Below are 121,896 nucleotides of genomic sequence, written 5' to 3'. Positions count from 1 at the left end.
AGAAGATATGCAAATACCCATGGAATTTGCATATCCTCTTTCGACACTCTACCGTAATCTACATGAGCCGAAGGGAGGATTCAATTTGCAACTGAGGAAAGCAAGAGACAGAGATTTAGGGCTCATGTAGACTATGCTAGAGTGTCGAAAGAGGATATGCAAATTCTCCTGGGATTTGCATATCTTCTGATCTCACTTTCAAAAGTGAGATTGGAAGAAGATATGCAAATACCCATGGAATTTGCATATCCTCTTTCGACACTCTAGCGTAATCTACATGAGCCCTAAATCTCTGTCTCTTGCTTTCCTCAGTTGCAAATTGAATCCTCCCTTCGTTCAGGCTGTAAACTCTTCACTGCAGGCACAGTGTTATGGTACCCAGCATAACTGGGGTGGGCCCCAGTACCAGAGGAGGTCTGTACACTGGTTGGTATGATAGGAGCACTGCTCTAGCAGGATGGAGACTTGATTTTTAGTCTGGGCCTCTTGCAGTGGCAACCATATCTTGAAGCAAAACCCACTCTTGTAAAACAAGTTTGTTTTCCTTTTTATTTTGTTCAACCAAATAAATACAAAGAACAGTGACAAACTCCAGGCCAATGGGCCCCTGCATGAGGAAATGTCAGTATGTACAGTCCTGTGTGATCAGGGTTTTGCAGCTTTGCTCATTTTGACGCTAACTGGAGTTTTCCTTCCTCACAGCCTCTGAAGTCATGATTACGTGAGGCTTGGCTTACGTATATTTAAAAAAGGTTTGTGGTGAAAAGCTTGAAAACGTGACCTCTAGCGGCTCAAATCAGAAGGAGAATATGAATCCTTCCTTCAGTCCCTCCTGCCCAGTTTAATATTAATCTTAAAATCACGAATTTTTTTAATCTTGTGATTTTTAGAGCCTGGGTTGTGGTTTTGGCATGCTTGGGGTTTGCAATGCTGGGTTTGTAACTCATAGACATGTTTGAGTCAATGGTTTATTCATAATTAAGCTTTCTGGATTCACCTAAAGGAGGGTTGGAATCATGGTTCAGAGGGAATGATTTGGAGGACTGCCCCCGGACTTCCTTCTGGGACAGCTTCAGGAAATTGCACTTAGACCATTTCTCAGTTGCCTGCATGCACTTAGCTCCCAGGTGCATTGGTGGGAGTTAAAAGGTGGAGAACGCTTATTTTCTTGCAGCATAATTCACTCTTCCTTTCCCCATCTCTCCTTGCTTGTCACTCCCAGGGGGGAGAATGGATCAAAAGATCTCTGAGGGAGGGACCAGCCTGGATAGCTCAAATATATCCATCCACATCAGGCATAAAAGTGTTGGAGCTACACTGCTGCTTGAAGGCTTCGTGGCAAAAGATGTGTGTGGATGGGGCAAGGAGGCGCCACAGGTGGCTGGTGTAGGAGTTTGCATGGCAGCCTGAGCCCTGGGGGACCTACATTCAATCCTCCACTTTGTTGTGTGACTGGGAGTAAGTCGCTGAGGGCCGAGGTCCTCAAAGCTTTTTACGTGCCTAATGCATCTATTTCAGTGCCTAGATATCTTTGAGTCGTTCACTGCCTCAGTTACTCCTTTGTAAAATGGAATAATGCTTCCCTCTCGCACAGGAGTGGGGTGAAGAGAAATATATTAAAATATTGTAAGGTGCCCAGATACTATGGTAATGGGGCTAACATAACTACCTCAGCTGCTCGTCCATGCCCCTGTATACTGCTCCAGCAGAGACCGGGGAAGAATTTCTCTACACCAATCCTCTTGAGTTGGAGACAGGCAGCGTGGGTTAGTGGTAGTATCCTGTGTCCGTGTGGTTGAATGGAACATTCTAGAACCCTTGGAAGGAGAGAGGTGCAGTTGTGCTTCTCGTCTTTCCCCCTCCAGAGGTCATCTTTCCCCACGTTACCTCCGCTTTTCACCTCTCTCAGTCCAGTGTTATCTGTGCCTCGCTAGCCCCAGATTACAAAGTGTTTCCCAAAACTCAACCAATGAAGCTTCACCTCCCATGCTTGCCCAAGGTGACAAGCTCTGAGAATGGAACTCCAGAGACCTGATGCCCCTGCTTTTATACTTGACACCACTCCCACCCCAGAATTGCAAACAGAATCCAGGAGTCCTGGCTCCCAGTGCCCCCCTACTCCAACCCATTATGCCTCTGGTACTTAGTTTCGGACTCTGCGCTGGGAAACAGAAGGATTTGGTTGTCCTGTCTACCATTCTCTGCTCTAATCACCAGACACCACTGTGCTCCCAGAATTGGGGCTCCAATGCAGGAGTCCTCCCAGTCCTTTCTTTAATCACTTGACACCCTCTCTCCTCCCAGCTGTGTCTGCTCTAACCACTGGATTCACTCCTTGTGAAGAGCCAAATACTGAAGTCCGGGACTCCTGACTCCCATTTTCCTGGCCTAAGTGGTAGGGTGCCTAGACCACACTTGTCTATGTGACTGAATGGCTGAAAGGTCCAATGTCCTTTTAGTCAAAGCAGCAATACTGGAAAGTGTTGAAAATCCCAAGAGGTCCTGTCACAACCTTGAATGGCTGGTTTCTATGGCCCCTTTGGCTTAGATTTTAAACCATTTTTTTTTCAATCCATTTCTCTCAAGCCCACAGCGCTAAATGTGCCAGCTTCATCTATTTGTTTTCCTGTTGATACGTCCACATTCATCGGTGTTTTAAGGAAGGTCGCTATCTGACAATGAGTTCAAGATTACAATGATAAATGGCGGCACGGTGTTCCGGAACCTGCCAGCTGTATCCTCACCCAGATCCCAAAGGCTGGGTTCATGGCCGTCTCGGAGGGATTCCCCTTCTGGCATCACAGCCAGGGCCCGTTCTGCTGCTGCAGTGCAGTTTGCCGGACATTCTTCATCCCAGCCCAGGGATTTCATCTAGGGGAAAAAGGCAAGGAACAGCAAATTGAGACAGCTGCTTGTTATATCTTGGTAAGAGCTGCTGGCACCTTGGCCATCAGCAGCAACACAGGCCCCCTGAGCTGGGAATAAAAATCAAGAGTCCCAACCCCCTATACCCACTGTTGTAACCACTAAGCCCTGTGGTCTCCTCAGAGCTGGCACTAGAACCCACAGACCTTTGACTCCCAATTTCTTCCTGCTCTAACCCTCCAGCTCCCCTTTCTGGAGCTGGCATAGAGCCCTTTGAGACAGGATTAGCGCTGGTGTATTAATTGTTTTCACATGTGTTCCCAGGGTCAAAATCCACTCAGTGGCGCCAAAGGAGGTTGACAATTGCTGGGCCCTTAGGCATGGTGGGAGGAGGCTGACTCCACGTTCCTGGAAGGGGAAGGGCCTTGGGCACCAGGGGGAGCAGGACTAGGAGCAGCTATTCCTCAGAGCTGCCTGGAGCGCACCATGTAGAGCTCCAATGGTGATTTAAGGGAACCTTGGCTCCTTTTGAATTGCCAGGCCCCAGGGCCAACTGCCCCTTTTCCCCCTCCCCCAACGGTGGCCCTGGCAGTGCCCAGGATCTCTTTTGTTCCACCCACCATCTATGCTTCCTCCACCAAGCCAATTTATTCTTCACCAGGGGGCTGCAGCGTCCCCACTCTTACAGATTATGAGGCTGGAGGGGACAACTGTGATCATCTTATTTGACCATCTGTCAAACACAGGCTATAGGGCTTCCCGGAATAATAATTCCCATTGGAACTAAAATGTTTTTTTTAAAGAAAAACAACCAATCTGGATTTAAAAATTGCTAATAAAGGAAAATCCACCACAGCCTTTGGTAAATTGTTCCAGTGGTCCGTTCCCCTCACAGTTAAGAAAAGGCACCTTATTTTTGGTCTGAATTGTACAGATTTGGCTGCTAGTCATTAGTTCTTGTTAGATTTTTGGCTAGTTTAATGAGCACTCCATTATTAAATTTCTTTTCCCCATGTACAGCGATAAGAGTGTTGAGTTAATAGCTTTTATTGACCCAGCGTCTGCTGGGGAGAGAGAGAGACGCTTTCAGGCTTACACAGAGCTGCTCTTCTCTTTATAAATACTTACAGAGCCCTCACCCTTCTCTTGGATAAACTAAATAGCCCAAGCTCCCTGAATCTTCCACTATATGGCAAATTTTTTAGTAAAGAGCCTAATTACTTGTAGCTGTTAGACTAAAGAGCCTCTATTATCAAATTACTGTTCCCCATGTAGGCAGTTACAGGTGGATCAAGTCTCCAGCAAGGTGCATGCATGTCTGCTGCAGCAAAATTGCCCCCTCCGTGCTCTTTACCAGTTCAGCACAACTGATGACATGGGGGATACTCTACTGCAGGGATCTCCAAACTTTTCAAGGTTATATCGTCCCTTACTCCTGTTCAGCCCCCTCCCTCTTCCTGGGGCCAGGAGCCGGGCTTCAGGAGGGTGTGGACAGGGTTGAGAACAGAGGGTGGGTCCTCAGCTGGGTGCAGGACTGGGAGTGGGACTAGAGCCACAGCCAGTCTGTGGTCAGGGCCTGTGACTGTGGGTGGCTTGGGGCTCAAGAGCCAGGGTTGCAGCTAGGGGCTGGGCCAGAGCAGAGCTGGGAATGGAGCAGGGCTGGGTGGTGCTTCCTCCCCATCTCCTGTAGGAGCTGTCCCCTTCAATCATCCCTCTAGGGGGGCATGCCCTACAATGTGGGGACCTCTGCCACACACACCCAACACTTCCTGGTATGATTCACCCTCCACTGCCCACCTGAGAAGCTAATCCCCTCCCCCCCCCCCCCCGCAATGGGCTCCCACGACCAGCTGTGTCTGGCTCACCATTCTGGGATTTGCCCCACATCTGCTCACTGGGCTGGAGCCCTATGGAAGGCCACCACTTGCTTGGGCATCTTCCTCCACCTCCTCTTGTCCCAGCGGCACAGCAGCAGCATCTTAAAGGTATCGCGAAAAGACTTACTGCACAGGGCATAGCACATGGGGTTGACTGTGCTGTTGACGTAGCAAAGCCAGTAGCCCAGCTCCCAGAGGCTCTTGGGAATGCAGTCCTGGCAGAAGGTGGACACCAGCACCATGATGTTGTAAGGTGTCCAGGTGAGAATGAAAGCCAGCAGGATAGCACTCAGTGTCCGGGCTGCTTTCTTCTCCTTGATCAGGGAGAGGGTCTTCCGTTCGGAGAGCTGTTTGCTCCTCTTCAGCAAATGGCTTTTGGCAGTCAGCACCCTCTTCTCTTTCGTTGGCTTCTTTGATGGTTTCTTGGTAGTGTTGGGGGATTCGGTGGCAGTACGAGGCTGAGCTAGGATCTTGCACAAGCCATTCCCTCCTACCCACGGTCCTCCAGCCAGCTTCCCCTGGTCCCGGGTGGGTTTGATGGTCGGCAGTGGGGACTGCGCTACACTGCCAATCATAGGCAGTTGGATCACCACTGAGCAGACACTCTGAACCTCAAAGGGCTGCTCCTCACCTTCTGACGATGTCAAGGAATCAGGAGAGCCGTCCTCCTCTTCCTCCTCCTCTGTATTGTTCCAGCTTCCATTGCTGTTCTGCTCCATATATAGCTTGACCTTCCTCCAACTGGGGAAGCAGCAGGCCTGTGTGGGGGCTGTTGTCACAGCAGAAGAAACCTTGATGGGTTGCAACCTCTCGGAGCTGCTGATGCTGCATCCGCCACCTCCTTTGGGCCTGTTGATGGTGGTCGGCCTGGCAATACTCTTGCTCTCTGAGCCCTGTAGGCAAGCTAGTTCCTTGGTCCTGTTTTCAGTCTCCCGGTAGATCCTCCAGTAGAGAATGATCATGATGGTGACCGGCAGGTAGAAAGCTGCAATGGCCGTGCCAGAAGTAATGATGGGCTGAGAGAGGAACTGAAGATAACAGGCTCCTGAGGGCACTGTCCTCTCCCCAACAAAGTACTGCCAGAACAAGATGGCAGGTGCCCAAAGGATGAAGGAAATAGCCCAAGCTAGGCCAATCATAATGGCTGCCCTCTTTGGTGTCCTCTTAGCCCGGTAAGTCAAGGGCCGTGTGACAGAGAAATAGCGGTCAAAGCTGATGATCAGGAGGTTCATGACTGAAGCATTGCTAGCTACATAGTCAAGGGCCAGCCAGAGGTCACAGGCTACGTTGCCAAGGGCCCAGTGGCCCATGATGATGTAGGTGGTGTAGAGGTTCATGGACACTGCTCCAATGATGAGGTCAGCACAGGCAAGGCTGAGTAGGAAGTAGTTGTTGACGGTCTTTAATTCACTGTTGACTTTGAAGGAGACCATCACAAGCAGGTTGCCCACCAGTGTGACCAGTGATAGGATCCCAGTCATCAGCACAATCAACACCACCTGCCACAAAGAATAGCCTCCATGCAGGGCATGCCCGGGGCTTCCCTGGGAGCCATTGAGGGCTGGTGGGACACCAGAAAGGTTCATGGTGCTGGGGTGGGGTCTCACCTCTCCCAGAATAGCATACTGAAATGACAACCACATTTGGTTCCCGCCGCTCCAATTCAAAACCTCTTTGGCTGAGAGAGGAAAGGTGAGCTGGGGTCTTCAGTCTGAGAACACCGCCTGGAATGAGGAAAGAGACTTAGCTGAGCTGGGAGAGAGGTTGGATTTAGAGCAGAGTGACATTTTTTGGACAAAATGTTTTTTCCTTGAAAAATGCAGATTCAGCTATGCTGAGATGTTTTGTGAATTCACGTTGGTTTTGCTGAATTGTCCATTTAATAAAATCCTCAGCATCTCCTCCCCAGTCAGAATGTTTCCTTCTGACATTTTCTAAATGAAATGTTTCGGTTTTTTGGTTTGAAACAATGTTTATGTAGAAATTTCATTCAATTATTTAAAAACATTCAAAAATGTTATAAAAGATCCAAATTGAAACAGAATATTGTTGTACCCAAAGGTTTTTTTAAGTGTCAGATGGGTAACCGAGTTAGTCTGTTTTAGCAAAAACAACGAGAAGTCCTATGACATCTTAAAGAGTAGCGTTTTTACTAGAGAATAAGCTTTTCTGGGCTATAGCTCTGACGAAGGGGGTTGCAGCCCAGAAAAGCTTATGCCCTAATAAATTTGCTCATCTTTAAGGTGTCACATTTAAAAAAAAAAGTTTGATCTGCAAAAAATGTTGAAAGCTTTCAATTTTGGTTCAACTTGCAATGAAAATGTCCCTCAAGTGCTGGGTAGCAAGGGTACTGGGGTAGGAGAACTGGATTCATTCCTGGCTTGATTTCTCTGTGACCTCAAGTAAGTCACATCCTGTGCAGAAGAGCAGTTTTGTTTAATAGTTAGGGCACTGGGCAGGGGCTCTGGACACCTGGGCTCAATTCCTGACTCTGCCACTAATCTTGGTCTAGCCATTTCCCCTTCCTGTGCCTGGTTCATGTCTCGCCATTGTCTATTTAAATAATGAGCTCTTTGGAGCAGAGACCCTCTCTTTGTGTCTGTGCAGCATGATAGGGGGCCTGATCTCAGTCAGGGTCTAGGCAGTGCTCTGCACACTGCCACCATACCAATGATCAGAAGAGGGAGCCAATGGAAAGACAGCGTCTTCAGGACCCTGAAGCCCATTGCTTGGAGTGGCTAAGGAGATCACAGGAGGCTACTCACCTTGTTATTGAGATTGTTTCTTTGAAACTTCCTGTCCATTCTCCAGTCCCATGATGTTGCCATGGCAGGGGGGCACTGACACATCTAAGATGTCACATCTAAGAAGGCCATCTGTGTCAATGAAAAGTAGTTACTCTCCTAGTTACTGCTAGGCAACTCTCAAATAGTCACATTTAGATTACTTGTTTTCACTCAAGATAACATCACAACCCCTATTTAGTTCAGTGATGCAGAGTTGGGTCCTTAGCCCTACAGGGCCCCTCGTGTATAGCTGTTTTATCTCTGATTAAAGGGACAGATTCAATTTTTACTTCAAACAAACTTTTACAAGGGCTTAATGTAGTGGAGCTCCACAGAGAACAGAATCTACCCTAACCTATCAGTGCTGCCATCTCATGCAACAACCTCTGTCCTTGTGCCAGCAGCTTCACATCCCATGAGCTAGAGCAGAGGTTCCCAACCTTTTCCAGATGGGGACCCATTCTGACAATTCAGGAAGACTTGGTGACCCAAGGCAATTCAAAAATGGGGAGAGGCGGGAGGGAAGAGCCACCCGGGGAGACACTTGGTGACCCTTTTGAAATGTAATGGTGACCCATATTTGGGTCCCGACCCATAGATTGGGAAACCCTAAGCTAGATGATCTGTTGGCTTATTACAAACAGAAGGAGCCCCCAGAACGCTGGGCAGTAGTAGAATTTGTACCATAGCAAATCAAGCTCTCCTGCTACACTGATAGGAGAAGATGCCTGTTTCCCTGATCACTAGTATCTAGAACTATCACAATGTCAGGACACAGTCCAAAAGTTTTCAAAGTGACTAATGATTTTGAATGCATTGATTTATTTTTTCAATGTGTGTGACAGAGAGGTCTGTCTCCTTATAGGCCTGGGGAGTTGGGATCATCCACCTGTGTTCTAAGGCAGTGTCTTTAAGAACAAGTAGTCCTGTGACACCTTAGAGCAGGGCTACTCAACATGCAGCCCGCAACCCGTTCGTTTGCAACCCACAGTGTGGTTCAGGTTTACGTGGGGCTCAACACATGGCTTGCAGGTGGGATCCTTTGAACATGGCCTCCACTGGGAACACGCTCCACAACAGAGAGGCCTCTCCCAGGCAGGGTGAGCACTGAAAGACACAAGCGGAGGGGCTGGCAGGAACAGACGGGTACAGGGTGTCAGCATTTGTAGTGCACCAGGGCTGACTGAAAAATACTAATTTTTCACCAGAAATTAAAAAAAAATCCCTTTCCCCCTGCAAAAGTTTGAGGAAAGTTAGGTTTTATTTCCACAATTAAAATATTAGACTGTGTGTTTTGGGTCTTCCTTACAAAATTTTCATTTGTAGAAAACTAATATTTTAATGAAAACTAGTCTATTCTCATTTTGTTTTGTTGTTATAGGTTGGGAGACAGGACAATTTTGATTAAATCAGAAATGAGAAAATCTGTCTTTTGTCCAAAAAGCAATTTTTGGTTGGGAGCAGTGTTCCCTCTATTTTTTCCAACCCATGTGTAGAATACATTTTGTTATGCGTACCAAAGCATGTTCAAGATGTGCACCACCAGTAGACATGCATGTTGCTGACTGTGAGCACTCTGCTAAACAGCTAGGTGGCATTTGAATCTCTCCTGGTTGGCTGCCCAAGTGGTCAGCTTACAGGGAACACTAGTTGGGAAGAAGAAAAGTTGTTGACTCTTTCTATTTCACACACTTCCAGGAATAGAATTACAGAGAAACAGACCTCCAATATAAAAAATGACCTAAATATTTTTCTGTTTTGCTTGCAGTGTTGTAGCCATAAGCCATGTTGGTCTCAGGACATGAATGACAAGGTAGGTGATGAGTGACATGTTGGTTCAATTTTTTATTGAACCACCAGCTGCTTGTGAAAGAGACAAGCTTCCAGTCTTTCAGGTGAAAAAGAGCTCTGTGAAGCTTGAAAGTTTGTCTCTTTCACTTGGTCCAATAATAGATATTACCTCACCCGCCTTGTCTCTCCATCATTTTTCTAGTCTGATTTAGTGTATCTAAGTTAAATAATAATGACTCTAGCTAAACTCTCATTGTTATCTAATCTAGTTTTATTTTATCTAATTCTATAATCTTCAATGTAAAAAAAAACCCTAATTTTATTTTAACTTAATCTTATTTTTGAAAATTGGACGGCATCCCTCTCCACGTAATATTTCTTGTATCACAGCAACTTCTATGAGCCCCAACTGAGATCAGAACCCTGTTGTGCTAGTTGCACAGACACATCCTAAAGCAGTGGTCCCCAACGCAGTGCCCGTGGGCACCATGGCACCCGCTGGGGCATTTATGTGCGCCCGCCGAGTGACCAGGGCCGGCCCAAGCCATTCTGCGCCCCGGGCAGCGGGCGTGTGACGCATGCACGACTCCGCCCCTGGGTGCATGGCACATGCGTGGCCCTGCCCCCTGGTGCGCTGCACACCTTACAGCTGCAATCGGGTGTGCGGCGCTCAATGGCAGCTCTAAGGGGCGCTGTGCGGCCCCTGGCCCCAGGCGCCACCCATAGGTTGGCGCCCCAGGCAGCTGCCTGGCTAGCCCCCCCGCTTAATCCGGTTCTGTGCGCGGTGCATGCGCAGCCTCACCCCCAGTGCGTGGTGCATGCGCAGCCCCTCCCCCCCCCCACGGCACATGAGCAGCCCTGCCCCATGGCACCCGGCAGCCCCAAAAGGTTGGGGACCACTGCCCTAAAGAGACAGCACCTACCCACAGGGCTTATAATTAAACAGATACAGGTTGAGAGGGAAAACAAGAAGCACAGGGAGGGAAAGGGACTTGTTCAGACTCACACAGCTGGTCAGTGAAAAAGCCAGGCATAGAAGCCAGGTCTACTGAAACCTAGCCCAGGCTACCTCTAGCTCTGTGGTAGGCAACCTGCAGCCCATCAGAGTTCTGTGTGTGGCCCATGAAACATTTGGTTCACCGTTGCCCATGCGCAAAGCTGCCAGATTCCGCTGGTTTCTGTCCACATAGGGTTTTTTTCCCTACAGGTATTACTAGTGTGACACACACACGAAAAGCACAAAGGGCATGTGAAGTGAGGTGCATGCTGACTGCACATTGTGAGAGCCCCATGCTCCCTCTGCAGCCTATCCAAGCGCTGCTACGGTTCAGTTGGCAAACCCTGCAAATTCTAGGTACGTACGTGTAATCCACATACCTAGGTTCCGTGTACATGGCATCATTTTTGCGGAAGAGGAAATGCAAATGAAGCGCTCATTAGCATTTCTTTCTCACTCTCATGTGCATATTCTCTCCTGATCCTTTTTGCGGAAGAAGTTTTTGCAGGAAAAAACCAGAGTGTAGCTGGGGCCATTTTGCACAAAAAAACCCTTTTGTGCAAGAACCCTTATTCCTCAAAAAATGAGGAAGAGGGCTCTTATGCAAAAGGGGGTTTTTGCACAAAAAGGCACCGTCTACACTGCACTTTTTTGAGCAAAAACCTCTTTCGCAAAAAGGATCAGAAGAGAAAATGCAAATGAGAGCGTGACGTATGCAAACGAGCGCTCCATTTGCATGTCCTCTTCCGGAAAAAGCTTGTAGTGTAGCTGTAGCGCATTTGTGTGGGTTACACAAGCACAGTTAGCAAGACTACCCTGTCCCGGGACACTGTCTTGGTGACAACAATCTTGTGGCCACTGAGATGAGGGAGGTCCACTCATGTGGCCCACTCACTGGCTTAGGCTGCTCTAGCTGCTAAGTCAGGCTGCCTCTCACTCCTGGGCTATTGCTAAGTATTCCAGTGAACAGTCACATGCGGGCAGCATGAATGGTTGAGATCAGTGTAACTGGGCATGTGTGTGAATGTATTTGTGCTGTGATAGTGCCCAGGGAGCCCCAGTCACAGACCAGGGCCCCATTGTGTTAGGTGCTACACAAATGTAGACCAAAGAGATGGAAATCTCCGCTGGTGACTAGCATTGTCTGAAGCCCGGCTCTGCTGCATCTGAGCTCCAGGGCTCTAGCTGTGGAGAAGGCTCAGGCGGCCATTCTGCTTTTCAAACCAAGCTCAAACTAGCACCTGCTCACTCCGGCTGTTTCTGGGATCTCTGCGGCTGCTCTGTGGAGGATTTTCAGCATCTCCAGCTCCCCTGGAGGCAGCTGGCAGTGTCCCACCTTGCAGCAGGGCCGCAACGTGACTCAAATTACTTGAGTGCTGCCCACTTCTGAGATTTCTTTAGCAAGGCTGAGACGTGGCTGGGGCCAGTCGTGCCATGACGTGAGACATGCCAGTTGTCTTCTGAATTAGAGTCCTCTGATTAGCCACCTGCCCCCCTTGTCTGCCTGACTAACCAAATAGGGCTGCAGCAGGCAGAAATGACCCCCCCCCCGCCTCCTGCTCCCTGTAGCACCCCAAAGCCAAACCCACAGGAGCGCAGGAGGGAGCTGAAGAACCCAGCAACCCAGGCCAGCTCTGCCTGTCCCCTCCTCTCCTCTGCTCCTGTGAGCAAGGTGATTCTGCTCCTTACCCCTCCCCTTTCAGCCTGCAGCACCCAGCCTGGGAAGGGGTGTGTGTGAGGAGCCCTTGGCACTGCCCCCAGCCGGGAAGCAGTAGAGGGACCCTGCTCAGCCCCCAGGCCTTGGAGAGGGTGGAGAGCCTCAGGAGGAACGGGTTAGGCAGGGGGTTGGGGGGCTGAACTAAGCAGGGCTGATCTAAGGGAGGATGTGGGGAGCTCAACTGATGGGCTGGGCAGAATTAATTGCTGGGCGGGAGAGGAGGAGGAGGGGGGTGAGAGCTCCTGCAGCATGGGCCAAAATGACTTATCCACTGCATTTTGGGGAGAGGAAACAGTAACTGTAACCCCCTCCCCCAGGCAGAGGCAGGGGAGTTCAGACATCAAAAGCCAGGCCAAGACATGCAATAGAGCCTTTAAAACTTCTCGTGTCGAGGCTGATGTGAATCATTACGTCTGATCTCCTGCGGCTGGCGGTACTGCTAGTGGCAAGGCTGTTGGTGTAGCTGAGGACCAGCCTGCCCTGGGTGATAGTCCCTCCTGCGTAGAGGGGCCAGCACAAAACCTTTGCACCATTGCAGGTCAGAGAGTCATTGGTGGGTGAGTTTCACACATTAATACACTACATCCACTGTGCACCAAGTGGGGATCAAACAGCTTTTTAGGATCAGACCCTTAGCTGTTTCAGTCAGCATCACACTATGGAAACCAGAGTAGTGATTTGCACCAGCTGAGGATTTACACGGATTTACACTACTTGGAGATCTGGCCCACTTTGTACATCAGTGGGTAAAAGTTAAAGTGTCAGTTTTCCCCTGTAGAGTGGACAGCTGTCTAGTGCTCTGTCTATCAGCTCCTCTGATCAGTCCTACCGATCTTGCAGTATCAAGACACTAGGGGAAAAAAAGACAACCCCCCCAGATGGCAGATCAATCATTCATTTTTCCTAACCTTGTAGGAGGTTTTTGTATTATTAGATGAGGTTTTAGCTAAATGAAATCTGGACTGGTGACTGGGAATCCATAGCTGTCTCATGCTATTTCAGTCTCTGCTTCATGCACAGCCTGGCTCCATGAGAGGAAGGCGGTAGCAATAACACAGTAATCAGAGTGTTTGTCTGGGCCAGGCCTCTGGATGGAGTTCTCAGGGCAAGGTTATACAGGTCAGACTAGATGATTACGCTAGTCCCTTCTGACCGCAGCTCATTTGTCATCCTCATCTCAGAAATGATCCAGCAGACATTGTCCCCTCTGGCCATAAGATCTACTTCTCTCTGGCCACCCAAATACAGAGCGGAAGTAGTGGGAGGGCTTCAGGGATGAGTAATCTGAATGTTGGAGACTTAGAGAAATTGGTCTCCATGTGGGAGGGGAGAAACCTATTTTCTCACACTGTTCCCCTCCTCTTCTTTTTCCAGGGGCAAATTATTTTTAAAGTGAGTGGTTTGCCCCCCTGTTCCCTAGCAAGCTAAAATGAGAACTGCCTGCTTTTTGCAATGTTTTCATTTTAAATAAAAAGAAAAAATTCCACCACCACGAACATTCGTATTTTGTTTAAAAAGCCATTTTTGTCCAAACAAACATCTTGACGACAATGTTTTTGGCCAGCCCATTAGTTACTGCTGTTAATTTTTATTATTTGTATTAGGAACATAGGGCTGTAGGACACCTCATGGATCACTGAGTCCAGTCCCTGCTAGTGTTGGGAACCCTGTCATAGAATCCCAGCAACAAGGTTATTTTGCTTCCTTTTTCTCTTACAGAGTGGCCGTTCCAAATGCTCATCACATCTGTGGAATTGTAATAATGCTTAGGAGCTCCAGTCATGGGCCAGGAGTCAGATTGCATTGGGCCAGGCACTGTACAAAGATAGAACAAAAACATGGTTCCGCCCCCAGAGTTACAAGCAAGTGCATCTTGGCTTAGCATGAACTGCGCACTAATTAATATTCCACAGATTCTAGCCTGTCCCCCTGCCCTGCCTAAGACTTCCTATTTCTGGTGGGTTTGAAAGGGAAGAATATAATGGGGGAGGTTTTTTACCTATTATGGCAGAAAAATGACTGTTGGGTAACCCAAGCAGCAGTGATGGGAAGTGAACGGCACATGAATAATTGAAGGGGGATGGCATGGTGCTGTGGAAGCAAAAAGCAAGATGCAGAGCCCCAGAGACCTCTCCTTTCCCAAATCGCCTTGCCCTTCCTTGGCATCCTTTAAAGGGCTCAGAATGCTTTGTCTACACACTCAGGCATGTGCCTTTAATTATACCAGGTTTTTATAAATGGCCCAACACCCCCCTCTGCAGTTCGAGTGCTAAAAATGGGAGTGAGATTTGGGCTAATCATGCTGAAATACCTGCCTTGAGATCTGCAGATTAGGGGAGGACAGATCGTTAGCTGGCTGCCTGGGGAATCTAGGGAGAACTTGGGCAAGTCGTTTAGCTGCTGTGTGCCTCAATTTTCCCTTTTGCAAATTAGGGGTAATATCACTGCCCTATCTCTGAGGGGGTTTGTCACATTAAAAATAGTGAGGGGTTCAGATACTATTGTGGTGGGAGCCAGGTAAGCACTTCCGATCCAGTTGCTGTGTGCTTTTATGAGAGCAATGTAATGCTTTGTGAGTGAAAATCCCAATTCCTCCCTTGCACAGGTCCCTGTTAGTGCCAGTTCACTGACATCTGATTTTCCTTGTGAACCTCATCCTCAGCCCTTTGTTTCCCTGCCCCGTTACTGCCCTGAAATTCAAGGAATGCGACTGATCAGGAGTGCTGTTCACAGCTCAGGACAGCTGCTGATGGGAAGGGAGTAGGGGAGACTGTTGGAGAAGTGTCAGAACCTTTCTCCTTTCTTCCTGGATAATGCCCTGCAAGTCAGGTCCATTTAAAGGGGGATTACATGGTGGCACGGCCAGAAAATTGAATGTAGGCACCACGTGGGCTCCACTTATTAAATATGCCTTTGTTTAGAGGCACTTTGCTTTTAAGCCTCCCAGTAAAAATCCTCCACCCTGTTGTTATTGCTGCCCATAGGTTGAAATTGGGTGTGATTCTGTTTGGAAGAAAAGGAGCCCTGAGTGCAATTTATAGAAAAAGGCAAAAAAGTCCATTTCCTTGGCAGCATGTGAAACACACACCTCACATGCAATTTCCTTCCAAAGAATCCCTGCCCTACATTCCTCATGCCAGCACTAAGCCTCAAAAGAGGTGACCTCTGCCCCCTGGCTTTCTTTAGGGCCCAGAGTGCATTGTAAACTAGAGTTGTGATTTCCTCTGCTCGTGTACATGTACTTGTGCTTGTTCTCATCAAGGAAGCAGGAGTATAAATAGCAGTGTAGCCGCAGTAGAGGGATGACTTAGCTGTGCCGAGTACAAAACCCTCCTGGAACTGCGGGGTTTGTACTTGGCGCAGCTAAGCCATGCTTCCGCTACCCATCTGCTCTGGCCACATGCATGGGTGGTGGGTGAACGTTGGGCTGGGGACTTGCCTCCCCCAGCCCTGCCCCTTCTGTCCAAGAGCCTGCCCCCCACAGAAGCTAAGCCCTTGCCATTGCAGGGGCAAGCCTCCCTGGTCCTGGAGAACCAGGTGGGAGGGGAGGGCAGGCAGCAAGTGGCCCCAGCGTAGCCTACCCAGCCTGGAGCATGAAGAAGGCGGGTGAAGTGCGGCCCAAAGTTCCCTGACCCCAGAGCATGGGGAGGGCGGGTGGCCCTAGCCTTCCCCTGCCTCTTATATGTGCTGCCCATGGCCACGTGGCTGTTTACATTTGCACTAGTGCAAGTCTGTTTTCATGAGAAGAGGAGTCACTCCCTTAACTTCCAGCTTCAGTGTCATTGTGTCCTGGGCTTAGTTACCTAGAACTCATAAACTGGAAGCGTTTATCTGGAAGTTTATCTGTGGCTCCGCAGAGTCATGAGACTTCCTTGTCAACCTCCTTCAGCTGGCCACCCAGCAAACCAGAGGAGGAAGCTCAGTAAGAGAGAGGGAGGGAGAGAGAGTGTGTGTGTGTGGCGGGGGGAGTGCGCCCTGGGTCTGTGTCCTGTCTCTCCTCTACTTATGCTCTGGGAAGAATACTTATCAGGATGGGTAGGAATGGTGTCCCAAGCCTCTGTTGGTCAGAAACTGGGAATGGGTGACAGGACAGGGATCACTTGATCATTACTTGTTCTGTTCACTCCCTCTGGGGCACCTGGTACTCAGAGGCGGCCTGTCCATATAGGCGAACTGGGCGGTCGCCTAGGGCGCCAAGTTAAATGGGGTGCCAAATGGTGGCGCAATATCAGTAAGGGGTTTAGAGGTGGGGGCGCCGATTGCATGGTTCGCCTAGGGTGCCAGTTGCTGGCAGCTAGTCTAGGGCCACCCCTGTTGGCGCTGGCCGCTGTTGGCAGACAGGATACTGGGCTAGATGGACCTTTGGTCTGACCCAGTATGGCCATTATTATGTTCTTTGGGGGGGGGGGCAGAGGAGGTGCCCATTAACTCTTTAGAAACCTTTGAGACTTGATGGGTGCTGCTAGGGAATCCCTTGGGGATCCCTGATTTTCAACCTTTGACCTTCACTCCCACCCTATCTTTTCATTTGTTGTCCCTCATATTTGCTTGCCAGCTGGAATCAGTGGCTTCTCCCCCTTCTTTGAGTGGTCAGGCCTTAGATTTGGATGGGCCTGGACCTGCTCATCCCATTACCTATTATAGGTACAGGCCTTTCCTCTCCCAGAAGTAGGGGTAGAACCCAGCAGTCCCAACTCTCAGCCCAACCTGGGCTTGGCTTCAAACTGGTTTCTGTCCTGTTTGTCATGTTGTTTGACTCCCCTATGCTCGGAAAGCAGAAGCCCCGCCCTTTGTGGCCAGGCCAAGCTATGGCAGGGAGCAGACTGCTCCCAGCATTACCTCAAGTCCAGCAAGCGTCATTCTAATTACTGACTGGCCGGCCAGTCCACTGGGAGGCAGGAATATAAGGATCATGTGAAAAAGGATGACCCACAATCAGGCCTCGGAGCCCTGTCATCTGGAGAGCATCAGCCATATGGACAAACTCCATTGCTATCACAGCACACGGCCCCACTGCTTCTAATTGGCTCAAATATGCCTTTAATTGGCAATGATTATTTACTTAGCTGTGCAGTTCGGCTTTGGTTTTAATGCTGCATTTGCTGGTGGCCTGGGCTGTAGCCTGAAATTTTAGCTGCTGTAAATCAGCGACGTGCTACCAAAGTTACATTTATGACATTAACGCAGTCTGAGGCCATGGCAAGCTGGAAATACCACAGATAGGGTATGTCTACACTACCCCCCTAGTTCGAACTAGGAGGGTAATGTAGGCATACCGAACTTGCTAATGAAGCCCGGGATTTGAATTTCCCAGGCTTCATTAGCATAAAGCCGGCTCCACCATTTTTAAAAGCCGGCTTGTTCGAACCCCGTGCCGCGCGGCTACACGCGGCACAGGCTAGATAGTTCGAACTATGTAGCCATTCTGATCTATCTGTACACTTCGTTCCACGAGGCGTACAGATAGTTCGGAATAACTACATAGTTCGAACTATCTAGCCTGTGCCGCGTGTAGCCGCGCGGCACGGGGTTCGAACAAGCCGGCTTTTAAAAATGGCGGAGCCGGCTTTATGCTAATGAAGCCCGGGAAATTCAAATCCCGGGCTTCATTAGCAAGTTCGGTATGCATACATTACCCCCCTAGTTCGAACTAGGGGGGTAGTGTAGACATACCCATACTGAGCGTGGTTGAGGCCCACACTGCTTCACAGACCCTGACGCAGAATGGGGCGCTGCCAGGCTGGTGCTCCACAGACCCTATCTTGCCACAAGTTTCTCAGACCCTGACTGCAATTGATGGCCTTTGTGTGAGCATGGCACAGACCCCATTGCATCAGCACCCTGTTGTGCTGGGTGCTACACAAATTCATAAGGGCAGACAGTCTGCCCCAAAGAGCTCACAATTGAAGTAGATGAAGGGTGAAGTAGAAAGAGGCACAGAGCCCTTTTGTGCTCCATCCCAGGCGGGTTTGCTTCTCTCTTGCTTCTAATCCTATATTTGCCCACGAAGGAGGCAAGCAGGTAAAAATGCAAAAGAAGTTTTCCGGCAGCTTATGTTATTGTCCCCGCACGTCTCGTCTTTCTGTTGAACCTTGTGTAAATATCACGTCACATGTCAAACAAACCCTCCCACTAACTTGATGGCATGTGAGCCCTTATTTAAAAAAGGGGCGGCAGGAGCTGCTCCTAGAGCGGCAGCTTGCAGCAGTGATGATGTGGGGTTTGGGGCTGTTGCTCTAGAGGCATCAGAATTGCCAAACAAGGTCAGACCTGCATGCCCGTCTGGCCTCCGACATTGGCCGGTCCCCCAGCGAGTTTCCTTTCGAACTCCCATTGCGTTATGGCCAGAAGCAGGAAGATTTACAGCCTTACTTATCTCTACGCCTGTAACTCAAATGACAACACTTTGCACTGGCCGTCTTGAGAGTCTAGGATTCAGTTGTAGCTGCTGCTGTATGGAGCCTTACTGAGGCATGTGAGGAGTTGTGATGGAGGGACCGATGCTTAGGTTGCTTGCTTAGGACTTTGGACACCAAGCTTTAATTCTGTTATCTGATATAGGCAGCTTGGGCAAGTTGCTGTTTGAAATCTATGGGACCTAGGTGCCTAAAAACCTTTGAGGAGCTGGGCCTGTGCGTTAGCTTCCTCCTTGATAAGCTGAGGGGTGCGTATGAAGCTGATGTTTTCCAGATTGTGAGGTGCTAGGGTATTATTGTAATGGGGCTGTGTAGGGATGCACAATGGAATTTGCTCCTTTCTTTCTGCGCTCACAGACTGAAGATTAATACAGGGCTTGACTGTGGAAACTCAGATTTCAGGCTGTTTTCAGACCTGCTTTTCCAAATTCATAGATTGTAAGGCAAGCCTACTGAGGGGGGTTGAAGGTGGTAAAGGGAGCAACTGATCCTGGGCTCAGTGATACAAAAGGGTCAAGAGCCCCCCCACTGCAGCTTTAATCCCTTTAATCACACCATAATCTAAAATTCAGCAGCTCACTGTCCCTTTATTTCCTTCAATGGGAGGAATTTTTCTCTGTTATAGGGGCTGTGTCTAGACTGCATGCTTCTTTCGGAAGATGCTTTTCTGGAAGAGATCTTCTGGAAAAACTTCTTCCGAAGGAGAGCGTCCACACTGCAAAAGCGCATTGAAAAAGTGATCTGCTTTTTTCAAAGATAGCGTCCACACTGAATGGATGCTATCTTGCATTTCTACTGTGATTACTATGGACAGAGTGGCCACCAGGTCACCTGTGCTTTTTCCTCTTTCCTCTTCTTCTAAAAGAACTCTCTCTTCCCCGTCCACACACGCCTTTTTCCTAAAGAGCTCTTTCAGAAAAAGGCCTCTTCCTCGTAAAATGAGGATTACCAATGTCGGAAAAACCTCTCTGTTCTTTCAATTTTCTTTTGGAAGAACCTGATTGCAGTGTGGACATAACTGAAGTTTTTTCAGAAAATGGCCGTTTTTCAAAAAAAAATCTGTAGTGTAGACATACCCGGAATCTACCCCCAACTTCATGTCTAATAACCATCATGTTATCTGCACTCCTTGAAAAAGATCATTTAAGGAAGAATCTCTCTGGGAATTTAAGGGAGTGAGTGTGAATGAGCGTAAGAGATGCTGGACAGAAGCTGTTTGCAATTGGCTGCCTGGTTTGCTTTGAATAGATTAGAAAAGCATGAAACTGTCTTGTTTGGACCCTCTCAGGAGTGCTGTCTGAGTGTTTTTGGTCATAGATGCCTGCAGTGGGTACTGTATGACAGTACTATAGTTATAACAGAAGGGGGCTGGAAGCTGGGAAACCTCGGTTCTGTCACCTCTCTAGGAGTTAGGTTGTTTAGTAAATTAGAGCAGAGGTACGTAAAATCCAGCTTCTTGGCCACAGCCTGCCTTTGGCACCCCAGCCTCTCCCTCTGCCTTATGCACCCCTGTCCCTCGTAACCCAAACCTCTGCACCCCAGTCCTCTGCCCCAGGTCACAACTGCCTCCTCTCCTAGGTCACAACCCAAACCCCTGTCCTGGGTCACAAGCACTTCCTTCACCCAAACTCCCTCCCAGATCCCCTCCTGTACTCCAATTCCTTACAAGAAGCTCCCTTCTGCACCTAACCTCCATCCCAGACCCTCCACCTCTGCCATTTACAAAGTGCAGCCTTTGACCACTTACCAAATTCTTGGAGTGGTCCCAAAAATTATTGCTCATCCCTGGGGTATAACCAGGGGACTGGGAGATAAAAATTCCTGGGTTGCTCTGCCACTTACTTGATGTGTTGCCTTGGACAAGTCACTTTGCCTCTGTCGCCTTAGCAGCCTTTGAGTGTCCTGTCTATTTAGATGTCAAGTGCTTATGGGACAGAGACTGTGTTTTAAATGCGTCTGTGCAGCTCCCAGCATAATGGGGTCGGGGTGCAGTCAGGGTCTGTGTCGCTCCCAATACAGTAAGGTTCTAATCATGGTCAGGGTAGTGCCCAATGGGATGGGAAGGCTCCAGCTGGGGGTTGGTGAAGTGCCCAGCAGGATGCGGGGGAGGGGAGGGGGGTTCCAACTGGAATTGGTGCAATGGGATAGGAAGCCCTCAAACTTAGTAAGGCCTTTTAGATGCTATCAGATAAAAACCTGCTAGAGGAAATTCAAAGGAAAGATTAAAATCGTATTCTCTCTTCTCCGCAAAGTCCATCTTTTTGAACAGTAGAGAGACGCGGGGGCTAATGCAAGGTTCTGTTTGATGAGTGCATGTTTAATGGTGACCCTGGGTGATGTGAAATCAGGTGACTTGAGATGACTCCATGAATTTACATTGTCTCCGTCTGTGGCTTGTTTTTTAGAACAGCTTCCCCGCCACTTTTACACATCCTGTGCTGCTAGAGAGTGCTCAACACAAGCGCTGACAAACTCCAGGCAAAATGGCCCTTTTCAGGGATGATTAAGGGAGGAGAAAATGCCTTTTGCTCCCAGCAGGAAATGGAAGTGTCGTGTTTACCATGGACACAGTTAAAATAAATATCTAGTGCAGGATTTTCCTTATCATTGTGGATTAGTGGAGAGTCACTGGATTGTGAATGAGCATTCCTGGGTTTTGTTCCAACTGAGTGGAGAATGGGGACTAGTAGTTTGAGGATGTGGGGGAGTCCTGAATCAGGAATTACTGGATTAATGCTTAAAAGTTTTAGTCAAACATAAGTACAGGGATAACTGGGTGAAATTCTCTGGCCTGACCTATGTAGGCAGCCAGATTAAATGATCTGATGGTTCCTTCTGGTCTGAAAATCTACCAATTGTTGATTCCTGGGTTCTATTGCCAACCCTGGGAGGGGAGTCTAGTGGTTATATCACAAGGGCACTGGCAGTCAGGACTCCTACTTGAATTGCCAGCTGTGGAAGGGCAGTGAGTTTGATCAGCTAGACCAGAATTTCCCAAAGTGTGGTCTGCGGCCCAGTACCGGTCCTTAGAAAAAAAAAAGTGGTCCTTAGAAAAATTATCCCGCACAATCCTATTAATTTGTGTGACGGGGTAGCAGCACCCCGAACTGCTGAGTGCAGTGGCGTAGCCCTCTTGGGAGAGAGCCCGCCACCGTGGTGTCTCTGCCAGACATGCTCCCGGGTGGTGGGGCTAGTTCTGGCAGGCGCTAGAACCCAGGGAGAAGGCCGTGCGCACTGATGCAGAACGCCCAGTGCCGGATGCAGCCAGGGGAGCTAGCACCGGCGGGTAAAGCGGCCGGGATTGGGGCCAAGAAAGGGGGCGGAACAACCCTCCAGACAGGTAGAGCCAGTGACACAATTTATTTGCATATTCATCATTTGCTTAATGAATATGCAAATAAATGTTACCAGTCCTCCAAAAGCTTGTGGATGGGTTTACTGGTCCCCAGTATCAAAAAGATTGGGAACCACTGAACTAGACATTAGGAATAAGGACTCCTGAGTTCTCAGCTCCTGGCTTTCTCACCAGTGTGTGATCTAAAACAAGGTATGTCACCAAGCTGTGCCTCAGTTTCCCTTATCTTTCAAATTCATCCCTTGTCTAATTAGAAGCTGTTTGGGGGTAGGGAACTGTCTTTTATTGCAGCATAGTGGAATCCTAGCCTACAGAGGAAAAAGGGAGTGTGAACTCCCTTTCTCACAAGGCAATGTGGTGGCACTATTTTGTGTTTTGATTTTTCTCTAAAAAAATTGAAATAAAAAACAAATTCCAGATGGCTGTAATCAGACTGGAGAATCACACTCCACATGCCCAGACCCAAAGTATGTGATTTAAGTAGATTGTGTCTTTTAGAAAGACATCTGTTGATTTAAAGCTTTCCAGTGATGGAGAATTTGTCTCATCCTCCAAGAATCTGCTTCCATTGTTAATCACTTTCCTTGTTTAAAGTGTGCCTCTTATTGACAGTTGGAATGCTGCTGACTTCAGCTTCTAGCTGTTGGGTCTTGCAACACCTCAGTTTAAAATTCACAAGCATTATTTTTCTTGCCATCCCATATCTGGAGTCACCTAAGTGGTCAGACCCCGGAGCTGTCAATAGGGCGATCAATGCTTGCGGTAGCTGGATAGCATACAGCACTGGCTCATGCTATGGTGGGTTCAAGCCCCTTTGTGTCTTGCTTTGAAAACAAGGATAATATCCTGTTGAAATGTAAAGTTAATGGGCTAAGGCTTCACTTCCTCCACTGGTAGGTTTGTCTATTGGAGCAACCGTTTTCAGAAGAGGCCATTTCTTTCCAGGTAGAAGGACTATTTAGTGGTTAAATCATTGGATCAACATGAAGTGGTTCCATTTTACAGCCACACACTCCCACTTTGACTTGGAGAAGTCACCTCATTGCTCCGTGCCTCAGTTTCCCAATCCTAAAATGGGGATAATAACCTGTCCTTTGTATAAATATGTGACTGAGACCCTTTGGGGACATGGACTGTTTCTTACTATGTATCTTTGTAGGGCCCGAGGCTTCAATCTCGGTTGGGGACTGTGCAGCACACTGAAGTCTTAATCTCGGTTGGGATCTCTATGCTAATATTGCAATTAAAATGAGCACTAGGGCATGGGACTTTCAGAAGGGACCATGCATTGTGGCTACATCTACACTGGCAGCTTCTTGCGCAAGAACTGTTTTGCGGAAGAGTTCTTGCGCAAAAAGTCTTCCACAAGAGCGTGTCTACACTGGCATGGGCTTTTGCACAAGAGCATCTATGGCAGTCCGCACGCTCTCTTGTGCAAGAAAGCTCTGATGGCCATTTTAGCCACAGGGGCTTCTTGCGCAAAAAATTCATGTTGCCTGTTTACACTGGCCTCTTGTGCAAGAGTTCTTGCACAAGAGAGCTTATTCCTCGTGGGGAGAGGAATAACTCTTCCGGAAGAAGCCCTGTTTTCCGATGCTGTACTGTAAATTTACTTGTGCAAGAACATGCGTGCAGTGTAGACACCCTGCAAGTTTTTGCGCAAGAACAGCTGTTCTTGCACAAGAAGCCGCCAGTGTAGACATAGCCTATGGCTGTGTCTACATTGGCATGATCTTGCGCCAAAGCGACCACTTTTGCGCAAAAATATGCTGCCTGTCTACACTGGTGGGGAGTTCTTGCGCAAGAACACTGACGTTCTAATGTGTGAAATCAGTGCTTCTTGCGCAAGAACTATGATGCTCGCACTCAGGAATAAGCCCTCTTGCGTAACTGTTCTTGCACAAGAGGCCAGTGTAGACAGGCAACATGAATTTCTTGCGCAAGAAAGCCTGATGGCTAAAATGGCCATCGGAGCTTTCTTGTGCAAGAGAGTGTCTACACTGGCACAGATGCTCTTGCGCAAAGGCACATGCCAGTGTAGATGCTCTCTTGTGCAAATACTTTAACACAAGAACTCTTGCGTTAAAGAGTATTTGCGTTGTGCCAATGTAGACACAGCCACTATGTATGCCTAGTGACCAGAAGTCCTGGCCTATTGAGCAGGGTGCTCACTATTGACACCTGTTGACAAACAAGAAGAGCATCCCAGAGCTGCTTGAGAATGCCAGAAGGCCAGGGATTCCAAAGTGGAGGGAGCTCTCTGCTGACATCTGTGGGAGAGGAAGGGAAAACTATTGAATGGGCAAATCCTCATTTGCATTTCAGTTCTGTGATAGTTTAGAACATTTTGATATGAATCTGGTTAAGTTTTGAGTTTGAGAGTGATGACATTTCCATATCCCTTTTGGGAAATGAAAAGGGAAAAGCACTGCACCAACTCTGCCTAGGAGGAGGGGTCACCCTGACCATCACCACAGTCTAGGACAGTTGGATGAGAGACTGTGGTTGATGCTTAGAAAATGAATATAGGTTTCTGTTTATTTTCCAAGTTCTTTTTTAGCAGGAAGAATTTTGTGTGATTACAGATTACTCAGTAAGGAACCGAGGTTGAGAAGCTGTTCTAGTAGCTTAGACAGAAGTTATAGAGAATAGCAGGCATTTGAGGATCTCTGGCATGGATTTCCCTACCTGGTACTAAAGCTGTAATCAACTCAACTCAACTCAGCTGGGCTGGTTGGTAGAGCATGCTAAGCTCTTTGGTGCTGTCCTTCCCTATCTGGCTGGAAATGAACCTGTCTGAAATTGGTCTCCACAAACTCTGGACCACATGCTGTCAGTGGTGAGGAGAGAAGTGGTTAATGCTGAAAGATTTTTTGTGTGTCTTATTTGCCATGATATCTGTGAGAAGGGGATGGAGGTTCAGACTACTGCTAAAATAGCTGGGGTTGGTGGAGTGGTATTAGATATGTGATAGATATAGTTGCTTTATTGCTGGCTTTCTTATGTTTATTCTTTGTCGCCTATTACAGTTCTTTTTGTTTTAAATCCCCACACTCCATGCTTGCTTGCAGGAAATGTCTGTCAAAGGCTCTCAGAGGAATAGCTTTCCCTGAGACAGTGCTCTTGAAGTTTTGAGAGGAAACCCTTACAAATAGAACTAGGACATTTTTGCTGCCAAGAACACCTGGCAGAAGGCATTTAAGTGACTTAAATATCTGCCTGTGTAACATCTCCACGGTCTTACTTTTCACAGATGTCCATGTAACCTACTGGTCAGAGTGTGTTATGTGCCCATCCCACTCTCCCCTGGCTACCCACCGTTCCCACTGACGTGCACAATGAATTGTAGCTGCATAGCACCTCTGTGAATCAGGCAAAAGAAGTTTCATGTTGGCCACCTAGAAACCCAGTCACCCTTCAATGTGGGGGGTGCTGGATGGTCCCTGACTGAGATTGGGGCCCTGCCAGGTTGGGTGCTTCATTGACCCCCATCAAGGTGTAGACCAGAGGTGGGGAACCCAAAGCCCAGGAACCAGATGCGGCCCCCAGCTTCCTTCATTGCTCCCTTCCAGCATTGGGGAGCCCACACTGGCACTCCCAGCCACGCGGTGTGAAGGCCTGAGCACACAATTTCTACTAGCCTGGCCCCCCCAGGTGTGTGAGGGGAATGTGGGGAGTTTCTTTCTCCTTCTCAGTCAGGGGCCACATCAGTGAGGGTTTGTTTGGTTATTTTTTGCTTCACACTTTTGTGTGGCCTCTGACTGATTTTTTTGTAGGTCAGCGGCCCCTGACCCAAAAAAGGTTCCCCACCCTTGGTGTAGACCATGTTCTGCCACGTGTTGCACAGACCCCAACAACAATTGGGCCTGTTCTGCCAGGCATGACATAAACCCCAACCGACATCAGCACCCTATTGTGCCAGGTGCTGCACAAATACATAGGCTGTGTCTACACTGGCGCCATCTTGTGCAAAAGCGGCCGCTATTGCACAAAAACTTGCTGCCTGTCTACACTGGCCACGTGTTCTTGCGCAAGTAAACTGACGTTCTAATGTATAAAATCAGGGCTTCTTGTGAGAGACCTCTGACGCTCCCGCTCAGGAATAAGCCCTCTTGCGCAAGAGCTCTTCCAGAAGAGGCCAGTGTAGACAGGCAACATGAATTTCTGGTGCAAGAAAGCCTGATGGTTAAAATGGCCATCAGAGCTTTCTTGCGCGAGAGAGCATCTACACTGGCATGGATGCTCTTGCACAAAAGCACATGCCAGTGTACGTGCTCTTGTCTGGAAGAGTTTTTGCAGAACTCTTCCGCAAAATAATTTTTGCATGAGCACTCGCCAGTGTAGAAGTAGCCATGTCTGACAGTCTGCCCCAAAGAGCCCACAACTGAAATAGCCAAAGGGTGGGTGTGGAAAGAGGCACTGTGCAGGGACTTGCCCACGGTTACACAGCAAGTCAGTGGCAAAGCTGGAAATTGAACCCAGGTGTCCTGTGTTGCACATTAGTGCCTGAGCACTTTGTCAATGCAACTTATTTATTTAGAAAAGACAAAGTCACTTACAAATTCTGCAGGGCACGTGCTATGTCTGTTAGTATTGAAAAGATCTGGAGAGCAAAATGACTCATTCTTTTGCAAATCACACCATGTTTTAAATTCTGCTAGCAGCATCTGATAATGCTTAGCACAGGGAGGATGTCTGGAGAGCAAAGCAACCCAGCACAGCTATGTTTTCTTCCTAGTACAAATACCGCCACCCCCTACTTCATGCACATAGTTTCAGAGAGAGCCTCTGTTCTGAAGAGATTACTAGCTACATGCTCAATGCAGGACTGTACATGTGGGGAAACTGAGATAATATGTAGCTTTTGTACTCTGCTTTTCATGCACACATCGCGAAGCCCTTCACAATTTTACATTTTACAGACAGGGAAACTGAGGCAGTGGGTGGTGATGTGGTTTCCCCAGCAGGTCAGTGGCTGAGCTGGGAATAGAATGCCCGCTTCCTTCAGAAGGTACGGAACTATACAATGAGAGCATCCAGATGAACATAGGTTACAAGGTAACATGGAGAAGGCCCACTTCTCTATCCACTAGGGCATACTGTCTCCAAGGTCACAGAGGGAGTCTGTGACAGAGCTGGGAAATAAATAGAGCTCTCCAATGATCCAGTTGGGCTTATGGATAAGGTGCTAGGCTAATCCTTTTTTACACTAATAAAACCCCACTAGTACCTAATATATGCCAAGAAAGAGGGTAACAGCTACTGTACCTGAGTGAGTTCCATATGGAGAATAATTTGCATTGTCCTTCTCCAAAGACTAGCATAAGTTTACAGCCCTTCTGCGCTCCATCCCAGGTGGGTTTGCTTCTCTCTTGCTTCTAATCCAATATTTGCCCACGAAGGAGGCAAGCAGGTAAAAATGCAAAAGAAGTTTTCCGGCAGCTTATGTTATTGTCCCCGCACGTCTCGTCTTTCTGTTGAACCTTGTGTAAATATCACGTCACATGTCAAACAAACCCTCCCACTAACTTGATAGCATGTGAGCCCTTATTTAAAAAAGGGGCGGCAGGAGCTGCTCCTAGAGCGGCAGCTTGCAGCAGTGATGATGTGGGGTTTGGGGCTGTTGCTCTAGAGGCATCAGAATTGCCAAACTAGGTCAGACCTGCATGCCCGTCTGGCCTCCGACATTGGCCGGTCCCCCAGCGAGTTTCCTTCCAAACTCCCATTGCGTTATGGCCAGAAGCAGGAAGATTTACAGCCTTACTTATCTCTACGCCTGTAACTCAAATGACAACACTTTGCACTGGCCTTCTTGAGAGTCTAGGGTTCAATTGCAGCTGCTCACGTATGGAGCCTTATTGCGGCATGTGAGCAATAACAATAACAATAGTTAGGGTGCTCGCTTAGGACTTTGGAGACCAGGATTCAATTCCCTTCTCGGACCTTGGTATCTTGGGCAAGTTGTTGTTTGAAGTCAATGGGAACTATCTGCCTAAATAGCTGGATCTTAGACTTCCCATGCCTCAGTTTCCCCACTGGTAAAAAAGAGAAGTGCTATGTTGTAAAGTGTGCGCAGATTGCAAAGTGCTTGAATGTTGTTATAATGGATGACATGTAGGTATTTCACAGAGATAAGGCCCCCAGTGGAATTTGACTCCCTTTGTTCTGTGCCCATGGTCTGGCTCTGCTACCACATTTGAACCGGAAATCCAAACCTCAGGCTGTTTTAAGACCTGCTCATAGATTGGAATGGACCATTCTCACCATCCTGGTGTCTGATTCGGTGTGTAACCTAAGCCAGCAGTGTTTGGTGCCCAAGGGGAGGGGGAAGCCTGGGGAGAGCATATGCAGAGGGCCCTACAGTCTGAGCTGCAAAAGCTTCACTATACCCTACATTTCTCGCTCTATTACTCTCCCCTGCTTGTGCTCCCTATAACCTATGTTCTGCCGGACCAGAACTCCCCTCGTGCCAGCCAGGTGTACTACAGCTCCCTCAGTGGGAACAGATGGTACTGCATCGTGCTGTCCAGTGCTCACGTGACATTAAAGCTGATTGGACCTTTTTGCTTCCAGAAACCAGAAGGGCTACATTTAAATGCCTACGATATCTGTATATTGACATATTGCTGAGGGTCCTTAGTTTTCCCAGGTGCTGATGTAACCCACAGGTCAGCAGCGTGTGGTATGTGCCTCCCCTTCCCGCCAGCTTGGGCAGTGAATTGTAACTGCCCAGCGCCTCTGCTGATCACACAAAAGGCATCTCATGTCGGGCACCCAGAAACCTAATCCTCATTAGAGGACTCAGTTGTGTGGATGCTGCACAGATCCAGGCTGAGACTGGGGTTCTTGTGGTTGCTGCGCAAACACACAGCACCCAGCAGCTCCTGCAGTGACACTTCCAGTGCCCTGGGTTTCCAAACAGCTCAGAGCTCCCACTGACTCAGGTGCACAGATGGGAGTGAAGCTCCTGGGAAAACCTGTTGCTGATTGTGGGTGTGGTGCCCTTGAGAAAATGCCAGCCAGCGTCTCCGGCAGTACAGACCTGGGGGAGCAGAGAACAGTCAGAGTGTGGGGGTTGCTGGCCATGCCCCTGCTCTGTCCCCCTATGCAGTGGGCTGTGAGTCCCAGAATCCTAACCCCAAGGAGGATTTGAAGCTACCAGGGTGCCATAAAGGGGCCATGGTGCAATTGGGGATTGCGGCCACAGATCCATGGCAGAGCTTTGGGATTTTGAGTTTCTCTGCGCCTAATGCCAACCTCTCCGTCTTTGCGCTGGTCAGGAGAGTTCACTTATTAGGGTTCTGTTCTTTGGCAGGAAATATTTATATTAGCTTTGATAAATGGAAGTGCTGGAGTCTGGTTGTCATCAGTGAGGCTGATTGGGGCTGAAATGGGCTCTGTGCAGCACACACACAATTAAAGGCATCACCAGCTAAAAGGGTCAGGAGAAGGTTGCATGCATTTGTCTTAGCAGCTGGCATAGGCAAAGCCAAGTGAGAATGGGCCCCATCCTGCCCCCAAGGTTTAGCCTAGGACTCGATCCGGCAGACATCTGTCGTAGGTACCCTATCGTTTCAGCAACTGAGCTGTTCACAATGTATTGTGTACACTGGTCAGGCCCTCCTAGTACTAGGTGCTGGACAGACACAAAGCTACCTTTAACATACTCGTGCTCACAACAGCCGCTTGAGGCAGAGCAGTGCTGCTAGTCCTATGACACGTGGGGAAACAGAGGCACAGAGCAAGTGATACTCAAAGGCCTTTGGACCCCGTTGATTTCAATCCCGTTCATTACACGAGCTGCCCAAGATCGCACATGGAATCTGTGGCAGCTCAGGTAATTGAACCTGGCCTTCCAAGTGGCTTGTGACTTAGCCTCTGCACCATCCTTCATCACTTGCATGTGAATCCAGGCTACATCTAGACTGCAAGCCTCTTTGGAAAGAGGCTTTTTCGAAAAAGAGCGTCTAGACTGCAACCAATACTTTTGAAAAAGCAAGCCACTTTTTTGAAAGAGCGCGCCCAGAGTCTGGATGCTCTCTTTCGAAAAAGCACAGTTTGCATTACATAGCGCCTTTTTTCAAAAGAGCACGTCCAAAAAAAGGCATTCTTCCTCATAAAACGAGGTTTTCCGTGGTTGAAAAAACTGCTGCATTCTTTCAATTTATTTTCTAAAGAACGCAACAGCATTCTAGATGCAGGGGAAGTGTTTTCGAAAAAGGACACTTTTTTGAGAAACCCTATAGTCTAGACACACTTCTGTGCTGAAAACGAAGCTTATCTGGGGCCATGGATTTTGCCTGCAACCTCTGCGTCTTACTCTCTGGGATAAATCTTTATGTCTTACTCCAGGTACAGGGCGGAGTAGGCTGAATGATAATACTTTGCACCCAGAATTTGCATGGGTGAGAAAGGAAGGAGAAAGCCATAATCTCCAGCCCTTTGTTTGTAGCTCTCAAAGCACATCATGAAATAGAGACACAAAGAGAGGGTAGGAATATCCCTGACCCCACAAATTGACACAGCCAGTCAATGAAAGAAGTGGGAAGAGCTCTCCGGACTCCCACTTTTGTGCTCAAAGGGTCAGACTGCATTCCCCTGCAAGAGCTGGGGATAGAACCAAGAAGTTTTGACTCCCACACCTCTTCCAGCCATCCTGACTTTTAGTTTGCTGCTCTGGTTACTGAACTATTCTCTCTCCTCCCAGAGGTGATGATGATAGAACCCCTGGGGGTGCCAGCTCCCACCTGCTCAAACCACTAGACCCTACTCCCTTAGTCTTGCTTTACAGTTTTTTCCCATTGTACTAACCACTACTTCTGTGCGTCCAGAACAGAACCCTGGAGTTGTGACCCCCCATCCTGGTGAGGCAAGCTACTAGATTCAGCTTCCCCAGACAGACATGCGCTGGGGACAGTATACTCAGTCACCCCTCAGTCTGTCCCTAGTCCTCTGCAGAATGAGGTTGGGGGGTGACTGGTGCAACCCAGGAGTGGGCCAGTCCAACAACCCACCACCCAGAGTTGCTGGCATTGCTAGTCTGAAGTCTGTGTGCAGCATGGAGTGGAGCTGCGCTGTCGCATGGCATGACCACGCTGCTGGAGAGTAGTGACTGATTGGGAATGACCATAAACTAACACATCTGAAAGCCCTAAGTCCTCAGGTTGGCGTGGGCTGCCCCTGCACAGCTAGAAGTCCTACAGCTTTCCCTGTGTAGGGGACTTTGTTTAACCCTGTTGCAAACCACAGGCCACTCAGGAAATCTTCTCTCTGCTGCAAGTTGTTATGAGTGCTCTGTCACTGAGCGCCTGAGGCGCCTGTTATGTATGTAAACTAAATATGCAGCTTAGTTCCTGGAATCAGTACAGCTCGGTTGTTGTACGCTACAAAAGGCTCCTTTGGTGCTGCTCTTCAAATGAAGCTATTAATATAGATCAATAAATGCCAGAGTGGACTAGGCGGGGTGAGATTTCTTCACCTAAACTTTTAGGGTAAAAAAAATGCAGATTCAGTGACACGGTTACATTGTGTGAAATTTGGGTCAATTTCACTGAATTGTGCTGGTAAACAAACAAAACAAACCCCAGAAAAACTGAACGGAATTGTTTTGTTGTTTTTGAACTAAAACACTTATTTCATTTGACCTGAAACTTATTTTTTTCTTTTAGATTTGCCCAACTTAAAAAAAAAATATCTTGGTTCAACCAAAATAATTCTTTTCTGTTTTTGTTTTAATTTTTTTGAATGGCTAGTAAATAAAAAAATCCATTATTTGCCCAGCTCCTGTCTACACTAAAATTAGCTCTTCCAGCTCTATGATTCTATGATCAGACGTGTTGAAGACATGCTCTCTATTTGCCTCCTTCTGCAGTGTTGCCCCTGCAAAAGTTCCATTGTGGGATCAATCAGAAACAGGACCACACTTTTGCAAATCAGTCCCCACCAGCTGCCTGCCCCAAGGGCTCTTGGAACTTCTGAGATGTTAGAAAGTCCTTTCCTTTCTTGAGACACAGACTGTTTCATTTCCTGAGACTCCAGAAGCCTCTGATGTGGCTTTGAGGACCAGGCCCGCCTCCTTTTTGTAGCTGTGTTGATATAACATCAGGGTTCTATTTAACTTTTGTGTGGTCGCTCTGTGCGCATGCTTTAGTCCTTGGGCAAAGAATTTAATGGATGAGCCAGAGGGGGTGGTTATTGTTGGGGAGGAATGGAAAGAGCTTGCATCACTGATGAAGGACTCTGAAATGAAATCTGGACATATTTTGAGGCAGAGATCAAAGTAAGGTGGTATCAGCTAGAGTGGGATATGGAATAACCTTCTGCAGAGCTAGTTTTGCCTAAGGAAGGCCAGGAGGTCTAATGGCAAAAACACTGCATTGTAGCTAGAGGACTTGGGTTGTATTCCTCCATCAGTCTGTCAAATTACAATGCCATGTTCTTCTCTTGCCTGAAATCTGTCTCACCTCTCCCCATGGGGCATACTGCAGCAAAGAGAAGATCTTTCTATTTTGAGGTTTCTTGCTTGGGAGGACTGTGTCCTCTTTGTGATTATTTCCATTTTGCATGATGAAGCAGTCCCCACCCCAATTGCCTATCATACAAGTGGTGGAGGGGAAACAGAGTCACAGATAAATGACTTGCATGACTTCACAGACCGAATTGAGGCAGAGAGAAATTAAGAGACTTATTCAAGGTTTATGCTGATCTCTTGATTTCCCTATCCAATGTGTTTGCCACAAGACACTCATTTTACTGTTATGTGGCATTTTGACTGCTCATTCGCACCAATGGACACAGCAGGTTGCACTTTGCACTAGTGCAACTGACTACACAAAGAGGGCACTATGATGGTGAAAATTCCAAAATATATCAAAGATGGGATGAATATAGTTGCTAGTGGTGGAAGGAATAAGCCAGTAGGAGCAACAGACCTCTTCACAGGCTGCATGCAGAGGTAGGTGACGTCCAGTTAGGAAAAAAGTTAATAACAAGGATAGGCCATGTGGTGGGTCATGTTAGGGGAAGGCATTGGAGGTCCAGACACCTTGTATAGTTGTACAGCAGCGCTGGTCTGCATCCACAGAACAGATATACTTGAATCTGTGCTTCACTTCCAGCTGTCCCATGTTACCCCAGCCATGTGTGGGGATGGAGTTTGGTTTGTGGATGGTGCAGGTGTTAATGGGGACCCTGGGGTCCCTCAAGCTGTAGCTTGTGTGGCAGACAATCCCTGAGTCTGCAGGCCCTTTGTGAAATCTGTGCTCTGGCACCTTGGGATGTCTGTCTGATTCTCCAAGCTCTGCTTTGATTTGGGTTTGCAGTGTGGCACTGAAGGTAATTTGCAGCCTGTTTTTGGAAGCTCACCTCGCTCCCAGGAATCCATCAGTGCATGTTCTTTATCAAGGCGTGTTTATGGAATAAAATCTCCCAGTGACATGTTCTTCTCCTGCCCGTACTCTGCCTTGCCTCTCCCCGTGGCGCATTCTGCAGCAAGGAGAAGATCTTTCTATTTTTGTGTTTCTTGCCTGGGAGGACTAATGTGTCTGCAAGAATCAGAGTAGCTCATAGAGTTCTAGATTTTAGGGCTAGAAGGGACCATGTTAAGAGGCTGGAGAGCCATAGTTACAGATGAATAAAAATAGAACCTATTTCTGGGCCTATTGGCAGTGGAGCAATGTGGCTTAGTAGTTCAGGATTCTGGACTCGGGGGTGTTGGTTCACCTGGGTTCTAGTCTTTTTAATGAGCTGCTGTGTGACATAGAGACATAGGTCTGGAAGGGATGCTGAATTCAGTCCCCTGCTGTCCTTGGCCAAGTCATGTATTCTCTCTGTGTTCCAGCTTTCCCGTCTGTACAATGGGCATAATAGCACTGCTCTGCATCATGGGAGCACTGGGAGGATATATGCATTAAAAATGTTGAGGTGCCAGAAGCTCCGACAGGAGTGGGGAACCTTTTTTGGGTTGAAGGTCCAGACCCTCAAAAAAAAATCAGTCACAACCCTCAACTGAGAAGGAGAAAAACACTCTCCATGTTCCCCTTGCACACCAGAGCGCAGGCTTCCCAATCCTGGGAAGAAGCCTTGGGGGTTGGATTGAGGCAAACCAAGGAATGCATCAGGCCCCCAGGCCATAGATTCCCCATCTCTGGGCTACGGTGACAGAGTCCATACAACTATCTTAGGTAGACAGTGTGGGTGACTCTTATGATATTTGGTGTTTTTATTAAATCCTCTGCACCTGGACTCACATGATTACATGAGACTCTCAGCTTTCTTTTAAAAGGAAATTAGTCTCTAGCCTTGGTTATGGTGGAAAAAGGAGTCAATTGAAGTCAATAGTATCCCTGGGATCTGAGCTACATGGTGTGAACTCCTTTACATGCACACAGTGAGATGCAGTCCCTGCCCCAACCAGCTTCCATAGACCGACAAAGCCAGGATTGTCACCCCCAAATTACACAGAAAACAGAGTCTTACAGTGACTTGCTCAAGGTCATGCAAGGAGTCAGTGGTAGAGGTGGGATTTGAATCTAGCTCTCCAGAGTCTCAATCTGATGCGGTATCTACCACATTATCCTTCCTCTGTGGTAGCCTCACCTTATAGCTGGTGAAAATGGCTCCAGAAATAAAGCTGGGCAACATTTTTCATCCAAAACGTTTTCAATGTAAAAATGCAGATTCAGCAACAATTAAACATTCCACATGTTTGTGTCAGTTTTGCCAAATTGTTTCTCAGAAATCTCCGCTCCCTCCCCTAAAAAATTCTGAGAGAGTTGATTTTTCAATTCCAAATATGTTTTTTTAAATGTCCTTCCATTTTATTTTTTTAAAAGTTAAAAATGCTTGGAAAACCAAAATGTTTCTTTTGAGCTGAAACTGTTTTTAAAACTTGATTCTCCAGATCTTTAAAAATATTTTTCATGTTGTCTCAATGTATTTTTTTTCAATCTTCTTTTTCAGAATTTTCAGTGCATCAAAAAAATCCATTATTTGCCCACCTGTATTTAGAGTGGCTCTTATTAATTAGAGGTTCTGGAAGCAGTCATTGGATTAGAGGCCTTGGAAACACTTAAACCCACAGTAGATTTGGACATTCAGTTCCCATTAATGACTCTGCATATCTCACCCATGTTCTTTTAATGTCACTTGTTTGGCACAACGCATGCTTAGGGCAAGTCTGCATTATAGTGCTACACTGGCGCAGCTACAGCCTGTCTGGTGAAGACGTGCTATGCCGACAGAGCGCTCTCTTGTCAGCATAATTACTTCACCTTGGTGAGAAGCATAAGCTCTGTTGGTGAGAGAGCATCTCCTGCTAACATAGGGCTGGTACGAGCAGTGAGAAACTTGAATGGCTTGGGGACGTGGAGGGTGCTTTTTCACACTCCTGAGTGACATAAGTGAGATTGACCTGTAGCATAGACCTGCCCTTAAACAGTGGAACTCAGTGTCTCAAGAAGCTGTTTAAGCCAAGAGTCAAATAAAAGAAGGGAGATTTAAATGCATAATAAAAATATTCAGAGCCTCCTCCGTGCTAGAAGGATTAGACTCCAGAAGAAAAACATGCTGCTTTTCTACAGAGCTGATCCACCAGCAAATGATTCATGACCGGAATGTGTTGCTCACTGGAGTGTGTGTGATTTTTATCAGCCTTCCAAATTGCAACTTAATCTCAAAAAGATTTGCTTCCAGACAGCATTATAATAATCCAAGCACATGTTCTCTTTGGGCGGCACTATCCAGCTGTTCTCTGGAAACTCTTTAGACCCGATCCACTGAAATCAGTGGAGTTACTCTGACTAACACCATGTAAGGCAGGGCTACTTAACACACGGCCTGTGGGCCACATGTGGCCCGTGGCCCATCTGTTTGTGGCCCGCGGTGCGGTTTGGGTTTACGTGGGGCTCAACACGCGACCTGTGGGTGGGGTCCTTTGAACATGGCCATGGGAACATGCTCCACAACGGCGAGTCAGTATAATGGTCTTCTGTTGGTATGAGTTTTAGTAGTTAAATTCCTGGACTGTCATTGCTTATTAAGGGTACGTCCACACTACAACACTATTTGGAAATAACTAGCGCTATTCCGAAATAACTTAGCCTGTGTCTGCACAGCAGGCAGTTATTTCAAAATAGTCTAAAAATACTGTCAAGCTGGAGGACGTCTTACTCCGACTAAAGATGTTAAGGACTAGTCAACTATTCGATAAGCAAATGTTTATCAGATAGTCAGTTGACTAGTCAATTCCCCCCTCCCCTGCTGCCTCTATCAGATGGAGATAGCAAAGCGAGGGGGGAAGGGGTACTTGAAAGCAGCAGTGCTGCACAGCTGAGCCAAGGTGGTGTTTCAAAGGGGCAGCTGCCGCATAGCTGATCAGTGGCTCAGCTGTGGGGGGGGCTGCCCCTTTAAAGCACCATGGAGCCAGTCTTCTCATCAGTGCCTGCCTGCCCTGGAGCCAGCTGCACAAACTGAATGCTAGGGAAGGCTATAATATATAAACAGAGGGTTCTGAAGTAGGGATAGGGGAGCCTCTGGATAGCTAGGGTTGCCAGATGGTTTCAACAAAAATACCAGACACGCTTGACATTACATCACAATCTACATTACATCTGATTTAGAAAATACCGGACATTTCTATTTTCTCAATTTGTTTCCCGAACAGAAAGCTCAAATACTGGACTCTCCGGTTCAAAACTGGACACCTGGCAACCCTAGGGTAGACAGTTGGTAAGCACATTACTAGTTCTAATTCACCATTTAACGTGAGCTTTCCCAGCAGTACAAAGTAGGCTGCTATACTTCTGATCTTTCCTAATGATCATATGTTTTCTCTCCCTCCACCATCCCCACTTTTATTGTAACACAAGCTTCATATCTGAGGACGGATGGTGGTACAATGGTTAACACTCAGCCGGAGGCCCCAGAGTGCGCTCTGTTCAATTCCTGCCTGTTCCCTATGCTGGCTGTGTGACTACGGGTAATTCACTTAATCTCTCTAGGGAACGGGGCCTGTTATAATGTAATCCAGGGTAATGCTTTTGCGATCTGATTGCAGTTTTTACAAGTACCTCACTAAATATGATTGCCCTTGCTAGTGCTTCCAAGTCAAGGGATGACTTGTTTGCCCATGAACAGATTTCGTTCTTACAGTGGTGTAAATCTGGAGCGAGTTAAAGCAAGATTCTAGTCTCATATTTGTATAAATCCAGAATTATTGTAGTGAATTCAGTGGAGTTGTGGACAAATTCTGATCTAATATTGGTGTAAATGTGGACTGGTTGCACTGAATTCCATGGGGTTGCTCCAGATGTAGCCTGGAGAAACTCAGATCTGAATCTGGCCCTATGCTGGAATTTTCACCTACGTGCTGACATCATCAGGATTTAAGTGCCCGGTAGTTTGCATTGGCTCCGATCCTGCAAGGTGCCTGCTGCCCTTAGCCCCTTATTCCGCTGATCTCAGCAATGTGATTGCAACATGGGCAAAAAATTGCAGCCAGGAGGTCCAAATTTAGCAACCTCCCAGTGTGCTAAATTTGAGCTCTCGCTCACTTGGCTACTCTGGGCTGTTAGTTATTAAGCATCCCAGCTTTGGAGTATTCAAGCCCCCATGAGAGGCCATTATGGGTGTATTTTTAGGTCAAGATTTAAGGTGGTTGTTCCTTTTGAAAAACATGACTTGGCAATGTTTTTATTTTTAACTCCTTAGTATCCAGGAGCCAGAAAGCCAAGAATTCCTTTAGGCTCGGTCAACACAAAAACCTTGTGCTGATATAACTAAATCTGGTAGGCGTGTGAGTTCTTATCTATATAATAATTGTACCTGTAATACTGGGTGGGTCACCATTAGAACGAATCAAACCTACACTCTCCAGCTCTTAAAGCATGAGTAGTCGCTGACAGATCGAGGTCTGTTAGCTGTGGCTGCAGCATTATCATGGACTGCTATCTGTGGTGTCCCATGGAGCAGTTATGACCTCTGATCTGGACGCAATGACACGGATACTAAGGTACCTACTTCTCAAAGCAGATCAGCATCATTCTCTCCTTTTTACAATTGGGGAAACTGAGGCACATAGAGCGAAACATGATTTGCCTAAGTTCACCGAGCAAGGCAGTGGTGAATGCAAGAAATGAACACAGGTCTTTTGAGTGCGCATCTAAGGCCCTATTCCCTAGGCAACACTCTATCTTACTGAAGGTATATATTTGTTGTGCTACAACTGTGTCCTGTGTGTGTGTGTGTGTGTGTGTGTGTGTGTGTGTGTGTGTGTGTGTGTGTGTAAGTTGTTATGATGCAGATTTAGCTATATGGGTATAGTGAAAATGATACAGCTTTTATGTGCAGACAAAACACTAGGCTGTTACCAAAAGTGACACTCACTGGAAATTCACAGCTGCTGTAATGCAGCGTAGCTCTCCTGGCTTCAACAGTGCTGACTTATAACAGCTGAGTATCTGGCCCCCTTGCTCTCAGGATAGGTGGGTCAGCATCACTGGCCCAAATTTTGCAGGGAGGTAAACTGAGGCACAGCAAGACTGAGGCCAGAATTGGATTCCTTTAGGGACCAGAGTTGTGTCTTAGTTCTTGGGAGAACTTAGCTGGAAGTCACACAATAGAAGCTGAAAATCTGAGCCTTTGGTTTGGAAAACTTACACCAGGATAATTTGCCCAAGGTCAGTAGCAGAGGCAGGTTTCTGACTGCCTGGCTAGAGCCTGAGCCTCACTGCCTCCCAGAGGAAAAGGAACCTCTTTGCATCCCCAGAGCGCTGCTCAGGTCTTACTTGCAGCTGGTGCATGCACTGGGCTTCATGTCCCCGTTAGTCATAGCAAGTTTGGCTGGACATCACAGCCAGCTTTAAGAGGGGTTTAAATGTCAGAAAGGGGACAGGGCCTCCTGTTCATGACATGTTTGCATTGCACAAAGGAGTCCTGACAGTTCTACGTCTGAGGCATCATCTGACTGGCTGGCCAAGTCTTTACTTGCTGGAAGGTCAAAACTTTTCCACGGGATTTGCCATGGTTCTTTAAAATCAACCCGTTTAGCATCTCCTACTGCTAATAGCCAGGGATTGCTGAAGGCAGTGATTTCTGCCCTCCTTGTGCAATGAGGTGCCAAAGTTCAGATGCTCAAAGGTATTTAGGTGCCTAGCTCATTGATCTCAATGAGAGGCAGCAAAATCGCTTTGAGGATTGTGGTCACATATGCCACACTCATGGATGTTGCTAATAGCATGACAGGAGCACTTAAGGGCACTGCCATCATAGCCCTCTGGGCCATTGTGCTGGGCATTGCACAGACACGGTCCCTGGGTGTCTCACTGCAAAAGGCTGAGACTCTCAGGAGGACTTTCATTACTAATAATACCCCTTTCTTCCCATCATGAGGGGATCTCAAAGCACTTTATGAAGAAGGAAACAATTGTCATCATCCCATCTTCCAGATGGGGAAAACTGAGGCACAGAGAGGCAGATGGCAAAACCAGGACTAGAACCTAGGTTTTCTCAGTCCAACTCCAGTGCTCTATCTGCTAGACCGCAATGCCCCACTCCAGTTGCTACCACCTTACAAATGGGGAAACTGAGGCACAGAGTGATCAAATGACTTGTCTTGTGTCACACATGGAGTCTCTGGAAGAACCAGGAACTGAATTTGTCCCATGAGACTGAATCTAGTGCCCTAGTCACAAGACCATTCCCCCTCCATGGGGAAATGAGCTGCTTTTTAAAAAAATTACACCCCCCCTCACACCAATGTTATACACAACTGGCTGGAGTCTTTTGATCAGATTCTGATCTTACTTACACTTGTGCAAATCTAGAGAGAGGTTCAATTCAAGTCAATTATGTTATTCCAGTAAGTGATGTTGGCCACTTGCCGCTTACATTCAAACTGAATTCCAGTCATCTCAATAGCAGACAGACGTGCACTAGAGGGAAACTGAGAAAAAAACTGAATGGACCATGTTGAAATTGTGCATTTATCTCTATCGTAGGTCTCAGGGGACTGAGATTCAGTTCCTGGGTCTATTGCTGGTCTGATTTTGGGCAAGTCTCTCCTCCCCCAGTGCCCCAATTTCCCCATCTGTAAAATGGGAGAAATGCTAGCGCCCTCCCTTGCAAAGTGTTTTAAGGTCTGAAGATGAAAAGAGTTAGGTGTTGCTGGTAAATTGCTGGAGGGACTGACTTTAAATGTTCAGAAAATGGAACATGTGCAGCTGGGTTGAGAGCTTACTAATGGGGCAAAGGGACAGGAGGAAAGATAGCCCGGTGGATAGGTGGCTAATGCTGGCTGTCAAAGAGATGGGGTGTGATTCCTTACTCTGGTAGCAGTGATTCTGCTCATGTTAAATAGTGGAAGAAAGTAGTCACAACCATATATACCAAAGGATACAATTAAAAAAATGAACAAATCTGAAAAGGACAAATCAGAAAAGGACAAATCATATTCATATTTGTTCATTTTTTTAATTGTATCCTTTGGTATATATGGCTGTGACTACTTTCTTCCACTATTTGATCTGAGGAAGTGGGTCTGGCCCACGAAAGCTCATCATCTAATAAACCATCTTGTTAGTCTTTAAAGTGCTACATTGTCCTGCATTTTGCTTCAGCTACCCCAGACTAACACGGCTACATTTCTATCACTGCTCATGTTACTATACCTAGAACACCAGAGGTGACTCATTTAAATTGGTGAGTTAGGTACTTTTGAACATCTGAGCCTAAGCCTTTCTGTGCCTCAGTTTTCCCATCTAGCATATGGGGCTGAAAGCACTTCACAGAGGTGTTGTGGGCCTAAATACATTGGAGATTATAAGGCACTTGGGTATTATGCAGCTGCGCATTGCATAGGAAGCTACAATCGATATCTGAACTAAGAGAGGGTAGACATGTGGGCGAGCTAGGTGCTAATCCTGCATCTGCCATTGATGTATTGGATTAATCACTTCCCCTCTGACTGAATGCTTGCTTGGAACGGGGGTTTCCTACAGTTTTTTGTACAGTGGAGACTGGGGTAATGAGAGGGGTTTGGAGGGTGATAAAATGAAGATGAGAGCTGCTTAGACTGGCCGTTGTGGTGTGAAACCCTCAGACATTTAGCACTTGCCTTTAACACCCGCACCTCAGTGCAGAAAATTGTGCGTCAACTGCTTAACCCCCAAACACAGGAGAAAGCCCAGCCCTGCTCAGCAAAGAACTCTCTGGGACTCCAGGGCTTTGCTCGATAGAGAGAGGGTTAATCAAGTGTTGTGCCTCGTTGGGACCCAGGTTAAACTTTGCTGGTGTCCCACTCTCAATAAACCTAGCCTGGCGATCACTGTGCACGAGGCCCTTGGCTACTCGGGGCATCCAGTTTTACAAAGTGGGGTGGGAACCCCATTCTATCCCCTCTGCCTAGTGGCCAGTTGTCTGGGATGCCTGCAAATTGTCCTAGCCTCTGAAGAGGGGATGATTTAGCCCTGCGTTAGTGCGTGCCGGGGACAACAAAAGCCAATGGAAATGAATGGAAGATTCTGGGGTCTGTAATAGGAAAGAGCCTCACCACTACATCTGTCTGTCTGTCCATCCCAGTACATTCCCCTCTATCTGTTTCTCTGTTCCTCAAGCTCCTTCGTCTGTCTATCCCTCCCTCTATCTGTTCTGCTCTTAGATAGGTGCCCTCAAACCCTAAATCCTCCCTTTGTTTGTTTCTTTTCCCACCTCCCAGCACTGCAAGTTTGATCCTTTCATAAACTGTTATGAAAAGTGGCAGCTTTCTCTCCTATTCCTCCCTGCCAGCAGTCGGAGCCTGCTATTTCACAGCAGTGGATTCTAAACAGCTGTTTTGAGACCGATTTCTATTAGTAAAATTTGTAACACTGGATTTATTTGGCTAAGTGCCTTAAAAGATTATTCAGCAAGAGCTCACAGTATTCGGGTTTCCAAAGCACACATCTCCCTAAGTGAAAAAGATTTTCAAGTAACATGTTAATACATCAAACGGGACGATTTTATAGCATCTTAATATATCCAAGTGTCTTGGGACTTAACTGCTTTTTCTTTGCAGGCAAATTATTTTCTATATTCCTTCTTGACATGGAGGTTTAGGAGTAGTTTTTGAGCAGACAGTATTGTTTTTAAGCAGAATGTATTACTATTTATACTAAAGACTCACCCCGCCCAACTGAGAGCAGGGGCCCCATTGTACTGAGCACAGCACAAGCACAATAAAAGATGGTGGTGTACTTGAAGAGAATTCTGAAGAGACTGTTCAGACAAAGGAAGGATACTGTCAATAAGAACAGGCATTCACCATAAGAACATCATAGATTTCACTCAACTGAACTTTAGAATAAAGCCTTTATGCATTAATTAGCTTCATTTTCCCCTGCTGGGTCTTATTGTCTTAATTTATTAGCTCTTCAAAAACCTATTAGAATAATCTTCCGTTTGTTCTTCCATGTGATTGAGGTTCATTATAGGCTACAATTATTTTACTTTTCTCTGCCTTTGTGGCTGGTACTTGCGATTGCTTTTTCTTAGGCTAAGTTACTAGGTGTTGGCTCTATTTTTCGAAAGTTTTTTCTGATAGAATGTCAAAGATCCATATCCAAATTGTGCTCTTCCTTCCCCCGACTCACTCCCAGGGCTTCTGTAATGCTATTCTAGGTACAGAGCAACATTTTTCCAGGCCTGTCAAGAAATGGAGCCACTAGTCTACTGGACAGGGCATTGGTCTGGCCATCAGAGGGGCTGGGGTTTAATCCTATCTCTGTTGTTGAGCCGCTGCATGATTCTGGGCAAACCAGTTCCACTCGCCCTGCCTCGGTTTCCCCTTATATCCTTTGTCTGTCTTTAATAGATAAGATCTATTAGGGCAGAGGTGGGTTCTTACCATATGTATCTCCTGTGTCTGGCACAGTGGGTTTGGTGGGGGTCTCTGCAGTGCCTCATATAATAGGGACCCTGATCCCAGACAATGCTTCTGCAGTGCCTAGCACAATGAGGCCCTGGTTTCTGTTTGGGTTTGTGCAGCACCTGGCCCAATTTGGGTGCTGATTTTGGTTGGGGTCCATGCAGGATTTGGCACAATGGGGAATCTCATATGAGGGCTCTATAAATTACAGTTGTTATAAATAATAACATTTGGTGAAACACAAGCTACACTCACTCATATATTTAAAAAACAGCAGAAGGAAAGAGAATAATGAGTGTGGGTGTATCTGATGACAGGTGGTTAATGTTACTGCCTGAGAGAAATGAGGAAAACAGACTCTTGCAATTAGCTGTAAAGTTTGCTCTTTAAAGTCTGTTCTGGCACTGGGTTCTATTATATTTGTCATCTGCAAACACTGGAAGGAAAATGTAAATCATGTGCAATGAATTCTTCTAGATCTACTCCTAGGCAAAGAGCTATAAAATAGACTAAAGACTGTGGTTTATTTCTTCAACTGTAAAGCTTTTAACAGGCTTTATATTGTCTTTAATCTAATGCGTATGCCACTGGGAGGAGAAATCAGGTTCTCGGCTCCTGCCATAATCCATTGGACTCCCCTCACTTTCCAGAACTGGGAAAAGATCCCAGAAGGTCTGACTCCTAGTCTGTTGCTGTGACCACTAGAACAGTGTTTCTTAAACTATGTTCTGCAGAACACTGGTGTTCCGTGAATAACTCGCAGGTGTGCCGCAACCTTGTCTTTGTTTTTGTTACTTCTTTGTTTTTGTCTTTTTTTGTCTGACAATTTTTTTTGAAGAAAATTTGCATAGGTGTTCCGCATAAAAAAAAAAAGATTGTTTAGTGTTCCGTGGTCTCAAGAAGTTTAAGAAACACTGCACTAGAACATATTCCCTCATGCCAGCCAGAGTCAAAACCAGACGTCCTGGTCCCTCACTCTGATCACCTGCCTTCCCACAGCTAGGGTAGAACTAAGGAGTCCTGCCTGCATTGCGCTGCTCTGACCACTACCCATTCTGAGCTGGGAACTGAATCCAGGACTCCAGACTCCCGTCCCTCTCCTCTAATCACTAGATCTGACTCAACTCCCAGGGGCGGGAACAGATGACCAGGATTCAGATGACACGTCTCTTGCAGCAATAAAATTAATGATGTTATTTACAGAGCCAGGTGCTAGAAACAAGCATTTTTTGTCTCACATGCCATCCCTTACTTGTATATGGCTGTGTGATAGAAAGAGGCTTAGATTTTAAATGTGAGACGTCGCATCAATTCCTTGTCCAGTCTTGAAAAGCACATTTTTGCCTTTTGATCAAACTGCTGCCTTATAGAGCACACTCCTACCCCCCCACGTCTTTCACCAAAGAAATCAAGGGCTAGCTCATCAGCTCTGGCACGAATCAGCTGAACTCCATCCAAATTCACGGAGTGATGCTGATTTCCACCAGCACAGGATCTGACCCTGAATTCAGAATGAAACCATCACACGGACAGTGCGAGAATCATCTGCTGACCCATCCCACGACAGGCTGCTTTTCTCTAGCTATTGCTTGCCCTGGAAAGTTACCCACAAAAATAAAATTGCCCCATCTTTTCTGCCTCCGCCACATCCACGTGTGCTCAGTTTTTCCCTGCACACAAGCATCAGCACTCCCTGGTTCCCCACCTCCTTGCAATGGCTTCAACTCACTTGCAAGACTGCCTTTTACAGCCCTTTCCAGCCTGCATTCAGTAGGTCAACAGAGGCATGAAAATGTAGCATCCTCCCAACGATTTAAATGCAATAGAGGCTCACTTACGTGGGTTGTGTCCTATCGCAATTCAGCCCCTCTGAGCGGCACCGGAAATGGGAGTTTGGATCTATCTCTGTGTCTCTGAGCTCCTGTCCTGAGCACTTGCTTTGAACTGGCAAATCTCTCCCAGTGCTTGGCGATTATGGCGTAGTTTGCGAGGGTTAAATTCACAAACTCTTAATAAAGGCATCTCTACCACTCCCTCTGCTGGATATGAGACTCAGAGCTGCTGACTGTCTTAGAATGTGCCTGGCTGTTTCGAGTTGGCAGTTGGTTTCTGGATGTAGTTGCCAACATGAGAGTTATCTGGGTTGCATAGACTGCATTAGCCTCGCTCGGGTCTATGCAAGTGATTGGGATCTAAGGGGTCACGGGATGAGCGCATATTTATTCATTCCGCAGTGTGGCCTCAAGGGTAGCACACAAGTCAGGCAGGCCTTGGTTCTGTTCCTGTACCTGTTGATTGACAGTGATCTGCTGTGTGGGCTTTGGTGAGTCTGACTCTCGTTCACCTTTTGGCTTCTCTATTCAGACAGCAAGACTGTTGGGCGGTGAGTGGCTGTGCAGCACCTAGGATAATGGCCTAGTGTCGGGCCTCTGGGTACTGCTGTAGTACTGCTACTAATACACACACCGTAATGGGGCCTTGGTCTAGTGTAGAGCATTGTAGGTACTGCTGTAGTCCTGTTAATAATGCACATATCACAATGGGTCATGATCATAGTGAGGACTTTTGGATATTACCATAATGCTAATGATAACAAACACACCATAATGAGGGCCTCATCTGGACTCGGCTCTCTAGGCACTACAGTAATGCTGCTAATAATGCACACCATAATGAGACCCCTGGCTTCACTGAGGTTTTCAGGTGCTACCGTAATGCTGCTAATAATGCACACTCACCATAACAGCCCCCTGATCTCCGTTAGGACTTCTGGGCACTACTGTTGCATTATTAATAATGCACACACTATGAGGCTCTGATCTAGGCACTATTGTGACACAAATATTCTGTGAACTAGAACTCACAGCATTTTAGTTTGGCCTATGTAAATTATGTGTTTATGTTTTCAGTACCTGGTGCAGCTGCATACAAGGGATCTGTTCTAGAGATGAAAAGTAGCATTAGTGTAATAATTTGCAGCACTTTTATAATAATCCATTTTATATAAGAATTTAAGAACTCCATCTTATAGGGGGAGAATTTTAGGCCCAGAGAAGGCAAGTGAAATGATGAATCACTAAGAAAACTGGGAACAGAACCCAAGTTTCAGTTCCCAGTTTAAATACCACTAGACCACACTTGCCTCTGGTAGTAGAACCTGGGAGTCTGATTCCTAGGAGAAGTTTCCTGCTCTGTTCATTAGATCACATTTCCCCCCAGAGCTGGGAACAGAATCCAGGCATCTTAGTTCCCATTACTAGGCTTTCCTGCCAAGAAACACTCTCCCTCCGTCAGCCGGGAGCAGAACCCCAAAATCTGGACTTTCAGCCCCCCTTCCAACTGCTAGATCCTATCCCCTTTCCAGAGTTGGAAATAGACACCAGAAGTCCTGACTTCCAGCGCCATCTACTCTAATCATTAGGCAACACTCCCTCCCTGAATACCTCTGCAATTCAAACGGAAAGTTCTGTGGGATGTAGCACTGAAATTTGAAGCACTATTCCAATGAAAAGGCTTCATGACATCATAGGGTAGAGTGGAGTTTGGCCAGGTTAAGAATCCGCCTTTCTTTCAGTGTTGTTTTAATATGGAACTGCCTGGTGCTTAGAGTGGGATGATGTCAGCTCATTTTATTCCTCAGACAGGACACCTTCTATATATGGCATGATATAGGATAAGACATGTTCATCCAGCCCAGAGAGCAGAGTGGATAAACCGTCCCCTGAGTGCTTTATAATTTATTGAATTTAAGCCCCAAATGCATTTTCTCCCTTTATTCCTATTAAACCAGGAGCCATGGATCCAGGTTGGTACAATACAGAACACCAGAGTTATTGTGCCAGGCCTGGCTCAGTATCATACCCTGATACTGTCCCAAGCAGTGGAGCAAATGCCCTTTGTTCTACCCACCTAGACTACAGAGAGGCCAGAGCTAAAGTCAGGAATATAGAACCAGGAGTCCTGACTCCTAGCCCCATCTGCTCTAATCACTAGACCCCTGTGTCCTCAGAACTGGCAATGGATTCCTAGCACTTCCATGTCTAATCCACTCGATCTCGCTCCCTTCTCATCACTAGAAATCTTCACTGTGCTTTAACCTGTTTGCTTCTGAGAGCTGGGACAATGTCCCAGGAGTCCTGACATCCAGTCCCCCACTGCGCTAATCATTCAACCTCACTGAGTCAGGACTAGGCCTATAGCTTCATTGGAGTCAATGAGGCCAGATCCCAAGATGATGTAAATCAGCCATAGCACCATTGGAATACATAGAGCAGATCCCCAGATGGTGTAAAATGACATCAGTATGGGTAACAATAGGGCTAGATCCCAGCTGCTATAAACTGGGCATAGCTTCTTGGACACCAGAAAGGGGCCAGATCCACAGCAGGGCTACGTCTACACTGGCATGATTTTCCGGAAATGCTTTTAATGGAAAAGCACTTTTTGCGGAAAAGCGTCCGTGGCCAATCTAGACGCGCTTTTCCACAAAAAAGCCCCGATGGCCATTTTCGTGATCGGGGCTTTTTTGCGGAAAATAAATCTCTGCTGTCTACACTGGCCCTCTTGCGCAAAAGTTTTTCGGAAAAAGAGTTTTGCCCGAATGGGAGCAGCATAGTATTTCCGCAAAAGCACTGACAATCTTACATGAGATCGTCAGTGCTTTTGCAGAAATTCAAGCGGCCAGTGTAGACAGCTGGCAAGTTTTTCCGCAAAAGCAGATGATTTTGCGGAAAAACTTGCCAGTCTAGACACAGCCCAGCTGTAAAGGGGCATCACTCCACTGAAGTCAATGAAGCTATGCCCATTTACACCAGCCTAGGATATGGTCCAAACTTTGTCCCATTCAGGATGTTGCAGATCATGTCAGGGCTAAAAGGATGAACCTTTCGGCAGATACAGAGCCATACTGGGACTCATCCATTGGAGAGGTGATGATACCGTGGTCAGGAGATGAATGAGTCATCCCAGACTACCTCCTTAACAGGAGTCGGCATTTATGAAGCAGCACGAGTGTTCTGTTTGTGCCCCATGGAAACAGCCGTGATGGTAATTGAAGTTGTTTAAACATTTCCTCTGACCCAAGGGCTCCGGTATTCAGGTATGTGAAAAATGGCCAGGGGCCTCTCTGCAGTGGGAACTGAATGAAACACATTCCATCCACAGCCATTAGATTTATAGGGTGAGTGTTCCATAAGACGCAACTGTTTATGAGATCTGGTTAGGGAATTGACTTATTGTCCTATGGCAGGAGGTCTAGTGTTAATCAGCTGTGGTAGAAAGGGAGGGAGCCTAACAAGGCTGCCCTGTGTGTGTGTTGTGTGTGTGTTTGAACATGAGGATGTGAGTGGGTGTGTGTGAGAACATGTGCAAGACAGTGTGAAAGAGAGTGTTTTTGTGTGCATGTCTGAATGGGGGTGGGTGTATCCACGAGTGCAAGTGTGAACATGAACGTGAGTGCTTGTGCATGTATGTAACAGTGCGAATATCCAAGTGTGTGTGCGAGAGATTGCCAAGACTGAGGAATCTGCCATTTATTTGTTATAACTCCCATGTGACACCTCTCTGCTCTGCAGCAGGGGACAGACCTACCCCCTGAAGATGTACTGCTGTGTACAGAAACATGGGTGACACTTTGAACCTAACCCAAGGGCCCCCCTCTCTCATCGCACCATCAGACTTCTTGCAGCATTACTGGCCCCACCGTCTGCAGAAGAATCTTCTCCTTTTGATCTTCATTCTTTAGGTTTCTGGCCTTTTTCCTTTAAAAAAAAAAAAGGAGAGAGATACACTCAAAAATAAATACTGAGCCAGATCCCCAGCTGGTGTGAATTGGCCTGGGGCCATTGACTTCAAGGGAGCTCTGTCTGATTTTCACCAGCTGGGAGTCTGGCCCCATTCACTTCAGTGTCACTACAACCAATGAAACAAAAAACAGGACTATGTAGCACTTTAAAGACTAACAAGATAGTTTAATAGGGAAGGGGGGGAGGTAAATGTCTGTGAGCTAATGCTTCCCCAATTATCACCTCTAATATCATTAGCTCACAGACATTTACCTCCCTTCCATCCCCCTTCTGTTCTGAAATGTGATTTGTCCTTTTCATATGTGTTCATTTTTTAAATTGTATCCTTTGGTATATATGGTTGAGACTATTTTCTTCCACTATTTGATCTGAGGAAGTGGGTCTGGCCCACGAAAGCTCATCACCTATTAAACCATCTTGTTAGTCTTTAAAGTGCTACATAGTCCTGTCTTTTGTTTTAGCTACACCAGACTAACACGGCTACATTTCTATCACGATACTACAACCAATGTACAGGGGCTGGGAATACGGGCGTGTTGACTCCAGGGGAGCTCTGGTTTATGTACACACCCTAACTGAGACCAGAACTCCAATGGGCCAGGTGCTTCGCAGACATGTAGTAGGAGACAGTCTTTGCCTTAACGTTCTTATGGTCTAAAAAGGAAGACTGAGAAAAGAGTGGGAAGGGAAACAGAAGCACAGAGTGACAGGAGTGAAACCCTGTCCCCTGACTTCTACTCCTGCACACTGTCCACTAGCCCACGCTGCCATTAAGATGGGATGTGTCAGTTCCTCTCTCACTACAGTGTCGTTACATTGACTCCAATACAGTTTCTTCCCATTTATAAGAGAGAGACGGCTCAGACTAGCTCCTGCAGGAGAGGACACAATGAAAATGAAGTGAAAGCCAACTAACCCTCTCTCCACTTCTTCTATGGTGTCAGGCAATGGCACGTTGAGGGTCTCTGGCAGGAATATAGCAGCAATGCCTGAAATTATAGGAGCTGTCCCGTATATGATTGGTGGAAGGTATGGGAAATATTCCCCTGTCACCCTTACCACTGGAGCTACTATGCCACCAACGCGAGCCATGGTGCTTCCAAGCCCCATGCCAGTCTGTCTGCAAGTGTAGAAAACAACGTTTAAGAGAGAAATCATAAAATCATGATAATATTGGACTGATTCTGGAAAGACCAGCTTCAATCCACCCATGCATTTTTTTCTCCCCTTGGCCTGCCCTTAAATGGTCTTTGATCAGAACTGGCTTTCCTTATTTCTAGAGCCAGTTAGGAACTTCCTTCAACAGGAAGTGTAGTTTTGGCAAAAGCAAATTTTCTTCTGTGGCAAAAAGGTCAAATTGTTGACAATTTTTTTTTTAAATTTTCTCTTGGGGGCAGGTAGGGATCAAAACTAAATATTTTGGATTGACCGTAATCTTTGAGCTTCAGGGAGTAGCCAAGTTAGTCTGTACAGGATAAACTTAAAAAAACAACAAATAGTCTGGTAGCACTTTAAAGACTAACAAAACATGTAGATGGGATCATGAGCTTTCGTGGGCACAGCCCACTTCTAAGGGCTATGCCCAGGAAAGCTCATGATACCATCTACATGTTTTGTTAGTCTTTAAAGTGCTACCAGACTATATGTTATTTTTTTTAAGTTTATGCTTAATCTTTGAGACTGTCCTCAAACTGTGGTTGGGGTTCCCTGTGAGAGGAAGGCTGATGCTATACAACAGGATTATCGCCTGTAAATACCTACCTGGGGACAAGTTATTTTCTAGCTGAGATGCACCATTTGATGCCTCAGAGACAATGTGAGTGAGAGATCCAAGGGCTGAAAATTGGAGCTAGACCAATTCAAACTGTAAATAAGGGGCACATTTTGAAAGGGGGAAAGTTTTGAAAATGGGACTTAGGTAATTCAGAAAATGTTACCTTAGACTTAAGAATAGAACTGAGGGAAGATTTTCCAATGGAACAGTTTTCCATTGGAAAATGCTGATTCAATTATATCAAAATAGTTTGTTGAAATCATAATGTTCCTGTAATGTTTTCAATGAGAAATGATTGAAACATTTTATTTCAGTGAGGTCAAAGGGCTTCATTGTTTTTCTTTTTGCCCTGGTGAGGCTGTGGCAGCCCAAAGAGGGGAACAGGAGAAGCCTTAAATTGGGAGTAGGGGAGGGTGACAGTCGATTGGTTCACCTATTTCCCTCCCCCAGCTATCGAAAGGAAAAAAAGTCATCCTTCTGAGGTGTATTCTTTACCTAATCAGATATACAGAAAGTGCAGGGCTTGGAACTACTGAATGGACATTAGCAAAATAGAAAAACTTGAAAAACAATGACTAGTCTAGCAGCACCTTAAAGACTAACAGAACATATAAATGGTATCAGGAGCTTTCGTGGCTACAACCCACTTCTTCAGATGAATGTAGATACAATCTACATATTTTGTTTGTCTTTAAGGTGCTGCAAGACTATGGTTGTTTTTCAAGATTTTCCAGTTACAGACTAACTTGGCCACCCCCTGAAGCTTATTAGCAAAATGGTTCAACAGGGACTTACTGAAATAACTGATTTATCATTTTGGCTATGATGTTAATCAACCAGATGTAATTCAACAAAGACAAGTACAAAGTACTAGGCTGTGTCTAGACTGGCAAGTTTTTCCGCAAAATCATCTGCTTTTGCGGAAAAACTTGCCAGCTGTCTACACTGGCCGTTTGAATTTCCGCAAGAACACTGACGATCTCATGTAAGATCGTCAGTGTTCTTGCGGAAATACTGTGCTGCTCCCGTTCGGGCAAAAGCTCTCTTGCACAAATCATTTGCGCAAGAGGGCCAGTGTAAACAGCACAGTACTGTTTTCCGCAAAAAAGCCCCGATCGCGAAAATAGCGCGTCTAGATTGGCACGGACGCTTGTCCGCAAAAAGTGCTTTTGCGGAAAAGCATCCTGCCAATCTAGATGCGCTTTTCTGAAAATGCTTTTAATGGAAAACTTTTCCGTTAACAGCATTTTTGGAAAATCATGCCAGTGTAGACGTAGCCCCAGTGTCATGGGACATGCCTGCCCTGAAGCACACCCTGCTATTTGAGAGTGCTGCAAGCACTCCTTGCCTCAGCTTCCTCCTCCTCTGGCTTTCTTATCTCTCCTGAGGGTTCACGTGGCCCACCCCTCAGACTAGCTCACTCAGAGGTCAATTGTCCCTTGGGCTAACAAAAGCCCCCACACAATCAAAAGATCTTTGTCCTCACTTGGACTCCCTTTCAGCACACCCGTCTGGCTCAGTTCCCAGTCCTTTCTGGGTTATCCTTCAGTCTCTGTCTTTGGGACACAGCCCTCACTCCTTCCCAGGAACCCTTTGCAAACTCCTTCAGACCCTTTCTCAGGGTTCCCACAGAGACCTTCCAAAGTTAAGGCAGGGGGCTAGCTAATCTGGCGCAAGTGTGCCTGCGCTCAATTGCCCTTAAAGTGCCAGTGATTTCTGACAGCTGCATGTAAGAAGGAAAATTAAAGCACACACATAAAACGGTGACTAAGTGGCTCGGTGGCCATACTGCTGGAGAGCACCCGAAGGTTATAGTGGATCACATATTGAATGTGGGGAAAAAGGCAAATGTGATCCTGAGATGTATTAACAGGACTGTTGTATGTGAGACACAGGGGGCAATTATTCCACTGCACTGGGCACTGGTGAGTCTCAGCTGAAATACTGTGTCGTGCAGAGAGTCCAGAGAAGAGCTACAAAAATGATCAGAAAAGACGACGAGGCAGGGGAGTGTGGAAAACACGCAAGTCTTCAAATATGTAAATAGTTGTTATAAAAAGGATGCTCAATTGTTCTACAGGTTCCCCAAGGTTAAGACAAGAAGGAATCAGCTTAGTTTGCAGCATAGAAAATTCATCTTGGGTATTAGGAAAAAAACTTTCAAACTCAGTCTAAGGATAGGAACAGGTTACCAAAAGAGATTGTGGGAGTCCTGTTCTTCATGTTTTTTAAAGACCAGTTAGACAAATACTTGTTAGGGATGATCTAGAGATGCTTAATCCTGCTTCACATAGGGAGGGGTGGGGGTGGACTAGATGACCTCTTGAGGTCCTTACCAACCCTAGATTTCTATGATTTGATGGTTTACATAATATAATAGTTGCAATGATAAATCAGTTATTGTTTTGATAAGTCTTTGTTGACATATTTCATAGAGTTTAAGGCCTGAAGAGACCAGTAGATCTTCTAGTCTGACCACCGAGATAACATGAGCTGTTAAATTTCACCCTGTTACCCCTGTGTTAACCCCAATAACCATGGTTTCAATAAGGTCATTCAGATATTTCTGAAATGATATTTTTTTGGAATTTTCGACTTGCAAGAAATTTTGAAATGCTGGAACTTCCTTGGGAATGGAAATTGAGATCTCTGCTTCCAGCTTTGTCCGGGGAGTCCTGTTGTTCCAAGCTCTGGCCCCCTGAATCGAGTACAGCATTGGGTGGATTTTCCTCTAGCACAGAAATAGATGAGTTACTGCTGTAGGTACCTGATGACTGTGGGGTACAGCTCGCCGGTGTAGAGATACAAACAGTTAAAGGAAGAGGCTAAGCATCCTTTCCCAAGCACAGCCAGGGATGTACGTAAAGCCTTCAGCTCTTGTGGGGAGACACAAAAGGATAAGAGCTAATGGTCAGTGCTGGTAACAGTCATGAATAGGAATCAGTTGCTGAAACAGCCCTGGCTAAGGCTGATCGCTCAGGGCCTACATTACAATATGTATTCGAGGTAAACAAGATACATATGCAAATGTTTGAATTATGGATGGTAAGAAATTTTCCATGAAAACTATTTTTTCCATGGAAAATTGGGGTTGTCAACTAAACAAAGTTTTCCCAGAGTGTGTTTGCCTCCCATGGACAATATCAATTTTTTTTTTGGTCAAACAATGAACACCTGAAAGTTGAAATATGTTGATGCTATTTTAGTGCCATATGGGGGTTTTAGTTCAGTTGCCTCTCGTTCCCATTCTCCTCTGAGAGCCCAGCACAATGACTGGACAACATCTCTCATGAGACTCCTGTTCTGCTCCTGAGGGGAACCTTCCCTCTGCCACTTCAAGTGGACGTGGGGGCCATATTGAGGCTGGGCTCGGGAGGTAGAGGTAGGGACACGAAGGGTGGTTTTCAGGGTGGGTGGCTGGCTTGTGGAGGGGCAACACAGTTGTGGGCAGATAGGGCAATGAGGTCAGTTGTGGGGAGATAGGCTGCCTGGGTGACGCGTGGCAGATGAAGCTCATCCTGATGGCAGCAGCCGGCTTGTCTGGGATGGCGATGGAGCTAAAAGCCATCTTGGCTCTGAGGGCAAGGCCATGGAGAGGGCTTTGTATTGGTGGGGGAGGTTCAGCCAAGGAAGCAGAGCTGAGGGATGTGGTTGTATTGTGGGAGTGGAGCAAGGAGTCAGGGGAAGCCCCGGGGCAGGGCATTGGGGCAGGGGAGGCTTCTGAGGGAATGGCAATCAGGATGGGTTTGGGCTATGAGGGCTGTGGCCAGGGGGAGAGCCTCTTGGGAATCAGGTATCCATCACTTGGCATGCCGAGGGACCCAGATAAGCTTAATTCAGCCCGTCCTTCCCCTGCCAGCTGCACCCTGAATGCTCACCTCGTGGCACAAATATGTTGGCCAGGATCGCCAGCCCTGCCAGGATAACGGAAGCTGCCTGGGTGACACGCCGGCCGATGAAGCTCATCCCGATGGCAGCAGCCAGCTTGGCCGGGATGTCGATGGAGCCAAAAGCCACCTGGATGAGATAAATGTTGAAGCCGAAATGCTGCAGGTCCATGGCCAAGCCATAGAAGGCAAAGCTGGTGGCAAACCTGTGAAGGGTCATCGAAGGGGGTGGGGTGTAAATGGAGAGCAGGGCCAGATTTATCCCTGATGTAACTGACTCCCCTGGGGGAAAGGAGAGAGGGGATCTTGACTGGCTGACTGGCAACATATTTTTATCCCCAGTGTACTATGGGGAGGCATTGGAATCTTCCCTGACTCTGAGGGTGCCTGCTACTGATCCCCACTCCTCTCTCCCTGCAGCACAGCGCCCCCTAGTGCTGCCTCAGGGTTAGAAAGAAAGAACAGAGCACACCTACCAGACACTGGCGATGCAGCAGGATATCCTGCGTACATTGGGTGTACGGACCAAACTGTAGAACGTGTGGGATGATTGTGCCAAGGCCATTTCCTTCTGCATGTTGGATTTCAAGACCTAGCAAGGAGAGACAGCAGGAAAAATAATTCTGGTGTAATATCCTGCTGCACCCTCCTTACTGTGCCTTGCACATTTGATATGCCCCATTGGAGAACATGGGCCAGATCTCCAGCTGATGGAACAGCTGTTGCAGTCACCTGGCAATGAAGCTGAGGATCTGGCCCATAGGGTGTGCAGGGAGGGGAGGCAAAGATGCACGGTGCGAATGATTAGCGCTCTGGAGAGACACCTGGGAGACTGAGAGGATTGGGAATGCTTACCACAACAAGGAGACGCATAAGAGGGGATCTGATAAAGGGTGTCAAAGTAATGGGCAGGATAAAGAATAGCTTGCCAGCGCTTGAGAGAGGATGAGAACCCTGAAGTCCTGACCCAGTTCCTAGCTCTAACCAATAGGCTTTGCCCCTCTCTCAAAATTGGGAATGGAACCAGGAATCCTGATTCCCAGCCTCCTCCAGCTCTAGCCACTAGACTCTTCTCCCAGAGCCTGGAATGAGTCTCCGTGCTAGGTGCTGTCAGAAACAGGATACTGGGTTACATAGATCACTGGGCTAATCCAGTCAGGCAATTCCTGTGAAGATCACTCCCTGCGGCCGAGGAGCTGTTGTAAAATGTTTGCACCATTCCATTTAGAGGAAACAAAAGCAGTGTAGGAATGTGGAGGAGCTCAACACAGGCAACATACAACCAATCCTGCATCCCCCTCTAGTGACCAGCCGAGAGCTATCGCCTGGCTCCTGGAGCTGGCACAATGCTGAGGGACCCTAACATGGTCGGAAGAGAAAAGCAGAACACAGAGACTTTCCTGACTTGTTAAAATTATTTTCCTCCAGTTGCATATGGACATAGAGACAGAGAGAGGGGTGCGTATGAAGGTGGATAGAATCACTTTATCCTCCACTGAAACGCTCTGCATTGGAAAGCTGAAGCTGTTTAACAACCTATAATAAGACTACTCAACATTAAGACACATAATTTGACTTGGGCGGGTTTTCCTGGGGCATCAGTCCTGGGATAATTTGGTCCAAAGTATTGAAAGTGAAATTATTCCTTGTGCACTAGCCTAGGCACCACCAAAGTCCCTCTTTTTACCCTTACTGACTAGTGAGGGTAGGTTTATCCCTGGCGTAATTCACTCCATTGGGAAAAGGGCCCTAGAACTCTAATGGGCCACACATTTCTATCTCCAGTAAATCACGGTGGGTCATTGGCGTCAGCACTGACTGTGAGGAGACAGCACCTCCTGCTGGGACCCCCATCCCACTCCTGCAACACCCTGTTCTGTAGCACCAGACTGGGGCATCTCGCATGGATTCGAAGGAGAGCGTCCCCCCCTACCCAGTCTCCCATCTCATAAGTCATTGTCCAAACATAGTAGAAGCATTAGCACCAAAACACTCTGCAATCTATTGTGAAATACAGCAGGACAGTTTGTACCCACTTGCACTTGTGTCCCTGAGTTAACCATTGTCATAGAATCCTAGGACTGGGAAGAGGTTATCAGGTTCAGTCCCTGATACTCATGGGAGCACCAAACACCATCTAGACTTGGGGTGGGCAATAATTTTTGATTGGGGGGGGCCACTCCAAGATTTTGGTCAGTGGTCACTTTTCTATGGAGGGGGTGCAGACACTGGGATGGCGATTGATTTGCAAAAAGAAGCTTGGGGTAGAGGACTGGGGTGCAGGAGGGGATGTGGGGTCTGGGAGAGAATTTTAGTGGAGGGAGGAGGTTGTGACCTGGGGCAAGGGACGGGTGCAGGAAGGGGGGGGGTTGGGTACAGGAGTGGATTCTGACCTGGGGGAAGGGTGTAAACAGGGGTGCAGTGTCTGGGAGGGAATTGTGACCAGGAGTGGAGGTGCAGAGGTTTGGGTTATGACCAATGTTCCCCGTAAAGATAGTTCTCTCTTAGGTGCACATCTGTGCAGGCTTGCTCCAAGAATTTGAGTCCTGCCCACCTCTTCAGGGCGGCTGACCTGACCCAGGAGCAGCTGGGCAGCCACCACACAGCCCTGGCCCTAGCTTCAGCCCTTCCCCAGGGCTGGAGCTGCTGCCAGGGTGGGCTGCTTGGTGGGTGGTGGCGGCAGCAGCTCTGGCAGCCAGGGCCCGGGCCTGAGCCACTGCACGGCGGGAGGCAGTGGCAGCTCTGGCCACTGGGGCTGGGGCCTGAGCCTGAGCTGCTGTGTGTGGGGTGGCTGGGACCACATGGTGGTCAGCTGTCTTGTCGCAGGACCAGCTTTGGGGCTGGGCAAACTGGGCCCATGCCCAGGGTGCCATAGCCAGAGGATGAAGGGCAACTGGGCACTGGTGTTGCCAGGCAACGGGGGTGGAGGGTACTGGGCAGGGGGACGCATGGCAGGACATGCTGGAAGCACAGGATGGGAGTTGGGGGCACAGCTGGGAGTAAAGTAGGAGTTGGGATGAAGGGGGCACTGTGTAGAAGTGAGGGGCAAAGGGGGCACAATGCAGGGTTAGTGGTAAAGGCTGCACAGGATGAGGTGTGGGGTTGGGGAGCCCATGGATGCAGAAACAGTGGGAGTAAGGCTGGGGGGGAGTGAGTCTGAAAGTCAAGCTAGGTGGTTTTCAGGGTGGGTGGGTGCAGGGTTATGCACCTTGTTAATTATCCCTTGTGTTTGTATTTTTTCTGACATAACAATTTAAATGTTGTCAGTAACTGGTGGATGCCACAGTAGCACACATCCAAACAAGCAGCTGGAGAAAGGTAGCTGCTGACAGAAGGTGTCAGTTTCTGCAGGTAGCAGCACAGAAGCATACCATGCTATTCTTACTTCTGTGCTGCTGCTGGCGCTGAATGCCTTCAGAGCTGGGATCCTGGCCAGCAGCCGCTGCTCTCTAGGGCTATGTCTAGACTGCAGGCTTCTTTCGAAAGAGGCTCTTTTGAAAGCATCTTTCGAAAGAGCCTCTTTCAAAAGATCGCGTCTAGACTGCAGGCGGATCTTTCGAAAGAGAAATCCGCTTTTTCGAAAGAGAGCACCCAGCGAGTCTGGATGCTCTCTTTCGAAGACGGCCTCTTTACATTGAAGAACGCCTTCCTTCGAAAGAAGAACTTTCGAAGGAAGGCGTTCTTCCCGTGAAACGAGGTTTACCGCCATCGAAAGAAAAGCCGCATTCTTTCGAAATAATTTCGAAAGAACGCGGCTTGAGTCTGGACGCAGGGGAAGTTTTTTCGGGAAAAGGCTACTTTTCCCGAAAAAACCCCTGAGTCTGGACACGGCCTAGCTGCCTAGCTCTGAAGGCAGAGAAATAAATGTAGCAATATTACTACTCCCCCATAATAACCTTGCAATCCTCCACAACTTCTTTTGGGGTTAGAACCTCTACACTTACAACACTGTGAAATTTCAGGTTTAAATAGCTGAAACCACAACATTTATTATTTTTAAAATCCTATGATCACGAAATTGACCAAATGGACAGTGAATTTGGTAGGGTCCTAAGGCCAGGCCTACGGTATGGGAGAGAGTCAACCTAAGATACACAACTTCAACTACAAGAATAGCATAGCTGGAATCAACATATCTTAATTTGAATTTCTACTGAGTCCTCACTGTGGGAAGCTGACAGAAGAAACTCTCCCGTTGACTTTCCTTATTCCTTGCGACCCCATGGAGTACCAGGGCTGACAATGGGTGACATCAGCAGTCAATTTAGCAGGTCCTTGCTAGACTTGCTAAATTGAACCCCGGAAGATCAATCTCCAGAGCATTGATCTCCAGGTAAGTATAGACCTGGCCTAAGCATAAGATGTGATTATCTGTGGTTTCCTTTGATGGCACAGCAATTCCATTCATTTTTTTACCTCAGTATCGAGCTTGTCTCCTTCTTCTTTTTTTCTGTTTATCTGAGCAACTTTCTTAAGCACCTGCACTGCTCGGTCCGGTTTTCCTGATAGTACCAGCCAGCGAGCGGACTCGGCAAACCACCTGCAAATGGAGCAGCAATGCCAAAAACCAATGGAGTGCTTCCTTCTTTCCCAGCTGGGTTCTCGTGGTAGGCATTTGCGGCTCATGGGAATTAGGGGCACTCAGCCCTGGGTAGAGCTATGACCTCGTGAGGCAGATTCTGAGGGGAAGTTGCATTGTTGGCAAACACAGAGGAACAACATCAAGTTGTTTCAACTTCTGTATCAGAGGGCCTACTGCTCCCAGCCCCTAGAGTACCAGCCCCTCTGCATTTTCTGCACTGATCCAGACAGCCACAGACCTTGGTAAAGCCACTGGGTGTGCCAAGCACATCCTTTCAGGACCAGTCTAGCTCTTTTATGTAGTCAAGACAGCTGCAAACAATAGGGGCACTAGGCTGTGGTGGATCACAGCTAAATCAGATAGGAATACAGAGTGAAGTGGGGCTTATTTCAGCTCATCCCAATGAGTATTGGACTGTCAGTGTATTGTCCCTGCAGCTCCCACTCCTGAGCCCTGTGTTTGAGTGAGATCAGAATCCTGCTCACCTACCAACGCGCAGCGATGCACTTACCAGGAGTAGAGAAAGAAGACAAAGAAGGGCATTGATGCAGTGAATTGTAGCCAGCGCCAGTCCGGGAGGGCATATGCCAAGCCTGCAAGAACAATCTGTCCAATGGTAGCGCAGTATCCCACCACCGTGCCAGCGATGGTCCGTACTTTGGTTGGCACCCACTCAACGACTGGAAAGGAAGGCCCCCACCACAGAGGGATTAATACTATAGCTGGTTGAAATGTTTTGGATGCAGAGTTTATTTGTTGAAAAATGCAGGTTAAGATTGACCAAAGCTATTTGCAAATTAGGTTTGAGTTCCCAAACAGCTTTGGCCTCCCAGCCCCCAAATATTTTTTTTCTGACACAGTCAAAATATTTTGTTTCAACTCTTTGTTTTGAAACAATGTTTTGTTTAGAGAAGTACAGGCAGTCCCCGGGTTGCGTACAAGATAGGGACTGTAGGTTTGTTCTTAAGTTGAATCTGTATGTAAGTCGGAACTGGCGTCCAGATTCAGCCGCTGCTGAAACTGACCGCCAGTTCTGACTTACATACAGATTCAGCTTAAGAACCCCAAGCGTCCGCAAGTCAGCTGCTGCTGAAACTGATCAGCGGCTGATTCCAGGAAGCCTGGGGCAGAGCAACTCTGCCTCGGGCTTCCTGTAGTCAGCGCTGGTCAGTTTCAGCAGCGGCTGACTTGGGGACGCCTGGGGCAGAGTAGCTGGGGTGCGGCTGGGTTGCTCCAGTAGCACCGCTCCTCGCTCCTTGGCGCTACTGGACCAACCCAGCAGCACCCCAGCTGCTCTGCCCCAGGCGTCCTAATTCAGCCACTGCTGAAACTGACCAGCAGCGGCTGAATCAGGACCTGGGGCAGAGCAGCTGGGGTGCTGCCGGGTTGGTCCAGTAGTGCCCAGAGCGGCGCTGCAGGACCAATCGGCAGCGCCCCAGCTGCTCTGCCCCAGGGTCCACAACAAAAGCCTGGTCTGCTGGGGGGGGGGCACACTAGCTGCGCCCCCCCCCCCCAGCAGACCAGGGACACGGGGAGCAGAGCCGCAGCGGCAGCTTCAGTCCCAGTGCCCCTGGTCTGCTGGAGACAGTCCCCAGCAGACCACAGGCACCGGGAACGAAGCCGCAGCAGCGGCGGGTTCCCGCGCTTCTGAGGCTTTGCTCTGGCAAAGCCTCAGAAGCGCAGGAACCCGCCGCTGCTGCGGCTTCAGTCCCGGTGCCCCTGGTCTGCTGGAGACGGTCTCCAGCAGACCAGGGGCACCGCGGTGGAGCAGCTTACGAACGGGGCTTTCTCGCCCCGGAGCTCGCAGGCAGCAATCCGCCACCTCGACCTCCGGGGCGAGAAAGCCCCGTTTGTAAGTGCGGATCCAACATAAGTCGGATCCGCGTAAGTCGGGGACTGCCTGTAGTGGGATTTATTTTTAAAAAGCTCCAAAATGTGTCATAGAAATGCATATAATGAAAAAACAAAACCCCTCCACTTCTCCCTCCAAATTTCGGTTGAACAGAGCATGTAATTTGATCCAAAATTAAGTTTTGTTTTCATTTTGGTGAGGAAAAACAAAACAAAAAATTCTTTTGGGGGGTCAACCTGAAATAATGTGTTTTTTTTGTTCAGCCACTGAGCCAAACAATCCCATAGCTCTAGTTAATATGCTACACAAGTGATCAGGTTTTGGAGGCAGGTGGGGATGTTTTCATGGGCATGGATTCAGTGCTCAAATGTGCCAGTCTGTGAGGGGCTTTGCTGTCCTTCAGAGTTAAAAATGAAACTGAGCTATCAATGAGAGGCAGTATGGGCTAGCTGTTAAGGTACCAGATGGGTATTCAAGGCACTGGTGTTGCATTCCTGGATCTGCCATGGAATTTCTCCATGAACTTTGGGCCAAGGTACTTTGTTTTCTCTATCCCTTATTTGTATTTTAGTAGCCCCAATTGTGCTAGGCACTGTACAGATACAGAACAAAGATGAATTTCAAATATAAGACAAGAGACAACAGTTAGCTGCAGAAATACAGCTGGGGGAACACCAAGGCTACGTCTACACTGCAGGCTTCTTGTGCAAGGGTTCTTGCGCAAAAGATCTTGTGCAAGAGCGCATCCACACTGCCACGTACTTTTGCGCAAGAGTGTCCATGGCAGTGTGGACACTCACTTGTGCAAGAAAGCTCTGATGGCCATTTTAGCCAGGGGGTTTCTTGCGCAAGAAACCCCTGTTGCCCGACCACACTGCCTTCTTGCACAAGAGCTCTTGCGCAAAATGGCTTATTCCTCGTGGGGAGAGGAATAACTCTTGTGCAAGAAGCCCTCTGTTCTGACACCTTACTGTAAATTTACTTGTGGAAGAATGTGCGTGCAGTGTAGACGCTCCACACATTTTTGCGCAAGAACAACTGTTCTTGCGCAAAAAGCCTGCAGTGTAGACGTAGCCCAAGAAATAATGAAGCAGAGCTGGTCAGCACTGTAGGCAGTGGTCTCAGTACATTATCCTTTGGCTCCTGCTTCACTCTCCCACCCTTTTAAGCCACAACCTCTTTAAGACGGGAGCCGTTGCTCACTGTGTGAATGCACTATGCCCAGCTCAATGGGTACCCAGATCTGAGTCGAAGTCTATGCAGCATCTGGCACAATGAGGGCCCTGATCTTGGGGTCTGTTTAGTGCCTGGCACAATGAGAGCATCAGTTTCAGTCAGAACCTTGAGGTGCTACCCTAAGAATTACTGTTCTAGCACTGTTCATATCATTAGAAAAGACTGACTCAAACCCTCGCCCACAATTTGAAATCAAACAGTTTATTGTAATGTGTCCTTCATTGCAAAGTATTATTATTGTAATCCAGTGCTGCTACAATGCTGGGCTCCCTCTGAGACACCCTCCTGGCTTGGGCTGAATACAAGCAGAAGAGATGCATGCAAATGCAGAGATAAATATTTGTATGCTGGGGCCAGCTCAAAACCAACAAGAGCAGGAAAATAGCATTCAAAAATGAAAACCAGGCATTTAAGGGAAGGGGGTGGCTGAAATCCAGTGCTAGGAGTCCTGTATGATGCCCCATTAGCCTGTGTTGCTCACTGTCATAAGACTACCTTGAGGCTGAGAACTGAGCAGCAGTCAAAAGAGGAATCAAACATTTATCTGGAAAATGAGAACACAGCCTCCCAAAAGAAAAGAAGTAAGGGTATGTCTACACTACCACCCTAGGGTGGTAATATAGGCAACCGGAGTTGCAAATGAAGCCCGGGATTTGAATTTCCCGGGCTTCATTTGCATCTCGCCGGGCGCCACCATTTTAAATGTCCGCTAGTGCGGACTCCGTGCCGCGTGGCTACATGCGGCATGGACTAGGTAATTCAGACTAGGCTTCCTATTCCGAACTACCGTTACTCCTCCTAGTCCAAACTACCTAGTCCATGCCGCGTGTAGCCGCGCGGTACGGAGCCCGCACTAGCAGACATTTAAAAATGGCGGCGCCCTGCGAGATGCAAATGAAGTCCGGGAAATTCAAATCCCAGGCTTCATTTGCAACTCCGGTTGCCTACATTACCACCCTATTCGAACTAGGGTGGTAGTGTAGACATACCCTAGGTTACTTAGGAACCATCTTTTTGTTCTGTGTTTGTGCTGCACCTAGCACCAGGGGGGTGTTGGTCCAAAAGTGGGGCTCCTCGATGCTACTTCAATATGAATAATAATAACAAGGGTCTTAGGATACAGAAGTATAATGTGATCTGTTCTAAGCTACATTGCCATTTAGGCAGCACCCCAGCGATCAAAGAACAGTGAGGGACTGTTAGATCATTCACACTGCATACCAGGGCCATGCAGCTTGCCTTCTGGCTGGGTCATGAAAAGTGGGACAGCAGCTCACAGCTTTCTAGCTAATGAAGGCTGCTGGGGTAGGTTGGTCTCATGGTTGCAGCTGTAGATGTGGACTCAGGTGACTGGATTCAGTTTCTGGATCTGGCACAGGATCCCTAAGGAATGGTGAGCAGGGCCCTGGGGCTGGAGTGTCCTTGGTTCTGCTGATGCAAAGGGAGATGTAATTGTCCAGTGCTTTGCAAAATGGCGACCAGATCTCCCTTAGGGCTGCTAGATGCTACGTTCTGGTATTACTGCACACTCTGCAATGGGTCAATGAGTTTATTTACTCCCTCTAGGTGCTACTGTGACGCTACTAATAACCTGACCATTGTAATGGGGCCCTGAGCTTCATAAGGGCCTGTGGGTGCTACTGTAATATTACTAATATTCATAGTGTATTGGATCATCAGGGTGCTACTGCAATATTATAAGTTATGCACACACCAGAAGGGGGCTTCTTGGTGCTACGGTAATACCAGAAATAATGTACACACTAGCTGCGTCTAGACTGGCAAGTTTTTCCAAAAACTTGCCAGCTGTCTACACTGGCCGCTTGAATTTGCGTAAGAACGCTGACAATCTAATGTAAGATTGTCAGTGTTCTTCCGCAAATACTATGCTGCTCCCATTCGGGAAAAAGCCCTCTTGCGCAAATGTATTTGCGCAAGAGGGCCAGTGTCGATAGGTAAAAAAAAGCCCCAATGGCGAAAATGCGCAAAAGCGTCCGTGCCAATCTAGATGCTCTTTTCCGCAAATGCTTTTAACAGAAAAACTTTTCCGTTAAAAGCATTTGTGGAAAATCATGCCAGTCTAGCCATAGCCACTGTGTTTAGGTCTCTTCAGAGCTACCGTAATGCAGATAGTAACAGCAAGGGCTAATTTTCCCAGGTTAAACACAAGGAGTAGAGGAAGAAGGTCCCTTACCCAGTGACATGCAGTTGAGGACCACCCCAGAAAGGGCCATCCCGACCAGGAAGCGGAAGATGCAGTATGCGGTGAAATTGGGTGAGAAGGCCGTGCAGGTGCCCGCGACAGCCATCTGCAGGTAAGACCAGCTCAGGAGAGCCTTCCGCCCGAACCTGTGGCACAGGAAGGCATGTTAATAGCTGTGCTGGGGTGTCAAGGGATCTAGTGACTGATAGATCCCTGTATGTGCAGAGTCACAGAGCCCTGTGGATAGGTAGGGACAGGGCGGATGTGATTACACCTCGCACTCTGCATTCAGTCCATGGCATGAGGGTACCGATTGTCTGTTTATCTAACCACTGTTAGTCTGTGTGCTCTGCAAGCCTGCTGATGGAGGGGGGCACACAACGGGGCAGCTGCCTCAGGGCCCAGTGATTCAAAAGGGACCAGAGCTCCCAGCCTCTGCTACTGTGGTAGCAGCAGTGGCTGGAGTCCTGGGTCCTTTAAATTGCCACCAGAGTGCCATGCTCTGGGCAGCTGGCTGTGGGGGGCGGCGCACGGTCTGGGTGGGGCTGAGGGCTGGTTGCCCAGCTCCACCCCTTCTGCCCGAGAACCTGTCCTTTTCAGGACTGCAGAACCAGCACCTGCCTCCCCACTCACCTTGTCCAGGGGTCTGGCAAGGCTGTTGGCCCCCCTCCTGCTCTGACATGGCCTGTAAGGTGCTCAGGGGAGAGCAAGCACAAATGACCAGGCACTGGGGGACTGGCCCACAAGACAAGCTATCAGAGGTGTTAAAACTGTGGCCTAGCAATGACTTCAAGGGATCAGCATCTCAAGCGTAGCAGAAGGGTAACCTCCAGACCTGACGGGCGTTGCCGACTTAGGGCTACTGCAGCATTGAAATCAGTGGGAGTTATGCCTTTGACTTCACACAACCAGGCAGGGGGAGGAAACGGACTAGAAAGAAGAGGATGAACATAAGCAAAGTAAAACGTAGCAACTAACAGGCCATGGGCCAGGTCCTCAGCTAATGCTCATTGAATGCCACAGAAAAATGCTTATGGGCCCCAGTGCGTGGGGTTGGCGATTATGCCAGTTAGCGTGTTAGCCCCAGTGGCTGCTGGGGTGTGATGCTGATTTACACCAGCTGTGCATCTGAACACACCAGTCTATTAGATCCTGGGATTATTCTACCCGAGCCCACATCCCTACATATAAACCTCATCTCTGAAGTGAACATTTAACTATCCTGTTCACTGCCTGTGCTTTTGCCCCTAGTCCAGCAGGTACCAGTCACCTCACAGCTGCTGCTTTCTCTGTCCCTGCAGCCTGTCTCAGCAGGGGGAGAAGGAAGAGCCTGGCAAAAACCTACCTGTCCGCTAAGCTTCCAAACACGAGCGCTCCCACCAACACCCCAGCCATGTAGATCGACTGAGCCATCTGTCCGAGCGTGCGCAGGTTACACACCAAGTCCCACTGCCAGGATGGGGGAAGCAAAAGTAGGGGGGGGGGGTCAGACATTGTCATAACAAGCTGCTCATACCCACACAAGAAGAAAACAGCCAGTGCTATGGAGGTAAGAGAGCAGACGAAGGTCTAATGGAGAGCTAGGATGGCTGGTCACTAGGGACTATGGGGATTTATCCTCAGCAGTTGTGTCATGACTGTGTTAGTGGTTGGTGGCCTCCAGGGTGCACTATCGCCTGCTGGCAGTGGGAGGTGGAATGTCTCAGGCTGCAGTTCCCCCTGCCTGCTGCTGGAGGGCTGCAGGTGGTGAAGGAAGGAGGCATAAAAAGGGGCTGGGAGGGCTGCTGCTGCCTCTGCTCCTGCAGCCTCCCCAGTTTGGAGCACCTGAAGCCTTTGAAGAGGAGGCAAGGTGGCCTACTGATAATGCACTGGCCTGGGACTCAGGTGAGGGGGGTTCTGGTCTATGCTCTACTGCTGACCTGCTGCATCATCTTGAGCAAGTTGTTTCCACTCCCACCCATTGTCTGTTTAGATTATTGGCTCGTCAGGGCAGGGACTGTGTCTGTGCAGCACCTGGCACAATGGGGGCTCCATCTCAGTCATGGTCTCTTCAGTGCCTGACATGAGGGGACCCTGCACTTGTGGCTTGTGAAATGCCTGGCACAACGGGGGCCCTGATTTCAGTTGGGGTCTTTTGGCACTACAGATATTTTAGTAACAATAATGATTTTATTGGCACCAGGATTTGACCGTTTGTATTTGGCAAATAAGGTTGTATTTAAAATGAAATTAATCCCTGCCTCATATTTATGCTTTTTTAAAAAAGCGCAAGCGCATATTTAAATAACCAACAAGCTGGGAATTGTCAAGGGGAAAGGACTTTCTCTGTGTGCAGTCCTGCAGCCCAGCATTGGTTAAGCAAGCAAACAGCACTTTGCTGTGTCAGTGGATTTGTTAACAGGGTGGTTGACACATGAGCATGAGCTAACTACTGGTGGATATTTAAATGTGAGCATAGCAGTATTGCATATTCACTATTGTGTAGCTGCATGGTGTGGCCTAGTGGTTAGAGCAGAGTACCAGCGGTCAATACTCCTACGTTCTACTCCAGACTCTGGAATTACATGTATTGGGTAAAACTAGGATGGGGCATAAGAACTTTTGGGTCTAGTCCCAGCTCTTGTGGGTAAGTTGGGTCAAGTAGTTTGGGGGGGGGTAGGGGACCTGGGAGACAAGAATGCTGGGTTCTGCCCACAGATGTGGAAGGAGAGTGGAGTCTAGGCAGTGTTCCCTGTAAGCTGAGTGTTTGGGCAGCCACCCAGGAGAGATTCAAATGCTGCCCAGCTGATTAGCAGAGCACCCACAGCTGGCAGCATGTGTTTCTACTAGTGGTGCACAGCTACACATGCCTCTGTGCACATAAGAAAATTTATTCTGCACCTGGATGGAAAAATATAGATGGAACACTGGCTCTAGGAATTAAAATGTGGGCATCAGGTCTCCTGGGTGGTGTTCCTGGCACATGGAAGGAGACTGTTCTGCTGCTTGGAGCGGTATGACTGGGATTCCTGGGTTCTCTGACAGCATCTATAGTTCTAGGGGTTACAGGACCAGGATTGAAAGCCTAGGACTCCTGGATTCTGGAGCCAGCTCTATGGCTGGCACAACTGTGGCCTTGAGCAAGTCACGTCACCTCCCTATGCTTCAGTTTCCCCATCTGTAAAATGGAGCTAATGGTTCTACACACTTAACTCATAACTGTGCATGGGAGTTTGTAAAGCTCTTTGAATCATGGGAAGGGCTGAGTTGTATTATATCCAGCGACAGCCACCTCTTGCCATCTGGGAAACAGTTACATCCCCTTTGACAATCTCAATGTTCTTTCCCAGAACAAATTGTCAGTAAATAGCAGAAGCAGGAGGCCTGGAGACCTACAGTGCGTCATCATACAAGACATTATTTTCTGTTTTAGCAGCAGTTAGAAGCACCAACAATATGTGAGCACAGTAAAAGATGCTCTCTGCCATTAAGGGTTTACCTTTCATATAGACACAGGTGGGAGAAAGGAAGAATTATCCATCTTTTACAGATGTGAAGGACAGAGAGGTGTCTTTGCCCACAAAAGCTTATGTTCCAATAAATCTGTTAGTCTATATAGTGCTCTAGGGCTTCTCGTTGTTTATGCAGATTCAGACTAACATGGCTACCCCTCTGATATTTGTTACCTTGCAAAGGAGATGAATTAGATGGGATGGAATATCTACATATATATTTTAGAGTGCATCTCTCTGTCTGTGAGTCTGTCTGTTTGCCTGCAAGCCCATTTGTGCAAGAACTCCTCCTAAAAATAGCTAAGGCCACGAAATTTGGTAGGCAGCGTCCTCGTCTCCTAACTTAAAGTAAGGTCAGGGTTTGATTGTGCCAGGAAAAGAAGTCCCTGGAATGGGACTGTTTTCCATAACATGGAAAGTGAGGGGGCAGAGAGGAGAGACACGATACTCACAGTGGCCTCAGGGGCAGTGAACACAGGGGAGAGTTCTACTGCAGAGTAACACTGGAGGCAGACGTACCACCAAGGAAGTGCCCTGTTGAGGCTGAGGCTCATCATCTTGCCTGCCACCTGACTGTGCAAGTGGCTTGCCCTGCCCCAAACCCTTCCCCCTGGTCCTTGGCTGCAGCACCTGGGGTGGGGGGCAAGAAATCCCTGCCAGATGGGGAGAAAAGGTTCCTTCTGGCCAAAGGGCCTGGGGAGAGAGAAAAGGCCCCTGTCAGCTGGGAGGGCTCGGGGGGTGGAGAAGGAGAGAAGGTGCTGCTGGCTGGGGAAAGAGAAAGCCCCAGCAGATAGGACCCCCCCACCCTGAGCCCCTCCTCAGCCTACAGCCCTCACTCTCACATCCCCAGCTCCCTGCCCTGAAGGACCTGGGCAATGCAGGGTAAGCATTTTAGTCTCTCTATTTTAGAGATTTGTGCTTTTGTCTGTCTGTCTGTCTGCAAGTCCATTTGTTCAAGAACTCCTAAACGGTAAGAGCTAGGACCACCACATTTGGAATGTAGCTTCCTCTTCTTCTAACTTAAAGCAAGGTCAGGGGTTGGCTTAGCCAGGAAAACAGGATGTGCCTGGAATTCTATTGTTTTCTATAAGATGGAAAGGGAGGGGGCTGAGCGGAGGGACATTATTCTCACAGTCACCACTGAGGGCAGCGAACACAGTTTACTGTAGAGCAGGGGCGGGCAATAAAAAACTGGTAACCTGTGGAGTTAGTCCCTGGCGGGCCACCACCGCTATGTTTGTGCCTCTACAGGCATCGGAGGATCGCAGCTCTGGTTGGCCACGGCCAATGCAAGCAGTGGGAAGTATTGTGGACCAGGATTCCACTTTCTGCCTCTCAAATTGGCCACGAATAGTGATTCGCAGCCAATAAGAGCTATGATCCTCTGATACCTGTGGAGGTGCAGGTAAGCATGGTGGTGGGGGCCCACCAGGGACTAAGCCTGTGGACCAGATCTGGCCCGCAAGCCAGAATTTGCCCACCTCTGCTGTAGAGTGACCACTGGGGGCAGCTGCACCACCAAGGGAATGGCCAGCTGAGGATGGGACTCGCTGTCTTGCCTGCCACTGGCCCGGTTAAGTGGCCCCCTGGTTTCAAACCCCACCTCCCATCCCTCAGCAACTCCACTGGCTTGGGAGGAGAAAGCCAGGACAGCCCCACCATCATGGCCCCCCTGAGAGTACTGCTGGCCCCACCACCCTGGTTCCTGCCACAGGAGCCACATCCCTCCCCCCAGCACTGCTGGGCCACCGAGCATGGCCGGCCAGCCTGTGTGGAGCCCAGGGAACATTGTTGGGAAGCCTGCAAGTCCCCCATGTCCCTAGGCTGGGCCCAGGGAGTGCCAGTGTGAGGCCTGCACAGCCCCCGCCTCTCCCCACCCCCAGCCAGGAGGCCTACGCAGCTACCCCCGCCCCTTGGCCAGACCCAGGTAATGCTGGGTAAGTCTTCTGGTAAATACAAAACAGGGATTGGGAAAGAGGAGCCATATCAGAAACATTTGTTCCTCCTGTCTCATAACATGAGATCAAGGGGCCGGTCAATGAAATTAAAAGATGGGAGTTCAAAACTGATGGGAAGAAATAAGCTTTTTCATATGATGTGGGATTAGCCTGTGGAACTCACTGTCACATGAAGTCATCGAGGGGAAGAAGTTAACAAGATTGAAAGCAGGAGTTGGCATTTTATATGGATATCAAAAGCATCCAGAGTAATCGTAACAACAAGGCTTCTGGGAGGCATATTAAACCTGATACTTCAGGGCTTGTGTCCATCTCCAACTACTAAAGATCAGGATGAGACCTGTGTATGGGACAAATTATCCCACGTGGGGCTACCAGGGGGTTCTTACATCTGCTTCTGAAGCATCCAGTGTGCTGGCCATTGTCCCAGACAGGCTACTGAGCTGGATGGACCGTGGGGCTGATTCAATTATCAATAAATCCGATAATGTGCCTAAGGACACGGAGTAGGAATGGTTCAGAGACAGTGAATGAACACAAGTCAGAGTTAACAGCCTGGACCAGATGTAAATATTGATCAGTAACACACAAGCTGCACAGGGTTTCCCTAAACAATTGTGAGTGCTTTATGCCTTTCCTTACCTCCATAATGATGGTGTTGGTGAAGATGCTCTTATCATAGGTCCACCCATCCGTGCATGGCTCTGTTTCCATCTCGGTCCCATTTGAGACTGTTGCATTGGAATTTAGGAGCTGCCACTGTGCGGTGATGAACCGGCGACACTTCTCTGGCTCCCAGTCCCCATCCATGGGGATGGAGACCCTCAAGAGATCTTTGGCGCTCAGCCTGTGACTCGCATTTGCACCACGCGTGTTGTTGGCAGCTGCACGGATCTGGCAGTGGTGTCCTGGGACAGCAGCGGAAAAATTCTGCAGGAGATTGTGAGAGGCTGTCATTAAAACTGGGATAACAAGCAAAGTGACGTGGATGATTTGAAAGCGGCCCATGCCGCCAACGCTGTCGAGGAGTTCGGCAAAAGTCATGACGAACAGATCCCCTGTCAACTCACTGCCTGATGACTTAAACGAGTTTCACAGACAGAGCTGCATTTGGAAAGGGTGCCTCCTACAATACGTTCCAGCTCTCTTCAAGATCTGTCAAAGCATGATCAGCTACAGCCATCAGCTTCCCCCAGGAGAAGCGCACAGCTTGGGCTGCTGCATAGGAAAGTTTAATCTCATTGTCTCGGAAAAAGTTCCCTTTATCAAGACCCCACTAAACTCTTGCCTGCAACACTGAAGCCGCAATCGGTCTGGCATCCATCCAAAGCTCTGGGGTCTCAGCTGGGATCCCAGTCTGTTGGAAGAAGATCTGAGCAACCTGTGATGTGACCTTGGATCACCTCGTTTGGATGCTTTTGTTTTGGGATGCTGGAAGCTCCGTGTGTGTGTGGTGGTGGGGATTGGGAGTGTGGGGTAATACATATATTTATTATTTTAGCCTTAGGAAACTGATTGGGTTAAATGGGTGCTTGTGTGGGTTATGTAAGCCATAATCATCTTACTTGAGTTAAAGTTCTACCCTGAGTTTGAAGGATTAGCGTGAAGGGAAAGGGAGAGAAAATCTACTGTGTAAATGTGGAACAAAGGGCACTGTTAGGAAGGCATTAGGCCTCCAGTCCATGAGCGCACCACGCTTGCTTTGCATTGGTCAGTTATTACTGGCCTTACAGAGGCACCAACTCAGACTATTGTTCCACTGTGCCAGGCACTGCAGACCCCAACTGAGACCAGGGCCCCATTCTGCCAGGCACTGCACAGACCCTAACTGAGATCCAGGCCCCATCGTGCTGGGTATTGTATAGATGCCGATCTAGATCAGGGCCCCATTATGCTAGATGCTGTGCAGATCCCCAGTAAGAACAGGGCCCCCTTGTGCTGGGTTCAGAAAAAATGACTAATGGGACCATATCCTGAGCTGGAGTAAGTCAGCATGGTCCCATGGACATTATGTCACTTTACATCAGCTGAGTATCTAACTCCATATACGCTTCATCAAAGCTGATGATAGAGGAGAGCTGGTGTCCACGGGGGGGATGGCAAATTTCTGGATACCGACAGTGTGGCAGGGCGGAGTGGCCCTGCATGCCACCGGGCCAAGTTAGCAGCAGCCTGGCAGACGCTGCCGGGCACAATGCTGCAGACGCGCAAAGTGCCACAGGGCTGGCGCCGGCTGATGACATCACCTCGGCATCGGCCGGCATGGCTACATTGGCGCTGGCCAATGATGCCACCCACTGGGCCGGCGGGGCATTCAAAAGCGGCCCGGAGGCTACTGACAAGGGGGTGAACCTCAGGCTGGCCAGGGGGAAGGCAGGTGAGGCCAGCAAGGAGGGGGAGGACGGAAGGATCTGGGAACTGACCGGGGTGAGCAGCAACCCCACATCGGCCCTGGGGAGGGAACTCCAGGTGGGGTAGGAAGTGGCCCAGGGCTGGGCCGAGGACCCCGAGTGCAGGTGAGTTTAGGGGTTTACACCCCATCCACAGGCAGGTGGGAGGTTCTTTCCCCCTGCCTTAGGGCCCTGGGCTGGGGCTCGGGAGAGTGGGTGGGCCCGAGCCCCCCTATCCCACTGCTGTACAGCGAGGTTCTTGCGCTGTATGGTAGAGCTTATGTAATAAAAACCGACCACCTACCACGACTTTGGGGTGGTCTTTGTACACATGGTGGAGAAGGCAGGCACGGTCCCTGGCCCTGCAGCAGGGCTAGAGGAGTGGGAGAAAAGGGAGTAAGAGACTTGAGTGTGATTTTGTTTTGCAAGGAGACGCCAAAATGCAGGTTAACAAACTGCTAGAATGGCTGATGGACAGCCAGAGACATCAACAGCAGCAGCAAACTCAACTGCTACAACAATTAGCGGCACAGTTTCAGGAACAGCAGAGGCAGCTGGTCCAGGAGATGCGTGAGACCACCCCAGGGCTGGGGGGCCCACGCAGTGAAGAAGGGCCATTCGCCAGTGAAGAGGGTCTGCCTGTGGGGACTCAGCTCCCAATACGGCTATCTAAGCTGGGCCCTGAGGATGACCCCAAAGCCTTCCTAGTAATTTTCGAGAGGGTGGCGATGGCGGCCCAATGGCCGCAGGAGCACTGGGCTACCCTGCTGGCCCCACGCAGGTGGCTTGCCGGGGAATGACGGCAAAGGAGGCCCTATGCTATTTTAAGGTCAAGGAGGCGATACTGGACCAGCTGGGCATTACCCCGGAGGCCTACTGGTAGTGCTTCCGAGAGTCCCGGTATAAACCCGGGTGAAACTCCACGTGCTGTCGCTCACCGGGTTAAAGAAGCCGGAAGGAGATGGCTGGAGCTGGACAGTAAGATGGGAGGGCAAGTCAACAAAGTGATTCTGGAGCAGTATGTACAGATTCTCCCCCCCAAGGGCCAACAATGGGTCCGGTGGCACCTGCCCAACACCCTGGAAGAGGCAGTGACCCTTATGGAGAGGTTCCCCTGCACGGCAGGCAGGCAAGGGAAAGACACCCAGTCCCGTTGGGGATCTAAAACACCCGCTGCCCCCAACGAGCAAGGGGAGGGTGGACTCCAACCCTGAGGTTGGGGATGAAGAGGAAGTTGGCGCCGGTGTGGCAGAACCCCGACCTGGCGGCCGGCGGCGTAAAGCTGGCCAGAGAGGAACCGGGATCCCACCCAAAGGGAGCCCCACCAGTCCGGGGGGCCTGTTACCAGTGCAGAAAAGAGGGGCATTTCCACCAGGATTGCCCCCTCATGGACTGCACCTATGGACAGCCGACCCAGGTGGGTGTTCTGCGTGCTAGAGCAGCCCAACGGCCAGTCCCCCGATGGGTGACAATAAATGGGAAATCGGTCAAGGCAATAATGGATTTGGGGTGTGGACAAACGATGGTGCAGATGGTCGTGGTGGGGGCACCCCCACCGACAGGGTGGAGGATCTGGATATGTTGGGTGCATGGGGACGTACGCTTCTACCTCACGGTCCAAGTACGAATTAATGATGGGTGGGAAGAGGCAGTTTGCAGGGTGGCAGTGGCCCCCCGACTTACCCACCCCACTTTGCTGGGAAGAGATTGGCCTGGGTTCAAGCGCTTGGTACAACTGTGGGGCTGGGCCAGACAGGAAGGGGATCAGGGAGGCAAAGGCGGCGTCGCATCAGTGGCAAAGGGGATGAGGCCCACCGCACGACGCTTGAAGTGAGAGCCGCACCCGCCGAACACGATACCCAGAGGCCGTCCCTCTGCGGAAGACCACTGCCCCGGTGATAGCCGAGGAACTAGTGAAGATATTTTTGAGGGTGGGTCTTCCAAAGGAGCAGCAACAGCCCTCACTGGGCCTGGGCACCGCTTAGTATGTACTCAAACTAAGGCAATGGTTGCGTCGCCTGGGGGACTGGGCCCGGGAGAATTTACGGAAGGCCCAGGAGACCCAAGCCCCGCAGTATAATCGAGGTGCTAGACTGAGGGAATTCAAGCTGGGGGAGCAAGTCCTGGTGTTGCTCCCGACGGAAGGGTCTAAGTTGTTAGCTTGGTGGCGGGGGCCGTACAGGGTGCTAAGGAGAATCGGTAAAGTGGATTATGAAGTACAAGTAGGGGGAAAGTGGAATGCGACTCAGCTATACCACATGAACTTGTTAAAGAAATGTAAATCCCCAGAGATGCTCCTCGGCGAACCCCAACTTGAGGACTTTGAACTCGGCCCCTGGGGCGAGAAAGAAGTAACAGTTGAGGAGGTCTGAATGGGCGAAGAGCTGAGTACCAAACAATGTTGAGAACTTCGTAGCCTCCTCGCCACATTCCAAATGAGACTGATGAGCCGACCGGGGCAAACCAACCTGGTGAGTCATGATATAATAACCGACCCAGGCCAGAAGGTACGGGAAGCTCTCTGTCCCCTTCCTCGAAAATTGTGTGGGATGGTCCACCGGGAGTTACAATCAATGCTGAAGCGGGGAGTGGTAGAGGAATCCCGGAGTGAGGGGAGAAGCCCCTTGTATTAGTGCCTAAGGCTGATGGGTCCACCAGATTTTGCATTGACTTCCAGAAGGTCAACGCAGTGTCTCGCTTCGACGCGTACCCCATGCTGCGCATTGATGAGTTACTGGAATGGCTGGGACGGGCCAGATATCTGTCCACCATTGACCTCACAAAGGGGTACTGGCAAATAGTGCTGACCCTGGACGCTAAGGAGAAGACAGCCTTTGCCATGCCCTTTGGCCTATACCAGTTCCAGAAAATGCCGTTTGGGTTGCATGGAGCCACGGCGACCTTTCAATGATTAACGGATGGGATATTAGGGGACCACCACTCGTACATAGATGATGTCATAATATTTAGCGATACCTGGGAACAACACCTTCGGCATATTGCTGCCGTCTTGGGGGGCCTAACCCGGGCCGGCTTAACCGCCAGCCCGAAGAAGTGTTGCTACGGCCAGCGAGAGGTATCGTATTTGGGGTATATGGTGGGATGGGGCCAGGTAAAGCCCCTGTTAGATAAAGTGCGGGCAGTCAGGGAGTACCCCCTCCTGATAACAAAGAGACAGTTCCTTGGTCTGGTGGGCTACTATCGCCGGTTTGTAGCTGACTTTGCGGCCCTAGCTGCCCCCCTGACTGACCTGACAAAGAGCAGGAAGCCTCAGCGGGTGAGGTAGTCTGAGCCGGCCACTCGAGCTTTTAGGACCCTTAAAGAGTGTTTAACTAAGGCTCCGGTGCTACACCAGCCTGACTTTACCAAACCCTTTTTGCTCCAGACTGATGTCTCGGAGGTGGGACTAGGGGCTGTTCTAGTCCAGGAGGAGGGGGGTGTCGAGCACCCAGTGGCTTACTTAAACCAGAAACTATTTCCGAGGAAAAAGAACTACGCTACGGTAGAAAAAGAGGCATTAGCCATCAAGTAGGCTATTGAGGCCTGCCATTACTTTCTTTTAGGGGACTGCTTCACGCTGGTGACTGACCGTGCCCCATTGAAATGGCTCAACACCATGAAAGACACCAACCCGAGGATTATGCAGTGGTACCTGAGCCTGCAACTCTACCACATTGAAGTCGTGCACCGTGCAGGGGCGAAGCACCAGAACGCAGACTCTCTCATATACCAGGACACGAGGGTGATGGGGAAGAGGAAGAGAGTGAAAGGGGGACTTTAAGGGGGGAGGGGTACAGTGGGGTGGAGTGGCCCCGCACGCTGCCGGGCCAAGTTAGAGGTGGCCTGGCAGATGCTGCTGGGCACAATGCCACAGGCGCGCAACATGCCGGAGGGCTGGCTCTGGCTGATGACATCACCTCGGTGTCAGCTGGCATGGCTATGGCAGGTGCTGGCTGATGACATGACCCGCCGGGCCGGCGGGGCATTCAAAAGCAGCCCGGAGGCCGCTAACAAGGGGGTGAGCCTTCGGCCAGCCCAGGGGAAGGCAGGTGAGGCCAGCGAGGAGTGGGAGGACAGAAGAGTCTGGGAACCAACCGGGGTGAGCAACATCCCCACGTCGGCCTCGGGGAGGGAACTCCAGGTGGGGTAGGAAGTGGCCCGGGGCTGGGCCGAGGACCCCGAGTGCAGGTGAGTTTAGGGGTTTACACCCCATCCACAGGCAGGTGGGAGGTTCTTCCCCCTGCCTTAGGGCCCTGGGCTGGGGCTCGGGAGAGTGGGCGGGCCCAAGCTCTCCTACCCTACTGCTGTACGGCGGGGTTCGTGCGCTGTATGGTAGAGCTTATGTAATAAAAACTGACCACCTACCACGACTTCGGGGTGGTCTTTGTACAGACAGGGTAAAAAGAGCGCACAAATCCATGGGAGAGAGGGGAGCACAAAGAGAATGGGTGGGTGGGGGGAGGTTAAGGAAGTGCCTGGAGTGCTGGCTTAGGGAAGCAGTCCTGGCTTCTGTCTCTGGTTCTGCAGCTGGGCAATTCGCTCCTTTTCTCTGTCTGTTTATTAAACTGGAATTGCGCTGCCTCATTGTCTGCTCTTAGACTGGAAGCCCTTTGGGGACGGAACCATCTCTTTGTTCCGTGTTTGCCTAATGCAGAACATAACGGTGCTCCTTGACCCTACCACAACACAAATAAATGCAAATAATGTTGCAATCCTGAACTTGGTTGTGTCTTCTCGATACCACCATAATGCAGACAATACTTGAGAGTGAGAGTAAGAGTCATGGGTAACAGCATTGGGTGCATGTAAAAGCCAGTCCAATGAGTAGATATCCTTTGATGTAGTCAGTTATCCACAGGCGATGTTGGCATTTGGGCATATTCACCTGGAGCAATTGCTGGGGAACTGGTGTGCTGTGACTGCAGTGTTTTTCCTACACGTGATTGTCTCACTTGCCCCTTCTCCTTGTGTAAATATGAAGTATAGCACAGCGGTGCCTAAAGACCCCATTGTGTCAGGCACTGCACAGACCCTGTGCAAGAGTGGGGCCCTCGCAGGTGCTGGGCACCGCACAGAACTGACAGATGCCGGGGTCCACTGTGCTAGCCTCTGACCAAGGTCAGGGCCTTGTGATGTCAGATGCTGCACGGACCCCAGCTGGTACCACTTGAGATGCAGGCCCTGTCATGCTGGGTGCTGCAGAGACACTGACTGAGATCAGAGTCCCATTGTGCCAAGAACATACAGTACGTGACAGCCCTTGGTCTCAGGAGCTTGCAGTGTAAATAGACATGGGAAGGTTTATTAGTGCTCTTTTACAGATGGAGAATCTGGGGTACTGAGCACAGAGTTTTAAAGGTATCTTAGAGTTGCTCCACTCAGTGTTTCAAGTGACTTAATTCACTTTTGAAAGTGGGACTAAATAATTTAGGCACTCAAGAGCTCAAGTCTCACTGAAGGTCAAGGAGACTCAGGCTCCTAAGTGCATGAATCACTTCTGAAAACAGGAATTAGCTTCCTATGCAACATAGGAGGTTTTGTTCCTCTCTCTGCCTTGCCCAATGTCACACTCGGTGCCTTTGGCAGAGGAGGGAATTAACTCCCCAGACGTCACAATCCAGAGCTGTAACTGAAACACCCACCATTTTTCCTGCCTGGTTGCATGTTCTTTGGTGAGCCAATTGTTTCTGGTCCTCCGCTGAGACTATAAGGAATGTCTTCATTTATTTCACACTTCTGTAGTGCTGTGAGGCCCTGATCTCTGAGCGGGGCCTCATGTTGTTATGATACTAATAGTGCAGTGGGACAATAATTTGGTATGCAGGAGACGTGCAAATAGAGTAGTCGGGGTGTTCTTCTGGTTAGGCCATAAGCCATGGATTTGGGAGTTGTGGGTGTAGTAAGATGAAGGCCTAAAACAAAAGCCCATGTAGCACAGGCCCGGTTAGAGGCCTGAGGCCTAGCTAACAATGAACAAAACATATCTAATATGAAGCAAAGCTAAGCTGTGAGCAAGAGGCAGGCCCCTGCTAACAGAACTTGGAATGACCAGGGCTGAGAGAGCAAAATACTAATTGGTAATAGACCTAGGAATAGAGCAGTAATTGGTACTGGTCATAAGTTGAAAGCACATGGTACCAGCAGCTCATTAAAAAAAAAAAAAACCTTGGTACACACTCCCCACAGATACAGATACAGATTCGGGAAAGGGTCTAAAATGACAGAATGATGGATAGGGATGATCTAATCAAACCACAAGGTGGTATCTAAGTAGTGTCAGAGAGTGGTAACCTGACAATGTCAGCAGTGATGTGTAACTTGTTTGCATCTGTATACAAAGTGGTGTCTTGAGGGGACAGTGGGAGTTTCCCACTGGTTGTGTTGCGGGCATTGTTGTAAGTACAAGTGTGTAGTGATTTGGTAGAGTCTACTGACAACTATTACTGTACTTCGCTTAACAATAAACCTGGCCGGGCACCTTTGATCCTTGCCTGATTTTGGAGGCCCTCTTGGGGTCACATCATTGAGCGTACATACAAGCAGCCTTCTGGTTATCATCATCGAGAGAGCCAGAGACCTGTCCGGAGACCATGGCAGTAAATCCTCCTGACTCAGTGGGTTCAATTTCCTTCTTTTCCCTCAAAATTTTCCCCTGGAAACACCCCATTTCTGACCCACTCTAGCAATACCAGCACAGGTACTTTTTAAAGGGAATTTTTTAGTAGAAACATGGCCTAGTGAATGGGGCACTCATCTGGGTTCTAGTCCCAGCTCTGCCATGGTCTGGTGTGTAACCTTGAACGAGTCACTTCCTCTTTCTGTCCCTTTGTTTCCCCTCCCACCATTTGGGTGTTGGGACTGAGAGCTCTTTGGGGAAAAGGCAGGCCCTAGCTATGTGTATGTGCATTGCCTCGCCAATGAGACTCTTCTGTGACATGAATAACTTTGACTCATGTATGGCCCTGAAAGAACATCGCTATACAAAAGCCGGGGTTGGTGGCACTGAAAACATGGTCACCTCGTGTGACGTTATTGGATTGTAATATGAACATACAATCACTGTTGCCAAGGAGGATGTCTATGAAAAGCATATGCTTCACTGATTCTGTTTATGCTGTTCATATGCATGTATTATTTTTGTGTTTGAAGATATGTGTATTGGCTATGTACTTGCATTTCAAATGTTAGCTTCTGGGAGATATTAACAGAAGGCCTGGCTAAACTACAATGAGAAAACTATTAGTCAAGTGAATAGCAATACTTGACTAACAATGTACCTTAAGTGGTGACAATCCACATCTGATGAGCTTTTCTGTATATGTTCAGACCAGCATGAGAGCAATCGCCACTGCCTAAAAAGGACCAAATCATGCATGGACATATAACTCTCTCATGTGACAAACTCCATCTTGGGACACATTATTATACAGTGAGAACAATGGGAATCCCTCCATGTGGCCAAGGTTATAAAAAGAGACCTGGGGGTTCCTCCATTCATCTTTAAGCTGGCTCATCACATTTGAAGGGTCTGTGATACGCCCTGAAGCCTGAAGACTGATGATTTATCCTAACTGAGGCTGTATTCCAGAGACTTGTTTTAAGACAGCAGATTATTCCACCTCTGCTACATGCCTGCACCAAGAACTTTGCAATTGGTATGTATTTGATTCCTTTAACAACTTGTCCTCTGCTGAGATGTCTGTCTTCCTTTCTTTCTTTTCTTTAAAAAAACAAAAAAACAAAAACAAAAAAAAACAAAAAAAAAAACCCTGGCTAACATCATGCTTTTATGAGTAAGATCTGAGTTATAAATTGACCTGGGAATATGGCTGATCCTTTTGGATCAGAAGGATCTGTTTTAATTTGGTGGGATTGGTTTTCATAATCTCTTATCTGTATAAGGAGAACTGGAGTGTCTGAAAGGAATTGCTTGTACAACTTCTTGCTTGCCAGTGTGGCAAACAGAAGTGCTCTTTCTGACTGGTTTGGTGCCTCATTGTGGAGGGCCCTAGTCTTGGGCTGTAGGTAGCTCTGTCTTTAAGCAATTCACCTATAATTAACCCTCTCGGCAGTGTCCCCAGAAACATCCTGTATTTCACTTTGACTTTGAGTGACATATGTTTCTGATGAGAATGGAGTTTATTTATGTGTGTGGCTTGTTTGGTGGCCAGGCTGAACACACCCTCTTTGGACTTGCCTTTATTCTTCCCCTGCCTTCCCCTATGGGTCTGATGCAAATTGCCAGTCTGGGAAACTAGAGTCTGCGATACACATGAACTACTGTGTGATAAGCACTCTCATTGTATGACAGCACAGCCCTGGTCTGTGATGGTATTTACTCAGTACCCAGAGCTACATTGTTCAGAGCCTCCTTTAAACTGGTATGTTTTTACAGTAGCAATAAGAAGTCATGATCCCGCTGTGTTGGGCGCTGTCCCTGCCTTGAAAAGCTTGTAATCTAAATAGACAGAGTGGGGAGGGAAACTGGGGCAGAGTGGGGAAGTGACTTGCAGAGTGTAGTATACAGAATCAGAGCAGTGTCCCTTTAACTAATCAGTGATCCCTCGAAAGGTTCTCACCGTGTTCTGTGTTTTCAAAGCCACTCAGAGCAATGGTGTCTTTGTAGTGAGGCTTTGAATGGTAGTATGTACTAAACAGAAGAGCAGGGTGAGAATTTTCTGTGGGGAAATTGCCAATGTGTCAAAACTAAAATTTTTCACAGAAATGTATGGGTTTCGACCAATACTTTGTGGGGAGGATTTCTCAGGTCCAGAATGGAATACCACTGAACAAAATGAGAGAGAGAGCAAGACCCACCCCAGAAAAGCCTGTAGGTCAGACTGCTTACCTGTGTTGAGGAGCCAGGTTCAAGTCCTGACATAGAGTGAGAAGCACTAACTTGCTAGCATGGTTGTTAGGGTACTTGGGAGGGGTATAGAGATACAAAGTTTAGGTTGCTGCTTTGCCTGAGCTGTTGGTTCTTTTGGGATGGAGCTCTCTGTTTTCATGAGGCATTTTGAAAGCATCTTGGCTTTGTTCTGATGTGGAACAAAAATTATTAAATTATTGTGCTATTCAGAATTCCTGTTTTCTGGCTAGCCCTGTGAAATAGACATAGTTATTTGGGACCCAACTGGACTGGTGTAGTTTGTTCACACCCCTTTTGCGGAGGGAAAAGCATGAGACACAAGTCTGATGCCAGGGGCTGAGCTGAGATCCGAATCCAAGATGACTCCCAGCCCAGTGCTGTGTTCCGTATCACGCTGCCGCCCCATGTTAGCAGTAACTGTAGAGGCACTGTAGACTTTATTAGCCTCTCTGAAAATGGATACAAAAGCTGGTATAATGTCCCATGAATACCCTTTCCACAGAAGCTTTCTCTGACCCTGAGTTGGTAAAACACAAGGGCATGTTTGATTTTAATCACACTAATTGGTATCAGGACCTAGGGTCTCTTTAGTTTCACTTCTTACATAATTTCCTTGAGTGGTTCCAATCTGCAGGCTCTCAGCGGAAGTTTGTCTTTCCGTCCTACATCTCTAATCACTTTGGGTCTTCTCCTAGAAAGGAATAAGAAGAGACCACAGGATTATATAACACTGAATTTCTGTAGCTCTTTTCATCACAGCAAACCATGATACTGTATAAATAGGGATTAGCCAAGCCTCCCAACTGCTCTGTGAATTACACTCCCCCTTTTTATCCCCTCCCATAATGCAGCATCCATGGTCTTGGTTCATGATGGAGCTGGGGGAGGAGGAATGATTGTCACGTCCTATGAATATTTTTGAGATTTTGAAAAATGTCCCTGTCCCAGATTAGGATGAAAAGTCAAATTCATTTTGAATCAATGAAAATGTGTTCTGTCAGTAATTTAGAAACATTTTTTATTTTGATTTTGACCAAATTACATATTTGTTTTCTTTCAGTTAGCTTAAATTTATTAGCAGAAAGTCATTTTGAACCAGAAAATCACTTTTTTTGGTTCTGAAAATGTGTTGTATGAAAAATTCACCCAGACACTTTTCAATACACAGTTTCAGTTTTGACAAAGTGGCAAAAAAAGGTTTCTCTGGAAAATTCCCAACCAGCTTCAGTGCGAAGCAGTTGCATGATCCTGACATATGCAATATTGAGAAGTGCTGATAACAGGTCTAAAGGCAGGATGCAGCTCTGCAGCCTCTCCCCAAAAATAGTTCCAGTGCCACTGCCAGGTGGTGCACCGACCCAGCTGGGATCAGAGCTTGGTGCACAAGCTAATAACCAGTGGGCTATTACCTAAGGCTGTAAAGCAGGGTCATTATTTTCTTTATAAGTGGTCTCAGTGCCAGTAGCTGGGACAATGCACTACACGTATAAGGTGTGTGTGTGTGACACCAGTAACTGCACAGACTCTGACTGAGGTCAGGACCCATTGTGCCAGGTGATGCACAGACCTTGACAATTCATAGAATCCTAGAACTAGAAGGGACCTCCAGAGGTCATCAAGTCCAGTCCCCTGCCCTGAGGCAGGCCACCCTAATTCTGCCCCTTCCGCCAGAGGCCCTGCCCCTTCTGGAAGTGCAGAGCTGCCCCCCGTCCTTGGTCAGGGGCCCAGCGGCTCCCCTGAGGGAACTCATGGGAAAGGCAGAGGCATAGTGAAGGTAGGGTGGGGGGAGGCAATTACCCAGGGGGGCGCCAGGCCAGGATTAGAACAAGCGCTCACTGCGCAGGCTCACCTGACACTCATGGGCGGCAAGTTATATGGGCTCGTGGTGCCCGTGCTCCAGCAATATTTGGAGCTGGGTCTCTCCCCCGGCCCTGCCTGGAGCGCGCCCAGGCCCCCACCTGCCATTCCTCCCCCTCTCCCACCGTGTATCCCTCCCAGCCCTGGACCGTCCCTTCATGTGCAGTGTTCAGTTGGCTCCCCCTTGCCAGCGGGCGCTGCTGGCTGCTGCTACCGCCATGTGTGGCATTTCCAGGTGATCGGGGAGACGCCCGGGCGTGACATGACGTCATGGCCCGGGACTTTAAAACTGCTCCGTGCCGCATTGCGCCGCAAGGCCTAGCTCCGGGTTCAGAGTCCAGGGACTTCTGGGGCCCGAGCACAGACTCCAGCCCCGCAAAGTGGAAGGCAGAAGGTACGGCAGGGCAGGGAAGGGTGAAAACTATGGGGAAGGGGTGGGAGAGGAAGGGGCTTGTGCGGAGGGGGAGGGGAAGAGGTGGGAGAAGAAGGGGCTTGTGTGGAGGGGGAGGGGGTGGGAGAGAAAGGCACCAAGGGACAGCCTGGAGGAGAGACAAATGCCAGGGGGCCAAGTGGAGACAATGAGGGAAAGGGCAGGAGGGGAGGTGTCAGTGGGAGGGGGGACAGGGTGATGCTGGGAGAGGAGAGGGTAAGAGCATTGGGGGCTAGAAGGGAGAGAGGGAGATGCTGGGAGAAGGCTTGAAAGAAGGGGTGGTGTGACGGGGTGCCGAGACCCCGCACCCGACATCCGGGACTCTGCACCCTTGCAGAGGGGCAGCAGAGTGGATACCGGCGGTGCACCGGTTGTTCCCGCGCCGCGGCTAGACGGAGCGGCCTCGCGGCTCAGCTGATTAGCGCCGCGGCTCAGCTGGAGGAAGGCAAGGTGCAGCTGAGTCCGCCCCAGCCGGAGGAAGGCAAGGTGCAGCTGAGTCCGCCCCAGCCCCGCCGGTCAGAGAAGGCACAAGGACGCGCCACGGCAGACGTCGGGGGGCGGGGCGCATAAACCCCTCCCGGATCGGCGGGGACTTTAAAAGCCCACCAGCCACCGGAGAAGGGGAAGGGGGGACACAGAGAGGACCAGGCTTCCCAGAGGAGAGGAGAGACCTGGACGCACTCGGGACAATCTCCCGGGGAGGGGGAGCCGACCCTGTGAGTAAAGGGCATCCCGAGGACAAAGTGGGGGAGAAAGGAAGCAGCCCAGGGCAGGGCGGTGAAGTAGCCCGTGGGCTGGTGCGTTTAGGGGCACGACCCCGCCAGCTGGACCGAGACTGGAGCGGGCCCCCCTTCCTTCCCCCAACCAAGAAAAAGAGAAACGTGGTCGAATTCGACACACAGAGATAGAATTAATTGGATTAGAGACGGGTGACTGCACCCCGGACCAGACCGAGGGAGGGGACACGGTCACAGGTGGGCATGAGAAAGGTGGGGATGGAGCAAGTCATGTGTGAGGGCACAGGGGCATGAGAGGAATGGAGGCAGAGAGTGGTGAGGGGGTGGGCATCAGGGAAAAAGGGGGCAGGGGCAGTGAGGGAAGGGGGAGGCACCAGGAGGATGCAGGGCTAAGGGAAGGTGCAGGTGCCAGGGGATTCTGGAGGTGAAGCATAAGGGCAGACACCTGCAGGGGAGGGACCAGCACCAGAGGAGAGAGGCAGGGCAGGTGTGTAGAAGGAGGTGTTAGGAGAGGGGATGAGGAGGGGTAGCTCACATGATCAGAGGGGGGCTACTGGAGGAGTGGGCACAGGGGGGAGAGAAGGGCTAGTGGAGGGGGGCAGGTTGCAGGAGGGCTGAGGGCAGTGAGAAAGGCAGGAGTCAGGACAGCAGAGGAGGGTGAGGAGTTGGGGGGCAGCAGGCACTGGGGAGCTGATGGAGCAAGGGGAGGAGACATGGCAGCAGAGAGAAAAGGTAAAGTTTTATAAAATATTTATTAATAACTTGGGTGCCACAGTGGCACATCCAAACAAGCCCCATGAACTCAGTACTGGTGCACAACATAAAATTCATTCTGCTCATGGGAAGATGCGGTACAAGTTCCCCTCAGCTGTGCACCAGGTTCAGGGCTGTGCCACATGGTGGCAGGAGGGGAAGGGGAGCGCAAATTTTTCCTTTGCCTCCGGGCGCATAACACCCTCGCTACGCCTCTGGCCTTCACCAGACTCCCTCAGGTTCCCGGCTGCTGCTGTCTACAGTTTCAGCCCACGCCCCCCCTCCTCCCTCCAGCCCCAACACTGCCTCAACTCAGCTCCAGCCTGTACCTCAACAGCACCTCAGCTCCACTCCCCACCACTGCTCAATGCCATCTTAGCTTAGCTCACAGCTAGCAGGAGCCTGCCCTTCCCTTCCCTTCCCTTCCCTTCCCTTCCCTTCCCTTCCCTTCCCTTCCCACAGAGACGTAGCAAGGAGGAGCAGGGAAGTGGCGAGAGTGTCTGAGCTGCTCCCCACCATGAAAGGAGGCCTGAGGCTGGGATTCCTGCCAGCACACCCTCAGGGAGAGAGTCTTGCCTAACAGTGCGGATTTATTAATTGCTGGCTGTCGCACATTAGTCCTGTTGTCCCCTTCCCCCACCCTCATAAAGCTTTTTCTTCTTTAACCCCTACACTCAGTACTTGAAAGCAGGGAAGAATTACCTATCAAGGCAGCCAGGGTGGCGTATTCAGTTTCCAGGTTTCTAAGTTGGGGCTCAAGCTGGTGTTTTTAGACGGGCCCCATTGAAAACTGAACCCAACCCTTCTGCGTACAAAACCCGGCTGAAGGGTTGCACGTGTGTTCACTGAGGTCAGGGCCCCATTGTGCCGGGTGTTGCACAGATATTGGTGAGGTCAGGGCCCCGTTGTGCCAGGGGCTGCACAGACTCATACTAAGAAACAGACCCTGAAGAGATTTGGGAGCGGGAGGTGTTTGCCTAAATTCAGGCTGGTGGAGCTAGAAGTAGAATCCAGGTCTCTGAGCTCCAGCCCATTGCTCTAGCCACCTGGCCTTGCTTCTTCTCCACCAGTTCCCCTTAATGGTTGCAGAAATTACTCACTGACTCTCGACATCTTCTATGGTGTCCGGCAATGGCATGTTACGGGTCTCAGGTAGGAAGCAGGCGGCGATGCCGGATACAATAGGGGCAGCTCCATAGATGATCAGAGGCAGGGACGGCAAGAACTCGCTGGTCATTCTGACAAGCGGAGCCACTATGCCGCCCACCCGCGCCAGGGTGTTCACAAACCCTGTTCCGGTCTGTCTGCCGGGTGGAGAGAGAACAGTCAGGAGCTGGGAACCGGCCCTCCATTGGGTTCCCTTCTCTGAACTACAATCTCAGTGTTTCTCATCCACAATTTGCATATTTTATCTGATCCTAATCTAATCTTGAACCTGCCTGCCTGCCACGCCTCCCGTGAGAAAGCAGTGGCCCAAGAAACCCTGCTTCATGCAGTCTGGCTTTATCCTGTACATTCCTTTGGCGTTGCATCTCCTACCAGCCGTGGGACACCCAACTGGCTCCTGTTCTTATTCTCTCATTGCCATTTCCTTGAGGTGGATCAGGCAGGGTGCAAACCACCACACAGCTCAGCAGCCCAGACGGGACTCCAAAAGGGGCGTTCGTGTCTACGTACCTAATCACCGTGGGGTAGAGCTCTCCCGTATAGAGCGCGGCGCAGTTGAATGAGGCAGCCAGGCAGCCTTTTCCAAACACAGCCAAGAGAGCGCGTAAGATCTGCAGATCTGGGGAAAGGAAATGATGCCGTTAGAGGTTTAGGACACCCACAGCATGAGATTGTATCCCTTATCATCTTGGTTTAATAGCTATTGAGGGATGTATCCTCCATTAGCTCATCTAATTCTTTTTGGAACTCAGTTATAGTTTTGGCCTGCACAACATCCCCTGGCAATGAGTTCCACAGGCTGGCGGTGTACTGTGTGAGGAAGTACTGCCTTGTGATTGTTTTAAATCTGGTGCCTATTGATTTCATTGAGTGACTCTGGGTTCTCCGTGAGGTATCTCCAGAAAACAATGAGACACTATCAGTCAGCACGATAGACTATGGTTTCAGCACACCAGCAACCTAACCACTCTCGAATTTTTAGTAGGCCTAGGGCAGAAGGAGTTTTAAGGAGGATATGATGTTAATTTTGCTGATGTTTACAGGGAACTTCTCCCAAGTATGAGGGGAAGCCAAAAGGTGCTTGTTTGAACATGTAACAAGTGGGTGATAGAGGCTGACATTACGGACTGACTGGAGTTGAGCTGACAAGGTGGGTATGGATTGGTCATGAAGGGTCTTGAGAGTGAAGACAAGTAGCTAGAGAAAAAGGGACCACTCCAGAGAAGCAAAGAGAGGGAAGTGGTGAGTCATGGCAGCTGCATTGCATTATGAGAAATGTAGCCTGGCTAGGGACCCCAGCATTTCATAATTAAAATTTGGGAGAGGGGCAATGCTTTTGATAAAAAAAATTTATTGGCAAATAGAAAGTTTCAGTGTGAAGCTGATGCCTTTCATATAAAATGTAAGGTAGCCAGTCCTCCAATTTTCTGTTGACAAACTGGATGAAAAAAGTTCGATATACAGACTTTTTATAGACCATTCTTGTAACATTGCTCTTGCTGTATCATGCATGCATGCCAATTAAATTAAATATGAGCTAAATGTATTTACATGCTAATTAAAATCAGAGCATGCAAACCAATAGTGCACCTCACCTTGGGGCACATGTATGTTGGCCAGGATCGCAATCCCTGCTAGGATGAGAGCAGATGCCTGGGTGACTCTCCGGCCAATAAAACTGATCATGAAGAAACCAATCAGCTTTGCAGGGATGTCGACAGCGCCGTATATCACCTGGATGAGGTAAATGCTGACCCCAAAATTCTGCAAGTCCATGATCAGCCCGTAATAGGCAAAGCTGGTGGAGAACCTGCCATTGACAGCACAAAAATGCAGGGCGACAATGAAAATAGTCTGCAGGGTGCAGTTCTGCCTGTGACCACTGGGGCTTTGTCTACACTGACGCAATCTTGCACCAGAAATATGCAAATGAGGCTAAGCGTGGAATCTCGCTGAGCCTCATTTGCATATATAATGAGCCTGAAAATAATCAGCGTAACGGCATTGCGCAAGAGGGTTTTTCTTGCATAAGAAGGGGCAGTGTAGATGCTCCTTCTTGCACAAGAGCCTCTTCCGCAAAATGGCAGCTCATTAGATATGCAAATGAGGCTTGGCGATATTCCATGCTTAGCCTCATTTGCATATTTCTGGTGCAAGATCGCGCCAGTGTAGACATAGCCTGGGAGTGCTGTAAAACTCTCTGTAGCCTGGGACTTGAGAGACCACTGTTCTATTCCCTGCTCTGTCACAGACTCCCTGGTGTGACCTTCAGCAAGTCATTTAGTGTCACTGTGCTTCAGTTCCCCTTTTGTAAAAATGGGAGCACTCATCCTCGCTCTGGTTAATTTAGATTGTAAGGTTGGGCCTGTCTTGTCTTATTGTACAGCACCAAGCACAACAGCACTTGGATCTCAGCTAACAGTGCCATTGTCCCAAAAGCTCTTGGTTTATTTTCTGCCCTTCCACCTTCTTTGCTCCCTCTGCATCTGAACGAGCCCACGTACCATACAAAGCACAGGCAGCAGGATATCCTGCGTACAGATGGTGTGTGCACCAAATCAGCAGCTGTGTGGGTGGACTTGGCTGAGGACATTTCTTTCTGCAGACTCGCTCTCAAGTCCTGTAGGGAAGAGACACAGGAGAGTTTCAATCCTTATGGTTATAACTTGATATAGCCTTGCTTGGATACAAAATTTGCTGATATTAGTATCAGCAAAAATGAGCCGTGGATATCCCCATTGACATCCGTGGATATGGATATCTGCGGCTATAAAGCAGATATCCAAAATTTGCTGGTTTCTAGATACAAATTTTGTATCTGCACCTATTCCATATCCACAAAAATTAGCTGTGGATATCTATATCCATAGTCGCAAATGCAAATACTCCTGGATATAAAGCAGATATCCATGGATTTGCACAGCTATAACTTTGGGTATTCTTGCTACCCATGTAACACCTCGGGTCTGGGAGCTTCTTGCAATACTGAGTGCGGTCATGGGCAGAGCCAATCTTGAGGCTGCAGTACCCCGGGCTACCACTGGGGGATACAGGCAGCCAAGGGAGGAGGCATAGAGCAGGAAGGGTAGGCTCCAATGGGTCTACTTCAACTCATACCACAGGGCTCCTTGCAGCCCTATGATTTGTTTAGGGCACTGTGAGAGGTACAGGTTGGACCTCCCTGGTCCAGCACCCTGGGACCTGACTGGTCCCAAATGAGAGAATTTGCCAGACCAGAGGAGCTGTCCTTCCTCCTGCCTCTGGCCCCATGTACTCCCTCCCAAGCCCAGCTGTCCGCTCTGCTGCTGCTGCCTCCCGGCTCCGGACTGCCCATGGGCGGCCAGGGTTCTCTGGTCCCCAGCACTGGCCTTGCGCTGCTGTCAACAGCCAGGTTTCCCCAACTCCACACTGCCGTGTGCTGCTGGGCTTCTTCAGCCCCCAACCCCACACTGCCATGGGTTGCCGGGGTTCTATGGCCCTGGCTCCCGCACTGCTTTGGGGATCCTCCAGCCCTGCTGCCCCCAGTCCTGACCATGTTGGCCCTTCTGCCATTAGGATCCCAAGCTCTCTAGTTCAGGAATATCCATGGTCCTGCCTATGACAAGGTGAGAGGCACTCACATAAGCTCCATGCATTACAGCCTCCCTTTTTAGCCCATTCAGTTCCTCACCTCTATGCTGAGTTTGTTCCCTTCTTCCTTTCGCCCATTTATTCGTGCCACTTTCTGCAGTTCCTTCAATGCCTGGTTCAGTTTGCCAGCGGTTGCAAGCCAGCGGGCTGACTCCGTGAACCACCTGTTCGGAACTAGAAGGTCATACGGTAGCCAACTTCCCTGCCACCAGGCTTACTGCAGGGCCGGGTTTAGGGTGACCCCCAGTGCTGACCTGGGAAGTGCAGGGGGGAGACTCCACGGGAACCCCAAGGCTGTGTTTGTTCAGCAGCCTAATAAAGAATTGGCTGTATGTCCATTACTACAAGGCCCTTTCTCCCATGAGAAACACTAAACCTATTGAAAAGACTCAGCACGCCTGAGCTTCCCAAACGATGTATGTTACAGAAAGAGTCTGTTTCATTTCAGGTAGAGTGACCAGATTTTCTGATATTAGGGGCTTTGTCTTATACATGCAACCCTACCCCCCACTTTCCTCACAGTGTCCTGATTTTCACATTTGCTATTTTGTCACCCTATGTTCAGGGCACATTTCAAAACTCCTCTGTCTCTATGGGTATGTCTATACTACCTCGCTAGTTCGAACTAGCGGGGTAATGTAGGCATACCACACTTGCAAATGAAGCCCGGGATTTGAATTTCCCGGGCTTCATTTGCATAAGCGGGGAGCCGCCATTTTTAAAACCCCGCTGGTTCGAACCCCGTGCCGCGCGGCTACACGGGGCACGAACTAGGTAGTTCGAACTAGGCTTCCTAGTTCAAACTACCGTTACTCCTCGTGAAATGAGGAGTAACGGTAGTTTGAACTAGGAAGCCTAGTTCGAACTACCTAGTTCGTGCCCCGTGTAGCCGCGCGACACGGGGTTCGAACCAGCGGGGTTTTAAAAATGGCGGCTCCCCGCTTATGCAAATGAAGCCCGGGAAATTCAAATCCCGGGCTTCATTTGCAAGTGCGGTATGCCTACATTACCCTCCTAGTTCGAACTAGGAGGGTAGTGTAGACATACCCTATGTGCTTAGAATAGATTTGGTGTTCAGGCTAAGCACGCAAGGTGGGAAACAGTGTGGTCTAATGGTTAGGGCACAGCATTAGGAAGCAGGTTCTTTTCTGGGCTGTAGCCAGCAGTGACAGTAACTTAACATTTCTTACAGGTGCTGTCCTATTGCAACCCAGGTCCGTGCCAGCTCTTTAATCCGCAGCTCAGCCAGCTCTTGCTAGAGCTGCACTCCAGGACACACCCGCTCACTTTCACCTCTGGCTGTAGCAATGCCTGTCTTGTGACCTTTGACTAATCACTTGCCAGCTGGTTCTCCAAAGATCATCTGTTGCTTTGATAAGCACGTCTGGGCAGGGACCGTGTCTGTTCAGCTCCTAATCCTGGTCTGTAGTGGCTACCCTCATAATAATGGGCTTGTGAGTAGGACACTAGCCTGGGACTTGGGAAACCTGCGTTCATTTCCCTGCCCTACCACGGACATACCATGTTACTTGGGGCAACTTGCTCTATATTTCTGTGCTTCAGCTCCCAGTCTATAAACCGCTTCCTTTTTCTATTTAGACTCTGAGCGCTTTGGGACCAGGCCTGTCTCTCAGTGTGTGTCTGTGTGGCACCCAGCACAATGCGACCTTGACCCCAGATGAGGCCTCTAAATCTGCTATATATTTGAGAGACTTTGTCTGTCTGTCTGTCTGTTCAAGAACTCCCATAACTGGTAAGATCTAGGACCACCAAACTTGGTATACAGCTTCCTCTTCTCATGACTTAAAGCAAGGTAAGGGTTTGGTTGTGCCAGGAAAATGGGATTGCTCTCATAAAACCATATAGAAAAGAGACAGAGTCACCAGGCAGGTGAAATGGGCTGGCTAGGTACCCCTCCCTACCCTTCCCCTCCACAGTCTGGGAACTGCCCAAGCCTCCCACCCCCCAGGCACTCTTTAGGGAGGGCAGAGGGGGCTGAAGTACGGGGACATTGCTGACTGTTCCCTTTCATCATGGGGCGAGGGGAAAGTGCAGAGTTTGCTGCATTCCTCAATCTGGCTGGGGAGCACAAGGGGCAGATGAACTGGGACCTGCCCCAGCCAGAGGGACATGCACCCCTCCCCTGGCTGTGCCCGCTGGAACTGCAGCAGCCATGGAGAGGTGCTTCTCATCTGGCTCCAAGCTGCTGTAGTCCTCTCTCCCCAGGGCAGCCTGCATACTGAGCTCCTCATCCCCAGCCCCACCCCAGAGCAACGGTTTAAATGAAGCCTTGACATTTTTCATTTTATTTTCCAAAAAAACCAGAAATGAAGTTAAGGACCCAAGCAGTGGTGGACAAATCTAGTGCGACCATAATATGAAAAATAACGATCAGTGCAGCTTTAGATTGAGGCCCTTGTGGTGACAGATGCAGGACAGACACACGGTGAGAGAGACATCTGGTGTCTGAGAGCTTGCAGTCTGTACGTCTCCCAGAAACCCATAGTTCCCACAAGGGATAACAGAGAGGTCCCCATGCTGGCAAGTGAGCGAGATACCTACCAGCCATAGAAGAAGAAGATGAAATAGGGCACTGAAACAGCTAGCTGCAACCAGCGCCAATCCGGGATGGCATAGGCCACCCCCGCCAGAAGAAACTGCCCAATGCTGTAGCTATATCCTATCACTATGCCAACTGTTGCTCGGAGTCTGGTGGGGGTCCACTCCACAGCTGGGTGGGGAGAGGAAAAGGGGGAAAGAAAGTCAAAGTCTAGAGAACACAAATCCCAGCTTTCAAAGCCACCAGGACACCAAAATCTACCCCAAGTGGAACTTAAGCAGGGCAGAGAGAATCATGGAATTCTTGTTTTAGTGGCATCTAAAAAAAAAATCATTTTGGGTCAACCAGAAAATATATTTTTTTAATTGTTGGCAAATCAAAGAATTGGAAAAGGTTTCACTTTTGGTTAAATGAATTGTTTTGTTTTGAGCGCCCACATTTTTGTCATGCTTTGGAATGCAAAACAATGTAAAATGTGAGGACATTTTGAAATGAAAAGTGATTTTGAACACACACAAAAATTCAACTTTGTTCATGTTGAAAACGAATCAGAAAATGTGGCAGAACCAGCACAAATTTGCTAAATGTTTTATAGAAGAAAGTTTCAGCTAGAAATTATCACCCAGCTCTAAACGGAAGCTCTTTGCAAGAGGGACTGTCCCTCTAGTTCTGTGTGTTAACAGACTCTAGCACAATGGGATGCTGGTCCATGACTGGGATTTTTAGGCATGGCCATCATGCTGTTTAGATGACTGCCACTAGATAACTGAAACAATAGGACCTACAACCCAAAACAGGCACATGGCAAGGCAGGAGTAGCTACTGAGTCATGTGCCCATGCTGGTTCCTTGGGCAGCGATATAGCAAACTTAGGGCTGTAACATGGACTGGAGCAGCCAGTATTGCCCCAAAGAAATGCTCACCTCCATCATCCATTTCTCTTCCTAATGGAAGCATCCTGCAAGTCTGTCCACCCCCTGTCCCCCGAGCCCCTCAGCCTTGCTACTTGCTTGGCTCCATACTTACAGAGGGACACACAGTTGAGGCCGATCCCTGACTGAGCCATTCCAGTCAGGAAGCGGAAAATGCAGTACATGGTGAAGTTAGATGAGAAGGCTACACAGGAGCCAGTGATGGCGATTTGCAGATAGGACCAGATCAAGAGTGACTTCCGTCCAAACCTGTGTCAGAGAAAACAGGCGAGATGGGATTGTGGCTTGAGCACTGAGTTAGCACTCCGAGGGACCTGTATGACCCCATCCCTGTTGTAGGGCAGCACTACAATCCCCATTATACAGATGAGGAATCCAAATAGAGAATGACTAAATGACTTGCACATGGTAATATGGGAAGTCTGTGGCGGAGCAAATGTTTGAATCCAGGCTTTACCAAATTCTATGTGAGTGCCCTAACCACTGGGCCACTTTTCCGCTCTTCTTAGAGGCACTCGTGAAGACAGCTGAAAGCTGTTAGAATGAACCACTACCCCCAGTAATTCATCTGCACCCTACTGAGGCAAAGTGACAGCTGTCTTACTTGTCAGCAAGACTTCCAAACACAATTGCTCCCACCAGCACTCCCGCCATATAGATCGACTGAGCCATCTGTTTCAACGTCCGTGAGCCACACACCAGATCCCACTGCAAACGGGAGAAAAAGCACTTTCCCAGTGAGAAAGCACAAGGGAGACAAGTCCAGCAAAGTTGGTCATAATGAGAATGGGGGCCCCAAACTCAGATGAGGTGTCTGAAGAGTCTGGCAAAATGGGGCCCTGATCTTGGTCAGGGACTAGGCAGGACCCAACATGAGCAGTTTGGGGTGTCCAGATGCTACCACAATACTAGGCCAGATCTTTATCTGGTAGCTATCGGGGTAGCTCTGTTGAGTTCAATGAAACTATGCTGGTGGCCACCGGATAGCAATGTCGTTCAGCATAGTCACTAGCCAGTCCCTGCCAGTGGACTCTTTCTTACCTCGGTGATGATGGTGGAGGTGAAAACACTCCTGTCATAGATCCATCCATCCATACAGGGCTCAGTGTCCATTTTGGTCCCATTGGTGGTTGTGGTATTTGAGTCTAGGAGATGCCACTGGGTAGAGATGAATCGAAGACACTTCTCCGGCTGCTGGTTCCCGTCCATGGGGATGGAGATTCTGAGCAGCTCTTGGCAATGCAGGAAGTCAGTAAAGTTGTCCTCACAAGTGTGGTTAGGAACAATGGCAATATGGCAGTGGTGCCCAGGGGTCGCAGCTGTAAAATTCTGTAGAATGTTGTGGCTGGCTGCCAGTAATAATGGCAGGGCCAGTAACGTAACATGGATAATTTGGAAACGGCCCATACTGCCAACCTGCTCCAAAAGTTCTGCAAAGGTCATGTTGCCCCACACCAGAAGACCCTTACACCTCAAATGTGCTTGTTTTGTGAATTAGATACACACCCAAAACAACGTGCAGATCTAAACAGAGGAATGCAGCTACTGTCTACTCACAGATAGGCACAGCTTTGGATTTGCTTACTCATCTGCCCCCAGTCTTGTCAGATGCAGCAACCTACTCTGGAAAGACAGAAAGAGTTGCGTTTGATCTAGCTATAGCTCAGAGTGAATTCCTACAGTCAAGTGGCAAATTTGGCTGCATTAAGTACTTGCTGATTAAATAAGCAGCTAATCAGAATATTGGTACAATTAAATCAGATGCAAAAATTCTAGGTCATTCCGTTCAAAACTAATCCACAGTCTTTTTTGGCTACTAGACCATTCCAAGTTGATTGTGAATCCCAGAAACTGGTTGGGAAAGTGTATCCTTTGCTGAGTGGAGCTCCATGTCAAAAAGTAGACTGGGGTTCTCTTGCACTTTTAGTTAATCTTTGGTTGGGGTCATTTGTTCCAGTTAGGCAAAGCTTTCCTGGGTTTGGAGGACTTACCACAAAAAGGAAACTATTTGAAGAGGCATTTAGGAGAGAAAATGTCAATGGAGAACCAGGTAAAATATGCCCTTAAATCTGAGCTTTGCAACCCTGATATATTTTGCACTTGTTGTGTAAATGGACTAAATATTGGAATTCCAAATAGCTCAGTGGGAGTTTCTGTGTATCCATAGTGCAGAGTGGCAGAGAATAGATAGGGTGACCATTTTTCCATATGCTGAACATGGGACACAAAGTCACTTGTATTCACAGGGTCAGCCTTAGGATTTATGGGGCCCTATGCTGTACTGTTAAACTGGTGCGCATATGCCTGATGGCAGCCGGGGGAGGGGAGAAGATGATGTTTTTTCAGAGATGTGATTTTTATAACCTTCAGCAACACATTAAAGAAATATTTTTAAAACAAATTTTAAACTAAGGTCCTGTCGACTAACACAGTAAATTCAGAAACAGAGAGAATATACGTGCGGCTAGGAAATGCCCCTAAAATATCACTTGAATGGCTCTTTCACAGGTTCAGTGTGCTGCTAGATCCTTCCCAAGAAAGCAGAACCACAGAATGTGGAGAATGGACATTAAGACCCAGTAGTTGTGGGCGGCTGGTATGCTAGGTGGGGGAGGGCACTGCCTTCCCAAACCACCAACCTGACCCCACCCATACTCCGCCCCCAGAATGCCTACTGTAAGTGTTCTGGGAGCAGAGTGTGGGTGGGGTCAGGTTGGAGCATGGGAAGGACAGGGCTCCAGGGCAGGAAAGCTGGGGCCATACTCACTCCCTCTTCCCCATGCTCTGGGGTCGGGCAGGCTGAGGCACATGCGTGCGTGTACCTGCCCTCTTCTCCCCCATGGTGTGGTGGGTGGGTGGGTGCACACTTGCTGCCCTGCCTCTCTGTGGTGGGCAGGGCTGAGGACTTACCCAGTAGTGCCCCAAAATTTCAGGTGCCCTATCCAGCTGCATATGGGTCAGAACAGCTCTGTGTATTCAAGCAAGTTTAACGGCAATCAAGCAGAACTCTGCAGTACAAATGTTCAAATTCACAGCAAGCTAACTGAGCCTCTGTTTAAAAACATACTGAGTAGCTGGAGCCATTTAGTGTGCCTGCTTATCTTTACGGATTGCATGGGGAGAGGTGACACATGCAGACATTCCCAGACACCCCTCTCACATGGGGATGGGGGTGGCTGACCAACCTGACCCAACCCTGCATGCCTGCCTGGGCCTGGCGCTACATTTTCTTCAGGCACCATGTGGGTAGGATACAGAGGGTCACAAGCCCCTCCACAGGTTTCTGTCGGGTTTCATACCAGGAGGTGGCCAGCAGCAGCCTTTCAGCACTGTGCGGGAGGGAAGGGATGGGAGCTGCTTTCAGCTGAAGGGGCCGAGGATGGGGATGATCTGACGTGTTTTTCTAGAGATCATCTCTTCCTCCTGTCCGCTGTTCCCCTATGGCTAAAAGCAGCCTGTCCCTGCCTGCCCGCATTAAGGATGTTAGCATATAGCCATTTAAACAATTAACCGATGGCATGGTGGCTGCCCCGCTGTTCCCTCCCTGGCAGCAGCTCCAGAGCAGGGTTATCAGTTAATCCAAATGACTACACGCACTCCCCACCGTTTGCTGCCTCTGCTTCTAAGCTAGCATCCCATAAGCACTGGATCCCACAGAGCTGCCTGCCTCCCCCACTGCCGTGCTGCTGCCTCTAATAGAGAGGCAGCAGCGTGGAGGGTGAGGGGGGCAGATAGGAGCCGATATGTATGGAGAGCCAGCTTTTAAGCCGACTCTCCACATGTGCCAGCTCTGCCTGTCCCCACCAGGCTGCCTCCTACAGAGGCAGCAGGGTTGGGAGGCAGGTGGGAGATGGTGCTCTGGGATTTAGGAGCCGGCTCCCCGTGGCAGTGGTTTTGCGGAGCTGCCTTCCCACCCCCATGCTGCTGCCTCTGTACCAGAGGCAGCAGCATGTGGTGGTGGTGGGGGAGCAGGTGATATGCCAGTGCAGCCTCTGTCCGTGGGAAGGTCGGGCCCCTGCAGACAGGAGCTGCTACCGCCCTGTGCTGCTGCCTCTGTCTCAGAAGCAGCAGTGTGGGGTGGCAGGCAGGAGCTGCTCTGTGTGGGGAGCTAAACCAGCTCCCCTTGCGAACCAGCTCCCACCTGCCACTCTGCACTGCTGCCTCTGAGGTTGGCCACTGACATAACCCAGCAGCCTCCTGTCCCCTTGCTACAGCACAGGCAGAAAGGAGTTAAGTCCTAAGGATGCAGTGAGCACCAAGAGCCAGGGAACCTGGCCAGTGAGGTGGCTCCTCAGGGGAGGGTGCCTAGAGGACAGAGAAGCCCTGCACTCCCTGGGGCAGGACCTATGGCAGGGGTCAGCATGTGAAGAGGGGGCTAAGTGCCTCTGCTTGGTAACCTGCAGAATTGGGGTGCGAACCAGCTGGAAGTAGCTTCCTCCCCACCAGTCCAGAGCTTAGCTGTGGGGCAGAGAAGCTCCCCCCGCCAGTGCTGTGTGGGGCTTTTGTCCATGCAGGGCTTGGCTGCTCCTGGACAACATCCCAGGCCAGAGAGTCTTGAGCTTTCCAGGGCTGCCAGCCCAGCCAGAGGCTGTGAGGGGAGGAAGGAGCCTGCCAGCTGGGATGTTGATGAGCTGAATGATAGGACCAGGGCTGCGAGTGGGATGAAGGAACAGTGGGGCTAGGGGGAAGAATGTGCACAGCAGGGAGAGGACAGTGAGAGGGGAAGCATGTAAAGGGCCAATGAGTGGGCAGCAGGTGACACTTAACCAGCCAGCACCTGCCTACACTCACCAGCAATGTTCCCTCTAATGTTTCCCATCTGTGTGCAGAATAACTTTTGTTATGTGCACTGAGGCATGGACAAATATGCACCACCAGTAGCAACATAGTGCTGGTTGTGGACAATCTGGGCACTCTGCTAATCAGTTGGGCAGCACCTGAATCTCTCCTGGGTGACTGCCCAAGTGCTCCGCTTACCGTGAACACTGCTCACCAGTCACTGCATGCATTCCGGTACACCCCACAAGGGCAGGGGGGAATGGGGAAGCCTGCTGGCTTAGAACTGGCACCCAGCAGGGATGCACTGATTGACCAGCACCAGGAGCTCCCAGCCCCCTGTGCTGCAGCTTTGCCTAACCCCCACTCCCAACTCTTATCATCAGCCACTGGAGCCCTCAGTCACTGCTGGTGGGCAGCTGGTGAGCAAGGATCCAGCCAGAAGTAGGACCCACCTGCACTGATGGGAAGGGAGAGACAGAAAATACGGGGCAATTTGCCCATTTAAAAAAAATAGGGACACCTTCAGGAGGGCTTAAATACAGGACTTCCCTTTAAAAGCAGGACATCAGATCCCCCTAGGTACAGAACTGAGCTGTTAATGAGAGGCATGGGGCTATGCTGATTTACACCACCTGGCCTATTCACACAGGTATAAATCTGAAGTCAGTTGAAGACAATTCAATGAGCATTATGCTCAGCAGGTTTCAATCAACATAGCTCAACTAACTTCAATGCTGCTTTACTCCAGCTAAGGCTGTGACTCACAGACATCAGTGTAAATCTGGAATCACTGCATTTCAAGCCCATATTTAATCGGGGCGAGTCAGTGAGCCAGATCCTCCGCTAGTGTAAACAGGCCCCTATCTACAATAGAGCTGATAATCTGGTCCCATACAATTAAAATAGACTTACCTGCTTCCTATTTTGCTATCAAGCAATGTCTTTAATAGGCTACAGCTGCATTTCTCTGTGGGTCATATGGATCGTGCTCTCTCACCAAGCAAATTGTCTAGAAATCTTTCCAGATTAGTGGAGATCCGGCTATGACAGCAACACACTGAGGACAGAGGAGGTGGGACTCATTAGAGCTTGCAACCTCTTTGCCCTTTCTTCAACTACGGCATCAAAAGCCCAGCATGCAAACCCCAAGTGCCCCTTTAATGGCCCAGTGAGGAGAACCCCTACTTAGCAAATTAATAAACAAGAGCTAACATGATCCCACCATGCAGCCAGGACCTGGAGCGGAACATTGTGACTGGGGAATATAAACATGGTGCCTCCCTGAAGCTCCTGGTATGAGAACGAAAATGAGCCAGAAGAACAGATGTGGGCTGAACCATCTCGCGCCAGGGGCTTGTTTCAGAACAAGAAGAAATTAGAAACCTTCTAACAAGGCAAAACAGGTTTCCTGTGAGCTAACACTGGACTAATGCTGGAGATGGTTGCTTAGTTGTCCAGAGCACTGCCCAGGGATTCAGGATTCTGCTTGTAGCTCTGGTCTACTGGGTGACTTGGGCAAGTCATTTCATCTTGCCATGCCTCAGTTTCCCCATCAGCAAAAAGGGCACAATTATACTCCTCTTCCCATTAGACCTGCTTACAAATGTTCTAGGTGCTGGCTTTCTCTTCCTGACGCACAGTGGCTTTTTTGACAAAACGAACATTTTCACTAAACCTTTTCATATTTTAAAGGGGAAAAATCTCCATTGCGATGGGAAAGTTATGGAGAGAGAAATAGATACACACGAAAGCAGGTGCCGTACATTCACCCTTTCCCAGTGCAAATGGAGAATGAATATAAATGGTGCTGGCCAGGAAACAGAAGAGATTTTCACACCAGAGCAGGCTGCTGACATGAAAATAATGAGAGGGCAAGACATGCCAGCAGTCTCTGTAGTATTGCCAGCATGTGGGGGTCCTGCCGGGACCCACTCAGCTCATGCTAGCCACTGAGGCATCCACCGGCTGTTGAAGCTGGTTGCTTGCATAAACTGAACATCCCAGTGAAGAGCCAGAACCTTGGCTGCTATAATCTGGAATCACTCCCTTGAAGTTGAGGAGTGATTATACCCACTGGGGACCTGGCCCCATCAACTCTAATGGAGATATAACCGACGTAAACCAGCTGGGGACCTGGCTCATGTAGCTTGTATGTCCCGGGGCCACTTTGTCCTATTTCATTCTCCTTTTCTCTTTTTCCCACTGGGCCATATTCAGAGATGCCGTAAGTTACAAAAGTTTCTCTTTCCTGGTAGTGCAGAAGTTGCATCCAATGTATGTGACTGGGGACAATAAGTTGTCTGCTCTAATGGTGAGAGCAGGGAGGCTGGTAGGAAGGACTCCTGGGTTCTGTTCCAGGCTCTCACTGTGGAGTCTAGATATTGAAGCAGAGTGGTGATGTGGGCTGGGATTTAAGACTCCGGAGTTCTAGTCTCAGCTTTAGATGGGAAAGCGGAGTCTAGTGGTTAGTGCAGGAGGCTAGCAACTAGAACCTTTGGGTTATTTTCCCATCTGTGTCATGGATTCACCCTTAGATCTTGCTGTAAATAACTTTTTGCCTCATCCATGAAAATAGGGAGATGGTAATCCGGACCTTTTTGTGAAGTGCCTTGTGAGCCTTTGGTAAGGAGAGCTGTATCTTGGCAAGTTACTATTTAAATAGGAGCTTTTCCTTTACTCTTGTCTCCTGCAGTCCAAGTTGCAATAACCAAAACCGAGATCCCTTTTCAGAACATGAGATTGGGCTTCTGAAATGGTACAGTGTCTTCACTGAAAGAAAATATATTAAACCGCAACATAAACTCCTTTATTTTGCTCAGGATTTTACAATAATATGCCATTGCTACAATAAATAGATCATTTCCTGCATTTTTGAATCTTTTGTTAAAAACTTGCACTTTTTTCACATATTGTCCCTTTACCTCCATTTTTGGTTAAGCATATAAGCTTACTTATGGGCAGGGTTAAATCTAGTTGAAGCTGGTTTAAGTAATAACTGTCCTTCATTCTAGATAAGCTGTAAAAAACAAGGGAGCTCCTTTATGGAACCAGCTAGTTGAAACAATAACCCCCTCCTCCCCAACACAGATATATGACAAGGCATGAGTAGAAGCTGAATCAAATGGCCCTAGAAGTTTCTCTGGAAATTGATACAACAAATGTAGAGACTAGGGCATTATTTAGGGAACCGTGTCTGCATGGGAGAGAGAAGCAGCAGGCACAGAAACAATGGTTGTAGCACTCAGAGGGAAAGCTAAGAGAGTGGGAGCTTTTGGGTTAAGTGCTAGTTGGAAAGAGGCTTGGAACTGTGAGCAAGAAACTGCCTCCTGTGGTTTGAGTCCTGCTGTATTCTGGGACCCAGGACTTACTGCGTATGTAAAAAATAAGCAGGCTTGCATAAAAGAAATACCTGACCCCATAAATTGCTCCTCCTCGTGGAAGCAACTTGCAGGATCGCAGAAATTGCCTAACAGCTTATTAACAAGCAGCTTCAAGTCCTTGTAGAAAAGCAAATTTACGTTCACAGAATCCTACATGGGTCAGATCCTCAGCTGGTGTAAGCCAGTGCACCTCCATTGGCTGCAACAGAGCTGTGATGATTTGCACCAGTTAAGAATCTGGGGCACAGACGTTGGAGTTGGAACATACTGAGTCAGCTCTCTGCTGGTGCAAGATGTGGTGTGCCAATTATTAATTATTTGTATTATGTGATCACTATTGAACAGCTGAAATTGGAACTGCATCTGCATTGTGCTATGCAAACTAATCCATAGAAAGAGGCAGTAACTTGATTACTCTGTGCCTAAGTTTCCCTGTCTATAAATTGGAGATAATACTTCCCTTGCCTATTTACTTTGCATGGTGTTTGGGAAACAGACTGTCGCTCACTAGCTGTTTGTGCAGCACCTTTCACAATGGGGCCCTGATCTCAGCGGAGCCCCCCATAGTGCTAGCAAAGCAATGATGCCTTATGAAATAGAAGAAGGTGTTTACAATTGTGCAGAGTTGGAGAAATGAATGGTTAATAGGGTACAATGAGATGTAGTCATTTAATGAGGATCAGCAAATCACTGTGCAGGAATGTCAGTGCTGGGAAGTTTGAGATGTGCCTGATTTTTCCCCATGTGCATCTATTAGGGATGGTAGTGTAACGCTGAATAAATGATTAACTGATACGTCTATGCTTATCAGTTAATCCTGTCTGCTATATCCAGGGGAGGATATAGGGCAGGGTGAGTGGGGCGGCCGACCTGGGCCCCGCGCTTCAAGAAGCCCCGCGCATGCGCCGTGGCGCCACTGCGCATGCGCGGTGTCAAAGGGGGAGCCCCATGAAATTGTGCTGCCCTGGGCCCTGCAAAATCGTCATCTGCCCCTGGCTATATCCCCCCTTTCTGCTTCTGTATCAGAGGCAGCAAGGTGGGAAGCAGAAGCTGGTGCCTGTGAGAAGCTGGTTTTAAGCAGGCTCCCCACAAGCACTGGATCTACCTCCTCCCCAACCCCCGCACTACTGCCTCTGATAGAGAGGCAGCAGTGTGGAGGGTGGGGGGGGGGGGGCAAGTAGGAACCAATACATGCGGGGAGCCTGCTTTCCAGCCAGCTCTTTGCACCTGTTAGCTCCCGCAAACCCACCTGCCCCCCCTTGCTGCCTCCTACGGAGCCAGGTCCCCGTAGTCCCTGCAGCATCAGCTCCATGGTGCCACCACCTGCCTCTCCCTCCCATGCTGCTGCCTCTACCAGAGGCAGCAACATGGGGGGCAGGAGGGCAGAGGAGACCACCCCAAAGGAGCCTCTGGTCACAGGGGTCTGAGCTCCCCACAGACAAAGGCTGCTCTGCTCAGCTCAGCCTCCCCTCCCCCCATGGACAGGGGCTGCTGCCACCCTATGCTGCTGCCTCTGTATCAGAGGCAGCAGCACAGGGCAGCGGGCAGCTGGTCCACAAGGGGAGCTGGTTTTTAAACTGGCTCCCCTCCCACACCATCTACTGCCTGGCACCCCACATTGCTGCCTCTGATAGAGAGGCAGCAGCGTAGGATGGCAAAGGGCTCACTGGGAGTGAGTCTGGGAGCTCACTGGCTGTTGGCCCTGCCCCCAGGGACTATCAAATAATTGTGTAACCGATAATATTTTATGCAGTTACACGACTATTCAGCTACATCATATCTAACATCCCTAGCATCTATTCTGTTTTCTCCTTTGCTGTACCTAGGTGCGGAGTATTGTCTGGCAAGTTAGAGCTGAGAGCTAAGACTCCTGAATTGTCTGCTGGAAGGAGAATGGGGTCAGGACTCCTGGGTCTGTTCCTGGCTCTGGGAGGGAATAGGGTCTAATGGTTAAAGTGGAGTGCATGTGTGGCACTGGGACTCCTGGGTTCTCTAATGATGCCACAAGCTTTGCTGTGTGAGGTAAAGCAGGTTGCTTTACCTTTGTGCTTCAGGTCATTGTCACTATCCCGGCCCTATCCTATGAAATAATACACTAGATTTTCAACTGGTGTAAATCAGCAGAGCTCCGTTGAATCCAGCTAGGGTCCAGTCTTTGACTGGTGAGCAATGGGGCTTTTTCAAAGCAGTGTTGAATAACAAAACCTCTTAAAATGTGCATACCATACTCAAACCGTCTATGAATGATGCCAGATCACTAGCCAGGCCCCGTTCCATATACTCAGTGGATGGTTTGACTATACAGGCAATGTCAGACCATGAATGACCCATATTTGCAAGGTTGCTGGGCAGCATATGTTGGATTCTTGCAATTAGCTATGTGGGATGCTGAACTATAGAGAGATGCTATGCAGAGCAATTGGGACATGCTCTCCCTTTTCTTTCTAGCTAGTCACACTGTGTAAATACTTCCAGAAGGAATAGAATAGTAAAAGACATAACAGCTAAAAAAGGTGCTTCATTTTCCCTCCTTGCTCACTTCTTTGGCTGGATCTAGCTATGTGGAATTTAGGAGAACATTCATTTGCACTTCATCCTCAATCATCTGTCTTGATCTTAATAAAAAGAAGAAAATAACTAAATATCAATGTTTGCAGAGTCATCAAGAGAAGTAATTAATATAAAACAGATGCTCAAAACCAACACTTTTTTTTTAAAGTTCTGGGGTGTTTGGTTTTTTTAAACTAAGTTGTACTAAAAAGTTGTTTTTTCCAAAATTTTCAAGGATTTCATTTTTGACAAAACCCAAATATTGTTAATTTCTCTTGAAATTTTTCACTTTTCTTTTTAAAACCCAAAAACAAAAAAATTTAATTTCTTTCCGAACATTTCTTTTAATTTTTGACTGTAAGAAATTCATTTTAATTATTTGTTTGTTTTTTTAACAAAACTAAATAATGATTTTTTCCCCATTTTCCTCAGATTTTTTGATGAAGCTGAAACCAATTCTCCCCCCTCCCTTTCCTCCCACTTTCAGTGGCAAGACAGAAATGGAGACAAAATGACTAAACTGGATGTGGAAAAATGAAAAATTTCTATACAAGAAAAATGGTGAGAAAAAGTTGAGAACACTGAAATAGCTGTTCCTTTTTGTAACACATAGATCAAAAACAACTTCAAGGTTTTTGAGAAATTTCTTTTTTTTAAATGTTTTGATTAATTACACAATTGCCATTTACTGTCTTTCCGCTTCCTCTATCTATGGTCCCAGGCAGTGGTATGTTCCATGTCTCTGGCAGTAGGCAGGTTGCGATGCCGAAGATGATAGGGACAGCTCCATTGATAATCAGGGGCAGGGATGAGAAGAATTCACAAGTCAGCCAAACAAGTGGAGCCATGATGCTGTCAACCCGAGCCATGGTGCCTCCTAGTCTCAGCCCAGACTGCCTGCAACAGACGTCAAAAACACCCCTAAATATTGGATATTGTGCCAGAACCTCAGCTGGTGTACTGGACCTTAGCTCTGAAATCAGTGGAGTGACCCCCTCGCTTTGGACTTGAATCATTGACTCCAAAGAAACTATGCTCAATTTACATCAGTTGGGCATCTACTCCCAAAGACTCCAATAGAACAACACTGAGTTACACCAGTTCTGGATTTGAATCAATGACTCCAGTGGAGCTACGGTTGATTTACACCTGCTGGAATTGGGCCTTGTCAACTCCACTGGAACAATGCTGATTTACACCAGCTGGGGATTTGGCTGCACTGACTCCAATGGCATGATACCAATTTGCACAAACTTTAAGTGTAACAAGGAATCCTGTGGCACCTTAAAGACTAACAGATTTATGTGGGCATCACCTTTCCTGGTTTTTACCCACCAAAGCTTATGCCTAATAAATGTTAGCCTTTAAGGTGCCATAGGACTCCTCATTGTCTTTGTAGATACAGACTAACACAGCTGCCCTTCTGAGATTTGCCCCCTTTTAATGTGTATTTCAGGGGGGATTTCCCCCATAAGGAGAAAATGTGGTCTGAGATGGAGGGTCATGGCAATGAAGATTCAGAACAGCACTGGGGCAATGACGTAGCCTTGTTTGACTCCCATTTTCACCTCAAAGGGATTGCTTTGGGATCCATTGTTACTCAGCACCGTGGCAGTCATATTGTCATGAAGCAGCCTCAGAATGGTGATGAATATTTTGGGCAACCGATCTTTGAGAGGATGGTCCACAGGGCGCTATGATTGATTGAATTGAACGTGTTGGCCAGATCAATGAAACTCATGTATAAGGCTTGATTTTGTTTGCGACATTTTTCTTGCAATTGCCAAGTGGTGAAGATCATGTCCACTGTTCCTCAGAATGGTCAGAAGCCACATTGGGACTCTGGAAGAATTTCTTCTGAGAGTGGCAGGAATCAATTGGCAAGGATTTGAGCTATTTTCCCTGCCGTTGCCAGGACGGAGATGCTGCAATAGTTTCCACAGTCTGATTTGTCATCCTTCTTGAAGAGACTGACAGTCAGTGTGTCTCTGAACTCTGGCAGTATTTGCTCCCTATTCCTGATCTTGAGAATCAGGAAATGGAGTTGTTTGTGGAACTCTGGCTTCCCTTCTTTGAAGATTTCAGTGGGGATTCCATCTAGTCCAGTTGCCTTGATGCTCTTCGTTGCTTTGATGGCAGCTTGGACCTCATTCAGGGTAGGAAGTATTTCAAGATCGTCCCTAGACGGTTGCTGAAGGATTTGGTCAAGAGATTCTGGGACTACAGTAGAGGGGCTGTTCAGGAGCTCGTGAAAGTGCTCCCTCCAGCAAGAAGCAATAGCTTCATTGTCTTTCAAGAGTTGGGTACCATCCTTTGATCTCAGGGGATTAATTCTGTGGTTTCTAGGTCCATAAACAGCTTTGGTGACATTGAAGAAACTTCTTGTATCGTTGATATCTGTGAGATGTTGGAGCTCTCGTGCCTTCTCAGTCCACCATTGATTTTTCAGAGTCCTCGTTTTGCATTAGACATCTGTCTTGGCCTTAGCATGCGTTTCTCTCTTCATTGTGCATTGATGTCACTTTGCCAGACCCTGAAGGCAAGTTACCTCACTCAGATGATTGATTTCCACACCATTCTCATCAAACTAGTCCTGATGCTTCCTGGACTGGTAGCCAATGGTTTCTCCACAAGCTCCAATGATGGCATCTTTCAATTGACACCAGTATTCTTCCACATCTTCAGGGTGTACTGTTGGCAGCTTCCTTTGGAGTGCTATCTGGAAGTGACTGGTCTGGTGGGCTCCTTCAATCCTTGTACAATGATCTTTCGTTGGGTCAGTTTCTTCTGAGTTCTCTGTTTGGTGACAATCCTAATGGCCATCGTGGATTGGATGAGGCAGTGATTGGTCCACTAGTCATCAGCACTAGTCATTGCACGCATGAGAAGGACATCGTGCCGATCCCGAGAGCGGACGATGACATAATCTATAAGATGCCAGTGCTTTGATTGAGGAGGTTGCCAAGAGGTCTTAAATTTATTCTTCTGGTAAAAGAGGGTGTTCATGATGTTCCACGCATTTCGTAAGGAGGAGCACTCCATTGGAGTTGCTGTTGCTGACTCCTTTTTTTTCCAATGGTGATTTGCTAGAGGTGTGCATCTCTTCCACCCCTGGCATTGAAATCTCCCAGAAGAATCATCCTTGTCGTCTTTGGGGATGTCTTTCAAGTCTGTGTCCAGTTGGGTGTAAAACTTCTCCTTCACATCATCTTCTGCATCTAGAGTTGATGCATAAGCACTCACAAGGGTTGCCTGTTGGTTTTTGGCAAGCTTCATGCAGAGTGTCATGAGATGCTCATTGATACCGACAGGGACTTCAGATAGGATCTTTGTCACTTTGTTCTTGAGGTAACTCCTACTCAGTGAATTTGTTTTTCTTCCTTTGGGGTTCCTTTCCAGAAAAAGGTGTACCCTCCACCTTCTTCTCTTAGTTGACCTTCTGGTCTATGCATTTCTGCCAGGGCAGCTATGTTGATGTTAAATCATTGGAGCTCATGGGCTATAATTGCTGTGCATCTTTCAGGTCGTCCCCTATATGGATTGTCCATTAAAGTCCAAATATTCCATGTTCCAAAATTTAATCTTCAATTTTGACCACATAGAGGTGAGCCCACTGGACACAGTTATCCAGTCAGGAAGGTTGAGGTGGACTATGTTTAGGGCACCTTTTCTAGCCCCCTCCCCATACGGGGTGAGCAGAGCAGATCCTAAATAGAGTTGCTCAGTTGTGGATGCAGCTGCCGGACCGTTCTACCACTTAGGTCCTTAAAACAGACCAACTGATACACACATCTACCGCCTATGTGCTGGTCCATGACTAAAAGCTCCTGGACTTCACAATCCTGCTCCCATCGCCATTCGCAAGTCACCGTAGGGCTGTGGTCACCAACCCGTTGATTGTGATTGACTGGTTGATCGGGAGGGCTTGATCAGTTGATCGCGAGGCGTTTGGGGCCCCCTCATTTCCCCCCACCCCCAAGAAGCCCCAATACCTACCTCCAGAGACAATGGAGGCAGTGCCCACCAGCTTCCTGCGGGGTGAATGGAAGTCCCGCAGCTGCGTGTGACTTCCGGGGTTTCAGGAAGTACGCTGGCTGCTCCCCCTCCCCCAAGCAGCCAGCGCAATACCTGAAAGGCCAGGTCTGTGGTGTGCTGGGGACATCCTTCTCTGCAGGGGAGAGGGGGGAGGAGTCCCCGGAGGAGATGCGCGCAGACTTCCCTGCTCTGCGGGGGGGAGGGGAGAGGAGTACCTGGAGGAGGTGCGCACCAGGATGTCCTTCACCTGCAGGGAGGAGGGGGTAGGAGTCCCTGGAGGAGGCATGCGCCAGGACATCCTTCCCTTGTGGGAGAGGGAGGGGGTAGGAGTCCCGGGAGGAGGCGCATGCTGGGGACTCCCTGTTCCCTGCCCCCACCGACACCCTGTTCCTTGCCCCAGCACCCACCGGCAGCCTGCCACCTGCCCCATCACCCTGTGCCCTACCCTCACCAACACCCTGTTCCCCACCCCCGCACTCTGTCCCCTGTCCCCTGCTCCCACTGGCACCCTGTCCCCTGTTCCCATTGGCACCCTGTCCACTGCCCCCACTAGCATCCTGTCCCCACCCCAGCACCCACTAGCACCCTTGCCCAGTACCATGTCCCTGCTCCCACCAGCACTGTTGGGGCCACATAAGTGAGGCTTGGGGCGGGGGGGTTGGAGGAGCTTTTTTTTTTCATCTCACTTGTGTAGCTCCAACTGACTTTTCTGTGGGTCAGTGACCCCTGACTCAAAACAGGTTCCCCACCCTTCTCATAAATAAAGACAATGCTGAAACTTTTTGTGTTTGACATAATATTTTATTTAAAAATAAAGCCTGGCCAACAAACCCCCAATTGTGGCCAAACCCCCATCTCACTGCAGCATTATAACACTCCTGTACCGCCCCCCTGAGCCTATCATATACTGGAACTGTCCTGAGCCTCTCACATCCCCAAACTCCTGCACCCTCACATCCCCAGTCTTCTGCCACAACACTTCTGCACCATCCACACACTGCCAGTCTGTGTCCTGTGCCCATCATACTCCCAACCTCACATACCCCAACCCAGACTCCTGCACCTCCACAACCACAAGCCTGTGGTTTGCTCAGCACCCCAGCCCTCCACCTGACCCCAATGCTCCCCAGCCTGGAGCCCCCTCCCAGAGCCAGCATCCCCTTCTCCATCTCCTCTTGCATCCAGATTTCCTCCCAGAGCTTGTACCTCTCACCCCTCCCCACTCTCAAATCCCTCATTCCCACCCCAGAGTCCGCACCTCCTGTCTGAACCCAATGAGGGTACGTCTAGAGTACAAGAGTTTTTCAGAAAAACTCTTCCACATCCAGGGACGTGTTTGTTCTTCCACTTTTTTTTAGCGGAAGAGCAAACATGCTCTTTTGGGGACCCCTGTATTCCTCATTCCATGAGGGATAAGGGGGCTTCTGAAAGAAGGGGATTTTCGGACATTTGGCCCAGTCTAGACAAGCCAAATGTTGGAAGAACCACCTCTTACAAAAGAATTTTTTAAAAAGTGCCAGTGTAGCCGTACCCTGAGAGTGTATAAGGGCTGGGGATAGCAAGTGATGGAGAGGAGGAGAACAGAGAGGGCAGGGCTTCAAGGAAGAGGGGAGGCGGTCTTGGGGGAAGGATGGGGTAGATCTTGGCTTATTCTGACATTTAAAAAGTGATCTTGGGTGTAAAAAGGTTGGAGACCACTTCCGTAGGGCTTAAGCTTACGAGAGTAGTGCATAGGAAGATGCTTGCACATGACTTCTTTTAACATGGGGGGACTGTGGCACTGCAGCCACCACACAATCCTTGATGGAGAGAAGGCCCAGGACCAATGGCATGGAATTCACGACAATTGGGAGTCTCCTGTCCACTGGCAGCCTTCACAGCCATTGTAGCATTACCCTTGCTATCCTCTGCCTGTTCTGCCATTGAGCACTTTTAGGATCGTTATTCATCTGGTCCCTCCCCCTTGACCTTGCCGCTGTGGGTGTCCCTACCAGGAGTACAAGAGCCAACGGCATCACTCTCGGGTTCATTGGAACACACAAGCCCACTCATTACGACCAGGTGATGATCCAGAGCAAGAGAAACCCCTACATTAGTCCACTACAATGGGACAAAGGACTACACTATGTTAGAGTGTGTCTGTGGGATGTGCTACAGTTGAACTATGTCAGTTTATATCAGTTAAGGATCTAGCACACTGTTCCATGGTTAAGCAAATACTCTGATGTCTGGACATTTTCAGTTTCATAGGGTATGTTTACACTGCCACCCTAGTTCGAACTAGGGTGGCTAATGTAGGCATTCGAAGTTGCAAATGAAGCCCGGGATTTAAATATCCCGGGCTTCATTTGCATCTTGCCGGGCGCCGCCATTTTTAAATCCCCGTTAGTGCGGACTCCGTGCCCGCGGCTACATGCAGCACGGAGTAGGTAGTTCGAATTAGGCTCTCTAATTCGAACTACCGTTACTCTTCGTGGAACTAGGGTGGCAGTGTAGACATACCCCTATTGATGTAGGCCAGAAGGGAACATTAGATCAGCTTGTCTGACCTCCTGCACGTCACAGGTCATTAAATTTTACCTCATTCACACCCTAAATTGAACCCAAAAATTTCAGTTACACCAAAGTATTTTAGTCTTTAGGGAACTGAACTGTGTTGTGCCACAGGCCAAGAACGGGAGAGACCAAAGGGCCACTAGAGTCCAAAGCTCTTGCAATAGCAGGGTATTAATTAGGTTGAGATTGGTGCAGATGATCCCAGTAGCTACATGCCTCTCCTTGAGGCAAAGAAAAAGGAGTGGGATGGCCAGTAATGCCACATGCATGACTTGGAAATGTCCCATGCCACCAATGCGGTCCACAAGTTCGGGGAAATTCCTAGCTTGCAGGTGATGCTGCATCCATTAAAACAAATTACCAGGGACGATTGAAAAGAATATACTGTTCTCCCATATTGGCAAAATATCTCAGTGATCTGGCCAAAAAATAACAGCTGAGTGAAGCTGATTCACACTTGGGGTGCTTATACTGAACTTCGTGGAAGTTATGTGCTTCTCAGCAAACTGTCCTTTGATACCACGGGTCACAGTTGCCAAAAGTGGTGAGTTGACTTAATATCTTTGCAGGCTGCCACCTGCATTCAGGGGCTGTTGTTTTTCCTGTTGCTGCAGAAAGTCCAGTTGAACTGGTCCCAGTTTGCATTGGCAAATCATTTAGTCCCAGGTCAATGAGAAGACACCAGTTCTAGGAATGCTTGCTCATCTCCAAGGTTTTACCCTTGTGCAGACTGACTCGTTATATAAAGGCTTGATGGGCTCAGCCAGTTAAAGTTTTACATTGCTTAGTTGGTGGATTGAATCGGATAAGAAAATGCTTGGCACGACATGGCACAAAGGGCAGTGCTGGCAAAGGGACAAGTCTGCAGAGCACAGGGGACAAGAATGATGACCTGGTTAGGTGTTCCTCCAAGATGGGATCTCATGTTCGGTTATTGCACGTGTGTGTTGGAGGTTCATAATTCATTGACAGTAGACTGTGCCTTTCTCTTGGAACACAAGACACGTGGCTTCCTAAATGAACTGTGATTGTAAGAACACAGGAATTTTCAGAGTGGATCAGACCTGGGGTCAGTGCAATCCAGGGGTGGGCAAGAGAGTCTCCGCTGGTTGCATCCAACCCACCAAGCGGGCTGATCCAGCCTGCAGATGCCCTGCCGTTCCCCGGCCCCCAAGCTGATCAGGGAACATGCAAAGTCGCCTCCCCAGCTATGGGCATGCAATTCACTCTAAGCTCAGCTGGTGGTTCACTCTAAGCACCACTCACCTCTTGCAGGGCGGGGCAGGGAGGGAGAGACTTCGCGTGCTCTCCCACCCCTAGGCCCTGATTGACCTGAGGCAGGGCCCTTCCGGCGTGGCCTGGGGCCACTTCAAAAATTTGTTACGTGGCCCCTCTTCTACAATTATTTCCCATCCCTGGTATAATCCAATATCCTGTCTCTGACAGTGGCCAGCACCAGATGTTTCAGAAGTAGGTGTAAGAATGCCGAAGGAATCAGACTGTGGTCTCATCAAAGTCTCATCCTGATTTTGAATGGTTAAAGGTGGGCTTCAGCCCTAAAGCAGGAGGCTTGCTATCCTTTTCCTAGGCATTAGTTATGGCAATATTAGATACCCTTAATAGCTATATAAAAGGCCAGCCCCTCTCTGAATACTGCTAAATTCTCCTGTGACAGTGACTTCTCCACCTCAATTATGCTGGGGCTTGGGAACAACTAGTATGCACCTTTCCTGAGACGTCCCCATGGGAACTATCATGTTCTCCAGAACCTCAGCTTGGATTTTTTTTAAAATTGTAAATTTCCATTTGTTTGGGATCAGAGCAAGTGGTGGGCAAATAACTTGACATGGGCTTCCTGGTCAATGCAAAAATGGCATAAAAATGGCTACATGATCTTTGGCTGTATAAAGGGCAGAGCAGTGATAAGGAGCACTCTGTATATACAGTAGACTTCTGATAATTCAGAAGTTGGGACATAGGTGGTGCCAGATTATTGGATATGACGAAGTATCTGGAGGGACTGCATACTCCTAACCCAATCCCTCTCTTGCCCCCCCCCCCCAACCTTATGCTTGGGTCCCAAAGCTGCCAGTACAGCCGTGCATCTCCCTCCAGGCGCTTGGGCACGTGTGCTGAGCGGCCGGCTTTTCAATGAGCTGGCCGGGATGTCGTGCCTCACCCAATCCCCCTCCCCTCACCTTCTCCAGAGCCAAACACCTCCCCTCCCTGCTGTAACCCACGTGAGAGCGGCTGACCCGAGCGGTTCTGGGTTCCGTCCAAGTTCCGTCAGGAGCGCTTGCCATTTTGATGCCGGACTATCGAGAGTGCCGGACAGTTGGGTGCCAGACTATTGGAGTTTTACTGTAGCGTTGGTGAGAAAGCTGCACCTTTCACAAAGGTCAGATGCCGATGACTGGGTCTGTTAGGCCTTTCACAGCCTTAATCACTAGACACAAGGGCTTACACTGCCAGTCACACACCCTTCAACTCTCTCTTGGGCCCAAAGGCATTTCTGGGCGAGCAATCATCCATTCGTGTGGAAGGAATAACAAACATGGATGAGAATGCTACATCCCATTCCGAGGTGTGCTTGTTAAAAACCAGAGAGGATAGGATGCTGCAGAAAAGAGAGAAATTATTCAAGGCTCAAGAAAATGCCTGACAGTGATAGACTTGGAAAGGTCAGGCTGGTCAGGTCAAGAGGTGAGCTGCTTATAGTGTAAAACACCTTTATGGAAGGAAAATACCAGGCTCTAATGGGATGCTAGGGAGGCTTTCACCCCAGTTCTAGATGGAGTTTAAACCTATCAGGGAAAGGCAGGACAAGAACCAAAGGCTGGAAGGTGAAGCCAGACCAATTCCAGTCAGAAAGCAGATACCAGTGTTTCACAGTGAGGGGGATTCACCATTGGAAGAAACTCCCCGGGGAAGGGATGGGTTTCTATCTCCTGGAGCACTTCCTGCAAGAGCTGTAACCAAACCCCAGTTGTTGGGCTCAGAGCAGAGACATCTGGGTGACTTTCTCTGATCTGTGATTATACAGGAGGCAAGGCAAGACAAGACAATCAGATGGGGTATGCCTACACTACAATGTTAGTTCGAACTAACGGACGTTAATTTGAACTAACATTCATAGCCGCTACACTAGCGCTCCGCTAGTTCGAATTTGAATCGAACTAGCGGAGCGCTTAGTTCGAACTAGGAAAACCTCATTTTACGAGGATTAAGCCTAGTTCAAACTTACTAGTTCGAATTAAGGGGTGTGTAGCCCCTTAATTCGAACTAGTGGGAGGCTAGCCCTCCCCAGGTTTCCCTGGTGGCCACTCTGGCCAACACCAGGGAAACTCTATGCCCCCCTCCCGGCCCCGGACCCCTTAAAGGGGCACGGGCTGGCTACGGTGCCCGTGCCAGGTGCAAGCCTGCCAGCACCCAGCCAGCAGACCCTGCACCTGGCACGGCACAGAGCCACCCACCCGATGCCCCCAGCCCTCCCCCTCTTCCCGGGACCAGGCTAGCGGCTCCCGGGAGCTTGCCCGGGACCGCAAGAGGCGGGCACCTTCCTGGGCTAGTGCGGACATCGTGGACCTTGTCCACGATCTCCGCACTAGGCACAGGAAAGTGGCCGGCTAGGGCAGGAGAGCTGCCAGCCTGGCCACCCAGGAGCAGGTGTGCATGAAAATCAAGGGGGTCCACTGAGACCCCCGACCCTGAGCCCTGAGCTTAAAATGGCCGTCCTGGGTCAGACCAAAGGTCCATCTAGCCCAGTAGCCTGTCTGCCAACAGCAGCCAACCCTAGGGACCCTGGAGGGGATGGACCGAAGACAGTGACCAAGCCACTTGTCTCGTGCCATCCCTCTCCAGCCTTCCACAAACTTTGGGCAGGGACACCACTCCTACCCCCTGGCTAAGACTACTCCATGGACCCAACCTCCATGACTTGATCTCACTTCCCTTTAAACTCTGTTCTAGTTGTAGCCTTCACAGCCTCCTGCAGCAAGGAGTTCCACAGGTTAACTATTTGCTTTGTGAACAACAACTTTCTGTTACTAGTTTGAAGCCTGCTACCCATTCCTTTCCTTTGGTGTCCTCTAGTCCTTCTTTATGGGAACTCATGAAGAACTTTTCTGAATGCACCCTCTCCACCCAACTCCTGCTTTTAGAGACCTCTATCCTTTCCCCGCTCCATCTCCTCTTTTCTAAGCTGAACAGTCCCAGTCTCTGTAGCCTCTCTTCATCTGGGACCTGTTCCCAACCCCTGATCATGTTAGTTGCCCTCCCCTCTCCCAGCCTTTCTCTTCCCCTCTCCCACCTCCTTTTCCCAATGTCCCCCAGTTTTGTTCAATAAAGACAGAGTCAATGTTGGAAGAAACGTTATCTTTATTTTGTACATCAATAAGAAGGGGGGCTAGGGAGGGGTAAGTGGAAGGAGGTGAGGGAGGAATGGAGTACGAGCACCCGATGGGGAGGACTGCGATGGCTCTGCGGGCTTCTGGGGGTGGAAGCTCTCCTGCAGCCCCCCGATTGCCCCCTCTCCCCAGATGGCAGCCTGCGGCAAGTGCAGCCGGTCTGATGGCCGAGTGGTGTGATGTGCCCAGTGTGGGTACTCCGGGCAATCCAAGCCAGGACTGCTTTGCAAGCGGGGCGCCCCTTAGAACTGTCTGTCCGGGGTGGGGGTCGGGACCCTTTAAGCGCAGCCCTCGGCTAGCCTGAGACAGCATCTCCACGCTCTAAGTCCTCCTCTGATGCCCTGCCGGCACTGCTTCCGGCCATCCTTAAGCCCTGTTCAGGGTCCACTCAATGTGGACTTGCTAGTTCGAATTAGCAAAACGCTAATTCGAACTAGATTTTAGTTCTAGACGCGTTAGTTCGAATTAGCTTAGTTCGAATTAACTAATTCGAACTAAATTAGTTCGAATTAGCGCTGTAGTGTAGACATACTCATGCTTCCTTCTGGCTTGAAAAGGCATGAAGCAATGCAAATGAGTGGTTGTCTGAGGAACCATTGGTCTCCCAGTCTTGGTGCTTGTTCCTCACCTCTTTGGGCCAAGGTGGCAGGAGGGTAGCTTGGTTGCCAGAAAGCCACTTTGGGGCTGTTTGCCTGGTCTAGAGGCTACAGTGGTTGATCATTTGCTTGTGTTGGACGAAGGTCAGATGCCGATGACTGGGTCTGTTAGGCCTTTCACAGCCATAATCACCAGGTGCAAGTGCTCATACTGGCAGTCACACCGCCCCTCAACTCTCTCTTTGGCCCAGAGTGCATTTCTGAGAGAATGATCATCCATCCATTCATGTGGAAGGAATGACCTTGGGTTATTACATAAGAACATAAGAACGGCTGTACTGGATCAGACCAAAGGTCCTTCTAGCCCAGTATCCTGTCTACCGACAGTGGCCAGCACCAGGTGCCCCAGAGAGGGTGGACCGAAGACAATGACCAAGCGATTTGTCTCCTGCCATCCCTCTCCAGCCTCTGAAAAACAGAGGCCAAGGACATCATTTTATCCCCTGGCTAATACCTTTTATGGACCTAACCTCCATGAAATTATCTAGCTTCTCTTTAAACTCTATTATAGTCCTAGCCTTCACAGCCTCCTCTGGCAAGGAGTTCCACAGGTTGACTACATGCTGTGTGAAGAAGAACTTTCTTTTATTCGTTTTAAACCTGCTACCCATTCATTTCATTTGGTGTCCTCTAGTTCTTCTATTATGGGAACTAATAAATAACTTTTCTTTATTGGCCCTCTCCACACCACTCATGATTTTATATACCTCTATCATATCCCCACTCAGTCTCCTCTTTTCTAAACTGAAAAGTCCCAGTCGCTTTAACCTCTCCCCATATGGGACCCGTTCCAAACCCCTAATCATTTTAGTTGCCCTTTTCTGAACCCTTTCCAAGGCCAAAATATTTTTTTTGAGGTGAGGAGACCACATCTGTACACAGTATTCAAGATGTGGGCGTACCATAGTTTTATACAGGGGCAGTAAGATATTCTGTGTCTTATTTTCTATCCCTTTCCTAATAATTCCTAGCAACCTATTTGCCTTTTTGACCACCGCTGCACACTGTGTGGAAGTTTTCAGAGAACTGTCCACGATAACTCCAAGATCCTTTTCCTGATTTGTCGTAGCCAAATTATCCCCCATCATACTGTACATATAGTTGGGGTTATTTTTCCCAATGTGCATTACTTTACACTTATCCACATTACATTTCATTTGCCATTTTGCTGCCCAATCACTAAGTTTGGTGAGATCTTCTTGGAGTCCCTCACAGTCTGCTTCTGTCTTGACTATCCTAAACAGTTTGGTATCATCTGCAAACTTTACTACCTCACTGCTTACTCCTTTCTCCAGATCATTTATGAATAAGTTGAAAAGGATTGGTCCCAGGACTGACCCTTGGGGGACACCACTAGTTACCCCTCTCCAATCTGAAAATTTACCATTTATTCCTACCCTTTGTTTCCTGTCTTTTAACCAGTTCGCAGTCCAAGAAAGGACCTTTCCTCTTATCCCATGGCCATGTAATTTACACAAGAGCCTTTGGTGAGGGACCTTGTCAAAGGCTTTCTGAAAATCCAAGTATACTATATCTACTGGATCCCCCTTATCCGCATGCTTGTTAACCCCTTCAAAGAACTCTAACAGATTAGTAAGACAGGATTTCCCTTTACAGAAACCATGTTGACTTTTGTCCAACAAATTATGTTCTTCTACATGCTTCACAATTTTATTCTTTACTATTGTTTCGACTAATTTGCCCGGTACTGAATTTAGACTTACCAGTCTGTAATTGCCAGGATCGCTGCTAGAGCTCTTTTTAAATATTGGTGTCACGTTGGCTACCTTCCAGTCATTAGGTACGGAAGCCAATTTAAAGGATAGGGTACAAACCACAGATAATAGCTCAACAATTTCCCATTTGAGTTCTTTAAGAACCCTTGGATGAATGCCATCCGGTCCCGGAGATTTGTTAACATTAAGTTTTTCTATTTGTTCCAAAACCTCCTCTAATGACACTTCAATCCGGAACAGCTCCTCAGATTCATCACCCACAAAGGACGGTGCAGATTCAGGAATCTCCCCAACGTCCTCAGCCGTGAAGACTGAAGCAAAGAAATCATTTAGTTTCTCCGCAATGGCTTTATCATCCTTGATTGCTCCTTTTATAGCTCGATCATCTAGGGGACCCACAGGTTTTTTAGCAGGTTTCCTGCTTCTAATGTACTTAAAAAACATTTTGTTATTTCTTTTTGAGTTTTTGGCTAGCTGTTCCTCAAAATCTTTTTTTGCTTTTCTTATTACATTTTTACACTTGATTTGACAGTGTTTATGTTCCTTTCTATTTATCTCACTAGTATTGGACTTCCAATTCTTAAAAGATACCTTTTTGTCCCTCACTGCTTCTTTTACATGGAGGTTGAGCCACGGTGACACTGTTTTCTCTGCTCTGGTGATCAGTGTGGGGGAAGGGGAGCTGTGGGGGAGTGTGGGGAAAGGGGAAGGGGAGCTGTGAGTTAGATTCCTAGCTCTGGGAGGGGAGTAGGGTCTAGTGGGTGAGAAGAGGGGGGAGGGGGAGAATGTCGGACTGAGGGACATCATAATACAGGGGGACTGAGAGTCAGGGCTACTGGGTTTTTATTCCCAGATGTGGCTGAGAAGGAGGTTCTAATGGTTAGAGCCAGGGGACTGTGAGACTCTTGGGTTCTGGTGCCAGCTCTGGGAGTAGAGTGAAATGGGCTCTGGGGGGAGGGGTTAGTGATTAATTTGAGAGCCTTGGTGTTTGAGTTCTGGTCTTATCTCTACAAGGTGTTTATGGTGTAGCAGTGGAAGAGGGAGGGCCTGGCGTTTGGATTTCTGGGTTCCGTGGCTGTGTTGGGAGGAAGTAGATAGTAATCTAGTGACCAGAGCAGGGGATTGGAAACTGAGGTGCTTGGATTTTGGTCCAAACAGCAGGAGAAGTGTTAGCTTGTGCTTAGAGTTGTAGAGGACTGATAGCTGGGAGTCTTTGGCTCCATCCACAACTCTGAGAGAGGAGTGGAGTCTAGTGGGGAGAGGAGACTCTGGAGTTTTATCTCTAGCACTGCCACTGACTTTCCATCTGTATTCTTGGGCATTTTGCTCTGTGCCTTACTTTGATACTGTGGAAGACGGGTACAGTCCTAGGTGCTGACTCCTTGGGTGCTCTGGGGCTTAGTACACATGGGGGAAATAGGGGGTGCCTAGCACCCATTAGCCACAGTGGTTCTGGAGGCCCTGGGTCTGGCTGCTACTGAGCAGTTTGGCAGCCCCTGAGGCAGCCAGCATAGTAGTATGCAGCTGGCACAAAGTGCTCAGGGAGGCGGAGAGGAGCAAACAGCAGGCACATGGGCATAGCCTTAATGGAGGAGGAGGTGAAGTGGGGACAGGAAGAGGCAGAATCGGAGAGGGGCCTCGGCATGGAGCACCCAGCAGGAAAAAAAAAGGCAGCACCTGTGGGTACAATAATATTCACCAAACTCCCATGGGGCTGGGAGGCTTTGTCAAGCAGTCTGCAAAAAGCTCACACAGAGAAGGGCAAAGTACGATTGTATGGGATGGCTGTGTTCTCTTCAGCACCCCACAGGCCGAGGATGTAACCAGAACCAGCGTCTGTGTTTGAACTCTGAGCAAGACCTCCAAAGAATGCAGAACCCTCCCGTGGAGAACACGGCTGAGCCAAGTGCCACAGAAACTGTTTATTTGTGGCAGCGTTTCACAGAGGAACTTTCTTTGTACAGTAAATAGATGTGTTCGCCCCAGTTCTAGGTGGAATTTATACCATAATGTATCAGGATATCTCTATAGATGAGCTACATTTTGATCCTTGTAAATTGGGAGTTTTTAAACATGAAAATGTGTATCTGATGAGCCCAAAGCAGGGGTACAAGGAGACAGTCTCAAATCCAACAGAAGCAGTTGAGTTAGGATCTGTCTATGCTGCAGTCATGGGCTAAGATTGCAACCCGAGCAGACGTACTTTCAATCTGGCTTCCTTGGCTCCAAGAACAGTGAAGCTAAGCAGCGCATGCATCAGCGTGGGCTAGTCCTGCAAATAATGACTCTGGGTTCCAGACAGACTTGTACAGTCTGTGCCGACGTACTGCTCTGGTACCTGAGCTAGCGAGACTAAAGGTAGCTCAGGTATGTCTGCTCAAGCTGTAGTCAGTCCCTCCATCTTGATTGCTATGGGTGTAACTGAGTGGTCCAGTGGTTAAAGCTAGGCATCAGCACTCTTGGGTTCTATTTCCAGTTCTGTGAGGGAAGTAGCGTCTAATGATTAGAGTGGTAGAGGCTGAGATTCAGGACCCCTGGGTTTGGTTATCAGTTCTGAGAGGAGAATGAAGTCTAGCGGGTCAGAGAAGTAGGAAGGAGGGTCAGGACTTCTAGATTCCATTCCCAGTTCTGGCTGGAGAGTAAGATCTAATGGTTAGAGCAGGTGGAGCTAGGAGTCAGGACTCTGGGGTTCCATTCTCAGCTTTGGAATGGGATGGAAGCTTCGCAGAGGCGAAAGTAAGCAGGTGAACCCTGGTGCGCAGCTCTAGCAAGGGTTGGCTAAGGAAGCTATTTAAAGAGCTGGCAGGGACTTGGGGTTCTGATAAGGCAGTACCTGTAAAAAATGTTATGTTGCTTTCACCGCTGGAGCTTAGTGGGTTAGAGTCTGTATGGCTGTGTCTACACTGGCATAAATTTCCGGAACTGCTTAAAACGGAATACTATTCCGTTTTCAGTTTTTCCGGTATGTGTTTGGGGGTGGAGGATTGGTAGACATGATTCCCAGCTCTGAGGGAAGTGAAATTAGTGAATCAGGGCAGAGGAAGTTGAGAATCAGGACTCCTGGGTTCTCTTTCCTATTTTCAAAATGGAATAAAGGAAATATTTCTATCATGACAGTGTTAGGCTGGAGTTTATTGAGACAGGATGACACTAAGGCCACGACTTAGCAAGATGCAAAGGAGAACTGGACATCTATCTGGATAACAGGAATATCAATAATACAAAGAAGAGATTTCGAAGTCATACAAACCTCATGAGTCAGGCCTTACCCCCCCCCCCCCTCAAAATCTGTGTCTAGTAGAATAGTGCAAAATTTTTCAACTGAAACTGGTTTTGTTTGAAAATGCAGATTTGGTGACACTGCAATGGTTCATGAGTTCATGTTGGTTTTGCTGAATTATTTATTGCGAGGAAGGGAGAAAGTGGTAAATGTTGTTGAAAGTCTAAATGTTTTGATTTTCCAACCTGAAGCAACTTAGTTTGGAAATTTCCTTTAATTGTTGTTTTATAAAAAATACTAAAGTTTTAAAGTAGTTTGGAATCAAAGCAAAATATTTAATTAAAAACAAATTTTTTACATTTTTCTATTTGCTGGAAATTTTGAACAATTTCATTTTCACACAACTCACAGTCAACCAGTGGCACTCTTTGCCAGAGGATGTTGTGAAGGCCAGGTGTTTAACAGGGTTTAAAAAAAGCTAGACTAGATAAATTCATGGAGGCTAGGTCCATAAATGGCTATTAGCCAGGATAGGCAGGAATGGTGTCCCTAGCCTATGTCAGAAGTTGGAAATGGGTGACAGGAGATGGATCACTAGATGATTACCTGCTCTGTTCATTCTCTCTGGGGTATCTGTCATTGGCCACTATTGGAAGACAGGACACTGGGCTAGATAAACCTTTGGTCTGACCCACTATGGTCAATCTTACGTTCTTACATTATGTTATGTTCTTATTTGCAGCCAAAATGGATTTTTCTAAACCAAGGAAAAAACCATTATTTGCCCAACTTTAGTGACTGTTCAAGATCAGGATGTGACTTGATAATGGAGAGGTTCTCTCATATCTGCCCACTGCAGGGTAGTGATTAGGGAGGTAATAGTGTAGTCAATTAACTGATTAAACGATAAGCAAAAGCTCATAGGTCAATACTATAGACTACATGCATTTCCCCCCACCCCTTGCCAGTAAATTGTTTAGCACGCTGGTGAGCAGCCCAGCTCAGTCCTGGCTTGCACTGGGTCCTGAACCTACCCCCGCTGTGGCCCTGTATTTAAAGAGTATTAGGAGGCAGGCAGGCAGCCCAGCTCAGTTTCAGCTCATGCTGGGTCCAGGAGCTCACACCCCTCCCCATCAGACATGGGCTGCCCAGGGACTATAGAATAGTCGACTAACCAATAAGAATTCATGAGGTTAATGGACTATTCAGTTAACCAATATTTAATATCCCTAGTTGTTTTCTTCTTCTTAAACCCTTGTACTCTGAGTGGAGCATAGTAGGGATGTAAAATCCTGGTTAATCTGTTAACCGGTTAAATGTTAGGTTCACCTAATGGAAATGGCCCTGGAAGTATTTGCTGAATTGTTGGGTACCATGTGTTGGATCCCAAGTGCTACTCCATGTTTTGGACCTCATGGCAGAGCCACCTAGAGCAATTGATTCATGTCTCCCACTTTGCACACCAGCAGGTCCCAATTCCTGCTGTTTTTTGGGGGGGGGGTCAATATGCTGTTTGAAGAGGTTAATTCGCTGCATTAAGTGCAAGTTGAACCCCTACAGAGTTATCACTGATGCCTGCACACTTCTGGTGTGATTAAAACAGTAAAACAGACAGGGGAGAATCTTCAAAAGTGCCTAAGCCCCCATTTTCAAAAGTGATTTGGAGCCACATTTTCAAATGTGAGGTAGGTGAGGCACTTAACTCTCATGAAGTGGCTAAGTCACTGCTGAAAATGGAATATAGGCTCCTAAAGCACTTTTGG

At 48.5% G+C, this 121,896-nt stretch overlaps 4 protein-coding genes and 1 long non-coding RNA gene across 8 annotated transcripts in view; 1 reads left to right on the top strand and 4 right to left on the bottom strand.

Annotated features, from left to right (window-relative positions):
• Positions 1-521: 521 nt before the first annotated feature.
• Positions 522-44,726, bottom strand: CHRM1 (cholinergic receptor muscarinic 1). 4 transcript variants are annotated; one of them, XM_014580325.3, is made up of 4 exons: positions 44,542-44,726; positions 7,508-7,618; positions 4,731-6,466; positions 522-2,871 (listed from the first exon to the last, which is right to left on the bottom strand). In XM_014580325.3, exon 3 carries the CDS (start codon positions 6,383-6,385, stop codon positions 4,757-4,759), a length of 1,629 nt encoding a protein of 542 aa, XP_014435811.2. In that variant the 5' UTR covers positions 6,386-6,466; positions 7,508-7,618; positions 44,542-44,726; the 3' UTR covers positions 522-2,871; positions 4,731-4,756. The 4 variants fall into 4 exon arrangements, with proteins under 4 accessions (XP_014435811.2, XP_075795245.1, XP_075795244.1 ...); XM_075939130.1 differs by having other exon boundaries at positions 4,870-6,466; XM_075939129.1 differs by lacking the exon at positions 44,542-44,726 and adding an exon at positions 27,073-38,024.
• On the top strand, positions 24,488-76,311 carry LOC142830945 (uncharacterized). The gene is made up of 3 exons (XR_012906506.1): positions 24,488-24,643; positions 63,997-64,153; positions 75,444-76,311. It is a non-coding gene; the product is annotated as an uncharacterized LOC142830945 (long non-coding RNA).
• Positions 48,048-70,647, bottom strand: LOC102460310 (solute carrier family 22 member 6-A-like). Its single transcript, XM_006136593.4, has 10 exons — positions 70,133-70,647; positions 65,387-65,490; positions 64,033-64,187; positions 59,262-59,430; positions 58,585-58,708; positions 54,645-54,760; positions 54,160-54,374; positions 53,049-53,157; positions 49,424-49,627; positions 48,048-48,462 (listed from the first exon to the last, which is right to left on the bottom strand). The coding sequence occupies exons 1-10, from the start codon at positions 70,532-70,534 to the stop codon at positions 48,375-48,377; spliced, it is 1,686 nt and encodes a 561-aa protein (XP_006136655.2). The 5' UTR covers positions 70,535-70,647; the 3' UTR covers positions 48,048-48,374.
• A 4,868-nt stretch (positions 76,312-81,179) lies between the features above and the next one.
• Positions 81,180-94,368, bottom strand: LOC102463953 (solute carrier family 22 member 6-A-like). The gene is made up of 10 exons (XM_006136608.4): positions 93,857-94,368; positions 93,420-93,523; positions 92,910-93,064; positions 91,886-92,054; positions 89,364-89,487; positions 88,198-88,313; positions 87,289-87,503; positions 86,204-86,312; positions 85,627-85,830; positions 81,180-81,440 (listed from the first exon to the last, which is right to left on the bottom strand). Exons 1-10 carry the CDS (start codon positions 94,256-94,258, stop codon positions 81,350-81,352), a joined length of 1,689 nt encoding a protein of 562 aa, XP_006136670.1. The 5' UTR covers positions 94,259-94,368; the 3' UTR covers positions 81,180-81,349.
• Positions 94,369-120,026: 25,658 nt separating this feature from the next.
• Positions 120,027-121,896, bottom strand: part of LOC102460551 (solute carrier family 22 member 6-A-like) — a 16,576-nt gene continuing 14,706 nt past the window's right edge. Inside the window, exon 10 of the mRNA XM_006136594.4 lies at positions 120,027-121,896. This exon is cut by the window's right edge and continues 131 nt beyond it. The gene's annotated coding sequence lies outside the window, so the exon portion shown is untranslated.

This window comes from Pelodiscus sinensis, chromosome 11 (assembly GCF_049634645.1).
Source record: "Pelodiscus sinensis isolate JC-2024 chromosome 11, ASM4963464v1, whole genome shotgun sequence".
Taxonomy (NCBI): Eukaryota; Metazoa; Chordata; order Testudines; family Trionychidae; genus Pelodiscus; species Pelodiscus sinensis.
The sequence above is the reverse complement of the archived record's forward strand: the minus strand, read 5'-3'. Positions and strand labels throughout refer to the sequence as shown.

What these genes read in the sequence shown, in the direction of transcription:
- CHRM1 (XM_014580325.3), bottom strand. Translation starts at nt 6,385, where the DNA reads ATGTGGTTGTCATTTCAGTATGCTATTCTGGGAGAGGTGAGACCCCAC.
- LOC102463953 (XM_006136608.4), bottom strand. Translation starts at nt 94,258, where the DNA reads ATGACCTTTGCAGAACTTTTGGAGCAGGTTGGCAGTATGGGCCGTTTC. An exon ending in TGCTGCCTGTGCTTTGTATG is followed by an intron (nt 87,504 to 88,197) that starts GTACGTGGGCTC and finishes TGTCAATGGCAG; the next exon opens with GTTCTCCACCAGCTTTGCCT. An exon ending in CAACATACATGTGCCCCAAG is followed by an intron (nt 86,313 to 87,288) that starts GTGAGGTGCACT and finishes TCCTTTCCCCAG; the next exon opens with ATCTGCAGATCTTACGCGCT.
- LOC102460310 (XM_006136593.4), bottom strand. Translation starts at nt 70,534, where the DNA reads ATGACTTTTGCCGAACTCCTCGACAGCGTTGGCGGCATGGGCCGCTTT. An exon ending in CCAACACCATCATTATGGAG is followed by an intron (nt 65,491 to 70,132) that starts GTAAGGAAAGGC and finishes CCATCCTGGCAG; the next exon opens with TGGGACTTGGTGTGTAACCT. An exon ending in ATAGAAGAAGTGGAGAGAGG is followed by an intron (nt 48,463 to 49,423) that starts GTTAGTTGGCTT and finishes TTTTTTTTAAAG; the next exon opens with GAAAAAGGCCAGAAACCTAA.